General features: G+C 45.9%; 6 protein-coding genes and 2 long non-coding RNA genes across 13 annotated transcripts in view; 2 read left to right on the top strand and 6 right to left on the bottom strand.

Moving 5' to 3' along the window:
• xrcc5 (X-ray repair complementing defective repair in Chinese hamster cells 5) overlaps nt 1-2,427 on the top strand; it is a 32,257-nt gene extending 29,830 nt beyond the window's left edge. The window contains exons 17-21 of one of the 2 annotated variants that reach the window (XM_056579197.1): nt 3-112; nt 737-833; nt 981-1,048; nt 1,164-1,241; nt 1,407-2,418. In XM_056579197.1, coding sequence (XP_056435172.1) covers nt 3-112; nt 737-833; nt 981-1,048; nt 1,164-1,241; nt 1,407-1,421 — 368 coding nt within the window. In that variant the 3' untranslated portion in view covers nt 1,422-2,418. Of the gene's footprint in view, nt 1-2; nt 113-736; nt 834-980; nt 1,049-1,163 lie in introns of both variants that reach the window. The other variant, XM_056579196.1, reaches the window with a different exon arrangement.
• Nucleotides 231-18,752, bottom strand: LOC130373005 (collagen alpha-2(VI) chain-like). 2 transcript variants are annotated; one of them, XM_056579193.1, is made up of 28 exons: nt 18,604-18,752; nt 17,879-18,044; nt 16,656-17,266; nt 16,547-16,567; nt 16,374-16,439; nt 16,236-16,289; nt 16,027-16,071; nt 15,894-15,920; nt 15,783-15,809; nt 15,643-15,687; nt 15,506-15,559; nt 14,481-14,543; nt 13,716-13,778; nt 13,578-13,631; nt 13,404-13,439; nt 13,239-13,301; nt 11,958-12,020; nt 11,815-11,877; nt 11,592-11,654; nt 11,367-11,417; nt 11,177-11,275; nt 4,657-4,719; nt 4,353-4,388; nt 4,032-4,077; nt 3,799-3,951; nt 3,005-3,460; nt 2,712-2,750; nt 231-2,628 (listed from the first exon to the last, which is right to left on the bottom strand). In XM_056579193.1, exons 2-28 carry the CDS (start codon nt 18,033-18,035, stop codon nt 2,036-2,038), a joined length of 3,111 nt encoding a protein of 1,036 aa, XP_056435168.1. In that variant the 5' UTR covers nt 18,036-18,044; nt 18,604-18,752; the 3' UTR covers nt 231-2,035. The 2 variants fall into 2 exon arrangements, with proteins under 2 accessions (XP_056435168.1, XP_056435170.1); XM_056579195.1 differs by having other exon boundaries at nt 17,888-18,044.
• A 19,486-nt stretch (nt 18,753-38,238) lies between these two features.
• marchf4b (membrane associated ring-CH-type finger 4b) lies at nt 38,239-93,186 on the bottom strand. The gene is made up of 4 exons (XM_056579614.1): nt 92,770-93,186; nt 41,752-41,907; nt 40,649-40,841; nt 38,239-38,672 (listed from the first exon to the last, which is right to left on the bottom strand). Exons 1-4 carry the CDS (start codon nt 93,184-93,186, stop codon nt 38,239-38,241), a joined length of 1,200 nt encoding a protein of 399 aa, XP_056435589.1.
• Nucleotides 50,704-53,863, bottom strand: LOC130373249 (uncharacterized). The gene is made up of 5 exons (XR_008893501.1): nt 53,575-53,863; nt 53,297-53,458; nt 52,850-52,997; nt 52,543-52,747; nt 50,704-52,047 (listed from the first exon to the last, which is right to left on the bottom strand). It is a non-coding gene; the product is annotated as an uncharacterized LOC130373249 (long non-coding RNA).
• Nucleotides 57,039-58,250, bottom strand: LOC130373251 (uncharacterized). The gene is made up of 3 exons (XR_008893502.1): nt 58,103-58,250; nt 57,578-57,774; nt 57,039-57,349 (listed from the first exon to the last, which is right to left on the bottom strand). It is a non-coding gene; the product is annotated as an uncharacterized LOC130373251 (long non-coding RNA).
• Nucleotides 65,237-76,224, bottom strand: LOC130373248 (uncharacterized). 2 transcript variants are annotated; one of them, XR_008893500.1, is made up of 5 exons: nt 67,455-67,593; nt 66,582-66,710; nt 66,272-66,465; nt 65,827-65,974; nt 65,237-65,724 (listed from the first exon to the last, which is right to left on the bottom strand). XR_008893500.1 is itself a non-coding variant. In XM_056579615.1 (5 exons), exons 1-5 carry the CDS (start codon nt 75,900-75,902, stop codon nt 65,479-65,481), a joined length of 939 nt encoding a protein of 312 aa, XP_056435590.1. In that variant the 5' UTR covers nt 75,903-76,224; the 3' UTR covers nt 65,237-65,478. The 2 variants fall into 2 exon arrangements, 1 of the variants encoding a protein (XP_056435590.1); XM_056579615.1 differs by lacking the exon at nt 67,455-67,593 and adding an exon at nt 75,681-76,224.
• A 1,174-nt stretch (nt 93,187-94,360) lies between the features above and the next one.
• On the top strand, nt 94,361-127,964 carry smarcal1 (SWI/SNF related, matrix associated, actin dependent regulator of chromatin, subfamily a-like 1). Of its 3 annotated transcripts, none has more exons than XM_056579527.1 (17): nt 94,361-94,540; nt 95,077-95,604; nt 95,730-95,780; nt 99,877-100,140; nt 100,266-100,316; nt 101,321-101,504; nt 103,510-103,660; nt 105,973-106,137; nt 106,619-106,684; nt 107,232-107,372; nt 108,249-108,467; nt 109,210-109,280; nt 109,697-109,799; nt 116,494-116,676; nt 117,273-117,373; nt 117,451-117,547; nt 127,681-127,964. In XM_056579527.1, exons 2-17 carry the CDS (start codon nt 95,079-95,081, stop codon nt 127,855-127,857), a joined length of 2,550 nt encoding a protein of 849 aa, XP_056435502.1. In that variant the 5' UTR covers nt 94,361-94,540; nt 95,077-95,078; the 3' UTR covers nt 127,858-127,964. The 3 variants fall into 3 exon arrangements, with proteins under 3 accessions (XP_056435502.1, XP_056435501.1, XP_056435500.1); XM_056579526.1 differs by lacking the exon at nt 94,361-94,540 and adding an exon at nt 94,617-94,813; XM_056579525.1 differs by lacking the exon at nt 94,361-94,540 and having other exon boundaries at nt 94,618-95,604.
• Nucleotides 127,965-129,157: 1,193 nt separating this feature from the next.
• nme9 (NME/NM23 family member 9) lies at nt 129,158-139,526 on the bottom strand. The gene is made up of 16 exons (XM_056579528.1): nt 139,420-139,526; nt 139,249-139,306; nt 138,983-139,086; nt 138,533-138,604; nt 138,247-138,363; nt 137,011-137,116; nt 136,138-136,220; nt 135,709-135,807; nt 134,439-134,596; nt 133,875-134,068; nt 132,689-132,833; nt 132,500-132,607; nt 131,757-131,908; nt 131,269-131,413; nt 130,295-130,545; nt 129,158-130,207 (listed from the first exon to the last, which is right to left on the bottom strand). The coding sequence occupies exons 1-16, from the start codon at nt 139,450-139,452 to the stop codon at nt 129,828-129,830; spliced, it is 2,205 nt and encodes a 734-aa protein (XP_056435503.1). The 5' UTR covers nt 139,453-139,526; the 3' UTR covers nt 129,158-129,827.
• Between the last annotated feature and the right edge of the window lie 3,885 nt (nt 139,527-143,411).

Genomic DNA, 143,411 nt, shown 5'->3' with positions numbered 1-143,411 from the left:
AGCCTGCCAGCAGCTGACTCACCGGATAGAACAGTTGCTGGGTAACAAGAAAACAGCCTACTACATGAAGTGCATCACCTGCGTCCAGGCCTTCCGAGAGGAGTCGGTGAAGGTAAACAAACACTCAGTTTGATGGATGCTGGGTCTTAAGGCGGGGGGGAGGGAGTTCACTTGTTTGGGCCGGGGGCCAACGTGAATCAGTCTTAAGCAACATTCAACATTAGCTCCATCATTATGGCCCGAGAGTGGAATACAGCCAGCTGTCAGAACATTCCTGAGGCCTCCATTTTGTTTTACACAACTTTTATTTGGGGTTAGTGTAACTGATCACTGTATTCTTGTCATCTGTGCGTACACTACCGTTCAAAAGTTTGGGGTCACCCAGACAAATTCAAGTTCTCAGCTGTGCTGACATAATTGCACAAGGGTTTTCTAATCATCAATTAGCCTTTTAACATAATTAGCAATGTACCATTGGAAAACAGGAGTGATGGTTGCTGTAAATGGGCCTCTGGACACTTGTGTGTACAGAGGATGTAGATATTCTACAAAAAATCTGCAGTTTCCAGCTAGAATAGTCATTTACCACCTTAACAATGTCTGGACTGTATTTCTGATTCATTTAATGTCATCTTCATTGAAAAAAAACGACCTTCCCTTCAAAAAAATAGACATCATTAGTGTGTGTGCGCATTTGCATGCGTTTCTGGATAATGGATGTGGTGTGTGTGTTCAGCTGGGGAACGCTGACCTGTACAACGGCTACCTCCAGTCGCTGAAGAGGAGCATTCCCTCCAGAGGTCTGGCCATCTTCTGGGACCTGCTGGTTCAAGGTGGGCTCCAAACCTGGGTGGGGGCCAGATCACCTCCTTCCCCCCTGGACAGGATCTTTGGTTTAAAAAAGTAAACGTATACTCTTCTTGGAATAACAGTACGTTTTATTGTGTAGTGATCAATCTCTTAATTCATTATTTTGACAGACGCCATCACTCTGATCAGCAAAGACGAGGTGGAAGGAAGCACTTTCTCCAAACAAGAAGCCCAGCAGGTAATCACCCGTGGCCAGATCCCCTCTTGGCTGAAGATGCCCTTGTTGTTCCTATGAGTGCAGTTCAGAGGTTATGGATGCAGAGTCTTTCTCACATGCCGTTTGTTTGGGCCAGTTCCTGGTCGCCCAGGAGCGGAGGGAGGCTGCGGACGTGGCTCCTGCAGTGGAGGACCCCGGGGACGTGGATGACCTGGTAAGGGGCCCGGACAGACACCTCTCTCACGCTACCAGCAGGGGCCTTAGAAAACCAACCTCCATGCTCGTATTTGACGGGTCATGTTACTACGCCTTGTGCAGACATTCATTCATTCATTCAGTGATGACCCCTAAGAGATGTGTTTCCTCTGTTCCCATGCAGCTGGACATGATGTGAGAGCAGGACGAGGGCTGGGCCTTTTAAAGTGCCTCACGGAGGAATGCGGAGAAGGTGGATCTCCAGCCCCTCCCAGCCGTCCCCCAACCCAACCCCGAGACCCAGACTAGGCTTTAGATGCTCGGAGTCAAGGCTCATTCCAAGCCACTGCACTACTAGTGCTGTTGGCATCATCTTCTTTGTTTGTATCTTTTTGATGTTGAAATGTCTGCTTGATCCTAATTCTTTTTGGTGTGTTTTGGCCTATTTCTCGAGGCATAAAGATTCTCAATGTTGAAGGTGTGGAGTGAGTTGTATCTTTTAATGTTTCCCCATTAAAACTTGTTCAGAACTCAAAACAGGAAAAGGGCGCAACTTGGGTCTAGCACATGGTTTATGGCGATCAGTTAAGCGTAAAAGTGAAATCGGTGCCTTAGGTGATTGGCGCTTAAAGTGTCTGAAAAGAAGGGCTCTAACAAAGAGATGTGCTTGCCGTTTGAAACCACTGGAGCACTATAATAAAGATAAAAGAGACATACTCATTCCCTGAGTGTATAGCAGGGCCCCTAGTGAGCATGTTTCCTCTCTACAATGCTAGATTAACAGTAGCAGCAGTACATGAGCCCGTGGATCCCTCAGCAGATCCACTGGATGAAGCGGCTGAAGAAGCCGGGCTCAGAGAGGTCGGAGGGCTTGAAGACGGCCTCCTGGTCGCCCATGGCCAGGGTCACCAGGACGTCCTGGTCCACGTCACTCCCTGTGGCGATCACCGTGGAGACCACCTGCGCACGGCGCATGGCGCTCAAGGCCTCGTCAAGGTTCTGTGTGTCCGTCACGCCGTCGGTGAGGAACACGAAGGACAGTTCGCTGTTGCGCCGGCTCTGGCGTACCCCACCGCTCGACAGGACATTGTTGATGGCGTGCAGGATGGCGGGTGTCACGCTCGAGGCGGTCTCCAGGTAAGGCATGCGGGCCACGCCGTCGGAGATGAGGGCGGGGTTGTGCGTGAGCCGGAAGGCGGTGTGGTTCTCGGCATCGCGGCCAAACTGGACCAGGGCCATGCGTGCCCGCATGCGGTCCGTCTTGCCCTTCGCCAGCGTCAGGGTGCCCGCCACCTCCTGTAGGAACGCCCGCACCTGCCGGAAGTTGTCCTCGCCTAGCCGCTCGGAGCCATCCAATAGGAAGACGATGTCCACAGGCCGCATGGCGCAGCGGGCCACGTCCGACTCTGGAGGGGTACGCCGGACCAATCAGAGCTCTGGACATGAAGCGCTGCCTGAGTGACGCTGTGTGACGGGCTGAGTGACTCACCTGATCGGCAGGGCAGGTCTGGGCACACGGTCACAGGGTCTGGAGGAGGGAACAGCACAGACTGAATAAAGGCTCTGCTCTTTACGGACAGCATTGGCAGCTAGGTCACTTGGAGTTCGGTCCAGTCATCCAATGTCTTAGACTTTCTGGACGGGCCGAGTTCTCCCACTGTCCCTGCCTACTAGCCTTCAAAACCAGAGCAACGTGAACAGACCTGACTGGTCTGATGCTAGGACTCACCATCCAATCTCTAGCCCCAAAAGCGCGCACACACACACACACACGCATCTCACCAGGGCAGAGGACGGTTTCCATGGAGGTCAGGAAGTCGTCGGCCACCAGGTCGGCGAACCGTCTCATCCCGTTGACGCGGTCCTTGCGATTGCAGGTGATGGAGCCCAGGATCTCGTCATCTTCCACCTGGCCGAACATGTCACCCACGCCGATGGCGTTGACCTCCACCCCCGCCGTGCTGCACAGGGAGGGCAGCAGGGCGTCGTCGTCCCGGGGGTCGAAGCGGCCGTCCGTCACCACCACCACGTTGACCCTGGCCCCGGCGCGGCGCCCGTCCCGGATCAGGTGGTCGTAGGCGTACTTCAATGCGGAGGGCGTGAAGGTGCCGCCCGCGATCCACTGCAGGTTCTTTACAGCCGTCTTGAAGGCGCCCATGGAGTCGATGTGGGGGTCGCTGAGCTGGATCACCTCGAAGGTCCCGTTGTGGCTGTACTGGACCACGCCCACACGGGTGCCTGGGGGGGTGAGGGGGATCAGACTAGGGTTCACTACGGGTCAGGACTGTAGGGGGATCAGAGTAGGGGTTACTACGGGGTCCGGACTGTGGGATGAGGTGGATTAGACTAGGGTCTCAACATCATATTCAAATCTATCTCTCTTAATATTACTAAAATGTTCTGTTGTGCTAATAAATAGTCACAACAACCCTGACATTGTGTGAGTCTAAAAAGTTGACGCTTTACTCTGAACCCCCATTTTAAAGGGAACATATTTAGGAAACCAAAAGGTTCTCTCTGGGAGGAGGTGCATGGTGTGTGAGGGCTGGAAGCATATGAAGGAGACGGGCCGGTACCGGTGAGCGAGGCGGGGTCGCTGGCCATGGAGCCAAGCCGGTTGATGGTGTTGATGACGAAGTGCTTCTCCAGGGTGAAGTTGGCCAGCCCCACACTCTCGGAGCTGTCGATGACGAACACGATGTCCAGGGCCCCGCAGCGCTTCTCACAGTCTGGGGAGGAACCAGGGCCGTCAGGGAGTGGGAGGGATCAACCTTGACCTTTACTGACCTCTAACTCCGTCTCCACTCACCACAACAGCCACACGTCTCTCTGATGTAGCTCATCACGTCGCACTCCTGCAGCGAGGGGAAACATTAACGTGACTATGATGACAGGCATAATCAATATTATATACCAGGTCATAGATGATATTGATATGGATAGGAAATTATGCTGAAGACTACAACTGATTAAGACAAAAGGAGTATTTGTTCATGAGTCTAAGACGAAAACTCATGTGGATATTGAAATTGAAAAACTTTGGGTTTCGTTTTGTTAATCTGGATTTAATCCCTGCTGATCACGGCTCTACTGCTGAACAACACAAGGTTCTTTAGAGAGGTTCACTCACAGTGAGTCCATGATCCCCCGCTGGTCCAACTCCACCCTACACACACATGCACACACGCACACAAAGACAGACACGCACACACACACACACACACACACACACAAACCCACCCCCGCACGCACACAAACACAAAGTCACATACACACACACACACGCATACACCCACCCCCGCACGCACACACACATGCACACACACAAAGACACACACACACAAACGAAGAGACACACAAAGACGGGGAGTGTTGTTGATTGTTCATCGCCACCGCCAACTGGTCTTATTATGGGATGGAGGCTGTAGTCTTACGTCCGGGCCGGCGTCCCCGCGGGGTCCTCTGCTCCCGGGCTGACCCAGCGTCCCGTCCTCGCCCTGAAACAACAGCAACCTCACCAGGTCTCAACCAGGCACCACAAGCAGGAACCACAAGCAGGAACCAGGAACCACAACTAGGAACCACAAGCAGGAACCACAACTAGGAACCACAACCAGCAACCACAGCCAGGAACCATATGGCCTGTCAACAACCAGGAACCACCAGGAACTTAGGGTTAAGAAATTAACCAAGGTTTTCTGATATATGAGTGAGGTATCTCACTATGGGACACGCCCCTCGCGCTGTCCCCCAGAAGCAATTTTACACTACGCCAGTCGTGACTGGCCAACAGACGTGACGTCTGCCTGCAGAGGAGGGGCTCCCTCCTACTACATAAGCCCCGTCGTCACGTCATCTCTTCAGTCTAGGCAAAACACCTCTTCCTCGCTCCGGGCAAGGAGGGTGGTCTGGTGAGATACCTCACTCATATATCAGAAAACCTTGGTTAATTTCTTAACCCTAAGTTTTCTTTCAATATTCATTCGGTATCTCACTATGGGATATAGTAACTCCCGTATTGCCAAAGAAGTACCAGTGCAAACCCATCAAACAGGCATGTTCACCGATCCAACGCTCAAGACTGTGTGAGACAGATTAGGCGCAGTAACATCCAACCTGTAGAATCTAGCGAAAGTGTGAGGCGTCGCCCAGCTGGCAGCCGCACATATCTCTTCCACTGAGACCCCCTGAAACAGTGCCCAGGATGCGGACATGCCGCGAGTCGAATGTGCGCGCAGGCCGATAGGGGGTTCCAAACCCACGCTACTATAAGCCATGGCTATAGCCCCCACGATCCAGTGTGATAAACGCTGCTTCGAGAGAGGCTTCCCCAGATGTGACTTAGCACATGATACAAACAGCTGCTCCGATTTCCTGAATCCAGCCGTCCTATCAACATAGACGCGTAAAGCCCGCACCGGGCAGAGCGCATTCAGCCGCTCCTGCTCCTGGGAGGAGAAAGGGGGAGAATGGAAAGCCAACAGCTCAATAGGGCGGTATGACAACGCAGAGTCGAATACCTTGGGAACAAACGCAGGGTTCGGCTTTAATAGAACCTTTGAGTTCCCCCGCAAAAACTGCATACACGTCGGGCTAACCGACAGCGCATGGATGTCACTAGTGCGTTTAGCCGAGGCCAACGCGAGCAACAAAGCCGTCTTAAACGAGAGCGTCTTAAGCTCTACCTGTTGTAAGGGCTCAAACGGTGGGCGGGACAGTGCATCAAGCACCGTAGATAAATCCCAAGGAGCAGCTAAGCTCCGCAACACCGGCCGAAGACGGCGTGCACCTTTCATAAACCGGCAAACGATAGGGTGCTGACCTGCCGATTTGTCCCCAAAACGTGTGACAAGCCGATATAGCGGCCAAGTACACTTTGACAGTGGAGAAAGCCCGGCCTTTATCCAGCAAATCCTGTAGAAATGTCAGAATAACAGGCACGGGACTCTGGAAAGCTATTTCCCCAGCTTTCGCGCACCAATCCTCGAACGCACGCCATTTCCCTTCATATGCGCTACGCGTGGAGGAAGCCCTGGCGCCCTGGATAGTCGTAATGACATTCAATGGGAGTCCAGCCGTCGTGAGGTTCATCCTTTCACGGGCCAGGCCCATAGAGCCATGCGCTCCGGATGAGGATGGAAGATTTCCCCATGCGCTTGCGTCAGGAGGTCCCTTCGTAAAGGCAGAGGCCAAGGCTGGCCGCACAGCAACTGGACTATTTCCGCCAACCAATATTTCCCCGGCCAACGGGGGGCTATAAGGATCAGCGCATGACCCTTCTCTCGCACCCTGGCGAGAGTAGGAATGATCAGTTCTAATGGGGGGAAAGCGTACAGGAGGACGCGCGGCCACTCGTATGCCAAAGCATCCAGCCCCATTGGGGCGCTCCGACCGGTTAGGGAATAGAACAGAGGGCACTGAGTGTTCTCCTCTGATGCAAAGAGATCGACCTCTGCTCGACCGTATTTCTCCCATATCTGGTTCACGACCACGACGTGGAGTTTCCAGTCCTTGTAGCGAGGGTCGCCCCTGGACATTAAATCTGCTCCCCAGTTCCGCGCGCCCGGCACGTGTGTTGCTCTCAGCGACAACAGGTGGGCGTTGCCCCAAATGGTCAGTCTGTGTGCCAACGTGTGCATTTGAGGGGAGTGCAGCCCCCCCTGACGGTTTATATACGCCACCACCGTGGTGTTGTCCGTCCTGACTAGAACATGTTGCCCTCTCAGAAAGGGAAGAAAATGTTTCAGCGCCAGTGACACCGCCTGAAGTTCCAGGCAGTTTATGTGAACAAACTGCATATGTGAGCTCCAAGTGCCATTTACTGATCTGCCCTCGTATACGGCTCCCCAGCCCGCCCGAGAGGCATCCGTTGAAAGGACCTTCCTCGCCAGGACAGTTCCCATGGTAACGCCTGTAGTCAGAAAGTACGCGCGTCCCCAAGGGCGCAGCACCGAGACGCACGCCATGGAGATCAAAACCCGGCGATGGCCATGGCACGTCGGGTTCAGTCTGAGTGATGCAACCCATCGCTGAACCGGCCTCATATGGAGGCGGCCAAGTGGGACTACTACCAGCGCCGACGCCATCAGACCCAATAGTCTGAGGCACGTTCTGAACTTCAACATCGTCCCCCTGCGAAAAAGTGCCAGACAAGCCTGAAAGGCTTCCACTCTCTCCGCGGATAGACGTGCTTTGAACGTCACTGAATCGAGGCACAAGCCTATGAACGTTATGCTTTGAGTAGGGACCAAAACACTCGTTTGCACGTTTATTGTGAAACCCAGGGACACTAGGTGCGATATGAGCACGCTGGTCTGCGCCTGAGCCTCCTGGGGCGACTGTGTGGCTAGAAGCCAGTCATCTATGTATGTTGCCAAACGCATTCCCTTCAACCTGAGGGGCGCGATGGCAGCCTCCGTGCATTTCACAAACACCCGTGGACTTAACGAAAGGCCGAACGGGAGAACCAAATACTCGTACGTTACGCCCTGGAAGGCGAACCTGAGATATTTCCTGTGAGGGGGATAAATGGCGATATGGAAATAAGCGTCCCTCAGATCTATGCTTGTGAACCAGCCTCCCGGGCACACGAAGCGTATGAGAGCGGCGTGTGTCAGCATCCTGAAACTGTACTGTCTCATGTATCTGTTCAGAGCGCGTAAATCTAATATCGGCCGGAGGCCCGCTCCCTTCTTCGGGACTAGGAAGTACCTCGAGTAAAAACCGCTTTGGTTTTTCTCCGGTGGCACTACCCGAATTGCCCTTTTGTTTCTTAGAGAGGTGATTTCCTCCTGTAGAACCTGAGCTTTCTCTCCACGGGCCTGCGACTGCAGTATCCCGTTGAAACGGGGAGGAGTGGACGCAAATTGGAGCCTGTAGCCGGCGGTTACAGTTTTTATAACCCAATCCGACGCACCACATGCCCGCCACTGTTGAGCCCGGCCAGCCAGCGGTCCCAGCGTCGCTGGTTCCGCTGTCGTGCCGGCCCGAACGGGCGTGGTGGGTTGCGCACCGGAGCGCACGCCCACCAGGCACCGTCTTATTACGTTCTGTTCCTTTTTTATGTTTATCATTTTTTTCATTTTTTTTGTTTTCACAAGCAGCTGCGCTCTCGGCTCGGAGCCTGGATGCGCGCTGGCAAACATTTTTAATGAATAATGATTTGGGGAAGGGGGACACATGTGTGATGTTGGGCACTGGTGTGTGCTTGAACACATGCATGTGTCTGCGAGACACTGCTGCGGCTCCACCGAGCTCTCTGCAGGTCCGACCCTTCTCTCCTTCGCGTCGTGAACTGTGAAGGCTGTATGGCCTTCTGCACGCCTTTTGCAGGGCTTGGAACATGCCCTCTGTAACCCTTCTTGGAACCGGGTTTGGAACAGAACACCTAGGGGGGACGGCGACGGCGTCTGGCCGGGCCTGCCGCACCCCCCTGGTCGCAGCGCCTCAGGTAGCGCGCCGTTTCTTCCCGGCCCCCTGAGTAGCCGAAGGGGCTGCACGGCCACCTGGCGCCACCCCGGGCGCGGTTGGCTTCCTCGCCCACGCGCCACTGTGCTCCGGCGGCTTGTTCTGGCCCCGGCCGGCCCCGTGGGTTGGGTGGGGCTGACGCTTCTGGCCGCGGTAAGCCGGCGGAGGAGCGCGGGGCTGGGTGAACACCTGGCCGGGTGCGTTGGCGGGGAAAGGCGCTCTTCTGGGAAGACACAGTCGCAGCGCCTCACCCTCCCTCTTTTTTTCCTCCCAGCGTTTCAGCATGACATCATACGCCGGGCCAAACAGGCCTTTCGGGTCCACAGGCACGTCTAGGAGTTGGGTTTTCTCCCTCAGAGAGAGACTGGAGAGGTTCAGCCACCTCGCCCTCTCCTGAGCGACCATCAGCGCCATGGCCCTTCCGGACGCCTGGACAGCGCTCCTGTGAAGGCGCAGGCACAGTTCCGTCACCACGCACAGTTCATCCCAAAGGGCTGGGGTGGGTGACGAGGACATGTCGAGCTCCAGCTCAGCCTGGTAGGCCAGCAGCAGCGACGACCCGTTGAGCGCCTTCACCGTCGTCGCCATCGCCTTGTAGCCCTTCTCGGTCATTGATGACTGGAAGGAGTCGGCTCTGGACGGCAGTGTAGGGCTCGCTGAAGTCATGGCGGACTTCTGCGTGGGGTGGAGGTGCGACGCCAGCAGTGGTTCAACCGGAGGAAGATGGGAGAACCCCTTTTCCTCCATACCGGCCCAATCCAACCCCGATCCACCCTGGACGGGGATCTTGGCTGAGAGAGGCTTGCCCCAAGACCGGGTCGCTTCCTCCAGGCACTCGGGAAAGGCCGGAAGTAGCAGGCTGGTTGAAGCCTTCGCCTTCGGGAGTCGCTTGCCATCGTAGCGAGATGTGGCGGTCTCCACCGGGGCCTCCGGCCACTCGATGTTTAGCCGCGCAGCCGCCCTCTTGCAGGCCTCGTGTAGGTCCATGCTCACGGCCGGGTTCGGGGAGGGGGTGCACGCACCGCCCACCACCATAGGCGACGCGGTGCGCGGGGAAAAGGAATCATCATCCTCGTCCTCATCAGAGCCGAGGCTAATGGATTCCCCCCCCGACTCGGAGTGATCGCCCTCGGCTTCGTCGGGCCCTTCCAGCAGGTTAGCCTCGAAAGCGTCGGGCTGAATCAACTCCAGCGGCTGGGAAGCGTCGGTGAGGTCCACCTCCGATCCCCAGCTGGTTCCCAGTGGGGCGGAGAGCCCCCGGGAACCTCCCGCTAGCTCCGGTAGTGGCGGGTCGGTTACCCCCATTACCGGATCATCTGTGCTGAGCTTCGCCTGCTTAGTCAGCCGGCGTTTGCGGGTTTTATTTGAAAACCGTGCGCAATGCTCGCAGGTAGGCGGGAATGCAAGGGCAGCCTTGGCATGTTCCAGCCCAAGGCAGCGAATGCAGGCGGTGTGGCTATCCGCTCCCGACATTTTGTTCCTGCACGCGCAGAACTTTGTCGGAGGCTTCCCCGAGCCCTCGGTTAGGGTAGGTTCAACCTCTGACTGCATGTTCTCGCCTTCCGTTTATGCCGGCTGCTGTTTGGTGACAGGTCAGCCTGGACACGGGTGTAGCTAGTGTAGATGCTAGCAGCTAGTATGGATACTAGCAGAGGCTACTGTTTGGTGACAGACTAGCTTACTTCTTCAGTCTCACAGAGGTCAGAGGTAGCGATAGGCTAGCGTTCGGTGACCGAGGGGTTAGCTCGCTCAGTGAACAGTGTGCTAGTCCGTCTACGACTTCTGTCTGCGAGGTGCTTCTAGGAGCGAGAAGAGGTTAAAGACTGAAGAGATGACGTGACGACGGGGCTTATGTAGTAGGAGGGAGCCCCTCCTCTGCAGGCAGATGTCACGTTGGCCAGTCACGACTGGCGTAGTGTAAAATTGCTTCTGGGGGACAGCGCGAGGGGCGTGTCCCATAGTGAGATACCGAATGAATATTGAAAGAAAACCATACGGGGTCAACGACCAGGAACCATTCTGGGTCAACAACCAGGAACCATACGGGGTCAACGACCAGGAAACATACGGGGTCAATGACCAGGAACCATACGGGGTCAACGACCAGGAACCATACGGGGCAACGACCAGGAACCATAAGGGGTCAACGACCAGGAACCATACGGCCTGTCCTGGATCAAACTCATCTTCACTCAGCACACATTCATCCTAAGCGGACATTTGATCCATCACTTAGGAACTACAATGAAGGAGCAGTTAGGGGACGTCTTGCTCCATGGAAGGTACTGGTAGACCGGAGACGTGGGGTTCAAACCCACAAGCCTTCAGCCAGGACTCAAACTGCCAAACCAGGAGGGTGTGTGCTGAATGAGTAGGGTGCTCTGGTGACAACCAGAAGCCCCTAGGTCGTGGTGACTGGGGTCAGGTCCCCCGGCCCTCCTGCGTCTCCCTGGTCTTGGTCTGGTCCTCCTGGTCTTGTGAACTTACCAGGTCCCCCGGCCCTCCTGCGTTTCCCTGGGCTCCCTTGGCTCCGCAGTCTCCTCGGCTCCCCCTCGGCCCCCTCCTGCCTGGATCCCCCCGGTCACCCTGGCAACGACACGGAACATTTAATCCCCCATGAGGTCATAAGAGACAGAAACCAACATGGACTCCTTCATACAGCAGCGGGCGGCCTCACCGTGGGGCCTCTGGGCCCAGGGTAGTTGAACCCGTCTCTCCCTTGGTCGCCCTTACAGAGGGAGAGGAGAGAGAACGGCGTCAGCATCATGAAACAAGACCTCAGTGATGTCGTCCTTCATATGAAACATGAACCATGTGAATCGTGATCCAGTTCAGATATGGTGGATTAGTATCTCGGGTCCTTGCTCTCCTCTCCTAAATTAGTTCCTCAATAGAGACCTACCTTAGGTCCCGGGGGTCCGGTGTCCCCCCTCGGCCCGTCGTCTCCCAGGTGTCCTGCGGTGCCCTGCAGAGGAACAGGGATAAGGAACAGTCCTCTGTGAGGAGGTCAGACCTCCAGGGTGGTCCAGACGGGTGGGCTGTGTTTATGTCTGGAGGCTGTGACCAACTGTATATTTATTCTTTATCAATGTTATGAACGGTGAGTTATAGACGGTGAGTTTTACGTTGTTTCCGGGGTCCCCTTGGGGGCCCGACTTCCCCCTCGGTCCTGGTAGGCCAAGGTCCCCCTGGGAAGGAAAGAGGTCAAAGGTCAGCCCAACACAAGAGTAGTCTCAGATCCTGGTTATGCTAACATGAACCTGTGCACCTTTGCCCCCTTGGATCCGTCTTCTCCTGTAAAGCCCCGGCCTCCCTCGGGTCCTCGTTCTCCCTTAAAGATTACAAGATGACATCATCAACAGACCATCTATCTTTGGAGCAGAACAGTTTTGTTTTCTACAGCGTTGCCGTAGAGATAGGTCTTCTGCTGAGAACTATGTGGAATATCTCTCTCTTCTGTTTGCGTGGCTTGGGAATGTCACGATGCCAGCTGTGCGATTCATTGTAAGCAAAAAGAAAGTCTTTGTGAGACGATGCTCTATAAGGAACGCCCGGATCAGGGCAGGGGCTCAGTGGAGAGCCACTCTGGCTCTGTGTGGAACGGAGGAATCCTCTGGGAGATCTCCCCGCTTAGTCAAACCGCCTGCCTCAGACACCGACCTTATTGGTTTTAGTTCCTCCTTTTGTTTGCAAATCTCTCATTCCAAATTTCTTAAGATCAATATTTTGTTGATTCCAAATGAAATAGGACTATTCTCTACCTTATGTTTTTATCAGTCAAATAGATGACGGTTCCCTCAGTGCTCTAGACATTAGATAAGGTGTCTATAGACCTTTAGATAAGGTGCTTTAGTCCTTTAGATACGGTGCTTTAGACCTTTAGATAAGGTGTCTTTAGACCTTTAGATAAGGTGCTTTAGACCTTTAGATAAGGTTCTTTAGACCTTTAGATAAGGTGTCTTTAGACCTTTAGATAAGGTGCTTTAGACCTTCAGATAAGGTGGATTTAGACCTTTAGTTAAGGTGTCTTTAGACCTTTAGATAAGGTGCTTTAGACCTTTATATAAGGTGTCTTTAGACCTTTAGTGGCTTTAGACCTTTAGATAAGGGGCTTCAGACCTTTAGTTAAGGTGTCTTTAGACCTTTAGATAAGGTGTCTTTAGTCCTTTAGATAGAGTGTCTTTAGACTTTTAGATAAGGTGTCTTTAGATCTTTAGATGAAGATAAGGTGTCTTGAGACCTTAAGATAAGAAGTCGTCACACCTTTATATAAGGTGTCTTTAGACTTTTAGCTAAGGTGCTTTAGACCTTTAGATAAGGTGTCTTTAGACCTTTAGATAAGGTGCTTTAGTCCTTTAGATACGGTGCTTTAGACCTTTAGTTAAGGTGTCTTTAGACCTTTAGATAAGGTGCTGTAGACCTTTAGATAAGGTGTATTTAGACCTTTAGATATGGTGGCTTTAGATCTTTAGGGGCTTTAGACCTTTAGATAAGGGGCTTTAGACCTTTAGTTAAGGTGTCTTTAGACCTTTAGATAAGGTGTCTTTACCTTGTCACCCTTGAGTCCCCCCAGTCCAGGTGCCCCCTTCACACCGCTGTCCCCTCTCCTGCCCTAGAAGACATTTAGCGAACAAGACTCTCAGAACAAGGTCACACCTCCACATGAAGAAAGGTGAACATCCAGATATACTTAGAGATTAGGAGGGAGGAGTACAGTTTCTCCCTTCAGGCCCAGGGCTCCGCCTTTGCCCTGCAGGGGGAGAGGAGAGAGGAGATCAGACACAGTATGGTCAGACCAAGCGGTCAGCCCGGGTCCCCAGCAGAAGCTGCTTCTCACTGGTCAGCCACACTGAGTCACTGTGGATGGTGTGAGACTATTTGAACGTACCGCGGGCCCCTTGTCTCCGGGCTCTCCTGGGTAGCCAGGGTTCCCCGTGTCGCCCTTCAAAGGAACAAAAACAAGGTTTAATCAGGACAGAGGGGAGGATGTGTTGGTGGCTGGTTCCTGTGGCGTGGTGGTGACTACCTTTGGTCCTGGCTCTCCGCCTGGTCCCGGGGGTCCTGCTCTGCCCGCTCGGCCTGTCGATCCCTGTCATGTGACCACCAGCAGACGTTACCAGTATGCACACACCTGTGGATGAACTAAAGAGCGCCAGCACACTGGTATCTGTGTGTCACGTGTCGGTGTTTGCATGACAATATTTTGTATACTATTTGAGATCTGTGGAAAAAATATGTTGCTGTTTGTTAAAAGTGTTGAGCATCCAGACAATTATGTTCTGTTTTATTAGCCATAAGAAATGAATACTAATACTCATAAAGCCTGGAAGGATCTTACTAAACTGACACTAAACTAACACATTCTCACAATACGATCACGATCACGCATCATGTGGAAGAACAAAATGCGTTAGCAGCTGGCTTGCAGCAACGCGCATCGATGTGAAGGCTTCTAAAAGTGCATAACAATATTCAACTGAGGGTGAAATATGAACACTGGATTTCCCTGGGAGTCGAGCTGAGCTTGTCCCACACTGTATAAACAGTTAAATCCTTTTTTACGGAGCCACAGATCTGCTGGTCCTCATTTTACTTGAGTGAAAGGAGTGACAGGATAATGATCTTGTTGCCCACAGTGAAAGTCCCTTCAGATGAACAGTCTTCTGCTCAACAGCTTGAGAAGGAAATTAACAAGACAAGGCCTCAGGGTTCTGTTCCCCGGGGCACCCTGCTGAGACAATCACAGACATCTACCTTCACGCTAATACTCTGAAATAGACGAGGTGCCGACCTTCACTCCTGGTGGGCCTGCAGGTCCAGAGTCCCCCGAGTCACCAGGGAAACCATCAGATCCCTTCAGGAAACACAACAAGCTGCTTATTATGTACACTGCAGTGTTACAGTCACCTTAAGACCTATGGAGGAAAGCCAGTGACCACAAAGCTGTTTCTACTGATTCACTGTTCCCTTTTACTCCATCAGTGTTATTCTCTGTATTTTAACACGGTGGTACATCAGTACTGCTTCTCCAGGGGATTTGAGATTAAATAAAAGGCTGAATGACTAGACTGAACGACATATATATATAGTATTGAACAGGAATAATAATTAAAAACATAACATAAAATCCCAATGCAACAGCAGTGAACCTACAGCTGTGAGAGGAGTAGTCAGATCCACACACCACACATAGTCAGACACACACCACGCGTAGTCAGACACACACACCACACATAGTCACACACACACACACACACACACACACAACACACAGTCAGATCAACACACCAGACATAGTCACACACACACACACCACATGCAGTCAGATCCACACACCACACGTTGTCAGACACACACACTGCACGTAGTCAGACACACACACCACACATAGTCAGACATACACACCACACAGTCACAAACACAAACACACACACACACACACACACACACACACACACACACACACACACACACACACACACACACCACATGTAGTGAGACACACACACACACTCACCTTGTCCCCTGGTAGTGAGACACACACTCAACTTGTCCCCTGGTAGTATGACACATACACACACTTACCTTGTCCCCTTGTAGTGAGACACATACACTCACCTTGTCCCCTGGTAGTGAGACACACACACTCACCTTGTCCCCTGGTAGTGAGACACACACACTCACCTTGTCCCCTGGTAGTGAGACACATACACTTACCTTGTCCCCCGGTAGTGAGACACACACTCAACTTGTCCCCTGGTAATAAGACACACACACACTCACCTTGTCCCCTGGTAGTGAGACACACACACTCACCTTATCCCCGGCCCCTCCCTGGCAGCCAGGGGTTCCGATGCGCCCGGTCTTGCCCTGAAATCAAGCAGGCAGTAAACATGTTGAGTGTCCGGCCAAACAGGACATCATCGAGGACCCAATGTGTGGGGGGGACTTACTTTGAATCCATCAGTCCCATTCCTGCCAGCCGCTCCACCAGAACCCTGACCAGAAACCATCAGACACAACACAATGAGGCACAGGTTTCACATGGTATTAGGACATATCTAGAGACGGAACAATCAGAAGAGCTGCTGACCTTTGCTCCTGTGTATCCAATCTCACCCTGTGACCAAAGGAGACAGCAGTGAGGGGGAATAGTATAGATCAGGGTATTTACAGATTATACAGAATATTATTGAGATGTTACCCTGTCTCCCATCAGCCCGATCTCTCCCTGTGAGAGAACACAACAGCAGATCAGTGAGAGAACAATGAGACAGATGAGGTCGTAGGAACGTTTCTAGAGGAAGGCCAAATGGAAAATAACTTGTACGACCCACCTTGGAGCCGGGATGACCAATTGGTCCTTCGATTCCAGGATCGCCCTATCAGAGACGATATGTTATGAGCACATGTTCCAAGTAGAATGTTACTATTGTGTTGTATATTGTATAGTACATGTATTAGTCATATTCTCCGTGTGTATGTCCTCTTATTAGGACGTGGTTTTGTCTCTGGGTGTAGCTGTTCTACCGAAGGGAGATCCTACCTGATAGCCCTGCTCCCCTTTACCACCGGGGTGACCCCCTTCTCCCTTGTTCCCCTAGGAGTGAGACAGTGGTTGAGATTCAAGCTAAAGCATAAAGAGAAAGAAATAAGAAAAGCCTTTTGCAGTGCCGGCTCTGACCTTTGCACCTCGGTACCCCTTTGGCCCCATGCTGCCAGGCGTCTCCAGGCAGGAGTCCTTGTAGCACTACGAGATCAGGAAATCACAACCACATGCATCATTTAGAACTAGATCAATGGAATCAAGTGTAATACGACTGGAGTCTGGTTCAATCTGGTGCTGTCTTGTCCTACCTGCAGATACGCTTGGTGTTTCTGAAAACAAACAGAGTGGATCATTAGAAACCCCCGAATCCCTTACTGAGTCCTGCCCCCCCGAGACCCCCCTGAGACCCCCCAGTACCATGACTTTCAGGATGCGGTCGATGGTGTCGGTCATGATGCGGGGCCGGCCGCCCACCAGGTCCACGGCGATGTAGCCGTCGCGGTACACCTCAGCGGGGGGGCTGGCGATCTCCCTCAGCCCCGCCTCGTCCACCGTCCGCGAGGCTGCCACCGAGAACACCCTGATGCCTTGTTCACGGGCCTTCTCCGCGCTGCTCCTCATGCCGCCGCACGGGCTCCCGGTGACATGGCCGTCGGTAATGACCACGGAGAAGAGCGCGGCCCTCTGGTCCGCGGCGTGGCGCGTCATCAGCGAGGTCATGTTGCCCAGGGCGCAGTCGGTGAAGGTGCCCCGGCCCAGGTAGCTGATGCTGCTCAGGCTGCGGATGAAGCTCTGCCGGGTGGAGAAGTGGCTGAACACCACCTGCCTCTGGGAGTAGTGCAGCCCACCCACCGACCAGGTGAGGCGCACACGGCCCCCCTGGTACTCCTCGTCGGTCAGCCGCTCGGCGAACAGCTTGGTGAACTCCTTGATGTTGTCCACCAGCACCCCGGGGGGCGACTCCTGCAGGGAGATGCTTTCCGACGTGTCGATGGTGAAGAAAAGCCGCACGGGGCAGTCCACCACCTCTGTGCCACAGGACGAGGAGGGAATCAACGGGATGCTGGGGGCACCTCTACAGATTATTAAAGCTGCACTATGTACGCCCTCCCATCAGCAGCCTCTAGTGGCGGGAGTCACAGCTACATCATGAAGTGAGCGTGAGTCAAGACTCTTTACTGCGGAAACCAAGCCAACATGCATTCAGCCAGCATTTCTCCCAGCTAGGGAACACCAGGATGTTTTACCATGCCCTTATCAAAACCCCAAATAGTTTTCTGTTGTTATTTTCTGGACATGACAGGACATAAAGTAACATGGTATGCGCCTCAGTCAGTGCTGATATTCTCCCACTGTGAGGAATCAATGGACCAGAATAAAATGATTATATAAAGAGATTCCCTGGATGGACTTACTCATCGATGGGAGTGTTTCAATGTTCATAAAGGTTCTAGTGCAGATCTATCTGAATGGAGTCTGCATAAGAAAGGTGACATAGTGCAGGTTTAACGTTGACCACTCATTAGTAGCGTGTGTATTGCAATTCATTATCACTGTTAGTATTCAATGGACTGAAGCTGTGGATAAGCGTGTCGGGACCTGAAACGAGGTCCACCTGAAATTTCATCATCTTGACTCACTCTTACAACCTTTATTGGGCGGAGGGGTCGGGTAGGGTGCGGGAGGGAGGGTCGGGTCGGGCCAGTCCCCTCGTCTCGGTCCTCGCTCGCTCAGATCTTGTGGAAGTGCATTTTTCAGAAGGCTCAAAAGGATAAACGCTAAAATAAGAGCCATCATCCGCTCACCCTGAGGAGGCAAAAGAGGAATCAGACAGGGAGAGGTTGAGGCTTTAAGCGTGAAGGCTCTGCCTTTAGCAAAGGAAACGGCTGTCAAACACGTGAGCCTTCAGAAGGTCTGTCTCAGCTCTGTGAATGTTTACATCATGAAGACACAGCAGGGCAAGTACCATCTTCCAACTATCAGAGAAGAACATTATGTAACATTATAGTATGTTATATGATATTAAATTATGTTATATTATATTAAGTTATATTACATAACATTAGATAATATAATGCAGGGCAATAACCATATTTCAACAATGAGAGAAGAACACAACTTTTCTTTGTATTTCTCTTGCCACATCACTTTACTAGTCCTACTGTAACTTTTCTTATAAAGACACAGAACCCACTAACTATGCAGCTCACTTAGTACAACAGTAATCACCTGTAGGTACCTTTGGAAACTTAGATAGGCCTGTGTCAAAAACACCCTGCATACATGTCAACCCAAACAAGGCAACACGTTTAGAGGATATAACTTACACCACGCAAGATTTCAATTAGAAAGAGGAAAAACTCACCGATCCAGGCGACAGTAAACGTTTAGTTTACCTGCAACGTTTGGAAATGGAAGGAAATTTATTTAATGATCTGTGGGGAGAGGCATCTCTACCGGACAACACATCAGGGTTTAACAGCGCTGCTTTAGATCTGCGCTCAGACACGTGAGCGCATGCGCGGGCCCTGCGCCCTAAATGGATAAGGGGACTGTCTTATAATGGCCCTACTGGGAATGTCTTAATACTGGGAATGTCTACTGGGAGTCACACTAGGCTGCTGTCTTAATTGTTGTGAGAGCTAAAACAGGTAATTTCTTGCATTTGACAGAGGGTACGGTTCTGTATTGTGCATAATGCTCATCAAGTGATGTGCGTGTGATGCGACAGATCTTCAATTTCAGAGGCGGACTTCGATACAGTGCACATGTTTTACTTTGTATTTACTTATTTCTGTATTTTTAGCTTTATCCTATTTGTCAATGTTAACACTAATATTGGATGGGGATTTTATTTTTTAAATTAATGTTTTAAAGGATTTCATATCACAAGAAAAGTTAAACCTAAAGATATATCAGTCATATATGACTCAGTAGATCCAGTCCAGGCCCAGCAGCTTTCTGATGAATCTCCTCACTGCCTTACATGGACCGGGCCCAGGCCTAGTGTAAACTACTGCTGCTCGCGTGTCTCTGGTCCATCACACCTCACACATCTGCCCCTTCTGTTCTCTAATTATTTACACTATAAACACATCATGCATAAATATGTATACCAACAACACACATATACATATATATACATGTTTATATAAATAAATGTATCACACAATTATAGATATTTATCCTATAATGAAAGGAAAGCATGGTGCTATAGAACTAGATCAACTATCGTATCATCAAATGCCATCGGCCTGCTGTGTGCATCTCACTGCCTGCGTTAAGGGCTTTTTATGTTTCCACGTTCCCGCAACGCAAGGGGGTTACGGACGCCTATGAAGGTATTATTGTAGCAAAAGTCTTTAGCACCTGTAACTGCAGAATTTGAATGCATACACTAAAGTCACAGTAAATTTGAAGTCGTATATATTTATTTAGCATGTACTCTAAAGTCACAAATGTGTAACAGTACATTTGTAGTCGTAAAAAATAAATAATATATTCTTTATACCATTGTAAACACAAAATAGGGTCTACGAGTACGCAAATCTGTGTTACAGGTGCACAAATCCTTTTGCTACAATTATTGCAGCGCAGTTGGTGCAAAACACATTCGCACACCCGTGTTTCATAATCTGAGAACATGCCCGAAAAGATGTGCATTCGTAAACCCAAATTTGAACTAATGCATCAGAAGTTGCACATCTGTGAAAAATGTCCTCACAAATAAAATGATAAAGAACGCTATGTTAATTCAGCATTTTAATTAGCGAGCACAAATCCATTTTACAACTGCTCGAATCTGCTCTTGCAAGTCTCAGCTGTGGGTTTTTTTGCAGGTTGTTTTGCACCACGTCTAGGTGGTAAATGTGTAGCAAAAGTATTCGTATCCGTAGATGCCAGATCGTCCGTGAGCGGGACAAAATAGTCCCGCCCATAATTTCCTAATCCAATGAAAATCGCCGGCAGGGATGCATTTCTCAAATTACACTGGGACCCACTGCATGCCAGCCATGGAGCTATAAAGATCACAGCATACTCAGCGCGGGATACGTTTCTTTCTGGAGAAGTGAAGAGGGCGTCCTACTGAACGGAGGTGGGTATCCTACATTATGTTAAATGAAACGACTTAGTTCAAGTGAATTCCCCCTAAAGTATTGCATTAACATTTCTGAACTTATGTTATGGCGACCATTAAAATACATTGAAGGACATTTGTGGCATGTTAATGCAATACTTTGGGGGGAATTCACTTGAACTAAGTCATTTCATTTAACATAATGTAGGATACCCACCTCCGTTCAGTAGGACGCCCTCTCTACTTCTCCAGAAAGAAACGTATCCCGCGCCGCAGAGGGACTATTTTGTCCCGCCCACGGACGCTCTGGCATCTACGGATACGAATACTTTTGCTACACATTTACCACCTAGACGTGGTGCAAAACAACCTGCAAAAAAACCCACAGCTGAGACTTGCAGGGTATGGAGCGATTGTTGAGGGGGGCCCCTCAACAATGGGCCCCCCCTCTGCCTTGGGCCCCCCCACAACTGTCCCCTTTGTCCCCGCAGTCCGTCGGCCCTGCTCGTAGACCCTATTTTGTGTTTACAATGGTATAAAAAATATATATATTGTTTTTTACGACTACAAATGTACTGTTACACATTTGTGACTTTAGAGTACACATGCAAAATAAATATATACGACTTCAAATTTACTGTGACTTTAGTGTGTACGCATTCAAATTCTGCAGTTACAGGTGCTAAAGACTTTTGCTACAATAATACCTTCATAGACGCCGTCCTTGCGTCCACCGGAAAGGCCAGACGGCGCCTCCCAAAAATCGTAACCTTCAGTCGAGGCGACGCAGCAGCATCGGCTGCGATTGGTCCGCTAACTAGAACCCGACGCAGAACATAAACGTTCACGACTGCGTTGAAGCGTTTGCGTGGTCATTGCGTTGCGGGAACGTGGGTCCATAAAAAGGCCTTTAGAAGGGCGGTGTGTCTGTGGAATACCGTTTACCACGCAGCAGCCCGCCCCACTTCGGAAACACTCTCCGTGACCTCCCAACGAAGCAGACACGGCCCGGCTGTTTACACAACCCCCAAACAGTGTGTGTGTGTGTGTGTGTGTGTGTGTGTGTGTGTGTGTGTGTGTGTGTGTGTGTGTGTGTGTGTGTGTGTGTGTGTGTGTGTGTGTGTGTGTGTGTGTGTGTGTGTGTGTGTGACTGTGCATGTTTCAGAGAGAAAGATAGAGATAAAGATAAAGTGAGAGATAGAGATAGACGGGGAAAGTGAGAGAAAGAGATGAGGACTTTAATTTCAATGTTTCAGTTGTTAACAAAAGCCAGGCTCTGGGACAACTTCAAAATATGTTTCAGATAATTTATGGAAGTTACATATCTGCCCAACCTTTTTTATGATTCCCGAGATATAGGTTATCAATTGTTTATAGCAACGACGTCATAGACAAATCTTGTCCCAGAGATAAGAGCACTATGGAGCCAGTTTCCTGCCATAATTCAAACCTGAAAAACAAAGTTTCAAAGGCTTGTAAGTCTGGGTTTGAAAACTCCTACACTGAAAAAAGAGATTATAGCCTGAAAAAAAAATTCAGACATCTACAAACATGATTTTGTGTTCCATTTAATCTTCATCATTTTCACAAACACATTTTCAGTTTAAAAAATGTCACCAGCGCATTTGCAGAGTTTCAAATCTGGCACTGTTCTAACAGTGTATTTCATTGTTTCCCGATTTTGAAACCTTGTAAATGGGATTCTGCAAACAGGTGTTCAGACGGTCCGCGTACTTTGCGGCCAATGGATTTTCGTTTTGAAATGAGAAAACCAAAATCGGGAAACGAGCTGTTTCCCGATTACCATATAGAGATAGGAAAACAAAAATCCGAAAATGACCCATTTTCCGAATTTTGTTTTGATAATAGAAAACGGAAAACTGTAAAACGACCAGTTATCTGATTTTCTTTGATGTGCTTAAACATGGACATCGGGAATTAAAATACTGCGTGGAAATTTTCTTTCTCAATTTTGCGAAGATTTTTGTGTTGTGACCCGGAAGCTATCAGTAGTTGGCGGTGTATTTAATTTGGAGCCAAGCTATCAGTAGTTGGCGGTGTATTTAATTTGGAGCCAAGCTATCAGAAGTTGGCGGTGTATTTAATTTGGAGCCAGACATCCTTGAGACGCACCTCAAAATGGCATTGCACGAATATGCAGGTTTTATTTCAGAACACCGAAATAATGGAATGTCCTGTGGGGATATCGCCACTGCGTTATGCACCCAGTTTGGAACTACACGGGGGTTTTCCGAGAGGAATGTGTGGAGGTGGTGTGCTGAGCAGGGGCTTGTCAGGGACTTCTGCCCTGATAGTCAACTTGAAGTTGAAGTCGCTGAAGGTATTCTCGAGGTAGGTTTTTTTTTTATCATCCACCTTTCACGATTACCGCTTTTGTTAAACATACAAAGGAATGCTACTCTTACATAAAAAGCTGACCAGTCATATGCAAAGTCGGGCATCTGACTGGTGCTAATGCAATTTTTGGATTTAATTCATAAACACGTTGGTTGTTAATCAACAGAAAATATTTCTGTATTTTTAAAAAATGCACGTCTTAATCACATTATCAAATGTAACATTTAGTATAAAATTTACATTTAAACTAAAATGATTTATTATTTATAATTAAATATATATATTTAAGCAATATAGTAGGCTGCGAGTGGGGTAGGTAAGGGATATTCTCACGGGTGGTGTTCGGCCGTAGGTAACAGCAGGTAACAATATCCCTTACCTACCCCACTCGCACGAGTACTATATTGCTTTTATAAAACAATTTTATAGTCACCCAATTAACATTTCAACACGAAGTTATTGATTTAAAAAATTTTAATTTCACCATTGTTTCTCCGCAACAAAAAATTGTTCCAGCCAACGTCTTGGTTTGGAATTACAAGAACTAACAGTTATCAACGCGCTTTAGAATGTTTCATCGCAGAGTGATTTTGTTAAGGAGCTGCGGGTGCAGGCAGGCAGGTAGGACCCAGACGCAGACGGTTTCAGGAAAACGGCACTTTAATCACGCCTAAAGGCTAAGGCACAGGAATCAGGGAACTCGGGAGACAACAGGGAACTCGGGAGACAACAGGGAACACGGAACACGCAGGACTAACGACCACAATGACAGCACAAGGAACAAAGGAAAGACAAGGGCTTAAATAACAACCACAACGAGGAACAGCTGAGACACATTAGGGGAGGGAGCAGTAATCAACACAGGAGGGAAACACAGGGAAACACACACACCATGACAGTACCCCCCCCTTAAGGGTCGACTCCCAGGCGACCCACGACAAGCAAAACAATGAAGAAAGTCAAAAAAAACAAAACGGATTGGGGCAGAGCCGAGGGACGTCAGGCGGGCGGCCAGAAAACTGCCCCAGGGCATGGCAGGGAGCCTCAGGCGGACGGCCTGGGGGGCAAGCAGAGGCAGAGTGAAGGCGGAACCCTTCAGGAGGCCGGCGGCAAGGACGATGAGGGCTCAGTCCCTCAGGAGGCCTGCAGTGGCAAAGAACCCCCTCAGAAGGCCGGCAGCGGTGAAGGCGGAACCCCTCAGGAGGCCGGCGAAGGCGAGGTAGCGGGCGGGTCCCCACTGGAAGGCAAGGTAGAGGGCGGGTACCCTCAGGAGGAAGGCCAGGTAGAGGGCGGACCCCCTCAGGAGGAAGGCCAGGTAGAGGGCGGGTCCCCTCTGGTGGAAGGCCAGGTAGAGGGCGGGTCCCCTCTGGTGGAAGGCCTTGAAGGGGAACCCCCCTCGGGAAGGAGTGGAGGAGGGCCCCCACAGGCAGGAGCGGAGGGCGTGCCTCCCCTGGACGGTCTGGAGGGCGGACCCCCTCCGGCAGGAGCAGAGGCCGGTACCCCTCTGGAAGGAGCAGGGGGCGGGCCCCCTCGGGAAGGCGAGGATTGGGCTCAGGAACCGGACAGGGCTCGGGGACCGGAGTCAGTGCGGGAGCTGGAGTGCCAGGAGGAACCGGGTGGTACCCCAAACCCTCCCAAAAATCCATTGCCTTCATAATAAATAAATCCTCCCACTCACGGCTAACTTGATCGTCCGCTGGGTCCATTGTTGGTGCTGTCATTCTGTTAAGGAGCTGCGGGTGCAGGCAGGCAGGTAGGACCCAGACAGGGAACTATCAGGGAACTCAGGAGACAACAGGGAACTCGGGAGACAACAGGGAACTGACTGGATCGTCTTTTGGTCGAAAAATGATGACTGGATATCTATCCGCAAAAGGGGTTAAAGCTTCTGAAGGCAGAGTGGGCAATGTGTTGAGAAGTATTCATCAACCCTACCACATTGCAAGACAGCAGGTAAGGTCAAATAGCATTGTGTTTTCTACATTTCAATAGAACATACGAGTTGATATTATAATCATACGAATGAAAGATTATTGAGTTTTTATTATAATGTAATTCTTATATTTTAGGGTGCCCGGAATCTGAACCCCATACCCTACAATGCAGAATACATGGGTCACAAGCTGCATGTAGATCAGAATGAGAAGCTTGTTATGTTTGGAGTGACTCATGTTATGGCTATCGATGGTTTCAGCAAGAAGGTGGTCGGTCACTCCACCATGCCAATAAAGAACAACATTGTGATTTATGAGGAAGTGTACCGGTAAATTAACTTCACAGACTTTGTAAGGTGGAACCCAAAGTTGTCTCCTTAGGAGGACCCAGACTTGAACAAGTACATTAAAAAAGGTTAAAACCTAGATTTGTAATATGGAAATAATTAATTTGGAAAAAACAAAAAACTTTTTCCCTCTTCCAGTTTCTTAGTTCATTTTCCAGTTTTACTATTATTGATATTCTTCCAATTTTGACAAAAAAATGTAATTGTCACTTTAGCTGGCCATGGCTAAGAGACTGATGCTGTTTATGTATATTTTATGTTTGTCGGTGATTTATCTTCAGGCCTGCTGTTCTTTCCTATGGACTATAGGACCAGGTCAGAGTTGACTGTGGGAAAGAATTCTATCTGGCTTTATTCATCCAGGAAAAACTGGCAGAACATCGACACAATACTCAAAGGCAGCCCTACCTTCAGACACCTTCTACAAGGGTAAAATAAATGTGTTGTTAAAAATGAATCCTGGTTTCTTGCCATTGAGGCGTATTTCTAATGAGGGCAGGCAGACTGACACTATCCTTATAACCTGCACAGAACCATGTGATAGAGAGAATGTGGTCGGAGGTGAATGCTCGAGTCAATTACCCTTTGAAGACAGCTCTGGTACAGCTGGTGGACCAGGAGGAACTGGACATGGAGGACAACACATCCAGGTATTGTGTGTCAAACCTGACATGCCAGCTGGCTAGGATTGGCATCACAAATGTCGTACAGGCATGGAATGCACACAGGATCCCAGGTATGATTAATTTCATTTTACTGGCTGTATTACAGGCATAACTTGCTAATAAAGCAGTGTAAATTAATTTTGATGTTCTATTGTAGAGTTCAATCTGAAATGGATTCACAAATGTGTAGCTCAAATTGCAACACTGCAAATCCAGTTTTCTTTTTTCATTAATGAAAAACTAAAACAATGGTGCTGCAACTCAGCAGTTCTTTAATAATAATTATAATAATTATAAATTAATTTTATTTGTAACGCACTCTTCAGAAGTTTGTTCAGAAGAATCTCAGAGCGCCAAGTCTTTAGCAGTTCTCTTTGCTTTTCCATATGGAACATTAATATATCATCATCCCAAAAAGAATTCAGGCTTTTTAGCTATTGTTTGGTTGAATACAAATGTTTCTTATCTTTTCAAATCAAACAGAAATGATTTGGGCTTCTTAGCCATTGTTTTAGTGGATGGTTGAAAATGTCTCTTTATTGTCAAACAACCATTGACCACACCATGACACAATCTAGTCTTCCTTTCGCCAGCTGGTGTGGCAAACTACCTTGTTCACTTTCCCTGACAGTAAAGCTGACGGCTTCTTTAGCACCATGTGTCCTGTGACTGACAAGTGACAACAACGTCTTTCACACGGCATCGTGGATGAAGGAGTGGCTAGATATTTGCGAGCCCTGGCAGTTAGATATTTAGCGAACTATGCTAACTAATCAATCTAGTTGAGAGAACATCCCTAAACAGTTATGTCATGTCAACTAGTATTATTACCACTACTAGTACATCACTAGTCTCTCCAACAAATGAGTTAATGTTAAAATCAAAATGTCAATGTTACCGTTTGTAAAATTGCATGTGGGAAGTCAAAAAACAATTTTGCGCTCAAAAAATAGCCGCGGCTATGCTAACATTAACTCATTCTACCTGTCGTAGAATGACAAGCCACCAAGCTGAGGCGCTGTGAACTGTGAGCATTTTTTTTGCAATGGATAAAAGTGTCAATTATAAGTTGAAAAGTAACATCACCTGAAAAATCCTGCAAATTTTGTCTGCAGACATGTCCTCTTGCTTCATAGTCAGCCGTTTGGGTCCGCGAAACAATATGAAGCTCTCCATTTCCATTCCATGCTTAATTAAATGTAACGGTTAAGCTTGTGAGAGCAACTTCCGGGTCACAACACAAAATCTTCGCAAAATTGAGAAAGAAGATTTCCACGCAGTATTTTAATTCCCGATGTCCATGTTTAAGCACATCAAAGAAAATCAGATAACTGGTCGTTTTACCGTTTTCCGTTTTCTATTATCAAAACAAAATTCGGAAAATGGGTCATTTTCGGATTTTTGTTTTCCTATCTCTATATTGTAATCGGGAAACAGCTCGTTTCCCGATTTTGGTTTTCTCATTTCAAAACGAAAATCCATTGGCCGCAAAGTACACAGACCTCAGACATTGAGAAATACGTTTTGAAAGGTAGAATATTTATTATATATCAATCCGCTACGTCACTGTCTCGTAATTTCCTTGTTCACGTTCACTTCTAGTTCGTATGTGTCAGGTCCATGGTCACCAATGGAGATTATTGATACGCTCCGAAGTTTGGCCGATGATGTGGAGAACAATCGTGTTGAAGACACAGATGCAGTAGATAGAGTGCGTGTTCTGGGAGATAGGATAGACGACTTATCCTCACTGGTACGTTTGGACGCCAGTGTGGTAAACACAAAGATTTCCCAAGTGCTACAGGCACTGGGTGCGAAACATAGGGTCGGGAGACCCACCGCGGAGATACCCTTGGAGTCAATAGAAAGTGACGTAGTTCCCGCCCAGACGCTGAACTGATACGTTTGCCGCTTTGCATATTGACTTTTTGGAAAACGTTTTGGATTCCGTTTTGGAAAACGTTTAGGATTCCGACTGTCAATCACGCACAGCCCGGTTAACGGCACATGTGATTGGAATGTACGTCAGCAGAGAGCAACCAATAGGTTTAGAGCCAAATGGTCCTGCCCAGAGTTGCGACACGCTATGATCTCGCCGACAGGGTGGTCACGTGGTTCATGTAAGCCTCAATAGTTCCAAACACGCCGCGCTTTCAATGTTATTCTATGGGACGACAGCAGAGATTTCAATATTAAATGGTAAATATGAATGAAAAAATCACATACAAGTATTTGTCTGACTGTTATTGCATTATTGCATATTTGTAAATGTCAGTTTTACATTTAGAGCGGTAGGGGGGCAACTAAAAGCTATCTATAAGTACTATTACTTAGATACGTTTTTAAGTTTTGGAGGGAAAGCTTCACTTTCGTGTTAGCATACTGGCCTAACCTTAACTTTTACCTTACATCTGTGTTGAAATCAAAGTATTCAAGATGTTCTACCATGATCATTTGAAGATATATATGGAAGCATATATGTAGCAAAATTCAAATGGCAATGCAATTTGCAATTTGCAATTCAATAAGTAATTACGTTATGCAATGGACAATGCATTATGCAATTTCATAATGTAATTTGTAAATAGGTTATTCAAAGTGTATTTTAATATGCAAAGTGACAATGCAATCCTCAATTAAATTTGCAAAAGTTATAACAATAAAAATACAATAAAATGTTGTCAAATTCTTTGAGTTCCTTTATTCAAATTGAAAAGCTATAGCGTCCCCGTGATTGCAATCCACTTCGCCACGCTCCGTGTGTTGCGATATTCAAATGACATTTCAATCCGCAAAACGAACGCTCTGCAAAAGATTTGGCAAAACGGAATCCAAAGAGGAATCCAAAGAGGAATCCAAAAAGTCAATATGCAAAGTGGCAAACGTATCAGCCAATCAGCGTCTGGGCGGGAACTACGTCACTTTCTATTGTCCAAGGGTATCTGTTTTATGTGTGGGGGGAGGAGTTCCAGAGCCTGGGTGCTGAAAAGTTGAATGACCGGGCACCCATTCGTAATGAGTCGTGATGTGGGGATACATAGTAGTCCAGCAGAGGTTGAGCGGAGGGAGCGGGAGGGAGTGTATTCTTGGAGGAGGTCGCAGAGGTAACTGGGGGCTAGGTTGTGGAGAGCTTTGTAGGTGAGGAGTGGGTGGAGACGGTGGGTCTCCCGACCCTATGTTTCGCACCCAGTGCCTGTAGCACTTGGGAAATCTTTGTGTTTACCACACTGGCGTCAAAACGTACAAGTGAGGATAAGTCGTCTATCCTATCTCCCAGAACACGCACTCTATCTACTGCATCTGTGTCTTCAACACGATTGTTCTCCACATCATCGGCCAAACTTCGGAGCGTATCAATAATCTCCATTGGCGACCATGGACCTGACACATACGAACTAGAACTTAGTGAACAAGGAAATTACGAGCAAGTGACGTAGTTCCCGCCCAGACGCTGATTGGCTGATACGTTTTCCCCTTTGCATATTGACTTTTTGGATTCCTCTTTGGATTCCGTTTTGCGGATTGAAATGTCATTTGAATATCGCAACACACGGAGCGTGGCGAAGTGGATTGCAATCACGGGGACGCTATAGCTTTTCAATTTGTATAAAGGAACATAAAAAAGAATTTGACAAAATGTTATTCTATTTGTATTGTTATAACTTTTGCAAATTTAATTGAGGATTGCATTGTCACTTTGCATGTTAAAATACACTTTGAATAACGTATTTACAAATTACATTCTAAAATTGCATAATGAATTGTCAAATGCATAATGTAATTCCAAATTGCATTGCCATTTGAATTTTGCTACATATATGCTTCCATAGATATAAGCCACACAAAGTATCAAATATATTAAAGAATAACAACTCATTACGCTTGGATGAATGAAATTGTATTTTTTTTTATTAAACAATTAGTGTGACAAGAAGTGTGACAAGAAGTGATTGCGATTGTGTGAACAGATTCAACAATGGACACAGCAGGGAACACTATACTTAGGGCAAACCATTAACATATAACGTTGCAAATATACTATACTTTATGCCATTACAATACTTAGAATAGCCCTGAGCAAATTCAAAATGGGTTTAGGAGGGAGGATCCTCGTTTGGTCATGAACTCTGACCTCTAACCTATTCTCAAAAGTCGGGGCATAAGTGGTTGAGGAACAGTTGTTACCCGCTCTGTGATCTTCAATGGTGTCATGGTTCATTGGTTACAACTAACATTTTATAGATCAATGGTCATACCATGGTTGGCTGTGCAGCATTTGGATGCTCCAATCGGTCCGAGAAGGGTTATCACGGCTTCCCCAAGGACCAAGAGCGCAGGGAGAAATGGATGGCAATGGTCAGCCGTCAAAACTTATTGACAGTCAGCAACAGTCAAAAACGATGTAACGTAATGTTCAGATCACTTGCTAGCATTTCAAAGGGCATAATAATTCTAAGTGTAGAGAATTATGACTTTCCAATGATATTTGAAGTGCAATGGAAACTGATCTTACAAGCCTACCTACAGGTACACTTTGAAAATGACCAATTCAAAGCCACAAAAGTAGATAGGATGTTGAAGTTGAGGCCCGATGCAGGCCCAACAGTTTTCATCCATCGCCCTAAACCGAAGAGGAGGAAACCCCCTTCTGTGAGGGTGCCTCCGGAACCAAGTGCAACGGACCACACATATTGCGCCAAATTAGCTGTATGATCCATGCAGCTAACAATATTCCCCATTTCATGTAATTCAAGGATAGACTACACTCCTAATGAGATTACATAATTCATATTTATACATTCAGTTTTGCAGGGATTCTCTGAGGATTTGCACACAATGTAGATAATCGACACATTTCTACCCAATTAACAATTGCCGGTAGATCCATTTATAAATTGTATTGGTTTCTGATTGTGGCAGATGATTTAATTCACATTACAGAAATGTTTTGCTTTAATTCATTTTCTTACATTGGAGATGACAGTAGTTGCAAATGCAAAGGCAAAATACATATAACAGCAACATTACCTTGTAATTGTTAGAGATTGAGGGAGAAATTTAGGTGGATTTCAAGCGTTGAAAAGGACATCACAGGAGACAGAGAGAGCAATCAAGAGGCCACATTGCCAGGGGCAGGTGATCCAGTGGCAGGTGATCCAGTGGCGGGTGATCCAGGGATTTGTGTGCCGAGGGCCAGTCAGTCAGGGGTCAACAGTGAAGGAATAACTTTTGCCAGGGCCAGCTGCTCCAGGGACCAGACTGCCAGGGACTGATGGGGCGACTGTGGAGGACCTAATAAGGCAACTAGAAAAGGAAAAATTAATGAGAAGGAGAGCAGAGAGGGCTATTGCAAAACAAAAAAGAATCAATTTGGCACTAAGAAAGAGAATCAATTTGGCACTAAGAAAGAGAAACAATTCAGTCAACAAGAAGTTAAAACGAAAAAGCCATACAGGTTAAATTGACCGCCCATCATAATCAGCATTGTTGAATCGGCGGCATCTGTAGGGCTTCATGTGCTGAACTTCACCCTTTCCAGGATATAATTAAACAAACACTGTTATTTCTACTAGCTATCGCATCATAAAACCCGTCCTTAAATCAACCTAAATTATCCTAGTAATCCAACATAAATAACTAACTAAATAAAAGTTAGATTCACTAGTACTGTACTTTGTAATTGTTGGTGTAGATACCATCACATGGTGCAGTCGAGCTAACAAACTAGCAGGCAATCGGTCGTCTACCAAGATAAATATATATATAATTACGCTGTGCATTTACAAATAAAGATCAGTATATGCTTCATAAAGGGCCTCTGATACAATATAGACAGTTGACAATTCAAAAGAGGTAGCTATTTAATCAATTTACCCCTGGAGATACCTTCACAGATGGTGAAATCGAGCTAACAAACTAGCAAGCAATCGGTCGTCTACCAAGATAAATATATATATAATTACGCTGTGCATTTACAAATAAAGATCAGTATATGCATCATAAAGGGCCTCTGATACAATATAGACAGTTGACAATTCAAAAGAGGTAGCTAGCTATTTAATCAATTTACCTCAGAAGTTACTCGGCGGCCAGCAATGGAAATGAACGGTCTCCTACGCCGTAAAATGGTTGTTTGGAACTATTCGAGGCTCCATACCCCGGAAGTAGGCGCTACAACGGAGTCCAATGGAAGTGTCGCAGCTCTGGTCCTGCCCCCAGGAACGTTTTTTTTTCCCTTTGGTTTCAGACCTTTGACTGTCAGGAGTTTCAAAACGAATGCGCGACAGAACACTGCCAATAATCACGTGACTCAAAGCTTGCGCCAGTGTGGTCAAATCTCAGAAAAGTCATTGCTGAAAAGTCAGCAATGACTTTTTAAAAAGTTTTTAAAAAAAAGGTTTTAAAAAAGGTTTTTAAAAATAAATATTCAACCTTTCAAAACTTATTTCTCAATGTATGAACACCTGTTTGCAGAATCCCATTTACAAGGTTTCAAAACCGGGAAACAATGAAATACACTGTTAGAACAGTGTCAGATTTGAAACTCTGCAAATGCGCTGGGGAAATTTTTGAATCTTTAAAAATGTGTTTGTGAAAATGATGAAGAAGATAAAATGGAACACAAAATCATGTTTGCAGATGTTTGAATTTTTTTTTCAGTGTTGCAAAACCTTTTTTACAACCCAGATGTACATTTTTTACAATGTACATCTGGGTTTTTTACAAACCCAGATGTACATTTACAAGCCTTTGAATTATTTTTTTTTCAGGATTGAATTATGGCAGGAAACTGGCTCCATAGAGCACAGCCTGAACACACCGCTAGGGGGAGCCCTGGTTCACAGGTACTGGTCCACTGACCGATACTGGTACACACTGACCAGATGCCTCCCACGATCCCGATTGATGGCCGATATCAATAAAGACTCTCTTAATTAATGAATATTTAACATTAATATTATCATTATTACTTTTATTATGCATTATTATTATTATGCATTATTATTATCAGTAATAAATGTATTATAATATTGTATTATGTTATATTATATTATATTGTATTATGTTATATTTCATTCCATTCCATTCCATTATATTATGTTGTACAAAGGCCTCAGGACATAATAAATATCGGTGCGTCATAGAGCTCCTTTGGAGAGGAAGGATGGAGATCCCTTTCCCCTCGTCAGTCTTTTCCTCCATTGTGTTCCTGTTTGGTTAGGACTATGGACTAGAAGAAAGAATAAATGGAAATATAACCGCAAGCGGTGATTAACAGGGTCCGAGCCAAATTAAAGTCAAGATCACACTAATGGAAGATATATAAATATGAAGGAAAGATGTTGATGAAGATGTTCCACTTAAAGGAGCATTTCACCGGTGGAGGCATGAATATGTGATGAAATTGGGTCCTATATGCAGTCGAATAACGAAATAAAATTCTAATTTGGTGCCGTCTTGACTGAGAAAAGGCAGAAAGTGGCTTTTTGGCGCTTGTGGATTGAAGACAACAACTCCCACCATGCACCACGATGCACAGCTTCGCTGGCCACTCCCGCTGATCTAGATCTCCGCCTATCGGACACCTTGCTGTTCCCTCTACCAACCTGATACCGCAAGACTGCTTGAAAATCATTTCACACAACATTTCTAGTGAGGGGTTGGTGAACTCAGTGAATTACCGTATTTTCCGCACTATAAGGCGCACTTCGTAAAGACTATAAGGCGCACTCCGTAAAAAACAGTCATTTCAAAACCGCATCGAGCTGTAGAAACGCTGTAGTAAATATTCAAGGCGCTGGTTCTCCACAGAAAAAAGTGGAGCGCATCAAGCCTGCGCGCTGTATACAAAAATTCAGTCACGAGGAGATTCAACCTTTTAAATTGAGCAGAAATACTTTTTAATGTACAGTTAGTAATTACATTTATCAAGGGGCTTTATTTAAAGCTACAAAAATAATACAAATAAAAGAATAAATAAAAAATTCAACGCAACTCTGACGTCCCCCAGCAAGTGGGGAGCCACTGCCATCAAGCGTTTCAGGCCACGTTTATACGTAGCAGGGTATTTATAGAAATTAATATTTCCCCCCCTCCGTTTTCAAAAATAACATTGTGCACACAGCATCGTTTTCAAAGAAGTTGTCGTTTACATCAAAACGCATAAATACGCCGTTGAGCGCCATTATAACTATGCCAAACGTATGGGCGGCAGTGTAGTAGAGCTTAGATCGGGCCCAGAAAATCAAGCCCGACCCGGCCCGAGCCCGTGCACGTTCTGTCCGAGCCCGGCCCGACACATTAACCGTAATTATGAGCCCGAGCCCGATTTCAACCCGACTTTTTTTTTTAATACATATGTAACTTTGTACACATTTGTTACTAGGCCTACTCTGCTAAATATATATGTAAGGGATAATGTATAGAACGCCGGTCATTATCGGGAAAATAAGCCCCGACAGGGCGAACAGTACACCGACCAGCGTTTTCGTGTAAATGAGAGGCCAAACCGCGTGGAAATATCTGCGTTTTCCCTTCGTGTAAACGGGGCCTCAGACGTCCACACGAATCCTAACACGATACCGCATAGGTCCGGATAGATTTGAAACCACCTCCGAGGGTGGTTTCAGAAATGTGCGGTTTCGGGCACCGAATTCGCCGGCTCACCAAAAAATCGGCTTTGTGTGGACGGGGCCTTAGAAGGCGAACACACGTTCACCAAGACGGGGAGACAGCGCCGGGCGACTTACGCCACTATCTGCCAATGGATCGTGGATGCCTGGGCTGATATAACAGTAACTGTGGTCCAAGCTTTCACGAAGGCAGGAATAATCACTGAACTGCCAGGCAACAACAGCGACACTGACTCGGATAATGACGAGAGGGAGCCGGGCATGTTAGATGCCGTACTCGCCCAACTGTTCAATTCGGACACTTAAGAAGAATTCGAGGGATTCGTGGACGGGGAATGAACTGAAAAAGTGAGCTTTACGTGTTATACTGAACAATGTTGAGTTATGCACTAACGTTTGAATTAGCGGTATCAGACTGTTTCTTTAACGTGTTTACAACTGAACAAGGCTGGGAGATATTGTTAATATGCACATTAACGTTTGAACATCGTTACCATGGGAGTGAACGGAGTTGTCAGAACGCTTAATAAAGTTTGACTTTATCTGACTGTTTTGTTGACATTCCCTTTAGCACAGCTCCATCTATTCAATGCATAACGCAACCCCAGTCAAACGTTTGACTGCAGTATCTTCTATTCTATGTGCCTTATAATCCGGTGCGCCCTATATATGAAAACAGTTCTAAAATAGGCCATTCATTGAAGGTGCTCCTTATAATCCGGTGCGCGTTATAGTGCGGAAAATACGGTAGTCCTCGTTTGTATTTCTTTCGAAATGGTGAACTTTTGCATGGTGCCATCTTCTATGTCAGATCCAGTAGCCTCCGCCATTGTACTTCAATTTATCAACAGCCTCTGTTAGCTTAGCTTCAGACGCTGTGGATGTTAGTTTCTGCTGTTGAAGTCCCACCCACTGGCACTGCTCTAATAGGTCTGTAGCGTAAGTGGGTCCCAGCCCCTAGAGGGGGGTGGGACTAGTGGTTGTAGTCTTATGAGAATCATCCCCTCTTACACTTCCTATTTTCTTGTACGCAAAAATCGTCATAGGCCTATTGCGTCATTGTAAACAGGAAGTGTTGGAGATTGATATGGATCTCTCCAGTCTCTCCAGAAAATAAGGGAATGATGCCCGACCATTCAAAAATATGAGTGTGTTTCTAACGATACAAAGCTTAAAGAGCCATTTTTCCTATTGTTTGTTAAATAACATAGGTCTGAATAAGTTTGTGAGCTGTGGTAAGTTTGAAATCTATGCAATTTGTCTGCTGAATGTAATAGGCAATGAAAGGAAAAAGGCAGAAGAAATGAGCTGATCTGGATAAGGTGACACTGTGACGTAGCGTTGTCAAATTATTATTCATGGCCCTGCCCACTTGGTTGGTTCGTAACCACCCACAAGAATTCTGAAGGAGTCGTGATTGAGCTAGTGCTAAATGCTAATACGTGTACGGTAGTTGCTTAGTTCGTAGTAACAGGCTAGTTGCAGAATTTTGAATGCAATGGCAGAACGACATCGAACTACATGAACTGCGACATGCTGCCTGCCGCCGGTTGCCGCGAGGCACCACCGCCGCGAAGCACCACCGCCCGGCAGCGGTCAGCCGGGCGGTGGTGCCTCGCGCCGGCAGCAGGCAGCAGGCAGCGCACGGTTCTGTCTACTACAGATTGATGTGGAAGTGGAAGAACCAGAGACGTCGGAGAACCCGACGAAGTCCTTTGTGATTCATTATATCGTCTGGACGTGCACACAGCTTTTGGCCGTGATAATATGTATTATTTGATATAGATATCTATGTATTATATTATATTATTTAGATATAGAGCTCCAGGACTGTAACGCAAGTGTTGTACACACGTCGGACTCTCGTCTCTGGTATTTCTCCAACTAGACCCGTAGTGGGGGTTATCTCAGCCATGGTTGAGAATGAATTGGGGGAAAGGAACTTTGGCTTTGACTCCCTGAAGTCATGAAACACGACATGGAGGAGAAAGGGATTGTTGACCGCGGTCGCCTCCCACAAGAGGGTCCCAGTGTCCGCAGTCAACCTGATGACCTCTGAAGGTTGAGGAGATGTCCTCAGCCCTAACTGCTGCTGAATGGGAGCTCACGGTGGAAATCTGCTGTCTGCCTAGACCTGATCAAACCATAGACAAAGTAACTCCTCAAGATGTTCAGCTTCAGCTGTGGATATCATCTATAATGGTGCAAGAGTGTTCTGTAAATGGTTGTCCAGTTGTAATAGTATAAGCTGTATGAAGTATACTAGTATAATGTTGCGTTGAAGGACAGTGAGATATGCATGTAAGACATAGCTCTAATTATTAAAGAGATGATATAGCCTATGTATTTATTATTTTACAGTCTGAGGAATATGAACATCTTGAACGAGTCCACATTTTCAAAACTTGTGTGATTTAGGAATAACAAAAACCAGGAGGGTTGAGGCTGGAGAGAGGGGCTCCAGTGAGTGGATCAACTGAGTGGATGTTGTGTAAACGCAGGAGCTCTGCATAATGCCGGAGGGTTGGCGTGTTGTTCCAGGACATGTTCTTCAGTCCCGTGCCAAACCAAAGAGCCGACGCAGCTCTTTGTCTCTTCCGTGTAATCCTCACTCCCAACAAGCGCCGACGGGACGCATGTACACGATTAAAGCATCAAACAGAAAAGCCCAAACCTTTCCCCACGTGTTCATTGGTAACGCTTCTGTTCATAGATACGAACCGGTCGAGTTCGTGACTAGATCAGCACTTAACGCTTGAATAATTCAACAAAGACAACAGGAATCACTGAGCTCCCTGATTACACGGCACATACCTCATAACTGTTCAAGGAGACGACAGAGAGACCCCATCTAAACACTCTGCACCCTGCCGGACATTATTCCTGTCACTTCAATGCCATGAGAAAGGATGTAAATGTAAAAAGGTGACAAGGAACAACAACAGCAGTTTGCAGGGAATAGATTTTTCTGCGCACTACTCAGACACAGTCATATTTATATTTATATTCCCGCACTACAAATTCCACACAGTCACTTTACTGGTTTGCAGTTATATGTAGCATGTTGTTGTTGTTGTTGTTGTTGATTTTTTTGTTATTATTGTCGCTCTATGTTGCACCTTATGTTCTTGGGAAACGCTATTTCATTTCACTGTATACTGTGTATATGGCTGAAATGACAATAAATTATCTTGAATCTTGAATCTTGAAATATGGATACCAAGAATGTACATTATGATTATGTATTTTCAAAAGATCTGCCATTCTATGATTCAGTCTTTCTGTTATGGCGAGTCTGATTATTCAGACGGAACACGCCACAGAAGCAGTCAGGACGGGCTGCAGCCTCTCATAGTTCCCCGCTCCCTGCAGAAAGTAAGCACTTAAGTGACCTCCTGCTGGGAGCACGTTTTTAAGTGGATCCGTCTGCAAACCTGATAAGAAAAAAGGCATCTTTCATGGGCATGAAAAAAAGATTTATCAAAGAGCATATCTGATTTTGCTACTCAGGAAGAGAAAGATGCAGCCTCTGCAAGCTGCTTCAGGGGGTGAGGCCATAAGATGGAGACAAAGGAACCCAAGAAAGAAGGAATGTAGCCCGAACGGCCATCAGGTAACGGCCAGACCATCACTACAGAACGGAGTCCAGGGGTACCGCCTCGTATCATAGAGTGATCTTCATAAACCATACCATCATGACGGACCAATCCTTCAGACCCAGTGTATATCAAACAACACAAGATCTAATCTAATTGGGGGTTCACCACCAAATATAAACCCAAATATATATATAATATATATATATATAATAATGACAACTGCAAAACAATTCCTACAAATAAAACAACAAGATTTTTATTCAATCCCGGACATCCCAGATGCACTTCACAGACGACATGGCGGTCGGGTCCTCCCGCGCAGTCGGGTCCGGGCCGCCCCTCCTCTTCCCCCTCAGTCAGCGTCCTCCGGGACGGGGCCACGTCCCTCAGACCGTGGTGACCCTCATGACCAGCTCCCGCGGGGCGTCGCCAGGGGGGGCGCTTGGTGGGCCGCGGGGCTCCGGCGCCCTCAGGTGGCTGAGCAGGTTGAGGATGTTGTAGGGGCCATGTTGGTCCGGGGGTCCGGCCGCCTCGCCGGGGTCGCCCTGGGGCCCCGCCCCCCCACCGGACGTCACGGTGGAGCCCGGGGGTGAGGAGACCCCAACCATCAGGGAGACGGTGGAGGAGGATGCCCCCACCCCGGGGGGCTGGGAGTCTGCCCCCGGACCCGGCGGAGAGAGAGTCCTGTCGCCGGCGGCCGGGTCCTTCAGGTCCTCGCGGTCCTGAGATTTGTCATAGTTCAGGACCTTCCACTGCTGGTTGACTGCCTGCCAGCGGTGGAAGATACGGAACACCGACGGGCCCTCGTGGATGATGAGCGCTGGGGAGGAGAGAGACCAGTAAGACCATCACACATCACACTGTTGAACCAAGAGTCAGACTATCACACTGACCCTAGAGAACCAGGAGTCAGACCATCACACATCACACTGGTGAACCAGGAATCAGACCATCACACATCACACTGGTGAACCAGGAGTCAGACCATCACACTGGCCCTGGTGAACCAGGAGTCAGACCATCATACTGACCCTAGAGAACCAGGAGAACCTGTGGAGAGATCTGAACAGGGGTTAGATGATGACCCTGACTGGTGAACCACTAGGTTGAGAATATCATTGAGACAAAGAGTCTGCAGTGTTGAGGACTCTTAGAGCCGTCATTGTCTGTCTTATCGCCTGTATCTTTACTATCTGACTGCGACTGGCCCTCTATGGAGGCAGACCCCCTAGATGCGAGCTATAGTTCTTCTAATCCTTTAGGAGTTCTATAGAAACGCACCTTGTGAGAATTTTGTTAGGTGAATGGTTTAGATGTTGGCTAAGCCCTGGACAGACGAAAACGGAACTGTTTCCAGGTACAGTCCCTTGGTGAATGTCTTACCACTGCAGTTGTGGGGCGTAAAAGAGGTTTGAGGTTTGGGAAGAAAGTCTGAGTATTCATTCTGTGGGTTTGCTCAATAAAGTCTTATCACAGTTGGGGATTGCTTATTGATTCGTCCTCATTGCACCCGGAATGCAAGAACATGGAAATCAATCTGTTACAAGCAATGCTTGGATTTCTCTCTTTATATTTGACAGGCCTTTTATTTTCACTTAGGAATCACAAAAATCTCACTATTACTAAAATATGTACTAAACTAACTGCGACTGTGCCGCAAACCCAACTGCCCCACGCGGACAATCAAGTTATCTACTATAACTATTTAAGTGCACAATTCTACTTATTTGCTCCTAATGCATGATTATATAAAAACTGCAGTCACTGCCCCCCCCCCCCTCTCTCTCTCTCGCTCGCTCTCTTCCTCCCTGGTTGTATGCCTCTATCTCTCTCTCTCTTCCTTTCTGGTTATTCTCTCTCTCTCTTCCTCCCTGGTCGTCTGTCTCTCTATGTCTCTGTCAGTGTTTAGACAGGGAGGGCATGGAGTCCTCCCTGCCCAGTCTTCTGGGTGTGAAGCTAACCCCTGGAGGAGGTGAGTTAATGATTGCACACGCTTCCAGCTCTTCAACCAGACAATTAATCTGCTGCGCCTGCAGTGGCAGGAGTTTTTAGCATTATTTGATTCCAAAAAGTGAGATGTAGAAGTGAGATGCCATCATCACATCTATCCCATTGGGTGCAGAGCCATCACAGAGGCAGCTGGAGACAGGCCTACATGCCGTCAGTTGGGGGGAAAGGGTAAGGTAAGGGTACTGGATGCCGAGTGGTGAAATGTGGACCTCGTGTGACAGATTCTAGGCACATTTGTGGTCTGGGTGTGTTGGCAGGGAAAAGGAATTTTATGTTTAGTCCTGTGCTGCAAACATTGGTATGCCTTTTACTTGCATATAAACAACTCAGTCCTTAAATTTGACATTTGTATTCCTTAAAGAATTGAGCCAATTCCATCATCCTGTCCATCTCTCCACACATATTTTAAATAACTGCCTGGGGAGCCTGACACCGCCTGAGATTGAATTGATTTCTGAGCTGGAAACACCAATATTATAAACACAAATACTACACAACTTGAGCAGGAAGAATGTAGGAATCTCCAACACAAGTCGACCACTTGAACTTGGGCCTTTGCCCCACAGACGGTGGGGTGAAGGCGTTGGGTCACCTTCTTATTGACTGTGAACTGTCAATGAGACTTATCTCCAGCTCTCCTTCCTTTGAGGAGACCCCTGGGGACAGGATTAACGTGCACCTTGAACTGATCTCATCAAATCTCCTATTGGGCTAGGCGACCAGCATTCGCCTGGGCACACGACACCATCTCTGGAACTGAATGACCCCGGGGCCACGCCCCCTCACCGATGCACACGATGTCCATGAAGCCGTACATCCCGTAGCAGATCTGGAAGAGCAGGTCCTGCCGCTGCCAGCGCGCCGAGGGGCTGAAGGACGACCATACCAGCCAGGAGATGCTGGCCATGAGGAACAGAGAGCCCAGGACGGCCGCCGCGATCTGCACCTTCTCGATCATCGTCAGGGAGATGGCCTGCCACTGGTGGGGGGGGGGGGGGGGGGAAACAGGGTAAGGGTGGGGGCCTGCCGCTGTGTGTGTACCTGTGTGTACATGTGTGTGTGTCTGCGTACTGTGTGAATGTGTGGGTACATGTGTGTGTGTCTGTGTACTGTGTGAATTTGTGTGTACGTGTGTACGTGTGTGTGTGTGTGTGTGTGTCTACTGGGTGAGTGTGTTTCTGAGAGAGAGAAATGCAAGACCCCATGGGAGTGCCTGGGAACATTTTCAGTTAGCAAAGACTAGGTTCTTAAAGGTCCCATGGCATGCCACCAGGTGTGGTGTGATTAGCCGTTACAAGCCGTTTTGGAAATCTGCCCCTTATGACATCACAGGTGGGCGTGTCCACCTAGATGTGTGACGGCTAGATGAGCAACGTTTGCTACAGTCCACTGGGTAGGCTGGTAGACTGATCTATCCAGCACACATTTAGGTGGACACGCCCACCTGTGATGTCATAAGGGGCAGATTTCCAAACAGGCTTGTACCGGCTAATCACACCATACCTGGTGTGGCATGCCATGGGACCTTTAAAAAGAGTCTTTGGGGCAAATGATATGGATGATCCCACCAGCCAAATACTGGTGGGGGCGTCGGTCCGCAACCGCATTTGCATTATTATATTCAGTAGGTGCTACACGTGAACCTCCTAAGATGGCGCAATTTGATTGGTTCACTGTCTCGGGATATTGGGCAATATCCCACGATTGAGATTGCAATCTCGGGATATTGTTTTCAGCGTATTCTCATTCATTCAATATGATTCCCAGTTAACAGAAGATTTGTTTTGATGTAAAGATCAATTAAAGATCAGATTGTTTCTCTATATTATTAGATCTTCACATGCGTACACAGCCTCCTCCCAGACGTCCCTCTCGTGCTCAGGACTCACCTGCAGGGGGTTCTTGGTGCTGATGGCGATCACCTGGTACTTATAGTAACAGAGCTCGCAGGCCCAGGACCCTCGCTCGCTGATCCACCTGATGAGACAGGGGTGGTGGGTGCAGCGCACCGAGCCGCAGCACCGACACGGGCTCAGCAGCTCCCCCTGCAGGCAGCGGGCGGGAGTCAGTGTCAGGACCAACACCATAACACTAACACTGTCACCATCCCCACCAACACCTTCACCAACCCCACCAACACTGTCAGATCAACACGACATCAACCCCACCAACACTGTCATCAACCCCACCCACACCGTCACCAACCCCACCAACACCATCATCCACAGACCAACACCACTGGCTCGCAGACTGCTAGTGATCGTCCACCTTTGTAGGTTTGATTTGAGAGTCAGCACCAACACCAACATTAACACCCAAACTATTGATACCAAGAAAGCTGAGTCTCTCGGCTACAAAGCCTTTGGTTTAACGGAGCACATTTAGAACATGGGATATCAGAGCCAAAGTCATGCAATAAGATGTATGATAAAGCATATTGTGTGGTGTCAGGCAAGCCACCCCAGTGAGGCCCCTGCAGCTCCTCAGCGACTTGTAGCAGCTCCACAGTTGCTCACCGGCCAGCTCTACACTTTAAAGATGAACTGAACTGAAATTTGAAGTTTAATTTATATAACAGATGTATTGTCTGCCTTCTCATTGGTACAATACCTAAAAATGGCTGAACATGCTAAAAGGGATTCAATTGTACAGTGAAATTGTTACAGGGTGCCGCCATGTTGGATTTCAACAATCAGCTACGTCACTGGCAAGCAGTGTAGCCACAGTTACCTTGAAAAAGTAATCTGATTACTGATAACTAGTTACTCCTTAAAATAGTAACTTAGTTACTTTACTGATTACTTGATTTTAAAAGTAACTAAGTTAGATTACAAGTTACTTTATCAGTTACATTTAGCTGCGAAAACACCCCCTGCCGCCTCAAAATAAAAAATTACAACCGGTTTTTTAAAGTCGTTTATTTAACCCGGAGCTTGGGGTAATCAATTAAACACTAACAGAGGAGGCAAAAATACAAAAGGAAAAGGACCATTGGGTGCTGTCCAAATCAAAGAAATGAATATAACCAAAGAGAAGCTCCCTAAATACACGTGCGCCTAGTGTTTCTTAACAAAGGTGTAACTGCGTGTCGGTTTTCGATAACCTTCAACAACCTTACCCTGGCCCAGTTCCCTGGTAGCTTACAAGAGCCTCAATCCAGTAACAAGGTACGGCCACACCAACCGCGTTACTCGCGTTAGGGGCATTTTTGCATAGGGAACCATTGGTATAGGCGCGAAGACGCGTCAAACACGTTGAAGCGTCGCGTTAGGGGCGTTAGACGCGGCAGACGCACGTAATTACGCACGTAAACGCAGTAACGCGCCCAACGCACCAACGCCCGGAGTTCAAAAAATGTAACTTTCAACGCTCCAACGCGTGACGCTTAGCCGCGATAGCCAATCAGCGTGGAGCTTGACCCAACGTCACTGGCAGAGAGTAGTGACGCTTGCACAGAAGCATACGGCCGACATCTTTCTTTATTCTGGGTGGAAATAGTAACATAGTTACGCCATTAAATGCGTTTATGGAAACATTTTTAGCGAGAAATGTGCATTTTACTTTCATAATGTTCGCTCGGTGAATGTGAAGGATGTTTGGTTTGATAGTTATGACGAAGAGGGAACGCTCCGTTCACTTGCATGGACATGGACTCATCTAGCTGCGTTGGCGCGTTGACGCGTTGGAAGCGTTGAACCATCACACAATGATCAAGCGTCAGGTTAGGCGCGTTACTCGCGTTATCCAACACGAATAACGCGTTTGGTGAGGCCGTAGCGTTAGGGGCGTTAGACGCGGCAGACGCACGTAATTACGCACGTCAACGCGCCAATGCAGCTAGATGAGTCCATGTCCATGCAAGTGAACGGAGCGTTCCCTCTTCGTCATAACTATCAAACCAAACATCCTTCAAATTCACTGAGCGAACATTATGAAAGTAAAATGCACATTTCTCGCTAATTTTTTTTCCATAAACGCATTTAATGGCGTAACTATGTTACTATTTCCACCCAGAATAAAGAAAGATGTCGGCCGTATGCTTCTGTGCAAGCGTCACTACTCTCTGCCAGTGACGTCGGGTCAAGCTCCACGCTGATTGGCTATCGCGGCTAAGCGTCACGCATTGGTGCGTTGGGCGCGTTACTGCGTTTACGTGCGTAATTACGTGCGTCTGCCGCGTCCAACGCCCCTAACTGTGTGTTCACAACAAACGCGAAATCTTTCGCCCGTTCGCGTTGTCGCCGAAGTTTTGTCGCGCCACACATCATAATCTGTCGCTGTGCAAGTTTTGTCGAATTTGTCACGCCACAACAAGATAACCACCATTGCATGTCTTTACCTTTTGTGGAAGAGGGAGAGACGTCGGAGGACCCGACGAAGTATATTCATAATATTGTAATGATCACGGAAGAGGCAGTGAATGAAGTATTGAATAAACAGAGATTTATTAGATAGGCCTACCTAATAAACCGTTGGAACACATAAGACCGGAAACATAGCAACGCCGGTAAACAAACCCCGAGAAGCCCAATCCCTATGAGAGCTCCCCGCGCTACGGCCATCCGGAGGCGCACAGAGCTTTTGGCCGTGATATTATGCATACAAATATTATTATATACCATTATATGATATATAGAGCTCCGGGAATCGCAAACGGCAACATTCACTTTCTCCTCCATGCTGCAGTTCACCCCGGACTGCTCTGCACTGAGTTTGACAGTTGAACGCTGATTGGCTGTTACGTTACACATGTGACTCAGTGGCCACGCTGTTGAACGCTGATTGGCTGTCATCACGCGAAATTCACGTCAAAGTTCAAATATTTCAACTCGAGCGAATTGCTCGCGCCACAAATCCTCGTGAACGCGCTCGCCTGTGCACGGCGAATGTGTGGCGCGACAAATCAAAACTTGTCACCGGTTTTCTCTCGCGAAAAATTCGCCCGATACGCGTCTATACGTTCACTTTGTATGGGATCCTGTCGCCCGTCACGTTTGGTGTGAACACACAGAAACGCGACGCTTCAACGCGTGTAACGCGTCTACGCGCCTATACCAATGGTTCCCTATGCAAAAATGCAGATTTTCGACGCCCCTAACGCGAGTAATGCGGTTGGTGTGGCCGTACCTTTAGACGCGGCAGACGCAATTATACGTAATCAAGCACGTAAACGCAGTAGCGCGCCCAACGCACCAACGCCTGGAGTTCAAAAAATGTAACTTTCACCGCTCCAACGTGTGACGATTAGCCGCGATAGCCAATCAGCGACCCGACGTCACTGGCAGAGAGTAGTGACGCTTGCACAGAAGCATACCGCCGACATCTTTCTTTATTCTGGGTGGAAATAGTAACATAGTTACGCCATTAAATGCGTTTATGGAAAAAAAATTAGCGAGAAATGTGCATTTTACTTTCATAATGTTCGCTCAGTGAATGTGAAGGATGTTTGGTTTGATAGTTATGACGAAGAGGGAACGCTCCGTTCACTTGCATGAACATGGACTCATCTAGCTGCGTTGGCGCGTTGGAAGCGTTGAACCATCACACAATTATCAAGCATCAGGTTAGGCGCGTTACTCGCGTTATCTTAATACCGCCCGTATTTTGTCTTCCTGGATCCTCGGCTTTCCGATGCAGCAACCAATCACGTCCGGGGAAAGGCACATCAAAACTAACATAATTTTAAACAAATCCCATGCATTGAAAAACACATGGTCATTTGCATGGCCATCGACAAACGGAGGGTTTTACCCATGAGGGCGGGGCGTCGGTCCGCAACCGTAACAGAGACGCCTCACACGCACACGCACTCTCACACAAACAGGCAGACAGACAGACAGACGGACAGACACACACACCACACCATCGCTCCCAATCCAATCGGTAAAAAAATTGTAACGCACAGTGTCTTTGATGACTAACTTTAATCTGATTACTGGTTTGGAAATAGTAACGCGTTAGATTACTCGTTACTGAAAAAAGTGGTCCGAGGCCAGTAACGCGTTACTAATTAACGCGTTACTGGCATCACGGTCCGTGTACTTTGCGGCCAATGGATTTTCGTTTTGAAATGAGAAAACCAAAATCGGGAAACGAGCTGTTTCCCGATTACCATATAGAGATAGGAAAACAAAAATCCGAAAATGACCCATTTTCCGAATTTTGTTTTGATAATAGAAAACGGAAAACGGTAAAACGACCAGTTATCTGATTTTTTTTGATGTGCTTAAACATGGACATCGGGAATTAAAATACTGCGTGGAAATCTTCTTTCTCAATTTTGCGAAGATTTTGTGTTGTGACCCGGAAGTTGCTCTCACAAGCTTAACCGTTACATGCATGGAATGGAAATGGAGAGCTTCATATTGTTTCGCGGACCCAAACGGCTGACTATGAAGCAAGAGGACATGTCTGCAGACAAAATTTGCAGGATTCTTCAGGTGATTTTCTTCAGGTGAGGTTACTTTTCAACTTATAATTGACACTTTTATCCATTGCAAAAAAAATGCTCACACAGTTCACAGCGCCTTAGCTTGGTGGCATGTCATTCTACGACAGGTAGAATGAGTTAATGTTAGCATAGCCGTGGCTATTTTTTGAGCGCAAAATCGTTTTTTGACTTCCCACATGCAATTTTACAAACGGTAACATTAACATTTTGATTTTAACATTAACTCATTTGTTGGAGAGACTAGTGATGTACTAGTAGTGGTAATAATACTGTTTAGGGATGTTCTCTCAACTAGATTGATTAGTTAGCATAGTTCGCTAAATATCTAACTGCCAGGGCTCGCAAATATCTAGCCAATCTTTCATTCAAGATGCCGTGTGAAAGACGTTGTTGTCACTTGTCAGTCACAGGACACATGGTGCTAAAGAAGCCGTCAGCTTTACTGTCAGGGAATGTGAACAAGGTAGTTTGCCACACCAGCTGGCGAAAGGAAGACTAGATTGTGTCATGGTGTGGTCAATGGTTGTTTGACAATAAAGAGACATTTTCAACCATCCACTAAAACAATGGCTAAGAAGCCCAAATCATTTCTGTTTGATTTGAAAAGATAAGAAACATTTGTATTCAACCAAACAATAGCTAAAAAGCCCGAATTCTTTTTGGGATGATGATATATTAATGTTCCATATGGAAAAGCAAAGAGAACTGCTAAAGACTTGGCGCTCTGAGATTCTTCTGAACAAACTTCTGAAGAGTGCGTTACAAATAAAATTAATTTATAATTATTATAATTATTATTAAAGAACTGCTGAGTTGCAGCACCATTGTTTTAGTTTTTCATTAATGAAAAAAGAAAACATGTTAAATGTATATATCCGTCTTTTGTCATGATTAATATACAGAGAAAATCGGTAATATGTGATAAATCATGATTAATCCACAGATTAATCCACACTTTTTTTTTAATCATTTCACAGCCCTAATATATATATGAATTGTTTTAAGTATGTTGACCTGCGATGTATATTTGTTATGGAAACACGGGATTAGCATTAGTATTTGTACTATTTAATTACAATGTTTTTTAATCCTTTATGGTATTTTTCATTTAATTCTATTAAACAGGTCAGTTGCAGCAGTCTTTATATCACGGACGACTCCAACACGGCAATATTTCCAGAGCCAGCATGCCATTTTTCAATAATTAATCTAACTAATCGCAGTCATTATGAGGTCCACGGCGATGCAGAGCACCTTCCACCCGCTGCTGGTGCTCCTGCTTTTGGGTTCATGCGCCGACCCTCACCGGCTTCTGCTTCTGCCACATCTTTTTCTGCGTCTGGTTTTTCCACTGAAACACCACCACCACCACCACGAGCTGGAACTCCACGAGCTAGTGGAGCTAGCTTGTCCCATGGAAGATCATTCCAAAGGTTACTTGTTAAATATGTAACTGATCTCTGCTGCTAAAATCTCGTCCTATAATATATAAATATCATTTTAGGCCCATAGGTGTGATTTTAAGACGGTCTGATTTATTCCCAGGTCAATCCATCTGGCAGAAATTGTTAATGAGAAACTCAGTCCTTCCAGGACAGTAGGCTAGTTGTGCGCTTTTTGGAAGCTGAGGCCTGCGTTGAACGAATTTCGGCCAAAGTTCAAGATGCCGTGGGCTCTGATGAGCCTATTACCTTGACGGACACCCAAGGAAACGAAATAATGGACTCTGAGGGCACAAGAAGTAAGTTGTATGATCAGAAACTTGCTTCTAATTTGTGGTTTCTAATAAACCTTAATGTTGATTTTAAAGGAGTCATTGATTGCGAAAAAACAAATTTACCTTGTCACAGTTGATTAACGACAGTTCAGTGGGTAAAATGTACATACAATGAACCCTTAAAGTCCATTGACACTTCTTTCATATGCAAATCTCACAATTAAAAACCGGTAGGTATGTAAAGCAGGATTTGCTAAGAAGATGTAGCTGAAAAGGTGCTGTTCTGACCCTTTGTTCATTACAACCGCAAGCTGTAGTATTATGTTGTTGCTATCCTCCCTGTTTCTATTATCGGTAGATGTGATGGTTTAGTTTATTGGCAATGTGGCTAACGTTATTTCATGTCCCTGACTGTGTTTCATTCAAATAAATAACACGTGTTTGTTTACAGCCCAACCAATGTTACATACCCTATTCGGAGACCGTAAGGAACCGTGTGAAATACCCCCAAAAAGTCAATGACCCCTTTTAAAAACAGAAGTGAAGTTAATGTTTTCTGACTTCTTAGGTTCCCAGTTCTGGAAACAGAACTCAAGAAAAATATATGCTGTGCCTGAAAGTGACTTTGTGGAGTTTCAGAATGGGAGAAGAGCTAAAACAAGGTAATACAACATTTGATCTGTAGGCAAATTCATATATGAACTAAAACTTCCTGAAGGAAATACCAGTGTAATGCAAAAGTTAAGAAAGGAAAAATAAAAGAAAGTACAGTGGAAGAATAATTATTATTTGAACTTAATTTGGTCTGCTTTTTTGAGTGATGATCATGAATGAAGTCATTATGATTCAATTACAAGGGCGTAACCACGCATTCTTTGGGGGGGTCGTGTCCCCCCCAATGTTGAGAAAATACTAACCTGTCCCCCCCAATATACAGCAGGATAGAATGTAAAATATATGTTCTCTTTTATGAACCCTGTCAATGGATCGGTCTCTTGTTATGTCTTATTTATAGGGCTGCAACAACGAATCGATAAAATCGATAAAAATCCTTCAACTCCTTCAACTCAGTATCCGTCTAGTCCAACCTAAAACTCTGTCAGCTGCTGCTGCTGCAGACGTTGTGCAGAGGGGCTCGGAGTCGGCACCGCGTGCATCAACATCAGTCATTCAAAGCAGAGGTAGTAATCACGCAACCGGACGGTGTAGAAAGTCCCGTCAGTTAAAAATAGCAATGCAGTTTTTAAATCCATGTTAAAATCGGCAGGATATAGAGCTAGTTAGCTATGTGATGTGTTCAGGTCGGCTCAGTAATATGATTGATGCGTTCAAATGCAACAGAAAAATAATAATAATAGTTGAGATTTTGGTGAAAACTTGTTTTCCCAGTAATATAAAATAGATAGTAAAGATAGAATTAGGACCTGTTTAATGTCCTATCTTGAACTATCATCTTATCAGCAATTAAAGCAATATTACAAGTTCTATTTCAAGGAGTCTCGAAAATGGTATCAATAGGTTTGACCGGTTAACCATGGCCATCCCTTAAATACATATAAAAGTATATCATACATTGTATGTTTTTTTTTGTGTTATCCCAGTTATTGTTATTATTTTTTATTATTATTTAATATTACTTTTAATAGTTCCGGGACGTTCGAGAAATAACCTGGTGTTTTTACACTTCAGTCTGCACTGTGAATTTGAAGTAATGTTCGGTTTTTGAATAAAGATGCGGCAATTCCAAATGTTTCTTTTTTTTATCCGATTCATCGATTAATCGAAAAAATAATCGACAGATTAATCGATTATTAAAATAATCGTTAGTTGCAGCCCTACTTATTTATTTTCAATTTATTTCCGTTTGTTAAGTGTGTGAATCCCCCCTCCTAATTGTACACTTGTGCGATTTAGTTTGAAACCACCTCGCGACTTTCTGCGTTGTCATGGTTACCCCACACTCTTTCTTCAGTGAGAGCCAAGAAAGTAAAGTTGAGTAATGGAGGATTTGAGGTTACCTAAAAAGCAGAAGAAACTGGACCAACAGCCAAGCATACGCAGTTTTTTTCAGACAGTAAGTAACTTGATACCGAGCTTTGAGTAAGCAAATAAAACGAGTAGCCTCGTAAAAGCAGAATATTAAATATAGCTCATGAAGGTCAGTCGCTGTTCTTTCGATAAAATGACATGGTTACGATGCAGGCAGCACAGAGAGAAGGAGAGAGACAGGCATGCTGAAAGCAGTGGCCAGACAGGGACATGCTCTGAACATGCAGGTGATCAGGTGAGTCATTTGAATGTAAGTAACGTTATTTAACGTGTTGGAGAGGAGGTAACGGACAATTTAAGGTTACTTAAAAAGCGGATAAAACTGGACCAGCAGCCGAGCGTACACGGTTTTTTTTTCTCCAGACAATTAGTAGCTTGATACCGAGCTAAATGTGTGAGCAAATAAAACGAGTAGCCTAATTAAAATATGAGTCGCTGTTTTTTCTGATAAAATGACGTGTGGTCACAATGCAGGCGATAAGGTGAGAATTCTGAATGTGAGACTAGACAGCCTTACAACATTGTTTATAACCTGGGCCTACATGTCAGCAATACATAAAAGTAGCCTACTTCTAATACAAGCAGAATATATAGTAAATAATAAAAAATTGGACCCCCCCAATGTCTAAACCATGGTTACGCCCTTGTTCAATTATATGACAACAATGTCTCATAGGTTGACGCTTTTACAGAGTAAAATAAAGATTTATAAAATATTCAGAAAGATATTCAAACATTTGTTCATATGCACCATTTGAAAAAAATCTTTAATCCTTTCTTTTCTGTTCATACATTTAAGTCGAAGGGATGGAGATTCAAGCCTGCAGGAGGTCCTTGGACGACCAGCTGAAGCAAGCCGCCGGGAGTCTCCAAGAGGTCACTAATTCAATCAACCAGCTGCCTCAGCTGGCCAAGTCTCAAAAGGAGGAGATCATGGCAAATGTCGGTTTGCAGCCCTTAAAAGAAGCCTTTGCATGTCTTGTGTGTAAAGGTACGTGTAAGATATGTAACAGTAGGTCATTCTACAGTACAAAACATAGCCGCCTGCCACCCTCAAGCACTGCGCTGACCAGCTGTCACGGGTGTTCATCGCCATCTTCAACATTCACTCGGCGATAAAACACACTTCTGATTGCTTACAGTTAATTTCCTTCTATATTGCAACTAACAATTAAATGTTATTTTCTGCATCAATTTATAATCTATATTTTTTTAACCTTGCAGCTGTAATGGCGGATCCCATGTTCGCCACATGCTGTGAATCGATAATTGGATGTCGTACCTGTGTGGAGCTGTGGTTAGTCACATCAGACCACTGCTTGAAATGCAGGGCAGGAGACTTTGAAAATAAAATACATGAAGTGAAGGGTCTCTCTGCTGCCTTGTCACTTTTCAAGGAGAGAGAAATTGATTTGATTTGATAGATAATTGTTTGTTATTGTTTGTTATGTTTACATTACTGGAACTACCTCAGTTTGTTTGTTGGATGTTATTATGGGTACATGACCAGAAAGATGTTGTTTGTTGTAATGTTTATATTGTGTGTGACCGTTTTAAAAAAAAGAAAAGAAAAAAAAGACAACTTCCACTTTATCATTGTTGTAATAAAATGTTATTTTTGGTATACTGCTTCTTCATTGACCATTGCAGGTCACTGTGTAACAGGTCGCACATGTCTTGAGGTGATATCAATCAGAGACCTCACTGCATTTTTAAAAGGGCCATAGTTATGGTTAACCACATTTTGGTAGAGGGATAGCAAATCAAAGAGAGAACCAAACTCAGTTTCAGTCCATTGTTGGGCTTCTTCAGAGGGGAAAGGATCACTTCCAAAAATGGATTCTCTTTTCAAGGCTGATCCCATTTCCTGCTGATACAGGTCAGCTGCAACTGCACCGACTGGCAGAAGGTCCTCAGAAAGTTTTGCAGGACACCCTTCTTTAGCCAGTTCGTTTGGTATTCCCCTTCCTGCAAGACAGTAAAGTGAGTAGTGAGATTAAAGGGGTTACACTTGTGGGGAGGTAATCATTTTGCCAATGATGTTTTGACTTGTTATTTTAGTTGTCTTTCACAGCATATTGGAGTTGACAATAATGACTAAGCTTCATTCAGATGGGGGTCATTCCTACAAAATTCACCCAATGTAAATGCCCTCAAATTAAAGATGAATGTCTGTGCTTTGAGCATGTATTCATTTACATTCAACTCCAAACCTGTAGAAGTCATCTAAAATAGCAAGAACATGGTCAACGTCCAAAAAACTTGATTCTAACTAATAACATGTTTTACTAATTGAATCTGCCCCTCTAACGTTAGTACTGGATTTGCAGTGTTGCAATTTGAGCTACACATTTGTGAATCAATTTCAGATTGAACTCTACAATAGAACATCAAAATTAATTTACACTGCTTTATTAGCAAGTTATGCCTGTAATACAGCCAGTAAAATGAAATTAATCATACCTGGGATCCTGTGTGCATTCCATGCCTGTACGACATTTGTGATGCCAATCCTAGCCAGCTGGCATGTCAGGTTTGACACACAATACCTGGATGTGTTGTCCTCCATGTCCAGTTCCTCCATGTCCACCAGCTGTACCAGAGCTGTCTTCAAAGGGTAGTTGACTCGAGCATTCACCTCCGACCACATTCTCTCTATCACATGGTTCTGTGCAGGTTATAAGGATAGTGTCAGTCTGCCTGCCCTCATTAGAAATACGCCTCAATGGCAAGAAACCAGGATTCATTTTTAACAACACATTTATTTTACCCTTGTAGAAGGTGTCTGAAGGTAGGGCTGCCTTTGAGTATTGTGTCGATGTTCTGCCAGTTTTTCCTGGATGAATAAAGCCAGATAGAATTCTTTCCCACAGTCAACTCTGACCTGGTCCCATAGTCCATAGGAAAGAACAGCAGGCCTGAAGATAAATCACCGACAAACATAAAATATACATAAACAGCATCAGTCTCTTAGCCATGGCCAGCTAAAGTGACAATTACATTTTTTTGTCAAAATTGGAATGATATCAATAATAGTAAAACTGGAAAATGAACTAAGAAACTGGAAGAGGGAAAAAGTTTTTTGTTTTTTCCAAATTAATTATTTCCATATTACAAATCTAGGTTTTAACCTTTTTTAATGTACTTGTTCAAGTCTGGGTCCTCCTAAGGAGACAACTTTGGGTTCCACCTTACAAAGTCTGTGAAGTTCATTTACCGGTACACTTCCTCATAAATCACGATGTTGTTCTTTATTGGCATGGTCGATAGCCATAACATGAGTCACTCCAAACATAACAAGCTTCTCATTCTGATCTACATGCAGCTTGTGACCCATGTATTCTGCATTGTAGGGTATGGGGTTCAGATTCCGGGCACCCTAAAATATAAGAATTACATTATAATAAAAACTCAATAATCTTTCATTCGTATGATTAGAATATCAACTCGTATGTTCTATTGAAATGTAGAAAACACAATGCTATTTGACCTTACCTGCTGTCTTGCATTGTGGTAGGGTTGATGAATACTTCTCAACACATTGCCCACTCTGCCTTCAGAAGCTTTAACCCCTTTTGCGGATAGATATCCAGTCATCATTTTTCGACCAAAAGACGATCCAGTCTGGGGGGGGGGTAGGTATGATGTTTAGCATACATAATATATATACATATTATAAAACAATTGGGTTCTATCGAGTTATTAAGCTGTTTCTGATTGGACGAGAGACGTTCCATGAGTTGGAATATCCCAGGACATCCCAACTCGGACTTTCACAGCTAATAATAAATCTGTCATGGTGTGTGTGTTTCCCTGTGTTTCCCTCCTGTGTTGATTACTGCTCCCTCCCCTAATGTGTCTCAGCTGTTCCTCGTTGTGGTTGTTATTTAAGCCCTTGTCTTTCCTTTATTCCTGGTGCTGTCATTGTGGTTGTTAGTCCTGCGTGTTCCGTGTTCCCTGTTGTCTCCCGAGTTCCCTGTTGTCTCCCGAGTTCCCTGATTCCTGTGCCTTAGCCTTTAGGCGTGATTAAAGTGCCGTTTTCCTGAAACCGTCTGCGTCTGGGTCCTACCTGCCTGCCTGCACCCGCAGCTCCTTAACAGAATGACAGCACCAACAATGGACCCAGCGGACGATCAAGTTAGCCGTGAGTGGGAGGATTTATTTATTATGAAGGCAATGGATTTTGGGAGGGTTTGGGGTACCACCCGGTTCCTCCTGGCACTCCAGCTCCCGCACTGACTCCGGTCCCCGAGCCCTGTCCGGTTCCTGAGCCCACTCCTCGCCTTCCCGAGGGGGCCCGCCCCCTGCTCCTTCCAGAGGGGTACCGGCCTCTGCTCCTTCCGGAGGGGGTCCGCCCTCCAGACCGTCCAGGGGAGGCACACCCTCCGCTCCTGCCTGTGGGGGCCCTCCTCCACTCCTTCCCGAGGGGGGTTCCCCTTCAAGGCCTTCCACCAGAGGGGACCCGCCCTCTACCTGGCCTTCCACCAGAGGGGACCCGCCCTCCTACCTGGCCTTCCTCCTGAGGGGGTCCGCCCTCTACCTGGCCTTCCTCCTGAGGGTACCCGCCCTCTACCTTGCCTTCCAGTGGGGACCCGCCCGCTACCCTCGCCTTCGCCGGCCTCCTGAGGGGTTCCGCCTTCACCGCTGCCGGCCTTCTGAGGGGGTTCTTTGCCACTGCAGGCCTCCTGAGGGACTGAGCCCTCATCGTCCTTGCCGCCGGCCTCCTGAAGGGTTCCGCCTTCACTCTGCCTCTGCTTGCCCCCCAGGCCATCCGTCTGAGGCTCCCTGCCATGCCCTGGGGCAGTTTTCTGGCCGCCCGCCTGACGTCCCTCGGCTCTGCCCCAGTCCATTTATTTTTTTTACTTTCTTCGTTGTTTTGCTTGTCGTGGGTCGCCTGGGAGTCGACCCTTAAGGGGGGGGTACTGTCATGGTGTGTGTGTTTTTCCCTGTGTTTCCCTCCTGTGTTGATTACTGCTCCCTCCCCTAATGTGTCTCAGCTGTTCCTCGTTGTGGTTGTTATTTAAGCCCTTGTCTTTCCTTTGTTCCTTGTGCTGTCATTGTGGTTGTTAGTCCTGCGTCTGCCGTGTTCCCTGTTGTCTCCCGAGTTCCCTGTTGTCTCCCGAGTTCCCTGATTCCTGTGCCTTAGCCTTTAGGCGTGATTAAAGTGCCGTTTTCCTGAAACCGTCTGCGTCTGGGTCCTACCTGCCTGCCTGCACCCGCAGCTCCTTAACAAAATCACTCTGCGATGAAACATTCTAAAGCGCGTTGATGATAACTGTTAGTTCTTGTAATTCCAAACCAAGACGTTGACTGGAACTATTTTTTGTTGCGGAGAAACAATGGTGAAATTAACATTTTTAAATCAATAACTTCGTGTTGAAATGTTAATTGGTTGAATATAAAATTGTTTTATAAAGGCAATATAGTACTCGTGCGAGTGGGGTAGGTAAGGGATATTGTTACCTGCTGTAGCCTGTTACCTACGGCCGAACACCACCCGTGAGAATATCCCTTACCTACCCCACTCGCAGCCTACTATATTGCTTAAATATATATATTTAATTATAAATAAATCATCTTAGTTTAAATGTTATACTAAATGTTACATTTGATAATAATGTGATTAAGACGTGCATTTTTTTAAAATACAGAAATATTTTCTGTTGATTAACAACCAACTTGTTTATGAATTAAATCCAAAAATTGCATTAGCACCAGTCAGATGCCCGACTTTGCATATAACTGTGGTCAGCTTTTTATGTAAGAGTAGCATTCCTTTGTATGTTTAACAAAAGCGGTAATCGTGAAAGGTGGATGATAAAAAAAAACCTACCTCGAGAATACCTTCAGCGACTTCAACTTCAAGTTGACTATCAGGGCAGAAGTCGCTGACAAGCACCTGCTAGATTTTGGTTTTCTCGTTTCAAAACGAAAATCCATTGGCTGCAAAGGACCCGGTCCGTGTACTTTGCGGCCAATGGATTTTCGTTTTGAAATGAGAAAACCAAAATCGGGAAACGAGCTGTTTCCCGATTACCATATAGAGATAGGAAACAAAAATCCGAAAATGACACATTTTCCGAATTTGTTTGATAATAGAACCGGAACGGTAAAACGACCAGTCATCTGATTTTCTTGATGTGCTTAAACATGGACATCGGGAATTAAATACTGCGTGGAAATCTTCTTTCCTCAATTTTGCGAATATTTTTGTGTTGTGACCCGGAAGCTATCAGTAGTTGGCGCGCGGTGTATTTAATTTGGAGCCAAGCTATCAGTAGTTGGCGGTGTATTTAATTTGGAGCCAGACATCCTTGAGACGCACCTCAAAATGGCATTGCACGAATATGCAGGTTTATTTCAGAACACCGAAATAATGGAATGTCCTGTGGGGATTATCGCCACTGCGTTATGCACCCAGTTTGGAACTACACGGGGGTTTTCCGAGAGGAATGTGCGGAGGTGGTGTGCTGAGCAGGGGCTTGTCAGGGCTTGTCAGGGACCAATTATCTCACTACTCACTTTACTGTCTTGCAGGAAGGGGAATACCAAACGAACTGGCTAAAGAAGGGTGTCCTGCAAAACTTTCTGAGGACCTTCTGCCAGTCGGTTCAGTTGCAGCTGACCTGTATCAGCAGGAAATGGGATCAGCCTTGAAAAGAGAATCCATTTTGGAAGTGATCCTTTCCCCTCTGAAGAAGCCCAACAATGGACTGAAACTGAGTTTGGTTCTCTCTTTGATTTGCTATCCCCTCTTCCAAAATGTGGTTAACCATAACTATGGCCCTTTTAAAAATGCAGTGAGGTCTCTGATTGATATCACCTCAAGACATGTGCGACCTGTTACACAGTGACCTGCAATGGTCAATGAAGAAGCAGTATACCAAAATAACATTTTATTACAACAATGATAAAGTGGAAGTTGTCTTTTTTCTTTTCTTTTTTTTTAAACGGTCACACACAATATAAACATTACAACAAACAACATCTTTCTGGTCATGTACCCATAATAACATCCAACAAACAAACTGAGGTAGTTCCAGTAATGTAAACATAACAAACAATAACAAACAATTATCTATCAAATCAAATCAATTTCTCTCTCCTTGAAAAGTGACAAGGCAGCAGAGAGACCCTTCACTTCATGTATTTTATTCTCCTGCCCTGCATTTCAAGCAGTGGTCTGATGTGACTAACCACAGCTCCACACAGGTACGACATCCAATTATCGATTCACAGCATGTGGCGAACATGGGATCTGCCATTACAGCTGCAAGGTTAAAAAAAAAAATTATAAATTGATGCAGAAAATAACATTTAATTGTAGTTGCAATATAGAAGGAAATTAACTAAGCAATCAGAAGTGTGTTTTATCGCAGAGTGAATGTTGAAGATGGCGATGAACACCCGTGACAGCTGGTCAGCGCAGTGCTTGAGGGTGGCAGGCGGCTATGTTTTGTACTGTAGAATGACCTACTGTTACATATCTTACACGTACCTTTACACACAAGACATGCAAAGGCTTCCTTTAAGGGCTGCAAACCGACATTTGCCATTATCTCCTCCTTTTGAGACTTGGCCAGCTGAGACAGCTGGTTGATTGAATTAGTGACCTCTTGGAGACTCCCAGCGGCTTGCTTCAGCTGGTCAACACGTCCAAGGACCTCCTGCAGGCTTGAATCTCCATCCCTTCGACTTAAATGTATGAACAGAAAAGAAAGGATTAAAGATTTTTTTCAAATGGTGCATATGAACAAATGTTGAATATCTTTCTGAATATTTTATAAATCTTAATTTACTCTGTAAAAGCGTCAACCTATGAGACATTGTTGTCATATAATTGAATCATAATGACTTCATTCATGATCATCACTCAAAAAAGCAGACCAAATTAAGTTCAAATAATAATTATTCTTCCACTCTACTTTCTTTTTCCTTTCTTAACTTTTGCATTACACTGGTATTTCCTTCAGGAAGTTTTAGTTCATATATGAATTTGCCTACAGATCAAATGTTGTATTACCTTGTTTTAGCTCTTCTCCCATTCTGAAACTCCACAAAGTCACTTTCAGGCACAGCATATATTTTTCTTGAGTTCTGTTTCCAGAACTGGGAACCTAAGAAGTCAGAAAACATTAACTTCACTTCTGTTTTTAAAAGGGGTCATTGACTTTTTGGGGTATTTCACACGGTTCCTTACGGTCTCCGAATAGGGTATGTAACATTGGTTGGGCTGTAAACAAACACGTGTTATTTATTGAATGAAACACAGTCAGGGACATGAAATAACGTTAGCCACATTGCCAATAAACTAAACCATCACATCTACCGATAATAGAAACAGGGAGGATACGTTAGCAACAACATAATACTACAGCTTGCGGTTGTAATGAACAAAGGGTCAGAACAGCACCTTTTCAGCTACATCTTCTTAGCAAATCCTGCTTTACATACCTACCGGTTTCTAATTGTGAGATTTGCATATGAAAGAAGTGTCAATGGACTTTAAGGGTTCATTGTATGTACATTTTACCCACTGAACTGTCGTTAATCAACTGTGACAAGGTAAATTTGTTTTTTTGCAATCAATGACTCCTTTAAAATCAACATTAAGGTTTATTAGAAACCACAAATTAGAAGCAAGTTTCTGATCATACAACTTACTTCTTGTGCCCTCAGAGTCCATTATTTCGTTTCCTTGGGTGTCCGTCAAGGTAATAGGCTCATCAGAGCCCACGTCATCTTGAACTTTGGCCGAAATTCGTTCAACGCAGGCCTCAGCTTCCAAAAAGCGCACAACTACTGTCCTGGAAGGACTGAGTTTCTCATTAACAATTTCTGCCAGATGGATTGACCTGGGGATAAATCAGACCGTCTTAAAATCACACCTATGGGCCTAAAATGATATTTATATATTATAGGACGAGATTTTAGCAGCAGAGATCAGTTACATATTTAACAAGTTACATATTTAACAAGTAACCTTTGGAATGATCTTCCCTGGAACAAGCTAGCTCCACTAGCTCGTGGAGTTCCAGCTCGTGGTGGTGGTGGTGGTGTTTCAGTGGAAAAACCAGACGCAGAAAAAGATGTGGCAGAAGCAGAAGCCGGTGAGGGTCGGCGCATGAACCCAAAAGCAGGGGCACCAGCAGCGGGTGGAAGGTGCTCTGCATCGCCGTGGACCTCATAATGACTGCGATTAGTCAGATTAATTATTGAAAAATGGCCTGCTGGCTCTGGAAATATTGCCGTGTTGGAGTCGTCCGTGATATAAAGACTGCTGCAACTGACCTGTTTAATAGAATTAAATGAAAAATACCATAAAGGATTAAAAAACATTGTAATTAAATAGTACAAATACTACTAATCCCGTGTTTCCATAACAAATATACATCACAGGTCAACATACTTAAAACAATTCATATATACATTAGGGCTGTGAAATGATAAAAAAAAAAGTGTGGATTAATCTGTGGATTAATCATGATTTATCACATATTACCGATTTTCTCTGTATATTAATCATGACAAAGACGGATATATACATTTAACATGTTTTCTTTTTTCATTAATGAAAAACTAAAACAATGGTGCTGCAACTCAGCAGTTCTTTAATAATAATTCATTTTATTTGTAACGCACTCTTCAGAAGTTTGTTCAGAAGAATCTCAGAGCGCCAAGTCTTTAGCAGTTCTCTTTGCTTTTCCATATGGAACATTAATATATCATCATCCCAAAAAGAATTCGGGCTTTTTAGCTATTGTTTGGTTGAATACAAATGTTTCTTATCTTTTCAAATCAAACAGAAATGATTTGGGCTTCTTAGCCAGTGGATGGTTGAAAATGTCTCTTTATTGTCAAACAACCATTGACCACACCATGACACAATATAGTCTTCCTTTCGCCAGCTGGTGTGGCAAACTACCTTGTTCACATTCCCTGATAGTAAAGCTGACGGCTTCTTTAGCACCATGTGTCCTGTGACTGACAAGTGACAACAACGTCTTCACACGGCATTGTGGATGAAGGAGTGGCTAGATATTTGCGAGCCCTGGCAGTTAGATATTTAGCGAACTATGCTAACTAATCAATCTAGTTGAGAGAACATCCCTAAACAGTTATGTCATGTCAACTAGTATTATTACCACTACTAGTACATCACTAGTCTCTCCAACAAATGAGTTATTGTTAAAATCAAAATGTTAATGTTACCGTTTGTAAAATTGCATGTGGGAAGTCAAAAACTATTTTGCGCTCAAAAATAGCCGCGGCTATGCTAACATTAACTCATTCTACCTGTCGTAGAATGACATGCCACCAAGCTAAGGCGCTGTGAACTGTGTGAGCATTTTTTTTGCAATGGATAAAAGTGTCAATTATAAGTTGAAAAGTAACATCACCTGAAAAATCCTGCAAATTTTGTCTGCAGACATGTCCTCTTGCTTCATAGTCAGCCGTTTGGGTCCGCGAAACAATATGAAGCTCTCCATTTCCATTCCATGCAATGTAACGGTTAAGCTTGTGAGAGGAACTTCCGGGTCACAACACAAAATCTTCGCAAAATTGAGAAAGAAGATTTCCACGCAGTATTTTAATTCCCGATGTCAATGTTTAAGCACATCAAAGAAAATCAGATAACTGGTCGTTTTACCGTTTTCCGTTTTCTATTATCAAAACAAAATTCGGAAAATGGGTCATTTTCGGATTTTTGTTTTCCTATCTCTATATGGTAATCGGGAAACAGCTCGTTTCCCGATTTTGGTTTTCTCATTTCAAAACGAAAATCCATTGGCCGCAAAGTACACGGACCACGGTCCCGTGTACTTTGCGGGCATGGATTTTCGTAAACGACCAGTATCTGATTTTCCTTTGATGTGCTTAAACATTGACATCGGGAATTAAAATACTGCGTGGGAAATCTTCTTTCTCAATTTTGCGAAGATTTTGTGTTGTGACCCGGAAGTTCCTCTCACAAGCTTAACCGTTACATTGCAGGGATGGAATGGAGAGCTTCATATTGTTTCGCGGACCCAAACGGCTGACTATGAAGCAAGAGGACATGTCTGCAGACAAAATTTGCAGGATTTTTCAGGTGATGTTACTTTTCAACTTATAATTGACACTTTTATCCATTGCAAAAAAAATGCTCACACAGTTCACAGCGCCTTAGCTTGGTGGCATGTCATTCTACGACAGGTAGAATGAGTTAATGTAGCATAGCCGCGGCTATTTTTTGAGCGCAAAATAGTTTTTTGACTTCCCACATGCAATTTTACAAACGGTAACATTAACATTTTGATTTTAACAATAACTCATTTGTTGGAGAGACTAGTGATGTACTAGTAGTGGTAATAATACTAGTTGACATGACATAACTGTTTAGGGATGTTCTCTCAACTAGATTGATTAGTTAGCATAGTTCGCTAAATATCTAACTGCCAGGGCTCGCAAATATCTAGCCACTCCTTCATCCACAATGCCGTGTGAAAGACGTTGTTGTCACTTGTCAGTCACAGGACACATGGTGCTAAAGAAGCCGTCAGCTTTACTATCAGGGAATGTGAACAAGGTAGTTTGCCACACCAGCTGGCGAAAGGAAGACTATATTGTGTCATGGTGTGGTCATGGTTGTTTGACAATAAAGAGACATTTTCAACCATCACTGGCTAAGAAGCCCAAATCATTTCTGTTGATTTGAAAAGATAAGAAACATTTGTATTCAACCAAACAATAGCTAAAAAGCCCGAATTCTTTTTGGGATGATGATATATTAATGTTCCATATGGAAAAGCAAAGAGAACTGCTAAAGACTTGGCGCTCTGAGATTCTTCTGAACAAACTTCTGAAGAGTGCGTTACAAATAAAAGAATTATTATTAAAGAACTGCTGAGTTGCAGCACCATTGTTTTAGTTTTTCATTAATGAAAAAAGAAAACATGTTAAATGTATATATCCGTCTTTGTCATGATTAATATACAGAGAAAATCGGTAATATGTGATAAATCATGATTAATCCACAGATTAATCCACACTTTTTTTTTTTATCATTTCACAGCCCTAATGTATATATGAATTGTTTTAAGTATGTTGACCTGTGATGTATATTGTTATGGAAACACGGGATTAGTAGTATTTGTACTATTTAATTACAATGTTTTTTAATCCTTTATGGTATTTTCATTTAATTCTATAACAGGTCAGTTGCAGCAGTCTTTATATCACGGACGACTCCAACACGGCAATATTTCCAGAGCCAGCAGGCCATTTTCAATAATTAATCTGAACTAATCGCAGTCATTATGAGGTCCACGGCGATGCAGAGCACCTTCCACCCGCTGCTGGTGCCCCTGCTTTTGGGTTCATGCGCCGACCCTCACCGGCTTCTGCTTCTGCCACATCTTTTTCTGCGTCTGGTTTTTCCACTGAAACACCACCACCACCACCACGAGCTGGAACTCCACGAGCTAGTGGAGCTAGCTGTTCCAGGGAAGATCATTCCAAAGGTTACTTGTTAAATATGTAACTTGTTAAATATGTAACTGATCTCTGCTGCTAAAATCTCGTCCTATAATATAGAAATATCATTTTAGGCCCATAGGTGTGATTTTAAGACGGTCTGATTTATCCCCAGGTCAATCCATCTGGCAGAAATTGTTAATGAGAAACTCAGTCCTTCCAGGACAGTAGTTGTGCGCTTTTTGGAAGCTGAGGCCTGCGTTGAACGAATTTCGGCCAAAGTTCAAGATGACGTGGGCTCTGATGAGCCTATTACTTGACGGACACCCAAGGAAACGAAATAATGGACTCTGAGGGCACAAGAAGTAAGTTGTATGATCAGAAACTTGCTTCTAATTGTGGTTTCTAATAAACCTTAATGTTGATTTTAAAGGAGTCATTGATTGCAAAAAACAAATTTACCTTGTCACAGTTGATTAACGACAGTTCAGTGGGTAAAATGTACATACAATGAACCCTTAAAGTCCATTGACACTTCTTTCATATGCAAATCTCACAATTAGAAACCGGTAGGTATGTAAAGCAGGATTTGCTAAGAAGATGTAGCTGAAAAGGTGCTGTTCTGACCCTTTGTTCATTACAACCGCAAGCTGTAGTATTATGTTGTTGCTAACGTATCCTCCCTGTTTCTATTATCGGTAGATGTGATGGTTTAGTTTATTGGCAATGTGGCTAACGTTATTTCATGTCCCTGACTGTGTTTCATTCAAATAAATAACACGTGTTTGTTTACAGCCCAACCAATGTTACATACCCTATTCGGAGACCGTAAGGAACCGTGTGAAATACCCCCAAAAAGTCAATGACCCCTTTTAAAAACAGAAGTGAAGTTAATGTTTTCTGACTTCTTAGGTTCCCAGTTCTGGAAACAGAACTCAAGAAAAATATATGCTGTGCCTGAAAGTGACTTTGTGGAGTTTCAGAATGGGAGAAGAGCTAAAACAAGGTAATACAACATTTGATCTGTAGGCAAATTCATATATGAACTAAAACTTCCTGAAGGAAATACCAGTGTAATGCAAAAGTTAAGAAAGGAAAAAGAAAGTAGAGTGGAAGAATAATTATTATTTGAACTTAATTTGGTCTGCTTTTTTGAGTGATGATCATGATAGAAGTCATTATGATTCAATTATATGACAACAATGTCTCATAGGTTGACGCTTTTACAGAGTAAATTAAGATTTATAAAATATTCAGAAAGATATTCAAACATTTGTTCATATGCACCATTTGAAAAAAATCTTTAATCCTTTCTTTTCTGTTCATACATTTAAGTCGAAGGGATGGAGATTCAAGCCTGCAGGAGGTCTTGGACGTGTGACCAGCTGAAGCAAGCCGCTGGGAGATCTCCAAGAGGTCACTAATTCAATCAACCAGCTGTCTCAGCTGGCCAAGTCTCAAAAGGAGGAGATAATGGCAAATTCGGTTTGCAGCCCTTAAAGGAAGCCTTTGCATGTCTTGTGTGTAAAGGTACGTGTAAGATATGTAACAGTAGGTCATTCTACAGTACAAAACATAGCCGCCTGCCACCCTCAAGCACTGCGCTGACCAGCTGTCACGGGTGTTCATCGCCATCTTCAACATTCACTCTGCGATAAAACACACTTCTGATTGCTTAGTTAATTTCCTTCTATATTGCAACTAACAATTAAATGTTATTTTCTGCATCAATTTATAATATTTTTTTTTTTAACCTTGCAGCTGTAATGGCAGATCCCATGTTCGCCACATGCTGTGAATCGATAATTGGATGTCGTACCTGTGTGGAGCTGTGGTTAGTCACATCAGACCACTGCTTGAAATGCAGGGCAGGAGAATAAAATACATGAAGTGAAGGGTCTCTCTGCTGCCTTGTCACTTTTCAAGGAGAGAGAAATTGATTTGATTTGATAGATAATTGTTTGTGTATTGTTTGTTATGTTTACATTACTGGAACTACCTCAGTTTGTTTGTTGGATGTTATTATGGGTACATGACCAGAAAGATGTTGTTTGTTGTAATGTTTATATTGTGTGACCGTTTTAAAAAAAAAGAAAAGAAAAAAGACAACTTCCACTTTATCATTGTTGTAATAAAATGTTATTTTTGGTATACTGCTTCTTCATTGACCATTGCAGGTCACTGTGTAACAGGTCGCACATGTCTTGAGGTGATATCAATCAGAGACCTCACTGCCTTTTTAAAAGGGCCATAGTATGGTTAACCACATTTTGGAAGAGGGATAGCAAATCAAAGAGGAGACCAAACTCAGTTTCAGTCCATTGTTGGGCTTCTTCAGAGGGGAAAGGATCACTTCCAAAAATGGATTCTCTTTTTCAAGGCTGATCCCATTTCCTGCTGATACAGGTCAGCTGCAACGCACCGACTGGCAGAAGGTCCTCAGAAAGTTTTGCAGGACACCCTTCTTTAGCCAGTTCGTTGGTATTCCCCTTCCTGCAAGACAGTAAAGGTGAGTAGTGAGATTAAAGGGGTTACACTTGTGGGGAGGTAATCATTTTGCCATGATGTTTGACTTGTTATTTTAGTTGTCTTTCACAGCATATTGGAGTTGACAATAATGACAGCTTCATTCAGATGGGGTCATTCTACAAAATTCACCCAATGTATATGCCCTCAAATTAAAGATGAATGTTCTGTGCTTTGAGCATGTATTCATTTACATTCAACTCCAAACCTGTAGAAGTCATCTAAAAAAGCAAGAACATGGTCAACGTCCAAAAAACTTGATTCTAACTAATAACATGTTTTACTAATTGAATCTGCCCCTCTACAGAAAGTACTGGATTTGCAGTGTTGCAATTTGAGCTACACATTTGTGAATCCATTTCAGATTGAACTCTACAATAGAACATCAAAATTAATTTACACTGCTTTATTAGCAAGTTATGCCTGTAATACCGCCAGTAAAATGAAATTAATCATACCTGGGATCCTGTGTGCATTCCATGCCTGTACGACATTTGTGATGCCAATCCTAGCCAGCTGGCATGTCAGGTTTGACACACAATACCTGGATGTGTTGTCCTCCATGTCCAGTTCCTCCTGGTCCACCAGCTGTACCAGAGCTGTCTTCAAAGGGTAGTTGACTCGAGCATTCACCTCCGACCACATTCTCTCTATCACATGGTTCTGTGCAGGTTATAAGGATAGTGTCAGTCTGCCTGCCCTCATTAGAAATACACCTCAATGGCAAGAAACCAGGATTAATTTTTAACAACACATTTATTTTACCCTTGTAGAAGGTGTCTGAAGGTAGGGCTGCCTTTGAGTATTGTGTCGATGTTCTGCCAGTTTTTCCTGGATGAATAAAGCCAGATAGAATTCTTTCCCACAGTCAACTCTGACCTGGTCCCATATTCCATAGGAAAGAACAGCAGGCCTGAAGATAAATCACCGACAAACGTAAAATATACATAAACAGCATCAGTCTCTTAGCCATGGCCAGCTAAAGTGACAATTACATTTTTTTGTCAAATTGGAATGATATCAATAATAGTAAAACTGGAAAATTAACTAAGAAACTGGAAGAGGGAAAAGTTTTTTGTTTTTTTCCAAATTAATTATTTCCATATTACAAATCTAGGTTTTAACCTTTTTAATGTACTTGTTCAAGTCTGGGTCCTCCTAAGGAGACAACTTTGGGTTCCACCTTACAAAGTCTGTGAAGTTAATTTACCGGTACACTTCCTCATAAATCACGATGTTGTTCTTTATTGGCATGGTGGAGTGACCGACCACCTTCTTGCTGAAACCATCGATAGCCATAACATGAGTCACTCCAAACATAACAAGCTTCTCATTCTGATCTACATGCAGCTTGTGACCCATGTATTCTGCATTGTAGGGTATGGGGTTCAGATTCCGGGCACCCTAAAATATAAGAATTCCATTATAATAAAAACTCAATAATCTTTCATTCGTATGATTAGAATCTCAATACGTATGTTCTATTGAAATGTAGAAAACACAATGCTATTTGACCTTACCTGCTGTCTTGCAATGTGGTAGGGTTGATGAATACTTCTCAACACATTGCCCACTCTGCCTTCAGAAGCTTTAACCCCTTTTGCGGATAGATATCCAGTCATCATTTTTCGACCAAAAGACGATCCAGTCTGGGGGGGTGGGGGGGGGGGGGTGTAGGTATGATGTTTAGCATACATAATATATATACATATTATAAAACAATTGGGTTCTATCGAGTTATTAAGCCGTTTCTGATTGGACGAGAGACGTTCCATGAGTTGGAATATCCCAGGACATCCCAACTCGGACTTTCACAGCTAATAATAAATCACTCTGCGATGAAACATTCTAAAGCGCGCTGATGATAACTGTTAGTTCTTGTAATTCCAAACCAAGACGTTGACTGGAACTATTTTTTGTTGCGGAGAAACAATGGTGAAATTAACATTTTTAATCAATAACTTCGTGTTGAAATGTTAATTGGTTGAATATAAAATTGTTTTATAAAAGCAATATAGTACTCGTGCGAGTGGGGTAGGTAAGGGATATTGTTACCTGCTGTTACCTACGGCCGAACACCACCCGTGGGAATATCCCTTACCTACCCCACTCGCAGCCTACTATATTGCTTAAATATATATATTTAATTATAAATAGTAAATCATCTTAGTTTAAATTTAAGATTAAGACGTGCATTTTTTAAAAATACAGAAATATTTCCTGTTGATTAACAACCAACGTGTTTATGAATTAAATCCAAAAATTGCATTAGCACCAGTCAGATGCCCGACTTTGCATATAACTGTGGTCAGCTTTTTATGTAAGAGTAGCATTCCTTTGTATGCTTAACAAAAGCGGTAATCGTGAAAGGCGGATGATAAAAAAAAACCTACCTCGAGAATACCTTCAGCGACTTCAACTTCAAGTTGACTATCAGGGCAGAAGTCCCTGACAAGCCCCTGCTCAGCACACCACCTCCGCACATTCCTCTCGGAAAACCCCCGTGTAGTTCCAAACTGGGTGCATAACGCAGTGGCGATATCCCACAGGACATTCCATTATTTCGGTGTTCTGAAATAAAACCTGCATATTCGTGCAATGCCATTTTGAGGTGCGTCTCAAGGATGTCTGGCTCCAAATTAAATACACCGCCAACTACTGATAGCTTGGCTCCAAATTAAATACACCGCGCGCCAACTACTGATAGCTTCCGGGTCACAACACAAAAATATTCGCAAAATTGAGAAAGAAGATTTCCACGCAGTATTTTAATTCCCGATGTCCATGTTTAAGCACATCAAAGAATATCAGATAACTGGTCGTTTTACCGTTTTCCGTTTTCTATTATCAAAACAAAATTCGGAAAATGGGTCATTTTCGGATTTTTGTTTTCCTATCTCTATATGGTAATCGGGAAACAGCTCGTTTCCCGATTTTGGTTTTCTCATTTCAAAACGAAAATCCATTGGCCGCAAAGTACACGGACCATCATCTTGAGCAAGGTACGTTTTATTACTCTGTTTTCTGGGAATAATTGACGCAAGCAGAAACCAGAAAACAAGCGGTTTTTTTCGTTTTTTCGTTTTGACAAGAAAACGAAAATCTAAATTTCAGTTCGTTTATTCGTTTTTTGGTTCTTACTGAGCGAAACGAATATACCACTCAATATCTGGTTTCCGCCGGTGGGCGGGTCCTCTTATTGGCTAGCGTGCTTCATTGCCCTGTGCTCTTCATAATAAAAGTTCTTCCGTTTGATAATGTCGACAAAAATATTACTGTATTATAGACACAGGCAGACACAGAGGACCACACCACCCACAGTCAAGACTGACACGGCTTCAAATAACAATAATAGCATTCATAATCATTTAAAAATGAGAATTTATGAAGTTACGATGACTTCAGTGCAGTTGATGTTTAGCCACAGTTAATAGGCCTACATGCTGATTGATTTCCTCACAGCCTGAGCGCTATGAGGAATACAAGTGATCGCAACACATTTCTGACAGCTGAAAATTGCGCATTTGTTGACCTTTATCCATTTAAAGTAACCAAATTATTTTTTCTTGTTGAAAGATATTTTATATTGTTTTCATATTATTATTTACTGATGGTGTTTACAGAATGCGAGTGCGTGTTATATTAAAAGCGTGGCTGGGTGTGCCTATGAATAGGCTACAGTGAGTTTTTTAAGGTGCTGTACAAGCAAATCATATTGTCTACTCTGTACAGTGACAGGGAGTGTAAAGTAACCTACTTCATTCAATATCGAATAGGCTACTGTAGCCTACACTATGTACAAATGGTTTTGCTCATGGCAGTTATGACAGTCATTTTAACGTGTCAGCAGGCAAGTTTCACTCATTCCAGGATGCATTATGCGTTGTCCTATAGCCTACTTGGAACATGTTTTGGAATGGATCTATAGTAGCGTATAGAAATTTGCTCATAACAGGCCAGCTGGAATACAAAGCAAACTCTTTGTATTCCAGCTGTTTTTTTTGTGATGTTTTATGATGTTTCAATGTTGCGTTGGTAATGTGTTAGACAGCTTAGATGTTCTTAGATGTTTTGTTAACCTGATTCCTATCCCACTCTGTTTAAGTAAAAGTGTGCTACTGCTGCAAAATCTCTTTGCTTTTGTTTTTTTCTTTTCTTTAATGTGTTTGGAAATGACTTTTAATGATGTTAACTAGATCTCATAACTGGCCTAAACACATAAAAATGTGTATATACCCTATACCGTTTGACTATAAGACCTCTATAAGAATCTCTATTCATGTAGTCAGTCAATGATCAAACTAGTAGCATGAATATGAATTACAGTCCAAGCGGGTTAGGCAAGGCAAGGCAATTTTATTTTTATATCCCGTTTTTACAAACAGTTTGTCTCAAAGGGCTTTACATAGCATGAGCATCATAACAACATCCTCTTCCCTTAAACCCTCACATCGACTGAGTAAAAACTCCCAGGAAAACCAAGGGGAAAAATTGCAGTTGGTTCAGACTGGGGGTGGAGCTGTGGAGAATATATGGAAACACAGAGAGACTGCGAGACGCCAAGGCCAAACTACAAGGTGCGAAAGGTGAGGGGGGGGGGGGGGGGGGGGGGGGGGGGGGGGTCTGCCTCTCTGACCCATGGGGACGGCTGGTTCCACAGTAAAGGAGCCCAGTAACTGAATGCTCTACTTCCCAGTCTGTTTTTAGAGATACTGGGAGTCACTAACAGACCTGCATTCTGGGAGCCAATACAAATCTTTGATAAGTCATAATAAAAATAATGACTCATTATTATGCATTTAAAGATGTATATTATTACATTGCAGCATTATTTGGGGATGACAATACAAGACTTCCATGAATGTGCATTTGAAGGAGAGTTTGCTTTGTATTCCAGCTGGCAAATTTCTATAGGCTACTATAGATCCATTTCAAAACACGTTCCAAGTAGGCTATATGAAAAAGCATAATACATCCTGGAATGATTGAAGCTTGCCTGCTGACATGTTAAAATGACTCCCACAACTGCCATGAGCAAAGAGCAAAACCATTTGTACATAGTGTAGGCTACAGTAGCCTATTCAATATTCAATGAAGTAGGTTACTGTACACTCTCTGTCACTGTACAGAGTAGTCAATATGATTTGCTTGTACAGCACCTTAAAAAACTCACTGTAGCCTATATTCATAGGCACACCCAGCCTCGCTTTCAATATAACACACACTCGCATTCTGTAATCACTGTCAGTAAATAATAATATGAAAACAATATAAAATATCTTCCAGCAAGAAAAAATTATCTGTTTACTGTAAATGGATAAAGGTCAACAGATGCGCAATGCAGGGCTCTCCATTTTTGAACTGAGTTCAGAGTGAGATTTTGTCAGCGGGGGGGGGGGGGGGGGGGGGATATATTAATATGTGACTGCATACAAATTTGTCCACAGACATGGTGACTAATGTATGATAGTAGGCATTATTGGCCCTTAACACTAATATTCAGAAACAACACTGCCTCAAAAGGATATTGGCCTAAGCAACACCAGTAGTGGCATATACTTTTCCCTGAACTTTTAAACGTTGCAAACGTGCAAAACATACACTATATTTATGTGGCATTCAGTCCAATGCTTAAAAATATATCTGTGGCATTCAGTAGGCCAATGCTGTGGTAAAGTGTGCAAAGTATGAGTATGAATATTTGATGGAGTATGAGTAAGTGTTTCCTTCTGTTACATATATAGAACTTTATCAATCCCCTGCAGGAGAATGGAGAAATGTGTTAATGTTTGTCCCTATAAAACAATATAGAAAAAAAACAGCCACCGTCTCGCCTTCTGTTTGTTTGATCTTTCGAATAGCGGTCCAATCTCTAACCATGGGGAACGCCCCCCTGGCCCGTTCACACAGTCCCTCTACCAGCCGGCGGTACACGGACCCTTGATCCCAATTGAACATTAAATCCGCTTCGTCCCTCCCGGGCATGTCGCCTTGGATCCGACCCCACCTTAGGGTCAGTCTGTACGCACAGAGTTGGCGAACTTCGCTGATGGAGGCTTTGTGTTGTTGGACCAACTCTTGAAGGGCTGTGGCGAAGGCAGCCCCCCCCACTACAGATTTTTGTTTAGAAATGGTTTTAAAAGGTAGCCTTGTTTCTTTGTTTTGGTTTTCTTTTCTGTTTTTATTTTTAGGACTTTTGAATATATGGAAACAGATGACTTGATTGTGATGTTAGGTGATTTTATGCTACCTTCTGTAAAAGCGAACGGTGGTATAAATAGTCTGAACAACCTCCTATAAAAGTGGAGAAGTGCTGATGGTCGGACATGATAGATTTTTGAATTTGTGATTATAAAATAATCAAAGGGGGGATTGTGATGGAAAATCTACATGTTGTATTGTTTTGGTCTATGTATGAATTTAAGTTTTGTTGCTATTCTGTGTAAATTAAGATAGGGCCTACGTCCTACTCCATGCGGGTCATTTAAAGTGTAAACCGTCAAAAGTTGAGTGATACATTTTATTGCCTGCCTGTTCCTGTGTTGAGTGTCTTGTAAATGACCCTCCATGCAATCCTTTGATGTATGGGCCTTCTCCTCTACCCCCTGGCTAGCGTCAACCAAGCCAGGGGTTTTAGATGACACGGCCGCTACCCCCTCCAATGGCATTCCCCACAGCTGCAGTTGTAAAGATAACCATCTGGTACACAAAGGCTTTTTGGGGGACACACCTCCTCCAGAGCCCAACTCTCAGTGGAATAAGAACTCATCGATTCAGACACTCGGTGGACTTCTCCCCAGCGTACCTTCAGAGAATGAAGTAACACGCAAAGAGAAGCTCCCATCTGGGGCCTCAGATTATTGTAATGTATGCCTGTTATGTTGTCTGTTGATGCATGTTGTGATGTATCTTTGTTCATACTTTTAATACAAATATATGCGACCAGCAATTGCCTACAAGTATTGTGTGCTTTTTTGCATCTAAAGATCTCATCTGTCTCAGACGCAATATCTAATACAGAAATTGCCACGACAGCTGCCTTTGTCGTGCCCTACGAAAAGACCCTTCTCACACCTGGGATCTAGTTTACCCTTGTCTTGTATGTACGCATAACACTCTGACCCGAATTTGTGCATGTTGGTTAGATCACACTTCTTCCCTGTCAGTGCTGTGTATGGTGTTGTGCCTATGTGCTTGTTAAAGCATCGGTTTCTGGTGTATGCTGCTTCCTGAACGGCGTAATGCCATAGACTCTTAGGTAAGTTGCTGTCAATGAGCTTACACCTTGCCATCTCAAAGAGAGTGCGCCCTTCCCTCTCAGCTATCCCATTCTGGTGTGGGGAGTAAGGACAGGACGTCTCTTGTCTGATCTTGTTCTTTCGCAGGAGTGTCTTAAACTCTCTGCTTGTGAACTCGGTCCCGTTGTCTGACCGGATGCATTTCACACTGCCATAAGGCGCTATGTCAGCCAAGAACTTTTCAGTAGCCAGTACGGCATCACTCTTTGCTTTGAGGAAGTATGTGAATACTACTCCTGTGCACACATCTGTAAAAGATTGCATGTACCTGTAACCCTCGATTGAACCATTGGTCACCGGACCAGCTAGATCAGTGTTTACCAACTCCAGTGGTGTTTTCACCTTGTCTGTTGCATTTCTGTTTCTCGTCCGAGTAAACTTCCCCTCTATGCACACATGACATTCCTTTTCAGGCTTACGCTTTGCACCCTTAATGTGCATGCCCAGGGTTACATCCTGCAGTTTCAGTATGTCATCATAGTTACAATGCCCCATAATTTCATGCCAGGTTTGAATATCATGGCTAACATTGCACACATCATTGTCATCACACTTGGTTTGCAAGTAATACATTCTGTCACACACTTGAATGCTAAACCTTGCACCATCAGGCGCTACAAGAACATCGTTACCTTCCTCGAAGAGTACCTTGGCACCGTGCGCAGTGGCACACTTCACGGAGAAGAGTTCTTGTGGGAACGAAGGGATGTACAGGGCGTTCTTGAGAGTCACTGTACATGTTCGTCCGTCGCTGTCGGTGAGACACACCTGTGCGTCTCCTCTGCCTTCCGCCAACCCGAATGTCCGCCTCCCGTCGGCCAGCTCCATGCTGTGGCTCTCCGGCTTGAATGTGCTGTCGAAGGACTTGAACCGGCTCCTGTCGTTCAGCATGTGGGATGTCGCGCCAGTGTCGACGATCAGCGCTTTTGCCTCAATCTGCCGCTGCTGCGCTGGCTTGCAGGTGTCCTCAGTCTCTGCCCGGAATGTGAAGTCGTCTATCGCGGGTCCCCGCGCCTCGATCCGTCCACCATTCGCTGCCCGACCGCCACTGCTACCACCGCTGCTGTCGCCGCCTCTGCTACTGCCACCGCCGCTGTGATCTTCAGCGCGAGCACACCTGGACCTTTGTGCACGCTCTTTCTTCCTGCAGGCGTTGTCGCTGTGGCTTGTGCTTTTGCAGGAACCGCACCAAACTTTTCTTGTGCACTCATCTTTTCGATGTCCCCTTTCACCGCACCGCCAACACGCCATCTCTGTCGAAGATCCGCTGTTCTTTTTCTTCAGTGCTGCGCGAGCCTTCAGCACCCTTTCTCCCGCCATCTCGGCTACTGGCTCAGCATCCTCAGACGTCTCGAAGTTTCGCAGCTTAGCCTTGAACTCCGCCAGTTTCACCTCCGCTGAACCGTGGGTTACCATCAGCATGAACGGCTTGTAGTTCTCTGGAAGTCCCCGCATAATCATAGCCATCATCAACCCCTCACTCGGTGCCTCGCCTGCACCTCTGAGCGCTGTGAAGATCTGCTCCGCCCGGATAATGTACTCTGTCACAGTCTCAGTGTCCGCTTTCTTCAGCGAGGTTAACGTTATGTATAACGAAATAATCCGTGGCCTTCCTTTGCCAATGTAGTGCTCTCTCAACACTTGCAGACTCTCGCGTCCCTTGTTTTTACAGTCTCTGAATATCAGTCCCAAGCTCACGTTATCCAGTAATGGCGCCAACGAGCAGTAAGCATCAGCATTCAGCTCCTCATCCTTGGCTCGTTCCTCAGCCGTCAGCGGTCCATCAGGCTCGTTCAGAATAGTCTCTTTTAACCTGATACGGTGCATACAACACAGCATCCGTTCTTCCCAGAGCTCATATTCTTCGGCCCTACCGTCAAACATCGGCCACTTTGCCTTTTGATGTGCCATTCTCCTCAGCTTTGTTAGCTTCCCGGTTTTACCGCGCTAACTAGCTAACACACTTTTGCTGACTAGCTAAAGTTTGCCGCCACTTTCCGTTGTTGCAACTATCGTCGTCGTTACTGGGCCCATAACCTGTTAGCAGGAGCACTACTAACACAGCAGGAGTCCAACAGTGCAACAACAGTAGACGAGACGAGCTTTAGTCTTCAGCCTCAAAGCATATTTATTTTGTAGTAAATAACTAAACTGCTCTTCCAGCCTTCATGTTGGGAGCGGGCCAAGAGAATGATCAAATCCAGAACATTCATATTTATAGGGGGCATGACGTCACCAAACATATCACATCTATTACCAAACTGATAACGCCCCCTTGTGGTGTGGAACAGATATACAGTACAGAATACATCACAGTCAATCATACATACTTATGTCAACAAAAATCCCGGAAGATTTTGAAATTTCACCCGGACGCATTTGATTCCTACCCTTCCACTGTTAAATAGCGGCGCAAGTTGTGTGACGTGTGAATGGGTTGAATTGCGTGCGTCTCACGGAGAGCCCTGCGCAATGTTCAGCTGTCAGAAATGTGTTGTAATCACTTGTATTCCTCATAGCTCTCAGGCTGTGAGGAAATCAGCAGCCCGCGATCACAGCTCCTTTGATGTGAACGCGCACAGAGCGCATAGTTCAGAGCCGGACAATCATGTCGTAGTAAAGCCCTCAGGTCTACTCTGCATGTATTAACTGTGGCTAAACATCAACTGCACTGAAGTCATCATAACTTCATAAGTTCTCATTTTCAAATGATTATGAATACTATTATTGTTATTTGAGGCCGTGTCAGTCTTAACTGTGGGTGGTGTGGTCCTTTGTGTCTGCTAGTGTCTATAATACAGTAATATTTTTGTCGACATTATCAAACGGAAGAACTTTTATTATGAAGCGCACAGGGCAATGAAACACACTAGCCAATAAGAGGACCCGCCCACCGGCGGAAACCAGATATTGAGTGGTAAATTCGTTTCGCTCAGTAAGAACCAAAAAACGAATAAACGAACTGAAATTTAGATTTTCGTTTTCTTGTCAAAACGAAAAAACGAAAAAACGGCTTGTTTTCTGGTTTCTGCTTGCGTCAATTATTCCCAGAAAACAGAGTAATAAAACGTACCTTGCTCCTGGGGTAATCATAAATTTCCACAGGCTACCTTTGATAGGAAACCAGCCCTTAATATATGGCTGGCAGCCTTAAAACTGATTAACCCTCCGATAGCCCCTGTCATGTCAATCGCCACAAGCTAGACCATAAAGTCTATAAACTATTACTCCGACGATATCACAGATCTATATTTCCAAGCTGCTAATTAAACCACGGCGGGTCTGCAAACAGAAGTTACACAAATGTCCCTTTCTACTCACCCTGATGTTCGCCGACCAGCCGATTGCTGATGCAGAGGGAGTTAAACTCGAAGAAGTAGTTTCATAGTAAGATGTATCTGTGCAATATGCATCTGTGCAATATCCATCGACATCCACCAGAAAGTAAACCTCCAACATCCACTTAAAATAAACGTGACACTCGTGAATTCGCCTCGCATCTATGCTCATCCGCGGGTGTATCTCCCAAAGTGCATCTAACATGTCTTTCAGGTCCCGTCCACCCGGAGACGATTTTTTGTTAAACCATGTCTTCAATAACCATGTTATTAGGAAACTAATAAACCATGTTCTTTAATAGGTCCATGGTCCCAGGTTGTTTTCAAATAAAACCAGACCTATGCTGTTTCGTGTTAGGATTCGTGTGGACGCCTGAAGCGACGTTATTTCTACTCAATCTTAAAGGTTTAACAACTACTATCTCCTCCACGACTTGAATGTTTTTATACAGCGCGCAGGCTTGATGCGCTCCACTTTTTTTTGTGGAGAACCAGCGCCTTGAATATGTAGGTAGGTAGGTACTCGTTTGTACGGGACTCTCTAATCGACGCCACTTCGACCTGGGCGGGACTTTACGTCCTACGTCACTCGCTATGGGTGTGCATGTGTGCGCATAGCCGTCACTCGCGATGGGTGTGCATGTGAGAAAGGTTTTTGGCTTTAGTGTCTATGGGTTGGTAATAACGGTTCTGATGATTTTTCTGATGGAAAAGTGGTCTTTTGGATGGCTCTACTTAATGTGAGGTCTCTTAATAACAAATCATTTTTAGTTAATGATTTTATTAACACTTCCAAACTGGATTTTATGTTTTTAACTGAAACATGGCTGGAACAAAATAACAGTGCAACCGTTCTGATAGAGACAGCTCCTCCCGACTATAACTTTTTTGATGCATGTAGATCTGGAAAAAGAGGTGGAGGGGTTGCTGCTATATTTAAAAATGTATTTCAGGGGAAACAGATGTTATTTGGTGATTTTCCATCGTTCGAATACCTTAGTGCTGTATTGAAATGCTCCCCCAGAGTTCTCCTATTAATTATTTACAGGCCACCCACATATTCTGCAAATTTTTTCGATGAATTCACAGAATTATTGTCTAGCATCTCCACAGAATTTGACTGTCTAGTTATAACTGGTGACTTCAATTTTCATACTGATGATTTGAATGACAAGTGTGCAAAAAAACTTTTTACCATTTTGGACACATTTGAACTGTCTCAACATGTGAAAGAGGCTACTCATTGTAAGGGGCACACTCTAGACCTGGTTATCACAAAGGGCCTCAATGTTTCTGATCTCTCTGTGACTGATCCTTCCTTGTCTGACCACTTTTGTGTTTTCTTTAACATATCTTTTATTCCCGACATACAGAAAAAATCAAACACTGTCAAAAAACGGTATATCAATGAAGATTCTAATGTACTTTTTAAAAAGGCCATCTCCTTGCTACCACCTCTAAACCCATGTTCTGCTGATGATCTTGTAGAAACTTTAATTTGAAAATTTTGAAAGTCATAGATGTCATTGCACCTTATAAGGTTAAAACGATTTCTGGAAAGCAAAAGGCAACCTGGAGAAAAGCTGCTTCTGTAACAGCACAGAAAAAGGAATGCAGGAAGGTTGAACGCATCTGGCGTAAAACAAAACTTCATATTCACCATGATATCTATAAAGAGAGCCTCCGTGCCTACAATTTAGACTTAAAAAATGCTAGAGAAACATTTTTCTCCAATATCATTAAAACCAACACTAATAATGCAAAAACCCTATTTGCAACTGTTGACAGACTGACCAACCCCCCAACAGGAGATCCACCTGATCTCCATTCCACGCAGAAATGCAATGAGTTTGCAGCTTTTTATATTGATAAAATTGAAGGTATCAGACGAGCCATCAATATCTCCACGTCAAACAAAAATGTTGGACTACCACCCTGTTCAGGCAAAAATTACGTGGCAAGGATGGCATGCTTTAATGTTATAGACTCTCAAAATCTTGTGGAAACTGTGACACAACTAAAGCCATCCACCTGTTGCCTTGATACTATACCTACCAACCTCTTTAAGAATGTTTTCGACTGCCTAGCAGTAGACATATTGCAGATAGTTAACAACTCTCTCCAGTCAGGCAAGTTCCCAAAAGCTTTGAAAACTGCAGTTATTAAACCCCTTTTAAAAAAGCGGATCCTAGATGCCTCTATTATTAACAACTACAGACCAATATCAAATCTACCCTTCATAAGTAAAATCATTGAGAAAGTTGTCCTCCAGCAACTAAATCACTTCCTGGCATCAACTGGTTGCTATGACACCTTCCAATCAGGATTTCGACCCCTGCACAGCACTGAGACCGCCCTTATTAAAGTTGTAAACGACATCCGTCTTAACACAGACTCTGGCAAAACCTCAATACTAATGCTACTTGACCTCAGTGCTGCATTCGACACTGTAGACCATACATTACTTCTGGAAAGGTTAGAAAACTGGGTGGGGCTTTCAGGCACTGTCTTAAATTGGTTCAGGTCCTACCTACAAAATAGGAACTACTTTGTTTCCATTGGCGACTTTGTATCAGAATCAACCAATGTGACATGTGGAGTCCCACAAGGTTCGATCTTAGGACCCTCTTTATTCAACATCTACATGCTCCCACTAGGGCAAATCATGCAAAATAACAATATTGACCATCATTGCTATGCTGATGACACGCAAATCTATGTATCGCTATCACCAAATGACTATCGGCCCATAGATCTGCTGTGCCAGTGCATTGAGCAAGTGAAGGAATGGATGTGCCGAAACTAAATGAGGACAAAACAGAGATAATTGTATTTGGTTCTAAAACGGAAAGGCTTAAAGTAACCCAACACCTTCACTCTCTGTCCCTGAAAACCTCAATCAAAGCCAGAAATCTAGGGGTTATCATGGATTCAGATTTACATTTTGACAGTCACATCAAATCAGTTACAAAATCGGCATATTATCACCTTAAAAATATAGCAAGACTTAGAGGGCTCATGTCCACCGAAGACTTACAAAAACTTGTACATGCCTTTATCACTAGTAAGCTTGATTACTGCAATGGTCTCCTCACAGGTCTCCCAAAACAAACTCTGAGGAAGCTTCAGCTTGTTCAGAATGCTGCTGCTAGAGTTCTAACAAAGACCAAAAAATGTGATCATATTACACCAATTCTGAAATCGTTACATTGGCTTCCTGTAGGTCAGAGAATTGATTTTAAAATCATGTTGCTAACCTATAAATCCCTACATGGTTTAGGCCCAAAATACTTAACTGATATGCTTCCACTACATCAGCCTTCTAGACCACTAAGATCCTCTGAGACCAATCTGTTAATTATCCCCAGAGTAAACACAAAACATGGGAAAGCAGGATTTAGTTACTATGCAACAAATAGCTGGAATAAACTCCCAGAGGATTTAAGACTTGCCCCAACTCTGAGCACCTTTAAAACAAGACTGAAGACTTTTATGTTTGCTATAGCTTTCTGCTAAAATCTTAAATACATTGCACTTTCTAAAAAGCTTTTTTTTAACTTTGCCTTTATTTTCTATTTTAATACTAAAATGCCTTTTTCTATTCTACCCATTTCTTTGCATATGTTTTTCTTTTACTTATCTATTATTTTATTTTATTGTATGACAATGTTTATATGTGAAGCACTTTGAGTCTGCCTTGTGTATGAAAAGTGCTATATAAATAAAGTTGCCTTGCCTTGCCTTGCCTTGCCTTTTATTTCCATAATCTTGGTTCAGTGAACGCATAAACCCGTTTGTTAGTTAGCAGTTAAACAAAATGCGATCTCTTTGTTTACAGTTACCAACGACCAACTGATGATTGGGGGTTCGATTCCCTAGTGATGCAAGGTTTTTTCTTTCATTTTGGACTGCACACACATCGCGAGTGGATACTCGCACAATGTACACACATCACTGTCTTTACAATTTCTAGGCAACCGAAGTTTAAAGATTGTCAAGTGGTTAACTCTTGAATCGCATGTACTAAGACCTGATGGGTTAGTGGTCAGAGAACAACTCATTAACGCGGGGATAAGGGGTTCGATTCCTTAATGAAGCTAGCTTTTTTCTTTCATATTGGACTGGATGTTTGTATGCCATTTTGCGTAACTTGTAGTTTATGATGAAGAAATGTTACTGGGGTTAAGGTTAGGGTAACGCCAAGGGTAAGACACAAAGTGTTTTTGAAACACAATATTTCTTACAATAACAAAGTCATAAGTTTTGATGACTCCAGTAGGAAACTTAAGATACCTAGAGAAATGCGTGAGTGCTCACAAAACATCAACAAGTCAGCAGTGTGGTACAGGGTGATCATTTCTGATATACAGTAGGCTACAAAAGCTGAAACTATTAGCCAGGAGTGGGAAAGATGCAGACGCAGACGTGGGAAGCAATAACGCCTCGTGCCCACTGCACCGTCAGTCAACGGACGTGGGAAGGCGTGGCTGACGGATGGGGGAGTAGTCTTTGCAGAGGCATCCGTCAGCCAATCAAATCGCTTCGCCGGGTTCTTCCCGCTTCTTCCTGCTTGTTGCGAGGCAAGATGACCCGCTTTCCCGCTTTCCAGTATCGTCAGAGCCCGAGTCGCGTCACAGTGCTTAAATTTGCATACGCGATCTGATTGGATGACGGAACCGTCGCTGCTGAAAAAGTTGAACATTTTTCAACTTTCTGACGGTGGCGAACGCTCCAACTGAACGGACGGATCCACAATGCATTGCGCGTCCGTCCCCATTCAAAGTCAATGGGCAACGGACAACTGACGGAGGTAGTGGGCACGGGGCGTAAGACGCACCAACACGCAGTTGCCTGTTGCAAAATGGTTCAGAGTTTAATATAAATAGTTAGGGTTAGCTGGTATGGCGTTATCTGGTATGGCTATAGTCTAATGTTAGCTTAGTTCGTGTTGTTTCGTCATGTTAATCGCTAGTAATAGTAAGTCATTTGTAGAAATATAGCCTATCATCACAGACTGTAGGAATGTCACCCACCCTCCATCGCGTACGACACTGACGCTCGTAATCTGTAGTGCAAGGGAGTTCGTGCACAGATCCCTGAGACAAACGGCTACGCGCACACATACAAACCCATAGAGAGTGACGTAGGACGTAAAGTCCCGCCCAGGTCGAAGTGGCGTCGATTTAGAGAGTCCTACAGCTCGTTGCATTTCCGCAATGAGTCCGTCTTCACAGAGATATTCCTGAAACGCATCAAAGGAAAACGGAGGGGGAATGATCGTTTTCGCCTCGTAACTTCGTTGCTATTTATGGGGCGCTCCAGTGTCTCCGCTCGGACGTCACTTTTAGTGTGTTGCCTTTCAAGCATAAATCTGAATGGTCTTTGTTTTGAAAAAGCTCTTATTTTGAAGGGCCGTTTTCACCCTAATGTTTACGGGTCATAGTTTGTTTTTATGACGGAACCGTCGCTGCCGAAAAAGTTGAACATTTTTTTGAAAAATGTTCAACTTTTTCGGCAGCGACGGTTCCGTCATCCAATCAGATCGCGTATGCAAATGTAAGCACTGTGACGCGACTCGGGCTCTGACGATACTGGAAAGCGGGAAAGCGGATCATCTTAGCCGTTTCTCAATTCGCGTACTTGTGCGTGCTCGTGTGCTCGTGGACTCGTGAAACGTCATCAGTCGTTGCCCGAGCACTGTTCCAATTCGAAGCACGCATCAAGCGAGTACTGTCGTAAAACCCGGAAGTGTTCTGGATGCGTGCTCGATTTCGCCGTTTCACCGAGCATGCATCGGAGGTGGCTCGTGTGTGCTTGCTCCCGCTAGAAATCCCAGGATGCATTTCGCACTCGCAGCAGTACGAGGGCGGACAATATGGAGAAGACGCACAAGTTACAACTGTAGCTTAAGTTACTCTTAACTTATATATATATTTATATAATGTATAATATATAGGCCTAATATAATAATAATAATATATAAATATATATATGTAAGGTCGTGTGTGTGTGTATAGCTTATACACATGACAGGACACTCATATCTTTTCAATTGTTATTCATTCAGAATATTTACATACTATTTGAAAATGAAAGAGGCTGGGATTTTGTTTTAGGCCTATATCATTTGTTTATATTGTTCAGTAGTATATGCCTAAATGAGGCCGTAGCACAGTTAACTGACGAGCAGAGGTGGTGACGTCATCGAGTCCGCTGCTGTTCCAATTGCAGGTACGTACTTGCGTGCTCGCAAGTATGTGCTTGAAGTACAGACTTGCCAAGTACGTGCTAGCAAGTCATCGAGTCCGTAGTACGCGTGCTACGAATTGAGAAACGGCCCTTGCCTCGCAACAAGCAGGAAGAAGCGGGAAGAACCCGGCGAACCGATTTGATTGGCTGACGGATGCATCTGCAAAGACTACTCCCCCATCCGTCAGCCACGCCTTCCCACGTCCGTTGACTGACGGTGCAGTGGGCACGAGGCGTCCGAAGGCTCCAACGGAACGTACGGATCCACAATGCATTGCGCGTCCGTCCCCACTAAAGTCAATGGGGATCACGCAACGGACGCATGTAGTGGGCACGGGGCGTTAGCGAGAGCATGGCCACTTCCAAAACCTCTCTCTCGCCGCACAGCATCCGAAATGCCCTATGCATGGTTATGCAACCTAATCCCACCATTAGATGGTCAAGGTTGACCGGGACCTCTTTGGCAGCAGACCGATTCAATGACAGTGTGTGTCCATGCTCCGGCAGCACCCACACGCACACCAGCCACACCCACACGATCCAAAGGTGCGGTTGGAGACCGCGGTGAAGTTAGTTTTAGGTTGGATATTCGACGGATATTCACTCCAGTTCCAGCCGCGACTTCACGGAGATTTGCCCGGCAATAGCTGCAGGAGAACGGTTAGCACACCTCGCAGAGCCTCGCGGTGAATCGCTGGAAACTGATTTAGGGAACGTCAATAAATTACTTCACGTAAATATATCAATACAAAATGCTTGCAGTTTTTTCAATAGCTTCCATGCCATGTGACCCAGTGACTCCAAACCAGTATCTAATTGTATTATTAAACCCTAAGAATAAGACACACCACTTGTTATGGTATTTTAGTGCTTTCTCTATTTTATATGAATATTAATATGCAGGAATGATCATATTTCTTTCAATAGCTTCCATGCCATGTGACCCAGTGACTCCAAACTAGTATCCAATTGTAGAACTAAACCCTGTGAATAGGACACACCACTTTTTATGGTATTTTAGTGCTTTCTCTATTTTATATGAATATTAATAAGCAGGAATTATCATATTTCTTTCAATAGCTTCCATGCCATGTGAACCAGTGACTCCAAACCAGTATCCAATTGTAATGGTAAACCCTAAGAATAAGACACACCACTTTGTATTGTATTTTAGTGCTTTCTCTATTTTATATGAATATTAATATGCAGGAATTATCATATTTCTTTTAATAGCTTCCATGCCATGTGACCCAGTGACTCCAAACCAGTATCCAATTGTAATGGTAAACCCTAAGAATAAGACACACCACTTTGTATTGTATTTTAGTGCTTTCTCTATTTTATATGAATATTAATAAGCAGGAATTATCATATTTCTTTCAATAGCTTTCATTCCATGTGACCCAGTGACTCCAAACCAGTATCCATTTGTAGAACTAAATCCTAAGAATAGGACACACCACTTTGTATTGTATTTTAGGGCTTATATCCCTGGCAAGTTTAACTAGGCCGGACATGTCAAAGGAGAGGAGGCAGACAAAGCAGACATTACGACTATTTGACAGAAATGGTGGCCATCTTGAAAATGGTTGCCATCCTGAAATTTTGAGTGGCGCATACCTTTTTCCAAAAGAGTGTTCCTTGAATAATATTTCTGCCTAATTGTATGCTTGAATCACCATTTGAACAATTTAAATAATTAATATTCGACAGGAACGGTGGCCATCTTAAAAATGGCGGCCATCTTGAATTTTACTGGGACAACAATCTTTTTTTTTTCCATTAACATGTCCTTTAGATAGTATTTTTATCAAATATTATGCTTGGATCACTGTTTGAATAATTGATATAATAAGCATTGAATAGCAATGGCGGCCATCTTGAAAAATGGCCGCCATATTGAATTTTGGAGTGGCCAACGCCTTTTTCCAAAATAGTGGCCCTTAGAGAGTATCTGTGCTAAATTTCATGCTTGTATACCAAAGTGAACGATTTTTTTACTAATCTGCTCCACTAACAGGAAAGAGCGAGAGAAGGGAACACTGTGCGTTCACACCAAACGCGACATTTGTCGCACGTTTGCGTTGTCGCCGAAGTTTCGTCGCGCCACAAATCATAATCTGTCGCTGTGCGAGTTTTGTCGAATTTGTCGCGCCACAACAAGATAACCACCATTGCATGTCTTTACCTTTTGTGGAAGAGGGAAAGACGTCGGAGGACCCGACGTCTATTCATAATATTGTAATGACCGCGGAAGAGGCAGTGAATGAAGTATTGATTAGACAGAGATTTATTAGATGGGCCTACCTAATAAACAGTTGGAACACACAAGACCGGAAACCACAGCAACGCCGGTAAACAAACCCTGAGAAGCCCAATCCCTATGAGCTCCCCACGCTACGGCCATCCGGAGGCGCACAGAGCTTTTGGCCGTGATATTATATATACAATTATATTGTATATTATATATAGAGCTCCGGGAGTCTCAAACGGCAACAATCACTTTCTCCTCAATGCTGCAGTTCACCCCGGACTGCACTGCACCGAGTTTGATGGTTGAATGCTGATTGGCTGTTACGTTACACATGTCACTCAGTGGCCACGCTGTTGAACGCTGATTGGCTGTCATCACGCGAAATTCGCGTCAAAGTTGAAATATTTCAACTCGAGCGAATTTGTCGCGCCACAAATCCGTGTGAACGTGCTCGCCTGTGCACGGCGAAAGTGTGGCGCGACAAATCAAACTTGTCGCCGGTTTTCTCTCGCGAAAAATTCGCCCGATACGCATCTCTACGTTCACTTTGTATGGGATCTTGTCGCCCCGTCGCGTGAACGCACAAAAAAGTAAAAAGTAACATTACATGCCTATTTGTATTCAATGTTCGCGACAGGGGCATTTTATACATCCCCTGGAGAACATCTCGCGATACATCGCATATATTCGATATATCACCCAGCCCTAATTCCTGCATATTAATATTCATATAAAATAGAGGAAGCACTAAAATACCATAAAAAGTGGTGTGTCCTGTTCTTAGGGTTTAGTTCTACAATTGGATACTGGTTTGGAGTCACTGGGTCACATGGCATGGAAGCTATTAAAATAAATATGATAATTCCTGCACATTAATATTCATATAAAATAGAGAAAGCACTAAAATACAATACAAAGTGGTGTGTCCTATTCTTAGGGTTTACTTCTACAATTAGATACTGGTTTGGAGTCACTGGGTCACATGGCATGGAAGCTATTGAAAGAAATATGATCATTCCTGCTTATTAATATTCATATAAAATAAAGAAAGCTCTAAAATACAATACAAAGTGGTGTGTCCTATTCTTAGGGTTTACTTTTACAATTGGATACTGGTTTGGAGTCACTGGGTCACATGGCATGGAAGCTATTGAAAGAAATATGATAATTCCTGCTTATTAATATTCATATAAAATAGAGAAAGCACTAATATACAATACAAAGTGGTGTGTCCTATTCTTAGGGTTTAGTTCTACAATTGGATACTGGTTTGGAGTCACTGGGTCACATGGCATGGAAGCTATTGAAAGAAATATGATAATTCCTGCATATTCATATTCATATAAAATAGAGAAAGCACTAAAATACAATACAAAGTGGTGTGTATTATTCTTGGGGTTTAGTTCTACAAATGGATACTGGTTTGGAGTCACTGGGTCACATGGCATGGAAGCTATTGAAAGAAATATGATAATTCCTGCTTATTAATATTCATATAAAATAGAGAAAGCACTAAAATACAATACAAAGTGGTGTGTCCTATTCTTAGGGTTTAGTTCTACAATTGGATACTGGTTTGGAGTCACTGGGTCACATGGCATGGAAGCTATTGAAAGAAATATGATAATTCCTGCATATTAATATTCATATAAAATAGAGAAAGCACTAAAATACAATACAAAGTGGTGTGTCTTTATTCTTAGGGTTTAGTTCTACAAATGGATACTGGTTTGGAGTCACTGGGTCACATGGCATGGAAGCTATTGAAAGAAATATGATAATTCCTGCTTATTAATATTCATATAAAATAGAGAAAGCACTAAAGTACAATACAAAGTGGTGTGTCTTATTCTAAGGGTTTACCATTACAATTGGATACTGGTTTGGAGTCACTGGGTCACATGGCATGGAAGCTATTGAAAGAAATATGATAATTCCTGCATATTAATATTAATATAAAATAGAGGAAGCACTATAATACCATAAAAAGTGGTGTGTCCTATTCTCAGGGTTTAGTTCTACAATTGGATACTGGTTTGGAGTCACTGGGTCACATGGCATGGAAGCTATTGAAAATACTGCAAGTATTTTGTATTGATATATTTACGTGAAGTAATTTATTGACGGTCCCTAAATCAGTTTCCAGCGATTCACCGCGAGGCTCTGCGAGGTGCGCTAACCGTTCTCCTGCTGCTATTGTCGGGCAAATCTCCGTGAATTCGCGGCTGGAACTGGACTGAATATCCGTCGAATATCCAACCTAAAACTAAATTCACCGCGGTGAGCTGGAGCCTGAAATTGATCCCTCTCCACCGGGTGGCAGTCGGGCACTACAGGCATGTCCCTCACAGGCTCAAACGCGTAACCAGCCATATTAAAATCACTATTAGGAGTGGAGTGTAGAAGACGTTTGCGTGTCAGCAGCAACAACCTAGTCCTACCATGCCAGTGACGTCATCGGCGCTCTAATTAAAAGACGCATTTCCTTTTGTTGCTAAAAAAACTATATTTAGATTTTTTTTTATATAATGGTCATAACTAACACGTTATCAATGTTGATTATTTCATTTCAGTTCATCTTTAACACCGCCGCACAGATGGATCACCATCGCTCCTCCATGGAGACCCAGCATCATCATAAGCTGATTTATCAGAGTGCGCCCCCATTTGTACCATCCTAGCACCCCCCCCCCTCCCCTCCACAGGGCCACTGGTAAGTTATGTCGGTTAAAACACGCAAACATAAAGCGCTGGGCTCCTTACGTAGCGAATATCGATTCTCTACCTTTGATTTATATCACATCGTGAGGGAAGCAGCCAAGCTGTAGGGAATGCACCACTGCAGACACACACACACACACACACACACACACACACACACACACACACACACACACACACACACACACACACACACACACACACACACACACACACACACACAAACACAAACTTGTGCCAACACAGATGCACACTCACACACAAACAGCCTGCTACGATACACACTCTACAATCTGCAATGCACAATCATTTTGCACACATCAGACAAATGAAAGATGACTAGGAGCCTCTGACGAGGGTTCGGTAGTTCAGTGGATCTTATCTGCCCTGGAACAGAGAAGTGGAGGGGAAGACACCTGCAGAGCTACTGCCTCTCAGAACAAATGATACTCCCCAAACAAAATGATCTAATCGTACTACTACTACGTGCTATTTGATGAAAAGTATTTAATGCACTACCTTGATTTTAATTTCTTGTGTTCTTGTAGTTATTTATTATTAGTTATTAGTTATTTTCCATTGTTGACTGACTGAATGACTGACTGACTGACTGAGGCCTTTAGCAAGGCATCTATCTTCCAAACCAGTTTGCTGAACTATGTTCTTTAATGCTGCTATGAGGAGCTTACACGTGAACACTGGTTCACGTGGACTAGATGCTTATAGTCTAATTCTAACTAACCCTTGTTTATAATCATATGGGCACATTTGCTTGAATTATTTATACAAAAAAGTTATCAAAAAATGCTAGGGGATAAAGAGGATTCAGGGTAGACATCTCTAACCTAACAACCACTGTGAGACTGAAGCTAAAGGGTAGCAGTGTAAATGAGTCTCTGATCTTCCTCAGTGCTGGGCACAATTTCAACAACAGTTCACTCTGATCACAGGAAGCACATGGCTTGTGAGGGGGAATTTACATTTCCTCATCTTCACCATGCCCTTAAGACAAGGTTTTTCTCTTCCAGAGAATCATATCTAGTTCTCAGGTTAGCTTTTTAATTCCTGTTTGGTTTTGGCTGCTGTTGAAAAGCCTCCCAGCACCACGGGAGAAGAAGCCAGGTCTTTCTTAACCCCTTCTCTCAGGCCTCACTGAGCCACCAGTTTCTGAGGGCAGCAGACTCCTCATTTCATGTACAGCACATGATGTGTCATCACTTATTTATTCTGCATTTAAGGCATAATTATTGTGTAATGATAACTTTGAATTCCAATGTTGAGGAAAATAAGCACCAATATTTATTTTCCATTATTATTAACATTGGACTGAATAGTTTCCATTTCCTTATTACATCATCCTGTGGTTACGTTCCTAATCGCCCCTCCTCAGGACCAGTGTTTTCTTTCTGGTGGAACGACGGTAACAAGCCATGGCAGCCTCGCCGGATGACTGTGACAGAAGGCGACACGCCCAGAGAGGGGAGTGATGGAAGAGGAGGAGGAGAGAACGGGCCCATCCACAGATGGTCATGGTGGGATGGCTTCTGGCAGGAGCAGCACAACAGTTCTATCTTTTCCAGCGGGACTCAGACCACTCACTGTGACCGGTCCTGGAAGCCAAGAGGATAGAGACGACCCAATTTTCTTCAGACTAATCCTGAAACTCTTCGACCGCCATCCTCCATCTCCAGCACTCTGAGTCCAGATGGTGTATTATAGGAATGTGAAATGAGGGGATGCTAGTCGGAGAGAGTGAAACAGTGACGTAATGAAGTCATTCACCAGCAATCACAACTCCAATTGTTCTCACATTTGCCAATAACAAACTTAACTACCATAGCAACCTTATAAAAAAAGCAGTTTGGGCTAATTCAGTCTCTTCTACCTGCTACGACTCCCCATAAACCACATGCTGGGGGCCTTCTGACTCACTGCTTATTTTGCGGGGATTATGATCATATTTAATGGCCCTGATATAAAACTAATTGAATCTATGGCTGGTAACCGTGGCTTTTTGATTGAATGTTATGACCTCGCAGTGGCTGCTAACACATACTTACCTTCCCCGCGGCCCCCAGTATCTCAGACGCTGTGCATCTTGTCTATCTCCGATACGAGGGAACAGGAGCGGGATTTCACATGCAAGGGGACGCAGAAAGTGCTTTAGTGTGTGTGTGTGTGTGTGTGTGTGTGTGTGTGTGTGTGTGTGTGTGTGTGTGTGTGTGTGTGTGTGTGTGTGTTTGTGGTTCTGTGTGTGTGTGTGTGTATGGGGGGAGTACAAAGTAGGAGGATGAATAGTGCCTGGAGGGCTTCCATTGTCCCGCTGAGGAACGAGCTGTGTGCGTGCATATCCATGTTATGATTCACATCTCCCTGCTAGTCACACGTCCTCAAGATGCACGCGTGAAGGCGGGACATTACCGGCGTCCGCCCCAGAGGACACTTTGAAGTAACGGCGTGTGACACTCGGGAAGACCACTCCCCTAATAGATAGAGATGCTCTATCTCTCTCCCTCTCACTCTCTCCTTTTCCCTCTCACTCTCTCTCTTTCCCTCTCCCTCTCCCTCTCCCTTTCCCTCTCTCTCTTTACTCCCGAGGGACGGCACGCAGAAGACTTATGTTCTGCTTGTCTTGTGCTCCGATAGGTGAAGAGGTCTAAGAGGGAGATGTGGCTGATTAATTGTTTGTTCTTGGACCTTCGAGTGATCTAGACGCCACCCAGGAAGACAGAACAGCATGAGAACATCTCACAGAGACACCAGGTATCTGCTTCTGGTACTTCAGAGAACATGAGAACATCACACAGTGACACAGGTCTCTTTACTTTCTTCAGAGAACATGAGAACCTCTCACAGAGACACAGGTCTCCTCAGGTACTTCAGAGAACATGAGAACATCACACAGCGACACAGGTCTCTTCAGGTTCTTCGGAGAACATGAGAACCTCTCACAGAGACATAGGTCTCCTCAGGTTCCTGGTCTGTGATTGCTGGGGCTGGCTTTATGTGATGGAAGCTGTGTAAAGAAGTCTCCAGTTTATAGTTAATTTTATTATAGTTATTACCTGATAGAAGAGCTGGATCTCACAATCTGGTTAAGACATATTTTGAAGGGTTCACTGAGGCTGAAATTTGCTCAGCCTAATCCCTATTACATTTTGTGTTAACTCTTACAGTCCGTATATTCCTCCTCAAAAACAGACAGAGTGGAAACAAGAAGGTAGGGTAGGTTTGCACCATAGTGATGATGATGGTGATGATGATGATGATGAAAAAGAGAATATTAATAAGGCTGATCACAATCACAATCATTATCCGCATCATCATCACCATCATCATCCGGTTAGCCAACAGAATTATGCAGGACCCCTCACACGCTCTACACCCCGCCTTTGAGTGGCTCCCCTCAGGGCGCCGACTACGCTGCCTCGGCTGTAGGACACAGAGGAGAAAAGCAACCTTTGTTCCCAAGGCTGTTCACCTCCTCAACTCCTCCTAAACCCCCCACCTGGGCTTGTGCCCTCCCCACATGGACTGGTGAAGCCGTGAACTCTGTTTTGCCCTCACACTCCCATTAACTGTTACAACATAAATACCTCGCCTCAATTCATCTCAAATGTATTATAACCAGCATGGTATTTATTAACTGATTGCACTTTATATTTATGTAATATTTGACACATTGTACACTTTTAAGAGTCAGTTCTCCATTTATAAACATGCACTTTGCATATTTTATACATATTTATTTAAATGTGTGTATTTGTAGACACCTGTGCTTGTGTGTATTGTCTGCCAGGTAGCAATGCTGTATTTTTGTTATTGTTTTTGTTTGTTTTTTGTTTGGACATGGCCCTGTCCTTTGTAATGCTGCTGCTATGTGCCCTCAATTGCCCCCTGGGGACAAATAACGTTGTTTTTTTTATTTGAATTTGAATTTTGAATCTTTCCCTCCCTTCCTCTTCCTCTGGCTACAGGGGCCAGGCCGCAGGGGTCAAGGGGCAGGGTATGTGTCTGTCTAATAACCACCGGCTTTGACGGTGACCCCCGGGCCCCCATGGAGGAGGCCAGGGCCAAGAGAAGAGGTGACGATGAAAAGATGCAGTGGAAGCAGAGAACCGCAGCGACTGAAAGGACGTCGATACATCAGCTGGAGGACAGCAGGAGGAATACTGACTGTTGACCCCTGAAGGCTGTCCAGTAAACCTGGGCAGTGAGGCGCTCTCTGTCTGGGGAGGGGCTGCTCGGATCACTATGATCCAAGGACTCGTCTTCTCAATCTTGTGCTAATCATAGTCTGGGAGCGTGAGAGGGAGGTCTAGTGTGAGGCTTTAGTAAGGCATAGAGAGAGGTTACGCTGGTTGAGAGGCTGTATGAAAAAAGACTTAATGATTTATACATTATCGTATATAATGATTTAGGATCATTTAGACCGCTTTCATTCTGTTATTTGTTGATATTGGGTTTAATTGTTGGGATAAAAAAAACAGAATTATGACTAAATATAATTCAGATAACTCACTGTAATCAGGTTTTCCAGTCCTTTAACTTGCTATAATGCTCAGGAGTCCCTTTAACCACTAAAACATTCTTCTCAATAGCACTAACTTTAATAAAAGACAGAATGTAAATGGGGCAACCGTAAAGAACATGGCCTTAGAGTAGAAGTTAATAGCTGCTCAGTTAGAGCCTCAATATCCTTCCCTGACACCACTCAGCCATATGTTCTTTACCTGGAGCTGTGACAACATGATCAATAACCTAATCTCTAGGCTGGGCCTCAGACAGCTAGCGTGCCTGCAGTCCTCTATCTCTGCTGCTCAGACAGATCCATCCCTCTCTCCCTGAGCAGCAGAAGGGGGAAGAGGACTTTGATTTATCCTACCTGCAATTGTTTTTCTGTTGTGGATCTACAAGGGCTGCAAGGATGTAGCTTACAAAGTAACCTTAAAGTTTGATGTACTGAAACATCGACTCAATATCAGAGTTCGGTTAAAGGATATTCAACTTTTTCTTTACTATAGACCCCCATAACACCACGGGAAAACTTGAATTGTACACAGCTCATTAGAGATATTTGTATCACACACACACACGCATGCACACACACACACACGCATGCACACACGCACACGCACATACACACACACACACGTTCTGTGGCAACCCGGTCCACACCTTGGGCCAGGCGGCCCAGGTGGATGGCATATACAGCCGATATCCTCCAATCTGAGCCAGAGAGCGTCCATTGTGTCACCCTAATCGGCGCAATAGAGAAGACCTGCGGCGGAGGACACGGAAGACCAGGTAGGTACCCCTTCAAAAGGCGGTGACATGTTCTCTCAGGGAGGGAAGTGGGAGCCCGAGCGGAGCAGGGAACATCCAGGACCCGATACGGACGAGTGGCTATAAACTGGAGACTTCTTTACTCAGCTTCCATCACATAAAGCCAGCCCCAGCGGTCCCGAGGGAAACCGCACACCCGGGCAACGTACGCGAGGAACGCACCGCTGGAACAGTGCTCCCAACGGGAGCGACCTCCCTCTCCAGGGACAAGACCGGCCCAGCCGGAGAGACAATCACCTGGACTCTACCGTGGCTCACGGAGTCATTAGTATTATTTTCGTTCATCCCATGTTGGGCGCCAACCCACGCGGTTTCTGTTATTCCTTGAATAAATGCCTCTTTTTGGCTTTGGACGGACATGGGCGTTTGGTGATTCCTGAGCAACCGAGACATTCCTCGGGCAGGGTCGCCACAGTACAAACACACATGCACACATGCACGCACACGCACACACACACATGAGGTTTCACCATGCTCACCGTTAACAGCTGAATTGACTTACATACTCGGGCCCCTGGAAGCAGATCCTGCACACGGGGGTCCTGAAGCCGCTCTCGCTGAAGCTGCTCATGGAGTACCTCTCCTCCAGCCGGCCCTTGGTGCGCTCCTCGGGGGAGGAGCTGCACACGCGCAGCGCCGCCGACAGCTCCGCCGCGTCCACCCAGCCCGGCCCGGGCCCCCCCGCCGGCTGATGGTGGCCCCGCACCAACGTGTTGTTGTTGTCCGAGACTGTGGCCCCCATTGGGACGCCGCCCCCGCTGGCGGCCTGGTGGTCTTCCGCCTGTCCCCCGCCGACAGGGGTGAGGACGTGGGAGGGGGGCAGCGGCGTGGAGGGGGCGTGCGGCCCGAGCAGCAGCACCCTGAGCTCGCTGAGCAGGAGGCAGCAGCGGCTCTTCAGCAGGCCCTGGCCCTGCAGCATGGCTCCGGTCTGACTAACAGCCCGCAGCACCGGAGAAGGATGGGGAATGCAAACCACATGTACCCATGCACCCCCTCCCCGTCGATGGCAGGCAGCGTTTCTCTCTGTGTCTCTGTGTCTCTCTATGTGTCTCTGTGTCTCTCTGTGAGTCTCTGTGTCTCTCTATATGTCTCTCTGTGTCTCTCTATATGTCTCTCTGTGTCTCTCTGTGAGTCCCTGTGTCTCTCTCTCTGTGTCTCTCTATATGTCTCTCTGTGTCTCTCTGTGAGTCTCTGTGTCTTATATGTCTCTCTGTTTCTCCCTGTGTCGCTGTTTGCGGGGGATCTGACGATGCTTTATGTATGGAACGTCTTTTTTTTCTTTCGACGGGAGAGTATATCCCAGTGGAAGCAAGTTCCAACGATGCAAACAAGTGTCTGAAGCCATTAAGTTCAACAATGAGCTATAGAGGGGAACAAACTGTTCGATTCATATATGAATTAGCCGGGGCGGGTGTTCCTTCAGGTCAATGATTAGTCCGATGGTAGATGTTGTAGTTGGCTCTCTAATAACCTCTCTCCGACTAGTCCATCTGTGTGTGTGTAGACCACCTGCAGAGATCGGAATCCTGGGCTCCGCGGTAAACACACGACTGATGCACTAGAGGCGATCCTGGCGTTAATACACGAGCCCTGCACGGCTCCACGTCAGGACTGGAAACAACACCGATGGAAAAGAGACCATCTCCATAGGATTCCCGGTTTATTCTGTTATCTGGCAGGGTCCAGGCTAGGCAACCGTTCATTCACTGTCGATTCTCTTTGAAGGATTTCACCATCAAACGTTGAACTTTAGTATTGAATGAAGCGATGTCCTGGTTTAAATCCATCCGTTACGCTCCTTGGTGGTCAGAACTGGTCCTGTAGGTCCATGCGTCTATTCAACCCCGCTAGAAAAAACGATGATAACAGGTTTCTGTGGGCTGCTGCCGGTTTGATGCTGCAGCCTCAGCACCACGGTTCCCGCAGCTTCAACACCACGGTTCCTGGGACAGCTCCGGCTCGCGCTCCGATGGCATCACGCGCCGCGGTCACGCGCCGCCTATGATTGCGGCGCGCGATGCCATCGGCGGGCGCGCGAGCAAGCGAGTTGAACTGAACCAGCGGTCAACGTTACTCATAAATACACAGGAATCATTGTACTGTGTGTCATGTTATTTTTTAATGGTTTACTGTCATCCACCCGGTTGTAGTTTTAGACACGCCTTACATAACAACAACAAGGTGTTATTTTTAATATGTTAAGTTGAATCAAAAAGAGCGGCGCAGAGCTGGACCCCACAGCTGCTCCGACATTAAAAAGAAAGAACATTAAAGTGCGTATATATCATGGACCTATAAAGAAAGGTATTGTATGTTTGAATCTAAACGCGGAAATGGGTAAAAAGACCCGGCACCTGACGCGTTATTATGATACGTCACTTCCGGCGTGGCCAAAGCGCTAACGAGTAAATTCGTTCAAAACAAGTTAACATTTAGGATTTAACTCGTAGATTAAGATCAGGATAATCCATTAGTTTTAACTTAGGTTATTTTGCTTAGTTAAAGCTAATCCGATAGCATCGCTTCGTTGGCTTTAGGTTTAAAAGGTACGAACGAATTCCTGTTTAAACTTTTAACAGGATAGCAGGCTAGCTGTCAGCGGCTTAACTGTTAGCATTTGAAGTTGTCACTATAATTATTATTATTAATGCATGCTCTCTAACTCTAAACACAACGAAAGTGTTGTCAGCCCGTCCTCCTGGATCATATGAATGATAACAGCTGGGGTCGATTAACTAGTTGGGATCAGGTCTCGGCGGAGAGGGCTTTATTATATATTATATAGATAATATTATTTTTCTCACACCAGCAATGACGACTAAGCTGACGTTAGAACAACAGAGGAAGATCGAGGACAATAGAAAGAAGGCTTTAGAGATCAGGGCGAGGAGACTGGGTCATGTGAACCCTGCCAGTCCAAAGTCCTCTGAGCAGGTGTCCTCCATCAACCAGTCCGCCCAGTGCGCACCCACCGCCAGCCCTGCCTCCAGACTGGGACCACAGCATCACCCCTTCATCCCACCTTTTAAAAAAGACTCCAACTTGGGGACCAAAAGTATTAGTGGTAAACCTTCTGATAACAAGCCTAGTATCTCACCTAGTAGCTCAGGTGGTGTGGTCGGATCTTTCTACAAACCAGTGGCTCAGTCGAACCCAAGCCCCCAGGCGCCCCCCTCTCTCAAAAGTAAATCTATGACTGCTGGACCACCCTCCACAAAGCCCTTTGTCTCCACCAGAGGGAAGTGTGTTTCTCACTCAAAGGACCGCTTCAGGGTAGAAGTGGGCTACCATGCTGAGCTCATTGCTGTTTTCAAATCCATCCAGTCCAAGACTTATGGTAAGTGCTTGCCATGTTGTAAGAGCATGTTTGATATATTTGACCTATTGCTGTCATAATGACTTACTTGACTTGACTATTGTGCGACGATGGTCATGAACTCTTTTTTTCTTCCTTCACCGTAGACCCTGCAACAAAAATGTGGAACTTCAGTCAGGAGGACTACCGCCAGCTCAGTATGTAGAACAATATTTCAGTTCCTATGAAAGCATGCACTACCTTTGTAGTAACGACTACTGACTGACTATTATTGTGTAGTCCATGAGTCCTTCGGAAAAACATGAAGTTGTCCCCCCTCCCAATATGAATTATTTCTAAATTAATGATATAATGGAAATATATATTCAATAGAATGGAAATATATATTCAATGGAATATAAAGATACAAACAGTTTTGGAATAATTCACACCCTTTTAAAGGTGTTGTTGGTGTCCCCTATGGTTCCTGCTCATTGATCTGGGCCCAGTTTCCCGAAAGCATCGTTAGCCTAAGTGGATCGTGAAGTGCGACGTACGAGCATCGTACAGTTTTCACACCGTTTCCCGAAAGCATCGTTGGTAACGAACGACGTGAAAACGCTCGTAGCTAACGAGTGCTCCAGGGTATTCGTAGGACGCTAAGAGCATCGTTAGCCTACTATATAGTGAACTCATTATTGCATGCGGGTGCCTTCATTCATAAAAAATGAAAACATTTGGGAGTATGCAATAATACAAATTATTCTAAAGAGGTCAGAGACTCCGTGCACAGCCCCGCCTTCCCCAGTGAACCAAGAAACCCTGTGCCGTGACGTGACGAACGGGGATTTGACCCCCTCGGTTTTACACAGGAAACTTGAGATAAGAAGGTGAAATCGCCAGGCGTGCCAAGCTGCAGACAGGGCGAACCGGACACCGACGCGAAACGGAGGTGCTTCGACCTGAACAGGCTTATTTTCAATAATGAGCAGCTACTTGCTAAAACGAAAAAATAACTTCACAAGGTGTTTTTTTACAATTTATTTGTTACCAACTTACCATACGTAGTGTTGATCAGCAGACTAATAGTTAGCCAAAGATGTTGACGTCGCTTAGCAACCGAAGAAGCTGGCGTTGATGTGAAGGGCCCATGCAAGTGAACGGAGCGTTCCACGTCATTGAGAAAAGCCGTGTCATATAGCCCATATTTACGTCCTATATCCCCCCCCCCCCGTCAAAATTCTGGCGCAAGGCCGGTACAGTCTCACCCCGGCCCCACCGTCAACAACTCTAAGAGACCCCCACAGAGATGGAATCATAACTCGAACCCTGCCTATAGCCTACTTCATCCTGCCCAACAATATGGGCAGGATCTAGACCAAGCTCTCCTAATCGGGTCAGCAATAGCCGCGTTTGAATGATAATGTATGAATGGAACGTTGCATTTTTAATGTCTACAAACTATACTAGAGAGCCAATCAATGCAACCTTATGCGGAATCAGATAAAGTCGGCCCTCTTGCTGCACAAAATATATGTTTAAAAAATCAGCACATTAAGATAAATGTAGTTGTCACACAAGCTATTTTGGATTTTTGTAATATGGAATTATTTCAGGGGGGGAAAATGCCGTGAATAAATGTATGCACAGTGCGTTCAGGATTAGGACTGATATATATGTCGGCCTAAGCCTAATCAATTGTGTTTTAATATCTTTAGCATTTAGCATATTGCAATCTATTCTTTTCGTAGGCTACTCTGCGGTTGGCCTTGATGGGGAGATATTTTAACCCTTTTTAACCCCATTTTCCTGCGACATTCCTGCGTCTCCCCCTGCGTCATAGCCCGTTTCAGCACCATGTAGGGCTGGGCGATTTTTTCGGTTTAATCGATTAATTTGCATTTTTTCTTTCCTACGGTTTGTGAAATGGCTGAACCGAAAAATCGCGATTTAAAAACAGTTCTAGACTCTTCCGATTTGTTTTGCGGAATAGACTCCGTAGTAGCCTCCTCTCTCACTTTCCAGAACGCGCGCAAAACTCAGCCTACTGCAATCACATTCACCTCGCCCCCGACAGACTTGGGGGAGAGCCGGGTCGATTGAAAACACTTTTCAGTTAAACGTCTTTTGCAAAGATGACGTTATGTATACAAATAATTTGTGATCAACAACTCACATGTGTGTTCTCTTAGTTACAAGCAGTGGTGTAGTCTACGTGATACGCAGGTATACGCCGTATACCCACTAGGAACGCACCAGGATTTGCGTATACCCACTTAAAAATGTGCACGGATACGTATCAATCGTCTTGTGACAGATCTTTCACTTCTGTGTTTATTTTTCGGAAATATCGGTTTGGTATAACTGCAATAAAATACTTTAAGCAGGGGAAGTTATCTCCTACATTCACCATTCATAAAATTCCCGCTGCGCGCTCGCGCTCTGCCCTGTCTCTGTTACGAAGCGCGAAGCTGCCCCTGCATCTCTGCACGTTAGTTAGCGGGCCGAGCCCCTCCTTCTCGCGTGTGTGTGCGTGCGTGCGTGCGTGCGTGCGTGCGTGTGTGTGTGTGTGTGTCCAGTCCTCCCATATTAATGTGTAAACCACATAATAAGTAGTCAACAGAAGACAATGTTTTAATCCCACTTTATATCTCCTTGTTACTTTTAGATGAGAACCCCTGGCCAGCCTTTCAGACTGGGTGTCAGGCTAGGGAATTTAAAAACAGGCATCCTTGGTTAGAGTGGAGGGAAAAAAAGTTATAGGTAAATGTCAGCCAACATACAGTTGGTATACACAATTTAAATTCATAATGTTAATCACTATGCAAATGAGAGTATAGCTAATTCATGGTCATTTTTAAGGGGCAGTAATTTCACACTTTTACACAATTAAATTACTGTATGGTATGTTAGATAACAACAGTAAGAGCTCAAATTAGAGCAATTGAAAGAGTGAAACATTAGTCTCCTGTCATCTCCTTCTCATGCACTGGTTAGCCATGGATGTAAACAGTTCATTCAATTATTCTGAGTAGATGTTGTCCTTGTTTAGCATGTGCTATTGCTACTATAGATATACAAAGGACAACTTGTCACTTTTGTGTTCTATTTGTTCATACTGTTATTAAAACTGATAAACCTACTCAGCTTTCCATGATTGTTGATAATCGTGATACTCTTAAATCAGCGGGTTGTAGACCCCTGCGTTGGTGAGTGTGGTGCGACACCCCATAAGCGCCACACACGTACATGGGTTTCAATGGAATTTGTTTAGAGAAAAACAGAAAAAATAAATCGAGGTTTAAATCGAAAATCGTCCATTAGTTCGAAAAAATCGAGATTTTATTTTTAGGCCAAATCGCCCAGCCCTAGCACCATGTCATATTATTATTATTATTATTTTTTTTTTTTATGTTCAGTGTGTTCAGGCCGAAACTGAAAATTATGTTTTGGGCCATTTTCGGCCGAACATTTTCTGTGGCCGAATATTCGGTGCATCCCGAAAATGAACGTTGGTTCGAAAGATCCATCGGAAACTGGGCCCTGAGCCATTGCATGTACGATTGGCCTGTTATACATCCTTGCCTAGTTTCAACAGATTAATGCTGCTGCATCTGTGGCTTTGTGGTTCTGTAAAATAGGTAAAAATGTAGTCTTGTAGTGATGGCCTAAAAGTGATTAATTAATATATATTTTAAAGTGCCAGTGAACCCACTGTTTCAGCTGGAATTTTAAGACAGATTTAAAAACGTTTAAATTGTTCCAGATGTTTCTCTTTATCCGAAGGCAGCTGAGGGCCGAGTGTGTGTGTGTGTGTGGGGGGGGGGGGGTGTCAGCTCTCTGGCTGGACCACATTCAGACCAAGCTAACATTTGAGAACTATAACTTGTTCTCAACAAGGCAAAACATATTTAGGGCCCTATCTTGCACCCGGCGCAATTGACTTTCTACACTGACGCATGTGTCGTTGCTAGTTTGCAACTTGCGCAGAGTGTTCTTTTCCCTCCACCGCCAAGCGCCTGTAAATTAGGGAATGATCTTGCGCCCCAATGGGCGGTTCGGCGAAAGGAGGAGGCGTGTTCTGGCTAAAAACAGCCAATTTAAGAATGCGGCTATATGGGCTTTTTTGCTCCCAAACGATTCCATTCCAACTTGTTATCATACCAGACATATCCCAGATCCATTTTACACTGGATTTCTCCTTTTAAAGTAGGCATCACTCTTTGGAAGAGAGTTGGTTTCCAAAAGGAAACTGTTACTGTTCACATAACACAATCCACTTGGTTATTGTGTGTGTGTGTGTGTGTGTCTCAGTGCAGGACGCGGGGGCCCTTACCTCCGTGTTCCTGAGGCCCCTGGAGGGCATGGAGGCCCTGGACATGATGGTGTCCCCCGGCCGGGTCCCCCACGACACGGTGGCCCTGGGGCCCCTGCTGAAGCTGTGCAGCGGCTGGCAGCGGCCGGGGGCCGCGGTGCAGGGACAGTGTGTCCTTGTGTCCCCGGCAAGGTTCGAGGTGGACGTGGGTTACCACGCCGACGTCATCGCCGCCTTCAAGCAGACGCCGTCCAGATGTTACGGTGGGACTGCTTTCATTGGTCCTTATCTCTCCTCCCCATGCATGGTTGGATGACCAGGCGTTGTCCTCAACCTGAATGCCAAGCGGTCAAGTTAATTTCTAACAACGTGTTTCTATATGCCTCAGACATGAACACGAGGAAGTGGAACTTTGCACTGGAGGACTACAGAAGACTCAGTAAGCTGCACCCCGGCTCTAACACGACACTCTTACCTCTACACTAATCCAAACTGCTTGGATGTGAGCTTCAGAACAAAGCCTACATAAAAATGAACATAAAACCTAGTGCTGCAGCTGGATTTATAAACACAAAACACTGTAGAGAGTGTAGAGTGGAATTCAGAAAGATAAGGTTAGCAACGTAAATGTAACAAATATGGATTTAGAGCAGGGGTGCCCAACCAGTCGATCACGGTCTACCAGTAGACCGCCGACAGATCCCAAGTCGACCGCGAGGGGTGAAGAAGAAAAAAAACAAATAATAATTTGCGCGGGACACATGCGCGCGGTAGCGCATGCGCTGTCAACAGCAGTTGAAAGCCGTCAACAGTAGTTACGCACTCCTAAACGTTGGCATGGCTGAGGGGAAACGAGCTAAGACCTACCATTTTCACCCTGAGTGGGAGGAAGATTATTGATTATTGTTGAGAAGGTGCCGTGCGCAGACGGAATGAAACCCCCACTGAAGTCCGTAGGTTCACGGTAGGTTTGCAATGTTGACGCTAGGCTGGTAGATCTCGGGAGGTTGGCTACTTGAAAAGTAGATCTTGGGTCAAAAAAGGTTGGGCACCCCTGATTTAGAGGAACCAGTCACTGAGATTCTAACCTAACAAAGAACATGTTTATTTGCGTTGTATTACGAGAACAAAATCAGAATTGATATAGAACTTAGAATGGGGACTAGTCCTTTTCCCTCCAACCAGCAGGAGCCGCCTAGACGGCTGTTTAATCAGCTCCATGTTAGTCGCTTCACAGACGGGCACCTGTGGCGGGGCTAGTGGCTGTTCTAAATGAGTGCATGCTAGCTACACATTGACATGTAGAGATTTCTCACCATTCTTAAGGATCTAAATTCGACGTAAGAGCTCAAATGCCGATCAGTCCCTCGGCTCATGTCTCTCATATCGGCCGACGTAGCGGCCATGTTTTCCTGACTGTGTGTTCCCCTTCCTATTGGCCAGTGGAGCAGCTGGGAGCCATAGCGTCCGCGGAGGTGGAGCCTCTGCCCCGGGGGGTGGTCCAGGCCTTCAGGGCCAGGTTCGACGGGACCCTGGTCCGGCCGCTCGGTGTCCCGGAGGCGGACCTCTCGGCCGTCGACCCCTCGCTCACTAGCAGCCTCATGCCCTTCCAGAGGGAAGGGGTCAAGTAGGTGGAGCCATTGTCCTCTTGAACCTACTTATAGGTGCTGTAGGTTCAAGAGCTATTCTTGATTCATTAGTGTAATTAGTCTGAATGAGTAGTTCTCTCCAGCTGTTATTGAGCTCTGTGAAACATGTGCTCCCCTTGGCTGCGGGCCTTCCACTGGACGAGACCACTCCAGCCTCCCCCTCCTGTAATCCCTCTTTCCTGTCAATTAGGGCATTTAGCAGACGTTTTTATCCTAAGCGACTTACATTGGTTAATACACACATTGACACAACGACGGCAGAGTCAACCATGCAAGGCGACAGCCAGCTCGCTCAGGAGCAGTTAGGGTTAAGTGTCTTGCTCAGGGACACATCAACACTCAGCTAGGAGGAGCTTTTTTTTAATGGTGTTCTTTTCTCCTCTTTCCTTATCTCTCTTTCCAACTTTCTAATCGTACATACAGCATCTTTAATTGGTCACACCAAGTTCCAACCAAGTTCAGCGTCGGTAACTGAAATAGTATATTTTATCAATCATGTATTTTTAAACACAAGTGTTTACTGTTCAGTGTTTCCCCCAGCACTGTATGGTTAAGGCGGCCGCCTTAAAGGGGTCGTTTGCAATTTTCGACATAGGGCCTGATTCCCAAGTTAGCCTTGGTGTTCTTTATCATTGGAGACAGTTTTCAACACATTTCATTCAGTCCTTCTAGTTGCAGAGTTCGCTCGTGCTAGGCTAGCGCACGGCTAGCCACTCCACAGTACACCCGAGATAAAACAATTATAACGCCAGACTATAGATTAGAGCCCGACCGATATATCGGCAGGCCGATATTATCGGCAGGCCGATATTATCGGCCGATATTAGGCATTTTTCAAACTATTCGGTATCGGCATTTATAACGGCCGATAAATGAATAGTTTAAAAAAATAAGTTTGTCCACCAGAGGGCGCACTAACGCCCCAAACCCACTGATTCAGCCAGAGTTGGGCAGAGTGAATGAGGTGATCGACGGAGATCATCGGTGTTGTTCATGTGTGCAAGTGTGTTCATGGTAAGTTGGCAACTGTCACGAGACATACATTGCTTGAATAACAATTAAAAGAACATCCCCATCAATTCTCTAAAGTCGATAAGCATGACTTAATTCATGACTACCATGTCCAGTTTTGCTGTTGTTACGTGTTAGCTGAGAGTGAAAAGGATTTAAAGGATAACTACAAATAACCAATGTTGGGGAAATCTGTTTGATTTGTTGCGCGTTTCTGGATTTTATTTTTACATATATATATCGGCCGATATATCGGCTTATCGGATTTTTAAATCACAAAATATTCGTATCGGTATCTGCCTTAAAAATCCTATATCGGTCGGGCTCTACTATAGATGTGAATGTCTGTGTTGATGGGTTAGATAATAATGTTAGAAATAAAACTAACCTTGCATCGCATGAATCATCGCATTTTGAGCGACTACTTTCTCAGCAGCAGCGGAATTTAACCTAGGTATCAGTCCGCTGCTGCCTTAGCCTACTACCAGGAATATAACACTGCTGCTGAGACGCAATGCAAGGTTGGTTTTATTTCTAACATTATTCTATCAACACAGACATTTCCATCGACCGTCTTCTAACAAAACACGACCGCCGTGTTTTATTAGCAGGCTAGTATTGCCCGTTGCCGTGCGCTAGCCTAGCACGAGCAAACTCTGCAACTAGAAGGTCTGAATGAAATGTGTTGAAAGCTGTCTCAAATGATAAAGAACAACACGGCTAACTTGGGAATCAGGCCCTATGTCCAAAATTCCGAACTACCCCTTGAGCAACAATAAGGCCCCGCCTTGACTACCAATGTATAAAAAAATGAAAAATAATAATATATATATATATATATATATATATATATATATATATATATATAATCCTCAACCACCTGTACTAAGATGTGCCCAGTGAGTGACCTGCTGTAGTGTATATACTATGCACTATAGCTGTAGTGTATTCATAAGTGGTGGTTTTCTGTAGCTTTGCAGTCTTCAAGGAGGGCCGCCTGCTTCTGGCCGACGACATGGGGCTGGGGAAGACTGTGCAGGCCATCTGCATAGCAGCCTACTACAGGAAGGAGTGGCCGCTGCTGGTGGTGGCACCCTCCTCCGTCAGGTTCACCTGGGCAGAGGTACGTCAGGGAAGGCCAATGGGATGCTCAGCTTGGCAGGGGGAGGTGTCAGGGCTGGCCAATGGGAGGTTCAGCTTAGCAGGGGGAGGCATCATTGTTGGCCAATGGGAGGCTCAGCTGGACAGAGGGAAGAGTCAGGGCTGGCCAATGGAAGGCTCAGCTGGGCAGAGCTGAGAGCATTCAGACGAGCAGCACTGACCGCTCCTATGGAATGGCTGAGGTGCATTTGGTTCTTTAGAGTGATAAATAGTAATAGTTTCAAGGACTGTTGATCCAGTAAAAGTAAGTCAGCTTGCACAGCAACTTTTCAAAAACCTCAAGTATCTTTTGATGGGGAATCTGTTCTCCTTTTAATGTTGGTTTAAGGTTGTTGGATTCAGGGAACAGCCATAGCGATGGTCTCTCCTCTATTTCCTCATTGTACTTTGACTTTGTCTACTTATCCATGTGGTTAGTTAATAATCCTGTACAGGTGTATTGATACAGATTGACTAATATATATTTTATAATATTTGAACCATGCACACTAGATACCAAGACGACTCTCGTTAACCTAGTTAGCTTCAGGCCACCAATGTAGGTTAGCTGGGGTTTAAAGTGTACAAATATTTATTTTAAAATATGTATGATTTCATGTGACGGGGTAAAGTGTTGATGTATTGATTATGCAATATCCCTATTTTGGTATTTGGTCTAAACCCGTCTCCAGATCAGTGTGATGTGTCCTTGGTCGAGATGCTGCTAGTGCACACCATGGTGCATCACATCTCCAGCTACCCTGAGCACTCACACTTCTGCTACCTAACCATTTTATTACTGGTGTCTTGTTCAGAGCCCTTCTGTGTTTCCAGGAATGGTATAGTGCCCCACCCCCTCTTCTGAGGAGGGCAGAGGGAGGATTTGACTTTAATGCATCTCTTACTTTGTGTTAATGGTACAGTGGATAATAACAACAATGAATCACTCCCCTGGCAGGAGACGGCGGACATTTCTAAGAATAAACTATGCTGGTTGTTCATCTATTCACGGGCGTTACTTTGACCACCATGCATTCTGCTTCCACCTGCATGCAGATGCCTTAAGGTTGTTTATTTTGTTTACATCATCAGAACATCAGTACATCAAGGTCCTCATCTATCCTCACTCCAGTGTTTCACACCTCCTGGCTCTCCCTCATTCCTCCGCCCTCCCCCTCTCATCTCTAGCCTGGTTATGCATCGCTGGGCTGCGGTGCGTTTCGAGCTGGCCTCATCGGTCTGCTGTCAGCTGATAAGACGTGCGCTCTGTCAGGGCTGTAAATGGCTCTCCTGCCAGCGGCCCTAGCTCTTCCTTTGCATCAAATCCATTACACTAATCAGAGGCCTGGAGACAGCGGTGGAGGAAGAGACTTGTCTCAGTGCGTCGCACGTTGGAGGACAATGACACTCCTTTATCTCTTCCGAGTGCTCCGCTCATCGCTTTCAAAGCAGGCAAGCAGTGGAGCTAAAAGTGAGGAGGATTCAAATTGACAGGAGCCAGTGAGCGCTGGGTTCAGGAGTTATTGAGAGCCAGTGAGCGCTGGGTTCAGGAGTTATTGGGAGCCAGTGAGCGCTGGGTTCTGGAGTGGTCGGGCCGGCCACTGAAAGATTAAAGAAAAGATTTTCTAAAATATGATTTGGTCTACTTTTTTTGTGAATCTTTTCTTATGTTAATCCTTTGGTAAGCCAATAATAATTTGAAATTAATGCTTATTTAATCATATTTCAATTGCTCCAACACAATAAAGGGTTGTAAAACTGATTAAGATCCTCTCTCTGGATGTCTGGTTAACTGCAAGATGTCAGAAGATCAGGAGGAACCACTAGTGAGGAACCATCCTAACAACCCAACCACTACCAACTGCTTGCTTGTATTAGGACGTTTTGGACAACATCTACATATGAACAATGTTTAAGTAGGAAACACTAAAAGGAGTTGTTTTGCTGAAGGAATACTTGTTATCTTAACATATTCTGTGAGTGAGTTCATCCTTCATCCCTGTGCATGGGCCACATCCATCATCTGTTCCCTGGGGGACATCTGAGCATGTGCAGTTTGAGCATAGTTTTAGTCAATTTGGCTCTAAATGCTCCAAAACAATCAAGATGCCTTTCTATGTATTCAGATCACAAAGAGGCTAGTGAAACCGTCACTCTGGGACAGAGAACGGTGTTTTTTACCCTCCCTTCACTGACATGCCAGTCGATCTCACCTGCTGCCATTGGTTTTGGCTGGCAAATGTTAAGTCGTCTTGAATGGTGTGCCTATCCCTTTATGCTGTGGTGTCCCTGCAGGCCTTCCGGCGCTGGCTGCCCTTGCTGGAGGCGGACAGCATCAACGTGGTGGTGAAGGCCAAGGACGAGCTGCGGGGGGGCCTGGTCACCATCGTCAGCTACGACCTCCTCAGCAGGATGGACAAGCAGCAGCAGGCCGCCAAGCCCTTCCATGTGCTCATCATGGTTAGTGGTCGCCCCTGGGCTTGGGCTTGAGGGTCTGCAGCCTACAGTAAGGGGTCCTCGATGAAGACCCCCTATCTACTCCTGAATTACATGTATCTGACTCCACCGGAAGCCTCGTTCCATCAAATTCTAAACTTAAATAGCTGTAAACCTGTCCAGAATGTTTCCCATTAGATTTACATAATGGGGATTTTGCTGACGCTTTTATCCAAAGCGACTTACAACCATTCATGCCCATATTCACACACAGAAGGTGGGGTTCACCACGCAGGGCGACAGTAGCCAGCTCATCAGAAGCAGTAAGCGAGAGGGGTCATGCTCAGGGACACTCTGATAGGAGGAGCTTGAGGGGATCGAACTAGCAACCTTCCAATTACCACACGCTCTAGCCCCTGAGCAACTGTCGCCAGTAGATGCTTGATCTGGGATGGACCTGAGTTATGGTATGACTCTGTGATTGTATTGCTTTACCTCCCTGCAGGACGAGTCCCACTTCCTGAAGAACATGAAGACGGCCCGCTGTAAAGCAGCGCTGCCTCTGCTCAAGGTATCCTGCTCCTCACCACCACCCGTTCTGACGGAGGCAGAGCTAGCCTGTAACAGGGAGCCCCCACTAGGAAGCTGATCTCAATTTCTCGACATGAAGCTGCAGAAGAAGAGTGTGAAAATGAGCCGCTGTATGGTTTTGGTCTCGGCAGGCTTCACCACTACAGTATATGTCCTTCCTTTCGGCACTTTGATCAAAAGAGAACTAACCCCAGGTGGTCCGTGCATTTCAAGTACAAAACGGCATACATTAATGGAGCTGGATGATGCAGGGCCATACAACAGCCCATGATGCAATGATGCAATGCAATTAGAGGGAACTTTGTTGTGTGCATCCTTATGCATGCACACAATCCTTTTTAAGTTGATGTTAACCTTCTGCTCAGATGCAGTGGTCTGTAGGTCAACATCAGCCTCAATGATGGGTGTTCACCTAGCCAAGAGGCAGGTGGAAACCTTGGTCTGAGATCCCTCGGCCTCAGGAACCAGCCCTGCTCCAACTGACCCTGATCACACTGACCCCCATGTCCCAACTCCTCTCCCTCCAGGCGGCCAGGCGGGTGATCCTGCTGTCCGGGACCCCGGCCATGTCCAGACCCTCCGAGCTCTATACCCAGGTGCTTGCAGTCCGGCCCACTCTCTTCCCCCGCTTCCACGAGTTCGGCCTGCGGTACTGCAACGCCAAGCAGGTAACACACTGGCTCTCTCAGGTAACACTCAGGCTCTGTCAGGTCACACTCTGGCTTCTCTCAGTTGTTTTCCACAGAGCACACAGCGATCTCCACATCCCCGCTGGAAGCCTGGCTGCATTAAGGGTTTCAATTGAATGGGTTTGAAAGGGACCTTCTGAGCACAGAGGACTTTAGTGGAGGGATTATCTGCCTTCTCCACGTCTCTGCGCTTACACCACTCTGCTGTAGAGTTCCTCCAAAGGAATTCAGAGTACAGGGAAGATAACCTCCACCTACTGCTCATCATGGTCACTGAGGGAATATGTATTTATGCATTTATTGACTACATGAGTGATGCTGCATACGTTGGCTTTTGAGTATAAACAAAGTGAAAATGGATGCAGTACCGCTTTTATTACTATTATTATTATTATTTTATTATAATTTAATGTTAATTAACAGTAGCTGTGAAATATATTAATATTTTATTTTGATTAATCATTCGACTATTTTGAAATGTTGACACTTTTAAGTAATATTTCAGCCAATCAATATGTGGCCATATAATATGTGAAGATTAGGTTGTTTGCAAGTGAACGCTTCATAATAAACTTCTCTCTCTAGCTGACCTGGGGCTGGGACTCCTCTGTCTCTCCCTCTAGCTGACCTGGGGCTGGGACTCCTCTGTCTCTCTCCCTCTAGCTGACCTGGGGCTGGGACTCCTCTGTCTCTCTCTCTCTAGCTGACCTGGGGCTGGGACTCCTCTGTCTCTCCCTCTAGCTGACCTGGGGCTGGGACTCCTCTGTCTCTCCCTCTAGCTGACCTGGGGCTGGGACTCCTCTGTCTCTCCCTCTAGCTGACCTGGGGCTGGGACTACTCTGTCTCTCCCTCTAGCTGACCTGGGGCTGGGACTACTCTGGCTCCTCCCACCTGGGCGAGCTGCGGCTGCTGCTGCAGGAGAGCCTGATGCTGCGCCGCCTGAAGACAGAGGTGATGTCCCAGCTGCCGGCCAAGCAGCGCAAGGTGGTGGTGGTGACCATCGACACGGTCGGCGCCCGCACCAAGGCGGCCCTGGGGGCGGCGGCCAGGGAGCTGGCCAAGCAGCAGTCAAACGCAAGTATCCCATCTCCTCACACGGTTCTGGGGTTTCCTGGGGGGATGGCTTGGAAAGGAAAATATTTAAAGATCCCAAAGACCGCTTTTTTAGGGTTATTAATTGCATCTGAAGTTACTACTAGAATAGGGTTATATGCCTGTATGTTAAGAGTACCCCTTATTATTCACACACTGTTTCAGCATCTTTCAAAAACATTCCGTTTTGTATAATGTCGCTTTAAGGCCCACATCCCGAGTAGCCTGTCTGCTGTGAGACTGGGCTACTCGCTACTTGCCGACTGCAAATTCACACCCCAGAGAAGTTGTAAACATTGCGGGTAGCCGGGAGGCGGGACTTCTGCCCTTCAGCACCGCCCACTGCACATGTCTGCTTCCACATGAATGGGTGGCCAGATGTAAAGAACTGGGATGCCTAACAACAGCCTCTCATCCACGGCGGAACAACACCTCATCCCCATAATGAAGTGTGATTAGGACCGTTTCAAAGCCACTCTTCCATTCTGCCACTCCAAAAGTGGCCTTTCACAATTTAAAGGGCCATTTCATTCCGACCAATGAAAAACACCCTTCACAATGAAAACAAATAGTGTGAAGACTCTTTGCTTGGCGCCGGGCGACCTTGATGCATGGGGTAGTGCTCTGAACGCTAATGGCCTGGTGGTGGCTCATCTTATCAGATGATGATCAGACCTCACTGCCGCTTCCTATCTCACCAGCCTCTATCTGTCCTCCTCTGTAGAAGACCAAGGAGAAGGAAGCCCTGCTCGTCTTCTACAACCACACGGCCGATGCCAAGATCCAGGCCATCACGTACGTACACTGGGAGGCTCTCCATCTGAGGCTCCATCAAACCAGGACCAGTAGAAGCTCCCAGTGTCCCACCAGTAGGAGGGTGGCTCTCCTAGGCAGCTCACAGTATCGCACCAGTAACAGACTGATTGTAATGGGCTGCTCCCAGTGTCCCACCTGTAAGAGACTGGTTATCCTGGAAGCTTTGTTATCCCACCAGTAGGAAACTGGTTGTGCTGAGCAGCTCCCAGTGTCCCACCTGTAAGAGACTGGTAATCCTGGAAGCTTCAGTATCCCACCATTAGGAGACTAGTTGTCCTTGGCAGCTTCACCAGTAGGAGACCGGTTTTTCTGGCAGCTCCCAGTTTCCATTGTGTGTGGTACATAATGGGTGAAGAGATGTGTTTTCCATGTGTGTGATGTGTGGTCTCTTCCAGGGAGTACATCATGGATTTACTGGAGTGTGGAAGGGAGAAGTTCCTGGTGTTTGCCCATCATAAGACGGTGCTGGACAGCATCACCGAGGAGCTGCGAAAGAAGGTCAGTGAGCTGTTGGTCTTCATGGTTGGGGTCAAATCAGGCTCCTGGTTGGCCCGTTCTTTGTGGGTCTGTCCTGGTTGAGAAGGTCTTTGTCTTGGTCTGACGGCTCCCTGATCTCAACCTTTATAGTCCTGACCTTTTAATTTATTTAGTCCTGCAGCGTCCAACAGTCGACTAGAGACGTCGAGCTGCTGTGTTGTTGCTTCATCTGTTATATTCAACAGCTTTTCTCTCTCAATCAGCTCAGGTTTTCCATAATTTATAATCAATATCAGGATTAGGTTAAAAGTGAGAATTTGTTTTCTGTTACCTTTTTGTATTCACCACTCCTGCTACCCTACCCATAATGCATTGGTGTCAAAGTTGTTTGTGTTTCAGAAGAAGAGCAGTGGTAATGTCTAGTTACTAATACAGAATATATCAATTTCCCCTTATATTCTCACATTGTAATCCTATTAAACAGTATTATTGGGGATTAGAGATAGGTCTGTGTACTGCTGGTCTCCCTGTCTGTTCATGCAGTGACCTGAAGGGGAAGCTAGTAGCGGCATGCAGGCTTAGGCCCCGTCCACACGAAGCCGATTTCATGGCGAAACCGCAAAGGTCTTGTACGGTTTGGCCTTCCGTCCACACGAAGCCGGCAAATCCGCTGACCGAAACCGTAAACTTCTGAAACCACCCTCGGAGGTGGTTTCAAATCTACCCGGTTTCGTTTTGAATTCATGTGACGCCTGAAACCGACTGAAACCGTAAACCAAGAAAGTAAACATGGCGCCTCGGTACTTCGCTGCGCAGCGATTTTTCTAGTTTTGTTCGTTAATTTAGTGTTTTGCCTTAATACCCGGAGCTCGTTCACCAGAGAAGAGCTCATGAACATCGGGGAAACAACTTCTGTGGATTTGTTTCCCGACTTTCTCATCCCATCCGTGGAATATTGGACATTCTGGTCAAAGGTGCGCTCACCTTTGTTCATGCAGCAAGACGGCGCAGGAGAGGGAGACGAGCCGGGGCGCTCGTGCAGCTCCGTCCGACGCGGACAACGCACTCCGCTACCCGGAATATTTCTCTCCAACGTCAGATCACTGTGCAATAAACTGGACGAGCTCCAGCTACTGGTGAGAAGGAACAGAGACTTTTCTTCATCTTCTGTTTTGTGCTTCACGGAAACTTGGCTGTGTGGATCAACACCGGATTCTGCGCTACAGCTGGCAGGCTTCCAGCTGTTCAGAGCGGACCGCGACACGGAGCTTTCCGGCAAAACGAAGGGTGGAGGGATCTGTTTCTACCTCAACAGCGGCTGGTGAAAAGATATTACAGTGATGCTACAGCACTGTTCTCCTGTTCTGGAAACCCACATTATAGACTGTAAACCCTTTTATTCCCCCCATGAGTTCGCTTCGTTCATTCTGGTCGTTTATATTCCATCGCAAAACAACGTGCAGGAGGCACAACGTCAGCTGGCCGACCAGATACTGGACGTGGAGCGAACTAACCCGGTCTCCTTTGTTATTGTCGTCGGTGACTTTAACAGAGGAAATCTCAGCCATGAACTTCCCAAATACCGCCAGCTTATAAGTGCCCAACCAGAGAGGAGAACACGCTGGATCACTGTTACACAACTTTAAGGAAGGCCTATCACGCCGTCCCCCGCGCTGCACTGGGACACTCTGACCACGTCATGGTCCACCTGATTCCTGCATACAGCAGAAGTTAAAACTCTGTAAACCAGTTGTGAGGACGTCTAAGCAGGGACTAGTGAGGCTGTGGAGGATCTTAAGGCGTGCTTGGACTGCACTGACTGGGATATTTTTCAGGTCTGCCACCAACAGTCTTGATGAGTACACTGATGCTGTGACATCTTATATCAGCTTCTGTGAAGACAGCTGTGTACCATCTCGCAGCAGGGTGAGCTACAACAACAACAAACCTTGGTTCACAGCAGAACTCGGACAGCTAAGGTTGGCAAAGGAGAAGGCGTTTCGGAGCGGAATCAAAGAACAGTTTAAGGAGTCGAAATACAGGTTTAGCAAGGCAGTGAGAGATGCTAAACTCTCGTATTCAAAGAGACTCCAACGGCAGTTCTCAGATAACGACCAAGCGTTTGTCTGGAAGGGTCTGAGACTTCTCACCAACTACAAACCGTCTGCCCCCCACTCCATCGACGACCCTCACCTGGCCAACGACCTGAACAAGTTCTACTGCAGATTTGAAAGACAATGCAGTCCTGTTATCATCCCCCGTATCCCCATTCACCACCCCCAGATCACCACACCCTCCTCCCCCACCTCAGCAGGAGCCCAGGCGTTCCCTCTCCTGCCTACCTCTGAGACCCCCTCCCCCCCGTCCCCCTTCACCTCTCTATCCTGCAGAGGGACGTCAACAGACTCTTCAAGAGGCAGAAACCCTGCAAGGCAGCTGGACCGGACTCTGTCTCCCCCTCCACCCTCAAGCACTGTGCAGTTCAGCTGTCTCCAGTATTTACAGACATTTTTAACACCTCGCTGGAGACATGCCATGTACCAGCCTGTTTTAAATCCTCCACCATCATCCCCATCCCCAAAAAAACAAGGCCCAAAGAACTCGGACTACAGACCAGTCGCCTTGACCTCTGTGGTCCTGAAATCCTTTGAGCGCCTTGTCCTGTCGCACCTTAAATCCATCACGGACCCTCTCCTGGACCCCATGCAGTTCGCCTACAGAGCCAACAGGTCTGTGGACGATGCTGTAAACATGGCCCTCCACTTCATCTCCAGTCACCTGGACTCAGCAGGAACCTACGCCAGGATCCTGTTTAGTGGATTACAGCTCTGCTTTCAACACATCATCCCCACTTTGCTACAGGCAAGCTCTCCCAGCTGCACGTGCCGCCTCCCCCTGCCGGTGGATCACTGACTTCCTGTCTGACAGGAAGCAGCATGTGAAGCTGGGGAAGCACGTTCTCCAACAGCCTGACCATCAGCACCGGATCCCCTCAGGGCTGCCTTCTTTCTCCCCTGCTCTTCTCCCTGTACACCAACAGCTGCACCTCCAGTCACCAGTCCGTCAAGCTCCTGAAGTTTGCAGATGACACCACACTCATCGGGCTCATCTCTGGTGGAGATGAGTCTGCCTACAGGTGGGAGATTGACCACCTGGTGACTTGGTGTGGCCAAAACAACCTAGAGCTCAATGCTCTAAAGACTAGAGATAGACCGATATGTTTTTTTCAGGGCCGATACCGATTATTAATAGTCAAGGGGCCGATAACCGATATTTGGAGCGGATATTAATTTACAGAAGTGGGGAAAATATTGGCGTCAAAATTTTGAATAATACAAACTCCAACACTTAACTTCATTGAAATGCCTTTAACCACTTAATCGTCAAATCCCACCAGGGGGCAAGTTTTAGTTACACCACCCCTTCCCCCCCAACATGCTGGGTAAATTTTCGGCATCATTCAGTGGAGTGATATAGTTATGTCATACACCGTTTGAAAGCTTAGCATCTCAGGAATGTCATCCAATGTCAACCATTCGGTGGAATAAATATGTTTAGGGAATATAGATCAAAATATCCTAGTGTCTTAGGTCAAAATAGCCCCCCTCACCCTCCTCCTCCCTTGGTCCATTCTAACTTTATCGTTGTTGTGGATATCCTTAGAAATGAGTTGATACTTCATGTTGATCTTCAAATGTTCATAAGAGTCCACAGAAATCGAATATCAATATTATTTTAGTCTAATTACATTGTGTATATGCACAAGCCATCTTATACAAAGCAGCCCGAAAAATAGAAAACCGAAACGCTGCAATGTTTTTTTCGTAGAAAACTGCGATTTAGGGTTTTAATTCCGCTATTGTCGTCTGATTCATGGAACCCACTGTGTTTGCCAGGATATGCCTTAGATATCCTAATAGCCAATGAAAATACCTTTCTGACGATATCCAGCATGTCAAACACCGTCTCACGTATTGTTGAGAAAACAAATGTGCATGGGGTGTGCGTAAGTTAGCAGGCTCTTCCCCAGAGTGCGAGTGTGAAGCAAGTGGTTGATTTGCGCACTCGTGTGTGGTTTTATTTTTATTTACTTTTGTGAGTTGGGTTTTATGAACATAGATTTTAGGAAAGATGCCTAAACGCCCGGGGAAGAAAAGAGGGGGAGGGAGGGAATCATGTAAATAGTTATTTTTGTTTATTTTCACATTGTTATTGTAATTGTACTTATTTTTGTTTTTTTGTACATAGTTATTTATATTATTTTTACTATTTCAGTTTTGGTGTTTATACCATTGCAGTTTTCACTTTTTAAGTAAAAAATAATAGGCAAAACACTTTGTTTGAGCTTTTTTTTGTCCGTCGAGTCTCTGCGTGTAACCAGAGCATGTAACCAATCAGATGGTGCGGTGGGTTGGACAATGCTGGAAACAGCGTATTGACGGCAGACAGAGAGGCGCGGCTGCATCAGGGCCAAAATAACCCCGTTTTAAGTTGATATGTTATCGGCCGTCGGATCAAAAAAAAAGGCTGATGCCGATATGCGTCAAAATGCCGAATATCGGCACCGATAATCGGCCCAGACGATAATCGGTCGATCCCTACTAAAGACAGTGGAGATGGTTGTGGACCGCAGCCCCAGCTGAGGAACGCAGCCCCACCCTCCCCCATCACCTTGTGTGACTCCCCAGTCATCACCGTGGAGTCCTTCCGCTTCCTGGGCACAGTCATCAGCCAGGACCTCAAGTGGTGGCAGAACGTCAGCTGCATCACCAAAAAGGCACAGCAGAGGATGTACTTCCTGCGGCAGCTGAAAAAGTTCAACCTGCCAAAGGCCATGATGGTGCACTTCTACACCTCCATCATAGAGTCCATCCTCACCTCCTCAATCACCATCTGGTACGCTGCTGCTACCGTCAAAGACAGGAGCAGACTGCAGCGTATCATCCGATATGCTGAAAAGGTGATCGGCTGCAACCGGCCGTCCCTCCAGGACCTGCATGCCTCCAGGACACTGAGGCGTGCAAGGAAGATCATGTTGGACCCCTCCCACCCCGGACATATACTCTTTGAAATACTCCCCTCCGGTAAGAGGTTGAGGTCTGTCAAGACCAAAACCTCCCGCCATAAAAACAGTTTCTTCCCGTCTGCAACTGGCCTCCTCAACAACGGCCCCGGACCCCCACTAACACTGACACGCACACTACCCCCCCCTTCCCCCATCAACACCCAGAGTCATCTGCCTATGATGACAACAAGTTTTGCACTACTTTCACCATCACGCACAATTGTACATATATTCTTTTCTTATCTTATCTTCTTATCTTATTACGGTGCATATGTATATGTATATAGAGTATCTCTATTTATTTATTTTTATTTTTTATTTACTCTTACCTTTTTCAGTACTTATTTTTCAGTACTTATTATTCAATACTTGCTTTATTGTTTATTGTTTACTGTTTATTGTATGTTAAGATCATGCTTAACAAATACGAATACCAAGACAAATTCCTAATATGTGTAAATGTATTTGGCAATAAACCTTTTCTGATTCTGATTCTGATGACGTCATCGCCCCACCCCTCGACCGTCTAGCCAATGACTGTTAAGCCCGCGGAGTCTCACCCTTTATGCGCATGTTCGCCTCTTCTTCTTATTTATTTTTCTTCTGGATTTCTGTAGCAGAAGCAGCGCCTCTTATGGGACTGGAATGTACACTACAGGGTTTCTACAGATGTACCCGGTTTCGCTTGACTCCGTCTTTACGGAGATACTCCGAAACCGGACAGATCGAAACTGTTACGGTTTCGCCCGTTTCGCCTTCGTGTGGACGGGGCCACACGTTTTTCTAACAATATAAAATGCTTCCTGAGGGGAAGTGTTCCGCCGTCTTAATCTGTCTGTTCAGTGTTCACCTGGTCCTGCAATAGCCACCCCGTCCCACCCCTCCTACTTATTGTATTTTGTACATCCTGGCACTTAAAGTACGCACTTATTGTATGTCTTACTCACCCCCAACCCCTCGGACACATAACTCCCACTATAACTCCCACTCAATAACGGTGAACTGGGCTGCATTGCTGCACTGTACACTATTTTCCATCTATTACAGGACTGAACCCCCCCCCCCCCTCCCCCATCCTTACCACTCATCCGATACACTCACACATCACAATAACTATGGACTGGACTTACATTGCTGCATTCTCATTCTCTTTCCTCTCTCACATTGTAGCTATAACTGGACTGTTGACATTTCAACTGCACTAGCACTTTTGCACTTTTTGGTTATTGTTATTATTATTTATTATCAATGTATTTATATACCATAGCATATGGGAGATCTATCTTTATAGTGGGTAATGTATGCTGTCAGGTACTTGACTGCCAGTGGTGGTAGTGATGCTCTAAACATAATTTCGTTGTTAACTCTGTTGAACAAGGACAATAAATAAATCTAATCTAATCTTACTTAGTTACAGTATTTAGTTGTGTAGCATCTTCTCCTAGCTACTTTGTTGTATACGGGGAATAGGTTCAACTAACAGTTGTTAGTGCTTGGCACTTTTTTCTATGAAAATCCTTACTGTACTGACAGCCATATATTGTTGTTTCTCTTTCGTTTGATTGATCTACTTATTGGGAGTCGCATTGGATAAAAGCGTCTGCTAAATGCCCTAAATGTAAATGAACCTAAAGCCCCGGTTCTCCACAGAGCGTGCCGTTCATCCGCATCGACGGCAGCACCTCATCGGCCGAGCGCCATCAGCGGTGTGAGCTCTTCCAGCACGGGATGGGCAGCTGCGTGGCTGTGCTCTCCATCACCGCAGCCAACATGGGCATCACCCTGCACGCCGCCAACCTGGTGGTGTTCGCCGAGCTCTTCTGGAACCCCGGGGTAGGAGGAGCCACAGTCTGCAGGGGTACAGTAGGAGGAGCCACAGTCTGCAGCGGTACAATAGGAGGAGCCAGTGCTCTGCAGGGGTACAGTAGGAGGAGCCACAGTCTGCAGGGGTACAGTAGGAGGAGCCAGCGCGCTGCAGGGGTAAAGTAGGAGGAGCCAGTGCTCTGCAGGGGTACAGTAGGAGGAGCCACAGTCTGCAGGGGTACAGTAGGAGGAGCCGGTGCTCTGCAGGGGTAAAGTAGGAGGAGCCAGTGCTCTGCAGGGGCACAGTAGGAGGAGCCACAGTCTGCAGGGGTACAGTAGGAGGAGCCGGCGCTCTGCAGGGGTACAGTAGGCTATGGTTGGGTTAAGATACCTTAACCCTAGCCACTCCTTTAACCACATGGATCTAGAATCATAAAGCAATTGCAAAGGAATTCTGCTGTTTCTGTGATGAGATGAAACTCATCTTATCTTAAATTAAATCTTAAATTGTATTTATTGTAAGCTTTATCTTCTTTAAACAGTGGATGGTTTACTGTAGTCGATACACTGTATTTTATCAACTGTATTGCAGGTGTAAAACTGTTACTGCGGTTCCTCTGGTCCAGGTGCTGATCCAGGCGGAGGACCGGGTACACCGTATCGGGCAGACCAGCAACGTGGACATCCACTACCTGGTGGCCAAGGGCACCGCAGACGACCACCTCTGGTACGACCCCCCCCAGGCAGGCAGGGCTCCATACATGGGGAGGGCGGTGTCTGATGCATGTTATGTGCTCCCTCCAGGCCCATGATCCAGGAGAAGATGAACGTCCTGGAGAAGGTCGGTCTGTCGGAGTCCAACCTCTCAGACAAGGCCCTCAGTGCCAGCTTCCACTCCAAGGTGAGTCCCTGCTTGGACACTGCCTTCCCAGACACAGGGGCTGTGTGTCTGGGTCATTGCCTTTACCGTATACAGGGGACATATGTGTGTGTTGCCTTCACCATATACAGGCACCATGTGTGTGTGTTGCCTTCACCAGATACACAGACCGTCTGTGTGTTGCAGTGATAATCTTGTGTAATTCCTAACCCAAAGGTATACTGGGTTTGATCCCCAATATCCTTAGCTTCTACCTGTAGGCATCGTTTCTTAACCCCCACCTGCTCCTTACTGTTCATTATCCCTCAGTAGTTTAAGGGTCTTACCCCCACCTGCTCCTTACTGTTCTTTATCCCTCAGTAGTTTAAGGGCCTTACCCCCACCTGCTCCTTACTTGTCCAGTTTTCACTAAGCTACCTACTATAGCTCAATAAACTCCCCACTGGAAGGGTTTCAGGATAAGTACGGCGGATACAACTCGAGTAACTTTATGGACTTTTGTTGCACTCACACAAACAATAAGCACCCACGCGCTAGGTAGCCTGACTACCAAGTGCGCTAGCCCCTCAAGTTGAAAATAACTGTTAGTTAGACAGATAAATAGGTTGTAAACCTGCAACGAAAACACAAACACAAAACCCAGAATTAACCAATGAAATTATACAAACATTCCCGTGACATTAATTCTTGATTTCAGTTACTAGCATGCTAGTTTATAATCACTCACCGGCAAGGCGTACTAGTCCTGACCATCAACTGTATAAAATGGGACCAAAAGGCGTGGCCACCTGCGCACTGGGACTAATCGCGCATACACAGACACACAGTATGGAGATCAGGAAGGACAATAAACAAACCTGTAACCTGGTATAATTATAACACAGTGGCGATTTTAGCCTGAAATTTCTGGTGGGGCAAATTTATATGACGTCATATTACGTCACAAAAATAGAGGTAGCTGATTATTATAACAGTAGGCCTACGTATATAGACCAGTCAGGTATACTATGGGCTGCATTTTGAGTGCCAGCAGGGAGCAGACATCCTATTTCAAATACATTTCACATGCTTTAGCGCTCAATGCGACACAAAGATGTTGCCTATAATAATAATAATAATAATAATAATAATATTGCATTATATTTTAAACACACTATTCGTTCCAAAGAATCTCAGAGCGCCAATATGGTACGCACTATAATATAGCATTAAAGTAAAACAATTAGACAGCCACATAGCTTCAATAACTTCCATAATTTATTAAACAAAAAAGACGATCTCCTTCAGCTCAAAAAAAAAAAAAAAAAGGTTTTGACTCACCAATGCCGATCACTTAAAAAGGAAGTTGGCTCGACGGTTCTTTGCTTGAGCAATCCTCTCGATTACTTTGTCGTTAAAATCCAGCAGTCCATTAATGAAGTTGTTTTCAATAGAAAGCATGGAGAGGGCGTACAGTCTCTTCTGTCCCATCGTGTTCCTAGTGAAAGTCTTTATCCTTTTCAGCGTTGCTCTTTTTGTTGTGCTCGCAGTTAGCCATGTCTTTCTTTCAAACCACTCCATCTTGAAATTTCGGTTCGTTTTCTCACCAGGCTGGTTCAGAATGAAGTCGTCTGGTCTGTGTGTCCCAAACGTTTTATTTCTAATTTTTCTTCCTGCGGCAATGTGCTGAATTGCACCCTCAGCAAATAATCTATGTTATTCATTGTTATTCATTAATTAAAAAACTCTTTCAAAATTGTGTAAAATCTACCGATAGCGAACTCTTCTGTAAGTCTCCTGTAACTCCTGATCTCACTCTCACAGTATGATTTTTTTGCTTAGTCTCGGGGTAGAGTTCTCGCGGGTTTCGCATTATCCCAGTCTACATTACGTAGAATACGTAGATTACGCAGTTAACGTCTAGGGGCAAATTTGAAAATGCCCCTAGCCTCAATGTTAACTTTGGCCGGTGTGGTTTGCGCTCATTGGTGTTTCTATGGTAACGGTGGGGCAGCGTGGGTCTTTGCCCCTCCGGAAACAGGAAACGGAAATATAGACATAACGTTCATTCAAGCAAGCACACAGGCAGTAGAACACACAAATCAAATTACTCCAAAACAAGGCAATAATGCTTGTGAGTCAAGTTTATTTACACAAATATGTACGCTACTTTGCATATAAAAATATATATATAGTTTGCCACGAAGTAGGAATGGATTGAGCCTTCTGCTCAACAGCGCCATCTCGTGGGTCTGGTGGGGCACTGCCCCACCTGCCCCTAATGTAGAAACGCCACTGTTATAACATATATAAAATACAACATAAAATATGCCTGCATTTGGAATAAGGTGTTAAATGTTGGTACTTATTTCCTCAAATACCCTAGAACGTAATTATAACATCTATCACTTCCAATGTATAATAAAGTAACAGTAACACTTACTGGGAAGTTCTACACCTCCCACTTGGCCTACTGATTCTAGAATTCAAGTAGGCCACCATAACCAAAACAGTTAAACTTCTAAGTTCTCCCCATGAACGAATGTCACAACATGAGTAACCATAGGTTCAAGGTAGTCTCAATGCCCATAAACATCACATTGTCCTTGATGACATTATGACCTCCTTCACCGAAACACACCACCAGCCTCCGGGAGGATGGTAGTGGGGGGTCTTGATCCTTCACCGAAACACACCACCAGCCTCCGGGAGGATGGTAGTGGGGGGGTCTTGATCCTTCACCGAAACACACCACCAGCCTCTGGGAGGATGGCAGTGGAGGGGTCTTGATCCTTCACCGAAACACACCACCAGCCTCCGGGAGGATGGTAGTGGGGGGGTCTTGATCCTTCACCGAAACACACAACCAGCCTCCGGGAGGATGGTAGTGGGGGGGTCTTGATCCTCCACTGGAAGCAGAACCACCAACCTCCTAACGTCCCTGTGGAGGATGGTGGAGGGATAGTTCTGCACACCTTGGCTTTTCTTGGGCTGTCCACCGAAAACTGGATAGCTTTGACATGTTCTCACCCTCACATCCCGTACTACGCCCTTCACGTCGGGACACACCTCCACGACCCGACCCAGCCTGAACTGACCCCTCAGTGCGTTCTGGTGAGCCAATCACACCAGGTCTCCCGCTGCAACGTTTCTAGCAGGTGCGTGCCACTTCTGACAGATGTAGAGGCCCGGACCTGCCAGCTGGCTCCACCTCTTCCACAACTTGTCGACCTCGATCTGGATTGCTCTCAGACGCACGACGGGGTAAGTAGGATACTCAAAGCCTCGGGAGTCCCCACTGGGTCCTGCGCGACCGAGGAGAAGAGAGTTGGGAGTGATGACTTCGACGGCCTCATCTTGTACCTGGGCTCTGGCACCAATTGGTCTCTCATTTGACAGGTTAGCAGCCAGGTACAGGAGGGTCTGGAACTCCAGTGCTGTCAGGTTACCTTCCTCGCCAACACTGCTTAACCCTCTCTTGAGTACACGGACAGCTGCCTCAGCTGCCCCATTCCGGTGGGGAGAGTCCGCCGGGTGAAGCACCCACATCCAGTCAGTTCCTACAGCTGCCGCCTTCTTCTGGACTTGATCTTTGTCGATGCTACTTAGGAACTCATACAACTCCTGTAATACTGGCCTGGCGCCCACAAAGTTGGTCCCTTGATCTGACCAGAGCTTTCTTGGGTGACCCCTGAGAGCCGTGAAGCGCTGGTATGCTTTCAGGAATCCTTCCGTCGACAGATCTTCCACAATGTCAGCATGTACTGCTCTCGAAGCCATACAGCTGAACACCACACCCCAGACTTTCATCTTTGTTCTTCGCCTTATAGTATCTTTAATGACATAGGGGCCAAAAAGGTCCAACGTTGTAAATTCGAAGGGTGCAGCTGGTTCAGTTCGTTCGAGGGGGAGCTCACTCATCACCTGTTTGCACATTCTCGCTTTGGCCTTCCGACAGTGCATACAGGAGTCAATGACATTTCTGGCAATCCTTGGTCCCAGCACAACCCATGCTTTAGACCTCACCCGGGGGAGTGTGCCAGCAACACCTTCGTGGTTAGCTTCATGGGCCTCTCGTGTGAGAAGGGTGCTGATCCACGCATTGTAGGGGACCAGGGGCACACCGGTCTCTCCCTGGGTAATGGCCTGGACTCTACCATGGCATTTCAGGAGTCCTGAGACTTCCTCCCTGCTGACAACGAGCCTGTTTAGCGTTGTCACAGGAAACTTAACTCCCTCCTGGGCGGCTAGGCACAGGTCTTGGAATGCAGCTTTGCGTTCCTTTACTGTCAGTACCCCCTCCCACTTTGCTGGCATAGGGGCCCTGCCTACACGGGCCAACCACTTCTTCACAGCTCTGCGGACATAACCGACTACTCCACAGAGCTTAGTCAGAGAACTGCACCTTCTTGGATCCACTTGGTCTATGAGCCTGGCTCCCCACAGCATCTCCGTTTCCTTGGTCTCAATTGAGGTTATTTTCATCCCATTTTCTGAGGATGCTGGAGCGCCGCTCACTCCATCTGTGACTATTGGACCTTCACCAACAGGACTTGCAGGGTTCAACAGCTTCTTGGCTTGAGCTCTGGTGAGGACTGCCGAAAAGGCCTTTCTCTGGAGTTTGCTCACCATCTCCCTAGTATCAGCTGCCACTTCTGAAGCAGACTTCATGGGCCAATCCTCCACTGGACCAGACAGGAACATGGGACCTTTCTGCCACACAGAGTCCTCATCCAGCAGTTCAGTTACAGGCCCGGCCTTCTGAATCTCTCCGACTCGGTTCGCGAAGAACGTCTGGAATCCGTAGCTCTCTCTCTGGATGGCTCCCAGCACCGTCTGACTGTCAATGAAGTGGTACCACTTCTCCACACATCCTATCGTCCATGCTTCGATACGTATCCCTTTAGACGTGAGGCAAAGACAGCCCCACAGACCTCAGCATTGACCGCGTCACCTTTCTGGTCGAGGGGGGTTAACTTGGCTTTTGACTCTACCAGCCGGGTGACCGGCTGGTGTGACGTCTCCCATCGCAAGTACAGTACAGCACCATAGGACTCACAGCTCCCGTCAGAAAACGTGATACCCCAGGGTTTACCCCTCCAGTCGGAGGGCGTGAGGCTTCTGTGGAACTTGATGCTACTCAGACGAGCGTACTCCTTAAACAGTTCAATTGCTTTTCCTCTGAGCTCGTCAGACAGAGGTTCATCCCAGGTATCTTTGGTAAGCTTGCCAGCTTTCTGGAAGGCTCTTCTCACAAGAATCACTCCTTTCTGTTTCACAGGTGTTGCTAGACCGATCGGGTCATACAGTTCGGCGATCTGGCTCAGTAGAACACGACGAGTCAGTGGGTTTGGTGTCTTTGCTTCCACTTCTTCTTCAGTGAGGTCAACCTCAGTTCTCATCTTCTTCTTACTTCTGGAGAAGTTGATTGAGACCATCACAAAGAGTTTGTCCTCTTGCACTAGGTAACCAACCCCCAGGGCTTTGTTATCTTCCTCCCTTAGCTGGTTGGGCAACACCAGAGTCACTGGCTTGGACCCTGTCCCGTCCCGCCTGCCACTCTGACCAGACCGGACCCAGGGCTTGAGGTGGAAGCCTCCTGCTTTCAGTATCTTCTCCACTCCCTTTAGGATCTTGTCTAGACAGTCAGGGTCATTGTGGGACGTAAGGAGGTCATCAACGCAGGAGTCTTCCTCAATGACTCTTTTTTCCTCCTTCATATCAGAAAACTGGGGTAACTTCGCGGTCTCTCGCATGGCAATCTGCGCAATGCACCCCGCTGGTTTATCTCCCATGTTCACCCTCACGACAGCAGAATCCTCAATCTCATCTTCCGGTGAGTCTCTCCATAGGAACCGATGCACATGGACCTCTCGCTCCTCCAGCCATACCGAATTATACATCTTGGTGATGTCTCCGATGGCTGCATGTTCTCCTTCCCGGAATCTGAGGAGCACCCCTCTGATAGGGTTTAGGGCGTCTGGGTCTTTGAGCAAAATGCCATTCATGCTCATCCCTCTGAACTCCTGGCTACTATTCCAGACGAGGCGTACCGGTGTAGTCACTGAGTGGGGGTTTGGTGCGGTTAGGTGGCTCACCCACCACACTGCACCATCCCAGCTGTCCATCACGTCCTTAACAGCAGCTCCCCTGTCTACCATCTCGTGCACTTGCCTCATGTAAGCTTCTTTCCACACTTTCCACAGCGACACCCTCCACAGGTAGGGTCACAGGCAGCACCGATGCTGTCCCATTTTAGCCACTCAAGGACCTCTTTATTGCATGCTGCTGTCATTCGAACTTCCATACTGCACCCTCGTTCCAAATGGCTTCCTGGCCTTCCAACGAAGTGTTCTTCAACTTTGACAGCTACCATCCTCATGGAGTGTGCAAAGTGCGTCTCCGACTGCCATGTGGTCACCTCCACTTCTTCGAAGAGGTTAGGATGCACACCAATCACTGTCTTGCTTAGAGGACCGTCCCACAACACCAGGTCGCCGACCCGTTGCAGTCTTTGTGGAGCTAATCGGCCTTCTCGAGCACTGATCAAAAGATCGATCTTCCCCGGGCGGGCTAGTTCTCCCGGTTCAGCTTCAGGGAAAAACTGCTCCAGCCGCTCCGAACTCACCACTCGATCCATTTTGGCGATGTCTTCCATCCCGTAGCAGATCATCTCGTGGAACCTCAAAGTTCCTCATGAGGTCCACACCTTTATTGTTACGAGATACCTTTTTGTATGAACTCTCAGCTTCATCGTGCCAACACCATACACGACAAGGGAGATTGGTTCACCGGTCAGTCCGAGTCTTTCAGCAGCTTGGTGCGTAATGTAATTAGTGTCAGAAGCGAGATCAACAAGGCTCCAAGGCTGTCTCCTCTCTTTGCCGTGACAGGTAAGAGCATCATGAGGACTGGATGTTCTTTCAAGCCACTCTGTTCTATCGGATTCTTGCCAGAACACGCTCTCGACGTTGCCTTATTAGTACATGCCCTGCGGACCGCCTCCAACTGGCGGGGAGTCAGTCTCAACTCGGCGAACACAGCCTCTTGCTCCTCTGTCGGACCACGAGGTCCCCTCTTTTCCTCTGCTTTGTTTTCCTTCTTAGCAACATCCTTCATTGTTTGTGCCTTAGGGCAGAGGAAATAGTGGTGGTCTACCGGAATGTCGCCTATCTTACACTCCTCCTTACGACAGAGGAACCTTGGAGTGCAGTCGCCATCGATCCCGTGAACATCCAGGCACTTTGTACACGCTTTTGCCTTCTTCACCTGAGCTTCTTTCTCCGACAGACTGGCCTTCCTGAAAGCTTTACAACGAAACAGTTTACCTCCATGTTCTTCATCGCCACACACGGCACATGGTATCTGCTTGGAGTCTCTTTTGACTTCACTCGCTGTAGTCTTAGTGAACGACTTCTTTTCTCTCCACCTGTCACCTGATTTATCCCGGTAGCTTGGTCTCTCAGGAGCATTAGCAGGCCATGGCTTACTGGGAAGCAACTGTTCCAACCTCACGAGCAACGACTTTTGGTCTTCCAGGAACATCAAGAGCCTGTCGAAACGGTTTCTTGGTAGGACGTTGTTAACAGGGTTTCTCACACACATGAGCCACTCTCTTTTCATGACATCAGGGAGTTTGCCCTCTAAAGACCGAATCACCAGCTGATTCTCTATAGCGTCTTCGCACCCCAGGTCTGTGAGGTCCAATGCTGCCCTCTCCACTGCTAGGATCAATTCTAACGTCTCTCGTGGCTGGTGGTTCTTTACAGCAGGATGTGAATGTATCTCCAAAACTATCTCCTCTGCCATTTGTGCTTTATCACCATAACGGTTCTCTAATTCCCTAAAGATATCGATTGCATCTCTGCAACGCGATAGTCTGAGATCACTTTTCACAGTCTCACCTATGCTGTCTAGCAAGTGAAGTTTCTTGCATTCCCTTGACCCCGTAGGCTCCGCTTGCGCCTGGATACTTTCCCATTCAGCCTTCTAGCGCCAATAGTCCCTCCTGTCCCCGGAGAACTTAGGCAAACTTATGGGTGTGAGCCTTATGTTTGGTCGGGCCCATTGAGAGCTGATATTCCCAACGACGTACGCACCAGGGCCACTATATGGCATGCTACTATCTTGCCCCATGCTGATATCGACTGCTGGAGAGGCACAAACACTCAACAGTTGTGGCGTGCTGGCAAGGGTTGGAGGTAGGGCGGAACTGACACCAAGTCCACCATCAGACCGTCGCGACTGCAGAGTGGGCTGTAATGTCTGCTGGGTAAAAGTGATGTTACCTGCAGCTGTAAGGCTGTCGCTAGCTGTTGCGACATGCCCACCGACCGCACCATCACCTGCCACATCTTCATCCTCTTCCTCCTCACCTCCGTCACCGTCGCCACCGTAATTTTGTTCTGTACCGTTCCTCTTCATAACCTCATTGTCACGTTGGCAGGTCCACTCATCCATCAGTTGCTCCTTGTCCTCTCTCAATGATAAAAGGAGCATCCATTTGTCCTTTCCATGCGGCCGATAGTCTCTCCAAGCGTACACAGCCTCTCTGAGTTCATCGATTTTCCTATCCAATTTACCATTGTAGACCCCTCGCTGCGTCCATGGCACTACTATACTTTTCCCGAGCGCCTCAGCCTGATCAAAGGCAGACTTGAACTGTGCAACGAGAGCATCTATGTCCGGCGCTGCATACTTGGACCACATCATTTCCATGATCTTGCCCTCAGTTTCAAGGAACCTTTGCTCACTGGCATCTCTCTTCTCCAGGGCGTCCCGCGACTCACTGTCGTCACCTGTAGGGTCTATCTGGCTCTGTGCGTCGATATATTCATTACCGACATCGAGGAGTTTGTCATAATCATCCTTCAATCTCGCCAACTCTTCTGACAACTCAACTTCACGTAAACGACCAGCACTAACATCAAGGCGGTTTATTCTTGTTGTAAAGTTTCTTCGCGCATGTGAGCGCCTACGCTTTAAGCTCTCTAGATCTGGCTTGTCATCCGCCATTTCGTCTTCTCTAGGTGAACGGAATCACTAAAATCACCTTTTAGCAAAAGGACTCATTTAAAGGACTCGTCCAGAAGATTAGTTCGAAACGAACGACTCGTCCAAAAGATTTGTTCAAAACGAACGACTCGTCCGCGAACGACACAGACGTCTTCCCGCGAACGACAGGCGTCTTTCCCCGGTTGCTATGGCTGGTAGCGGCCTTGTTAACAAAGTCACTTTATTCCTTCTGCGGCTTTAATATCATCCACACAGCCTTACTCACGGTTGTGGAAGTTCTTCAGCCCTTTAACGGCCCCGTTAGCTCTTGGCTTCGGCTCCTCCGTTATAATGGCGTTACTGACTCCGGGTCTCCGCTCCCAGCGCCGGTCATCAACGATGGCTCCTCCGCTCGGGGCCCGTGCAATCTCCGGCACGGCTCCGACAACGGTTTACAACTGTCCAGTTTTCACTAAGCTACCTACTATAGCTCAATAAACTCCCCACTGGAAGGGTTTCAGGATAAGTACGGCGGATACAACTCGAGTAACTTTATGGACTTTTATTGCACTCACACAAACAATAAGCACCCACGCGCTAGGTAGCCTGACTACCAAGTGCGCTAGCCCCTCAAGTTGACAATAACTGTTAGTTAGACAGATAGACAGGTTGTAAACCTGCAACGGAAACACAAACACAAAACCCAGAATTAACCAATGAAATTATACCAACATTCCCGTGACATTAATTCTTGATTTCAGTTGCTAGCATGCTAGTTTATAATCACTCACCGGCAAGGCGTACTAGTCCTGACCATCAACTGTATAAAATGCGACCTAAAGGCGTGGCCACCTGCGCACTGGGACTAATCGCGCATACACAGACACACAGTATGGAGATCAGGAAGGACAATAAACAAACCTGTAACCTGGTATAATTATAACATATATAAAATACAACATAAAATATGCCTGCATTTGGAATAAGGTGGTAAATGTTGGTACTAATTTCCTCAAATACCGTAGAACGTAATTATAACATCTATCACTTCCAATATATAATAAAGTAACAGTAACACTTACTGGGAAGTTCTACATTACTGTTCATTATCCCTCAGTAGTTAACTGGGGTGTAACAGTTCAGTCCCATGTGTAGACCACCCATTGTGTTTGTGGGTCCAGGACCGGCAGCAGAGGACCATCACAGAGATGTTTCAGAGGTCCTTCACTGAGGGGGACGGTTGGGACGAGGAGCTGCTGCTGGAGGCGGTGGAGGACTGTGAGGACAGAGCATCAGAGCCCCCCCCCAGCCTCGAGGACGCCCAGAGCCCCAGCAAGAGGCGGCGTGTCCAACAATAATTCAGATAGAAATAGAAACACTGGTCTACTGTACCATGTATCATGTCTGTTGGATTAGTATATGTTGTATATAAGTAACACAATAAACTATATATTTTTTAAAATAACGAACGAGTCTTCAGTGCATCTCTCTTGGTTGCAATAGTGATAGAGGATGCTCTGAGCGGAGGGCAGATTCAGCTGAGCCTGTCGTTAATAGTCCAGTTAATGGAGTTAGAGGAAACCAGGTTTTGGAAGCAAACCTCAGTAATTGGTGTGATGCATTTATGTGAAGAGGTTTCAGTTCTTCTGAGGACCCCTATTTTAAACTGACAAACTCAGTCCACAAACTCCACCATCAGGGCTCGCTTGGGCTGGTCTAACTGGGCAGCTGAGGACTGGCTGCCCTTCTCTACTCCATCTGGTCTCCCCACCCCAGCCAGCACAGGACCAGACCCCCCAGTCAGCCCAGGGGTCCCTGCCTTCAGAACCAGACCCCAAAGCCAGCCAGGCAGGGAACCCCCCAGGAGGGGGGGGGGAGGGGATGGAGTTCCCTGAAGAGGAACTGAAGACCGCAGCGTTGAAAAATTGTTAATTTTATTAGAGTGGGACGTTGCTCCATTAACACTAGAAACGCCGGACCGTTTTTACTTACTACTAGCGCCACAAGAGGGGTCAAATGACCCCTCAGTCATTTGAATGGGAGGCTGTGCATTTGCACATAATGATCACTAGGTGGCGCCAACGAGCTATTACCGCGCGAGCGCCACATGTGTGTGTGTGTCACAAGCCTAGTCCTCAAGATTTTGTCATAAATGTACATATATGAAGTACAAACAGCCTATATTTTCACTAAGGGTTTAAGATTAAATTATGCAAATAAAGTAATTAAATTAATTGAGATATGCCTATATTGTTATTGTGGATATTTTGTCAAAATAACTCCATTCCATCAACTATTATGCAGTGTTGGGCAGTAACACATTACAAAAGTAATGCATTACGGTAATGCATAGAGCTGGGACAACTAGTCTAAAAAAATCGTCGCCATGAATAATTTGTGTCGACACGTCGCCCTACCCCCGCACTTATTTTTGTTGAAGCCCCGTTCTAAACAGCCTACTAGAAGAACCCTCACTCCAGTCCAGTGGTCGCGGTAAATATGCACCTGTCTGTCTGCCTATATCTTCCTATAGATATCAATCTTATTCACATCAGAATGTCCCCTTGCGACCTCTGCTGTCAAAGAAAGAGCACTGCATCCTTGGAAAAAAAAACAATTACATGGGAACACATAAAAAAATGCTTTATAATACCTTTCCCGGTCTGAATTTTTTTTTTATGAACACAGGGTGGTACAACAGACATATTTAGGAAAAGTCAAGAAAGTAGGGATTTGGAACGTGATCGAGTGCAAAGATATATATTTTTTAAACTCACAGGGGTCATTTGACCCCTTCGACGGCTGTTCTAGTGTTAATGGTGAATGGACAGCATTTCTATAGCGCTTTTCTAACCAGTGGCCACTCAAAGCGCTTTACAATATTGGCTCACACAGGGCGACAGGACAGCCAGCTCGTAATCAGGGTGAGGTGTCCCGCTCAGGGACACCTCCGCACTCAGTGAGGAGGAGCCGGGGATCAAACTAGCAACCTTCTGGTTACCAGCTAACCCGCTCTACTTCCTGAGCCACCTGCCTCAGCTGTTAAAACACTGCTCCTGGTTCTGCTGCTGGGCTTCATGGACCCCTGGCTCATCACCTGGAGAGGACAGGAGTTGGAGCCTTTTCGCTTTATCTCATCTATTCAAATTTATATGTTGTGTCTTACAGCAATGTTTCTCCAATCAGTATTATATGATATGCATTTATATTGGTCCTCAATCTTACAAACTACATAAAGGGATACACATTTTGAACTGTCTTCTGCAGCAACCCATTTTAAGCCAAATTTCCAGAATAGGTGAGATACTGCTTTAAGATGAGCTGTAGTTCAGCAGGATATATTGAACCCTACAGACAATAAAACCTGTTCACCTGTCTCCTGCTGGGCAGGGCCCTCAGCCCCCTGCTGGTTAGGGGGCCCTGGGGGGGGGCCAGACCCCGGGACATGCCCCCCCTTAGCCCCATGCTGATCAGGGGCCCCTGAAGGGTAGCCCTCGGCACACTGCTGATCAGGGGCCCCTGAGGGGGGGCCCTTGGCACCCTGCTGATCAGGGGCCCCTGAAGGGGGGCCCTTGGCACACTGCTGATCAGGGGTCCCTGAAGGGTGGCCCTCGGCACACTGCTGATCAGGGGCCCCTGAGGGGGGGACCTCAGCACCTGACCCCGAGACACTCCCCTCTGCCTCTGTTACCGGCTCCTCTGCTTCTTCTAGAAGAGAAATATAAATCATACTTTATTCATGTCACATAGGAATATCCATCACCTCGGGGGGGGGGGGGGGGTCAGCAGGTCTACCTGGGGGGTCAGCAGGTCCAGAGAGCCCCGGGTCTGAGGAGAGGTCTCCCAACAGGCGGAGGATGTGCTCTTCGGCGTGCTGCTCGCTGGAGGAGCCATGCACGGCGGTGTGGATGAGGTCAGAGGAGAAGCGGGCCCTCAGGGAGCCGGGGGCCGACTCCCTGGCCTCCACCGGGTCCAAAGGGCCCATCAGGGCCATCCACTCCTCCACGGCATTCTCCTTGGTGAGCACCAGCAGCAGACAGGGGCCCCTGAGCCAGGCAGTGAAAGGGTCAAACATGCTGACTCCCCCCCATCGTCGAGCCAAGTTGAATTTGTGTCGCCCATAAACACTTAAATACATCACTGAGTAAACACTAAGTGCCACTAGTAACTTACTAAACCCCAAGGTTCTCTGGTGGTAACTTAATAAACACTAAGGGTCTCTAGTGGTAACTTACTGAACCCTAAGGTCCTCTAGTGGTAACTTACTAAACAGTATGGTCCTCTAGTGGTAACTTACTAAACCCTAAGGTCCTCTAGTGGTAACTTACTAAACAGTAAGGTCCTCTAGGGTTTGAGTGTTATCCCTGTAGAATGCTGTACATTTCCCTGCAGCCTACAAAGTAGGAGAACTATTTGATTGTATCAATGTATTTCCCATTTGTTAGTTGATTAGCACTTGGCAGATATGTGATAGCTCAGCAGAGATCAGGAAACAGAGTTACCATAATGAGTGAGGGATTTAACTTCAGTAACGCAGGTTCCTTGACCAAGATGCACAAAGCACCAGGTCCGAGGCCGAATGAGGTGAGGTCTCCGTTTAGAAACGTATGAAGATGAAGAACCTCACCCGCCCGCTTCCTGAGGCGGCCCCACAAAATGGCTTTAAGATGCCGAGATTAAGTGTCAAAAGATGGCCAGCCGGCACTGGCAGACTGAGCAGACCTCCTAGTTGAGCTCGAGGGGGCCGTTGAGGATGGACGGACTCTCACCCACACAGGACCTCCAGGAGCGGGGTGAAGGCCGGCTGGCCCCGCTGCTCCTTGTACCAGTCCTCTGCCTCCTCCCTGCTCAGGACCGCCTCCTTCTCCCGGACCACAGAGAACCCTGCGGCCCTGACATCCTCCAGGATCTCCTCTGGGGGTCAAGGAGAGCAAATCCACTCGTTATTGGTCAGATATTAACGAGGAGTCGCTGGTGATTTAATGAAATGATTGAGTTTCAGGCTCCACAGTTACTTGATCCGAGCGGGATTCAGATGACGTATTGATTATGGGGAAATGATTGTATTGCAAATTATCAGCTTAACAGAAAACCGAATGAATGTAAATATATAATTATAGAAAACCCAAAACGAAATTTGCATTTACTTGACCTTCTTGACTTTGTACATCAAGGTAAGAAGGTTGAGGGATTGAAGACATGACACACGCGGTCACTGCAGATCACAGGGTGGATAAGGAGCAGGGGGGGGGCTGACCTCTGTGCTGCTGCAGGGCGCCCGGCGTGATGAGGGCCAGTGTGCGCTGGACGGGGAACAGCAGGTCGATCTCCCTTTGGGCCTCGTCTGCGCTGGCACTGCCGTGCAGCTGGTTCAGCGGCTCCGTCTCCACAGCGAACAGCGCTCTGAGGCTGGGGATGGGGTGGTGGAAACAAGACGACATGTCCGTAAAGACATCTCAGGAGGGGGGGCCATCTCGGGGGGTGGGGTGGGGTGGGGGGGGGATCTCAGGGGGGGCTGGCATCTCAGGGGTGAGTTAGAAGAGAGATCTAGGAGAGGATTATGCTTGCTTCGAGACGGCGGAACCAAATGACAGTCAGAACATGAGTCGTTGATTGCTGCCTCCAGGCCTCCCCCGAACACCATGATCACAAACATGTGCAGAAAAAGGGGAAACCGCGATCTAGATTCATACCGTTGTGCCTGGGGTTTGATTCAGTGTAAGGGTTCAACGTATTTTCATCCCCCCAGAGAATTCAAGGGCGCCTTTACCTCCCAGGTGCTCCAGCTGTGGGTATTTGTGGGCTGGACAGGAGGTCCTCTCCCCAGGTCCCAGAACTCCTCCTGATAGACACAGTGTCTCTTTGACCCTACAGTGGCCCCTTCACCACTGAGAGCCTCTCTTAGCCTACAGGGGCCCCTTCACCACTGAGAGCCTCTCTGAGCCTACAGTGGCCCCTTCACCACTGAGAGCCTCCCTGACCCTACAGGGGCCCCCTCACCAGTTTGGGTCCTCCTTCCTGGCCTGGGTGAGGTCCGCCGGTCCCAGGAGGGCCCTCCAGGTCTGGATGGCGTGGTCTCGGACTAGGACCAGGGCAAGGGCCGGCCCGCTGCAGACACACACACAGGCGTTAAGACCTCCTCTGGGGGCTTGGTCAGGAGGTTGGGGAGGGGCGGGGGCGGGGAGTCACCTGGTCATGCTGATCTGCAGGGCGGGGTAGGGCTCCTCGTCGGCATGGTGACGGTAGAACAGTCTCACCTGGTCCTCTGTCATGGTCAGCTCCCTCCGCAGGGCCACCCTGAAGCCTGCAGCACCGACCCGGGACAGGAGCTCTTCTACAGAGACCTCTTCTCATCAGCTCATTCATTAGAGATATTACAGATTGTGAAAAGCGAGGGTCGCATTTCCCCATATGCTACCATTTAGCCATTTACCTTTTGCATGCACACATAGCACCGCACTACAAACAACCACGCACCACAGTTTAATACACTCCATTTATTTACAAACATGCTAGATAATTCACACATACATGTGTTTGTCAACTACCCTTCTTCCTGTCCATCCGGCAAACTGGTCCATGGGGAACGCGTCCTGCATGGGAACCAGGGCTTTATTTTCTGTTCCGGGACAGTTAATTTGGTTTGCTAATGGCGGGGGTGGTGAGGTAGCGTTTGTACTTTGAGTGTCGTTATGGTTGGTGTGATTTATTTATCAAAGACTGTGTTGTGGTTGTGTGTGTGTGTGTGTGTGTGTATATATTGGTATGCATCGTTTGATGATAATATAGTGTTGGGGCTATTGTTTTGTGGTGTTTGATTGATCATGTGATATTGATGTGTCACCTATCCCAGTGGTTTCTCCCAATCGGCCCTGATTGGTAGGCCTATTTAATGGGGAGACATGGGAGGGGAAGAAGGTCGGGCATTTGACATACAACAGCTTGCCGAGAGGCTGTATTCTTTTGTGTCATCTTTTTGTACTTTTTGGGCACTGTAAATAAACCGGCACCATTTTTGCAACCTTCAACTTTCTGAGCCGACTCCTGCTTTTTGACCAACTGACTCCTTGGTTGCGTCCCGTCCCGCATGTGAGTTGGGGGTTCAATACCTCTTTCTCACACAGATATTGTGTATATATTATACTATATATTTCGTCTGGCTGCATCTTAAATGATGACCACAGTGCAAACATTCAAGTGGAGCAAAAAAAACGTGTGTGTGTGTGTGTGTGTGTGTGTGTGTGTGTGTGTGTGTGTGTGTGTGTGTGTGTGTGTGTGTGTGTGTGTGTGTGTGTGTGTGTGTGTGTGTGTGTGTGTGTGTGTGTGTGTGTGTGTGTGTGTGTCCTTCCCCCTGCTGAGTGTTTGTTGGCCTCACCTCTGCGGTCCCTGGCAGCGGCGGGGCGGAGCAGTGCCAGCGTCCGCTCCCCGCGCCCTTCCTGCCCTTTCTGCCCCGCCCCGGCCAGGCTGAAGTGGGGGAGGAGGAGGGCCAGCTCCCTGCCGGCCTGGAGGCGGTCCGTGCTGCCGTGCACAGCGTTGAGCGGCGTCCGCGTGCCGTACCACGCCCCCAAGCTGAGGGGGAGGGGGGGCAGATGGTGTCTCTACAGGAGGCCACAGAGCTCAGAAGAAGGAGAGGAACAGGACCGGGGGGCCGTCATGTGTGTGTGTCTGTGTGTGTGTGGTGCCCGGCCCTCGTGTGGGTCTGAGGACGACACAGTCAGCGCTGTTCCCTCATAAGACGTAGGTTTCAGTCTGTTTCCTGTGGGCTGTGAGTCTGTCTGCTCGCTGTCCATGTGGTGTGAATGTAGTGTAGATCTACATGAAGAGGTATGGTGAATCTAAAGCTAAATGTTGAGTGTGTATGCTTCAGCTCATCATGGTGATAGTAAATGCCTGCTGGCGTCAGAGGGCCTGCCGGCTGCAAGGGAGATGGAAAAATAACCTGTGTGGTTTTTCCCTTTTGGCTTCCTCTACGTCAGTGGGCCCCATGAAGTCCAGCCAGGCCTGGACCACGTTGGCTGGCCCCGGTCCCGCCCGAGACAGCACCAGGATGTGGGAGGGGCCACTGGACATGAACCGCACCAACTCCTCGAAGTATGGCTGAAGCCACAGCATACACACAATACACAAAAAAATACACGCACAATACACACACATAGACACACATATGTTAATTACCCCGTTAATAAATACACACAAAATACAGAGATACATAGCGAGGAAGACATGGAGGGCCGGATAGTGGAGTATAGGGGTAAGGTAAAGCATCCTTATACTGTCGAACCCCTACCTGCTCCTTAATGACCTGTCTCTGTACTGTCTAACCTCTACCTGCTCCTTAATGACCTGTCTTTGTACTGTCTAACCTCTACCTGCTCCTTAATGACCTGTCTCTGTACTGTCTAACCTCTACCTGCTCCTTAATGACCTGTCTCTGTACTGTCTAACCTCTACCTGCTCCTTAATGACCTGTCTAATGACCTGTCTGTACTGTCTAACCCCTACCTGCAGCTTAATGACCTGTCTCTTTACTGTCTAACCCCTACCTGCTCCTTAATGACCGGTCTCTGTACCGTCTAACCCTTACCTGCTCCTTATTATCATGGAACTGAATCTCCTGTTAAGTCCATCAAGGAGAAGAGTTGGATCCCCTGCTTGACACATAAAAACCCAAATATGAATGCAGACCTGAATGCTGCAACATGTGATCACCTATTTGATATTTCTTAATCTCTAATAATTTCCTCTCCTAATGAACACATGGGGAGCGCCAATATAAGCTGCTTACAAAGCAGCTATCTCTCAGCCCGCAGCAGAGAAGCTTCAGTGATTTGGGATATTTTGCAACAAAAGAGGAAAAAGTGCAGCGTTTTAAACTTTTCATGGTCAGCAGCAAACAGCAGGTCTGTCCCTTCAACAAGGACTATGTGTGTGTGTGTGTGTGTGTGTGTGTGTGTGTGTGTGTGTCTACAGTGCAGCCAAGTGGCATGATCTAGAAACTAGTAAATGTTTTTGTTCGTTTGACCATGTGGCACTCTTCATTGTCCCTCCCTCTCTCTCTCTCTCTCTCTCTCTCTCTCTCTCTCTCTCTCTCTCTCTCTCTCTCTCTCTCTCTCTCTCTCTCTCTCTCTCTCTCTCTCTCTCTCTCTCTCTCTCTCTCTCTCTCTCTCTCTCTCTCGCAAACATTCACACACACACAGACAGAAACACACACACACCTCTGCCTCCTGGGGGCGGTATAGCTCCTGCACCACCTGCTCGCCCAGCGCTCGCTCCTCCTGGGCCAGGATCTGGAAGCCAGCGTCTCGGATCTACAGAGAACACACAGCATAAGAAAGAGACAGACAGACAGCATGAGCAGAGAGACAGCATGAGTAGAGAGACAGGCAGACACACAGTATGAGTAGAGAGACATACATACAGGCAGAGAGACAGGCAGACAGACAGCATGAACAAAGAGACAGGCAGACAGAGAGAGAGACAGAGAGAGAGACGGAGAGAGAGACAGGCAGAGAGCGAGAGAGAGAGAGAGACAGAGAGACAGGCAGTGAGACAGACAGAGAGAAGGACAGAGAGACAGACACACATTGAAACAGGGTGGGAGGGGGGGGTGAGAGATGAAGAGGCTCCTCTTTGTTTACCTTCGTAATGATCTCCTCTGCATTGCCGGTAGCTAATGCATCTGGTTTGAGGATGGCCAGGGTGAAGCCCTCGCTGGGAGGGACTAAGGGAGTGGGAGCAGATCCGTCAACCTAAACTACTCATATGTCAGAAATTATACAACGGGGGACCTAAATCCAGCGATCTGATTGGTTCCCAACTGTTGTATAATGAGCGGATACATAACTGCTATGACGCCTGATGATTTTGTGAAAGTTTGCATTTCACTCCGCGCCTGGAAGTAGAAACAGTTACAAAGTAAAACATATGTTGGATGATGGAGAGCGTGTAAAGCTTAGGCACACGGCGAGTGAACTGCTCCATAGGATAAATTGCCGGCGAACCGCTCTATCGGAGTCTTTTCTCGGAGGGACGCTAAAGTGTGTTGCATAGCGACCGTCGATGCATAGCGGCAGACAGGAGGGACTACTTTTTTGTATTCTTTAATTAAACGGCTATTTTGACTTTCTTGGTTTCTTTTTAAATGTAGTGTGTCTATGACTTTCGTTTCGCCATAATAGTAACCGTTGTATAAAAGCAATAGATCACTTCAGTCAGTGGCATGTGCTCATTATACCACTGTGAAGGGGGTCGCCGGCCCTCCGCTGCGCGTCGGGGCCGGACAACGCCCCTTAACAGTGGTATAATGAGCACATACCACAGCCTGGCGTGATCTATTGCTTAAAAATACAATGACCATCAGGAGGAGGAGGAGGAGAATGAGGAAGGATGATGATGATGATGATGATAAATAGACACATAAGGTAAAATCCAATCTAATCAGCATCAGCTAAGGCAGCTTCTACCCAGACGGACGCTCAGAGAATAGAGGAGGTTGTTTTGTCCCTTCTTACCGAGCATGCTTTCATCATGGAGAAGCTTGATGCCGTCCCCGTGTTCTTCCTCCTCCTCCTCCTCCTCCTCCTCCTCCTCCTCCTCCACCAGACCGTCATCTTCTACCTGGAGACAATGATTAAAGCCTTAGTATGCTCTTCCTGGTGTGTGTGTGTGTGTGTGTGTGTGTGTGTGTGTGTGTGTGTGTGTGTGTGTGTGTGTGTGTTTGTGTGTGCGTTTCAGTGTGTTTGTGTGTGTGTGTGTGTGTGTGTATGTGTGCGTTTCAGTGTTTGTGTGTGTGTGTGCATTTCAGTGTGTGTGTTTATGTGTTTGTATGAGTTTCAGTGTGTGTGTGTGTACGTGTGTGGGTTTCAGTGTGTTTGTGTGTGTGTGTGTGAGTGTGCGTCTAAGTGTGTGTGTCTGTGTTTCAATGTGTGTGTGTGTGTGTGTGTGTGTGCGTTTCAGTGTGCGTGTGTGCATTTCAGTGTGTGTGTGTGTGCGTTTCAATGTGTGTGTGTGTGTGTGCGTTTCACTGTGTGTGTGTGTGTGTGTGCGTTTCAGTGGGAGTGTGTGTGTGTGTGTGTGTGTGTGTTTCAGTGTGTGTCTGTGAATGTGTGTGTATGCACTTCTGTGCGTGTGCATTTCAGTGTGTGTGTGTATGGGTGTGTGTGTGCGCACATCAGTGTGTGTGTGCATGCGTGTGCGTTTCAGTGCGTGTGTGTGTGTGTGTGCGCTTCAGTGTGTGTGCGTGCGTGTGCGCTTCAGTGTGTGTGTCTGTGTGTGTACTTCAGTGTGTGTGTGTGTGTGTGCGTGCGTGCGTGCTTCAGTGCGTGTTGTGGCATCCCGCCACTTAAACCTCGGCCCGGACCAGCCCGAGGGTTGGTCCTTGATGGCCTATACTACTGTCACCCACCAGCCGGCGACGGAGAGCACCTGCCAAACCCCAATCAGCGGTATGAGAGACACCTGGCTGGACAGCCAGGGAGACGCTTTAAAAGGAGCAGGAGGACTGACATTAGGGACACGGGAGCAAGGAAGAAGGTAGCGCTCTGGTCCGCGAGAGACTAGAGGCCCACGGAGGCCCTAGAGACCGCGTTTACTTTGCTTGTCTCAGATGTACGCAATAAATGCCGTGATCGACTTAAACCCTTGCTGCCAAGCGTGATTTGTACGTGGAACCCGGCTCATTCAAGGAGCGGGTTGCCACAGTGTGTGTACTTCAGTGTGTGTGGTTGTGTGTGTGTGTGTCTCCCCACCGTCCTCCTCGCCCCTCCTTGCTCCATCACCAGTTTCTCCTTGGCCAGCTCCTCCAGCACCCTCCTCTGCAGCAGGGGCGCATTGGCTCCCCGTAGGACCCCCACCAGCTGGCCCCCCTACCCACAGCCAGGGTTAGCGTGCTAACAACAACCAGGGTTAGCTCTGGTACTAACGACAGCCAGGGTTAGTTTGCGTGCTAACGGCACTACAGGACCAAAAATAGACACTCATTGCACTCTTGCACTACAGAGCTAAGTGGACCAACACATACACACGCACACATACCCCGAAGAACAGGAAGGTGGGCTCACAACGCCCCCGGTACTTCTCCAGAGCCTCCATACTGTCTGCCTCGGCCTGCAGAGCACAAACACACACACACATACACACACACGCATGCATGCACACGCACAAACACACACACACACACACACATATAATATGATAATAAAAATTACTCATATTGTGCTTTTCAAAACCCCCGCAGCGCTGTACATGCTGAGGGTGACCCCTCTCTCAGACTCCCCCACAGAGTGCAGCACCCTTGGGTGATTCAGTCAGCCAGCAGGTGCCCCACACTGGGTCACCCTCCGCCTCGAGGTCAGCCCCCACACCGGGGTCATCCCCCTCACACCGGGGTCGCCCCCCCCCACAGCGGGGTCAGGCATGCTGCATATACTTTTACAATGTTCAACTCTTTCTACCACAACATCCCCTTCCAAGCCAGTGTCTTACTGTGGCAAAATGCAGCAGGTCTTCGCCCAGCTCGTTCTTGATCTTCCGCAGGAGGCTGACCACGGCTTTGCAGGGACCACACCACTGCTGGTACACATCGATCACTACACGGGGAAATACCAGAGGAAGCGTCAGATTTTAAAACATTGTGCTGCAGTTCGCATCAGTGCCAGAGGGGGGCAGCAGCGCTTTAATTAACACTAATGCGTACAGTCCTCTGCAGTTCAGCGATGTCGATAGTCCTTAGATAGTAAACTTGTTCCTACCTGTTAAACCTTTTGTCGCAAGCATTTCATCCCATTGCTCTTGGATTGTGATGGATGTCTGAGAGGGACATGGATCAATGGATAAGTAGCCTACACATTTAGCTCTATAAAACCGACAGAGGGAAAAAGAATTCAATCAACGCTAAAATCTAAGCGGGTTGTTTAACCAACCTGGAGGCTCACTTCTTTCTTTTTGGCTGCCATTTGAAAAGCACATCAAATTAAATCTGAGTGAAATGACTGCCTTCTATCAGTCCCCCAAAGGGAGGATGCAAATACAAATGATCCAGGGTCACAAGCCCTTGTTGGTATTCTGTTGCCAAGCAATGAGGTTTCCTCCTCTGTCAGGGGTCCATTCCACCCCTAGAAGGCGCTGATGGACAAGCAGACATTTATTCACGGAGTAAAAGATCGAGCCCCTTATTTACCGGCGACTCAATCGAGGAGCCTAGAAAACGTGTAGTGCTTATGGAAATTGTGTTTAGTATTTCAGAAAATGGGAAATCTTATATCAAAATCCCATAACAAAGGACATAGTCTAGACCAGGGGTCACCAACACGGTGACCATATGAGGCGCCCGCAGGCCTGTTCTGAAAATAGCACAGCTATTTTAAGTCATTGTTGATAATTATTGGGAGAAATCATTAACATGATCAGTGTCTTCACATAGATGAGTATCATTAATAAATATTAACAATATATAACTAAAGGCAAACTGAGCAAATGTGTAATTTCAGAAGAGTGTATCAAACTGGGTGCCCTTCGTATGACTCAGTACCCATGAAGTAGCTCTCAGGTTAAAAAAGGTTGGTGACCCCTGGTCTAGACAAAGTGGACCATATATTCCCCTGCCCTGAGAAAATAAATGCACTTAAATCAGGATAGCTACCTTTCTTAGGGTCTAATAAGAAAGGTAGCTACCTTTCTTAGGGTCTAATAAAAGGCACCAGCCTTTTATTAGTCTCTGGCCTGAGTTTAAATCCCCTGGACTCCATTCGGTCAAATACATTTATTTGTAACTTTCACAGGCAGTCTACCGCAATTATGTTGGCAGCCTGTAATCTGAGTTAGGAATGATATGCATAGCATCTAGAACCTATGATGCTGCCTATTCCCGCTTGGATCTGAACATCTTTACTCTGGCTCAGCCCGGGAGAGCTTTCTATTTGATTGTGAAATAGGTCTGGTAAAATGTAGGCTATGCTATTCCTCCACATGCATTTCAATTGCTCCTCCAAACTCCACAGGTATTGTATCCTCATTACATCTCTACCCGGAAAGGGAGAACTAATTGGACAATTAAAGTAATTTTGAGCAAAGGACAAATAACATAAAATAGTTTATATTCGGTTGTTGGATAAAATTGTGAGAAGCCTAGATAGTGTGTGTGTGTGTGTGTGTGTGTGTGTGTGTGTGTGTGTGTGTGTGTGTGTGTGTGTGTGTGTGTGTGTGTGTGTGTGTGTGTGTGTGTGTGTGTGTGTGTGTGTGTGCACGCGCATCTTTTTGTGTGTGTGTCTCAGTTTCTCTGTATAGGCCTACGGTGTAGGTTTGCAGGCTGCCTGAGCGTGTGTCTAACATGGTGTGTAACCAGCCTGTCCTCCTAGAAAATACGACCGCATAGGTCGTTTGTACCGCCCCAAATTACGACCCACTGGAGCGTATGTAGCGCCTCTAGCGGTCATGCAAATAACGACATTCTGAAGTCTCGGGGCCGCTCGTGGACGCTCGTGGTTGCTCGGGACGCGCGTAGCCATATTAATCGTTATTATCTGAATGGGAAATGCAATATTTTAGGACAGATACACAATTAAACCTGTTTCTAATGACATTTCTAGCGAGAAATGTACATTTTCCTTGCATAATCTTCAGTCAGTGAATGTGTATGATCTTTATTATCTGAATGGGAAATGCAATATTTTAGGATCGATTCAGCGTTAAACGTGTTTCTAATAACATTTCTAGCAAGAAATATACTTTTTACTTGCATAATCTTCATTCAGTGATTGTGTCTGATCTTTAGTTTTATAGTTATTAGGAAGATTTAATCGTCTCGCTCGCATGTTTCAACGACGTCAGGTTGGGGACGCTGCTTTCGCTAAACTAGCAGCTCACGTGTTTCCTGCGTTTGTGTTATTAAACCGTTACTTTATGTAACTTTTAATGATATTGTAATAACCACAGGCGAGGTATTGAGCGAAGTAAGCTTGATAGCAGGTTTATTGGATTCTACAATCGGACAGGCAGGCACAGCTCCACCGGAAAACTACAACAACCAAAACTCCCGCCCGGAAGGAAACCCCCGGAACCCCCTCTCAGAAGGCCCGCACCTTCCTCCCAAACCCTGTGACGCTAAAATATCATCTTGTTAGAAACCCGTTTATCTTAGAGCCAACCCAGTAGCCAAAAGCATACGTTGACAGTGTACGTTTTCGTGAACACTGGATTACGTCGCATTTCAACATAAAATAGCGTGCTAAGCACACATACACACACAGACACACACGCACACACACGCACACACGCACGCACACACGCACACACAATGCATTTCGCTGCTGTTGGGAAAAACGGTCTGTCTAGTTACTGGACCAGATGAAATGAGACGGAGAGGTAATAAAGTCTGTCGGCACGAGGACCTTGGATTTATTAAGTAAAGTGGCAACGGTTATACAGAGTCATAAAGCGTGAGAGATCGAATATGTCTAAGTCCCTAATCAGCGCTGATGGTTCGTCCAGAGCTTCGCCTCCGTGGAAGGTCTGCTTCAGAAGAAAAGGGGCAGAGTCTCTGTGTGATACAGTTTTATGCTGTCTCTTCCTCTCGATGAGGTGTGTGCGTTTAAGATGTGTATGGTTCTGTGTGTCTTTGCTTGACCTTGCTTCCCAGGCCCTAGTGTATGCAGGTGTATCTTCTTGTGTTCTTCCTGATGGGGGAGAGCCTCACAGAATCTCCTGTTTGTGGCCCTCCCGTTCTGAGGATGAAACGGTGCATTGTCTGAGTGTTTACCATTGCTTGGAGGAGAAATGGGGCCTTGGTTCTGGCCTTCACCTGACTATGTTATCCAGTATGTGTTATGTGTTAAAAGCTGACTATATTGTATCGTGACTGCCATGTGTTGTGCTCCTCAAGCTAGGGTGGGAGTTAGCTATATTTATATGTGCTCAGCAGGTTATTTTGCCCAACATATCCCCCTCAAGTCGTCGCAAGACGACTTTTACTCATTAGGGGTACGAGGGATAGGACTTCAGCGCGGGACTACCATCATAACACTTTTAGAAAAAACAGAAAGAAGGCAAAATTATCATAAAAACAAACAACCATGAGCATGGGACTAAAATAAGTCGCTGGACCGGGTGTATGGGGAACCACGTGGGAGAAACGCCACCCATGCTTCAGACATGGGTATGCCATACACACCCCACCTAGGGGGTGGCATCCACCCCGGCCTTACATCGCGAACAGACAATACCAACAATACTGGCCGCAGATAATACACAAAAAAGAGAAAAAAAATAAAAAATAAAAAAAATAAAAATACAACAAGCATACAACAATACTAAAACAAATATCAAACGATACCAAAAAACAACAACCAACAACAAAACTAACACCAAACCCTAATAATAACAACGAAATGCAACAATAAAACAAACAGTAAACAATAAACAAAAATGCAACAATCACACAAATACTACACAATAACAATCACAGGAAAGAAATGCAACCATGAAACGTGTCCCTAAATAATAGTAATAATAATAGAAAGATATGAGGTAGATAACGAATGGCAATCCCCCTCAACCCATCCCCAGATGACCACACACTAAGGATGTGAGGAGGAGTTAGCTGGTCGTGTAACAATAAGCAATCACACGCATGGGGTATTCGGGGTAGGCCCGGGGCACGGGAACAACTAAGAAAACACGGAATAGTCCTGAGCGTCATCACGGGCAGGTGGTCGCAAGGCGCCACCTGAGCATTAGACCCTTTTATTCAACTGCGCTCAGGACCTCATCTGATAAACGGGCAATCAAGGCCCCTGGAATCTCGCCCGTGTGTATCCCCGAGCTCCATCTAGTGGGACAGCGATATAAACAACAACATTTATGTTCCCGGCGTCGGTTGCGTAGACGCGGGCATAGATATGGGAGCGGCTAAAAACAG

This window comes from Gadus chalcogrammus, chromosome 20 (assembly GCF_026213295.1).
Source record: "Gadus chalcogrammus isolate NIFS_2021 chromosome 20, NIFS_Gcha_1.0, whole genome shotgun sequence".
NCBI lineage: Eukaryota > Metazoa > Chordata > Actinopteri > Gadiformes > Gadidae > Gadus > Gadus chalcogrammus.
Note: the sequence above shows the minus strand (reverse complement) of the source record. Positions and strands in the feature narration are given on the sequence as shown.

Bases quoted from the DNA above. Each gene is read 5' to 3' on its own strand.
- LOC130373248 (XM_056579615.1), bottom strand. From the start codon at position 75,902: ATGTTAGATGCACTTTGGGAGATACACCCGCGGATGAGCATAGATGCG. The intron at 66,711-75,680 runs GTGAGTAGAAAG...CCACCCCCCCAG, and splicing joins GCTGGTCGGCGAACATCAGG to ACTGGATCGTCTTTTGGTCG. The intron at 66,466-66,581 runs GTAAGGTCAAAT...CTTATATTTTAG, and splicing joins ACCACATTGCAAGACAGCAG to GGTGCCCGGAATCTGAACCC.
- LOC130373005 (XM_056579193.1), bottom strand. From the start codon at position 18,035: ATGATGGCTCTTATTTTAGCGTTTATCCTTTTGAGCCTTCTGAAAAAT. The intron at 13,632-13,715 runs GTAGTCACCACC...GTTCCTTTGAAG, and splicing joins GCGGAGAGCCAGGACCAAAG to GGCGACACGGGGAACCCTGG. The intron at 4,078-4,352 runs GTGAGTGAACCT...CCCTCGCTGCAG, and splicing joins CGGGGGATCATGGACTCACT to GAGTGCGACGTGATGAGCTA.
- smarcal1 (XM_056579527.1), top strand. From the start codon at position 95,079: ATGACGACTAAGCTGACGTTAGAACAACAGAGGAAGATCGAGGACAAT. The intron at 100,141-100,265 runs GTGGGACTGCTT...TATATGCCTCAG, and splicing joins GACGCCGTCCAGATGTTACG to ACATGAACACGAGGAAGTGG. The intron at 101,505-103,509 runs GTAGGTGGAGCC...GGTTTTCTGTAG, and splicing joins TTCCAGAGGGAAGGGGTCAA to CTTTGCAGTCTTCAAGGAGG.
- nme9 (XM_056579528.1), bottom strand. From the start codon at position 139,452: ATGGCAGCCAAAAAGAAAGAAGTGAGCCTCCAG. The intron at 139,307-139,419 runs GTTGGTTAAACA...TGTCCCTCTCAG, and splicing joins AGAAAGAAGTGAGCCTCCAG to ACATCCATCACAATCCAAGA. The intron at 131,414-131,756 runs GTCAGCCCCCCC...CTTGACCCCCAG, and splicing joins CGCCCTGCAGCAGCACAGAG to AGGAGATCCTGGAGGATGTC.
- marchf4b (XM_056579614.1), bottom strand. From the start codon at position 93,186: ATGCTGCAGGGCCAGGGCCTGCTGAAGAGCCGCTGCTGCCTCCTGCTC. The intron at 41,908-92,769 runs GTAAGTCAATTC...CGCTGCCTGCAG, and splicing joins GCTTCCAGGGGCCCGAGTAT to GGGGAGCTGCTGAGCCCGTG. The intron at 38,673-40,648 runs GTGAGGGGGCGT...TCTCCTCCCCAG, and splicing joins CATGGACATCGTGTGCATCG to CGCTCATCATCCACGAGGGC.